Consider the following 144,179-nt stretch of genomic DNA (forward strand, 5'->3'; position numbering starts at 1 on the left):
TCATTTTAGCTACGTGAAAATTGGTAACAAATCTATTCCAACCATAACTTAATCAACTTGTATTGTATATTATGTAATCTTGAGATACCATAGACACGTATACAATGTTTTGACCTATCATGTCGACACATCTATATATATTTCGGAACAACCATAGACACTCTATATGTGAATGTTGGAGTTAGCTATACAGGGTTGAGGTTGATTCCAAAATATATATAGTTTGAGTTGTGATCAATACTGAGATACGTATACACTGGGTCGTGGATTGATTCAAGATAATATTTATCGATTTATTTCTGTACATCTAACTGTGGACAACTAGTTGTAGGTTACTAACGAGGACAGCTGACTTAATAAACTTAAAACATCAAAATATATTAAAAGTGTTGTAAATATATTTTGAACATACTTTGATATATATATGTATATATTGTTATAGGTTCGTGAATCAACCAGTGGCCAAGTCTTACTTCCCGACGAAGTAAAAATCTGTGAAAGTGAGTTATAGTCCCACTTTTAAAATCTAATATTTTTGGGATGAGAATACATGCAGGTTTTATAAATGATTTACAAAGTAGACACAAGTACGTGAAACTACATTCTATGGTTGAATTATCGAAATCGAATATGCCCCTTTTTATTAAGTCTGGTAATCTAAGAATTAGGGAACGATCACCCTAATTGACGCGAATCCTAAAGATAGATCTATTGGGCCTAACAAACCCCATCCAAAGAACCGGATGCTTTAGTACTTCGAAATTTATATCATATCCGAAGGGTGTCCCGGAATGATGGGGATATTCTTATATATGCATCTTGTTAATGTCGGTTACCAGGTGTTCACCATATGAATGATTTTTATCTCTATGTATGGGATGTGTATTGAAATATGAAATCTTGTGGTCTATTATTATGATTTGATATATATAGGTTAAACCTATAACTCACCAACATTTTTGTTGACGTTTTAAGCATGTTTATTCTCAGGTGATTATTAAGAGCTTCCGCTGTCGCATACTTAAATAAGGACGAGATTTGGAGTCCATGCTTGTATGATATTGTGTAAAAACTGCATTCAAGAAACTTATTTTGTTGTAACATATTTGTATTGTAAACCATTATGTAATGGTCGTGTGTAAACAGGATATTTTAGATTATCATTATTTGATAATCTACGTAAAGCTTTTTAAACCTTTATTGATGAAATAAAGGTTATGGTTTGTTTTAAAATGAATGCAGTCTTTGAAAAACGTCTCATATAGAGGTCAAAACCTCGCAACGAAATCAATTAATATGGAACGTTTTTAATCAATAAGAACGGGACATTTCACATGGACCAGTCAACTCAGCCTTGACAACCTGCTTCAAGTCATCGGCCAATACATATACTGTCGGTGTATCATACGACTCAACACGAAGAGCTTCAAAGTACAAAGCATGGTCCATCAAAGTCAACTGGCCTGATATCATAAAGTATTAAATAATTATGGACACGTGTACGAACTTCAGAAGTACCATATCATATAACCTAACTAAATTTATGAGCTCGTGCGTTGCACGAGAATTGTATAAATTAGTATTTAATAATGTTAGTATTGATACTTATCAAATGTATATATACAATTACAATGAAATTACTAATAACATTTGTATTGAAAGCATTAGTATTGAATACTTACAGATAGATTATGAGTCCGTCCGGTGGAACCATTTTAACTTCAACTGAAAAATAATCGATAAAACACCAAATATGAGCCCATAAAAAGTTTTTTTTTTTAACTGATCGTTAATAATACTATTTAATGTACATATCTAATTGTATATGCCTTTAGCACAAACTAATTCTATTATGTCATTATCTCAAATGAAGCTGAATATGGATAGATCTAAATATCTATAAGTATTACCAAATAGCTATTTTAACATCAATTGACAAATACTCGATAAAACACTAACATGAGCCCGTAAAAAGTTGTTATCTACTGTCTCCAGAAAAAAAAACACACAGTTTTAGAAAAAGTGACTGACACATGTAGTTTTTTGTAAATTTTTTTAGTCTTAACCCTTATTTTTAGGTATCTTCTGTAGAAAATATGTAATCAAAACTGAATGAGCGGACACAATCGATGCGATAAATAATATAAAAGCATACAATACATATAAAATCATGGTTATAAACTGAAAATTAATACGATCAAACCGAATAATATGAAGGTTGAACCGGGCTTGTATTTGACACAATTCCCTTAAACAGATTCGATGTCTGTTCCCAGGGTACACTGGTTCGAAGCAGCGTATTGCCGGATGAGAACATTTGCCTGAAAAAGAGACCGGAAGCGGGGTGACCGAAGTTGAAGAAGAAGAAGCTGGAAAAACGAAAACTAATTTGAGTATCTCAAATTTGTAGGTGAGGTGAGAAGGTTACGTGTTTTTGTGTTACTAGATGTGTTTTGCTCAATACAAAAGCTTGGTATTTATAGTGCAAATGGGATCCGAAAAGAAAAGAAAAGATTTACAAAATCACACAAAAAGGAAACGATTTTGTTCTCGGTAGACAAGAAAATTATTTTCCTTGATTGATAAGTCAAATAATATCTTTTGTTTCTTAACACAAAAACATGGAAGCAAGTTGGGCTGAAACTGGAACGGATTGCAAAAACAGGCCTAGCACGGGCCCGAATTGTCGGAGCTGCATTCGTGATCGCAGGTCACGCGGGCACGCATTGAATCCCAAGCCCAGATCCAGGTTTTTGCACCCCCCCTGTGCGAGGGTATGTAAGGGAGTAAAACATGTCATAAGATCTTGACATAGCTTATATCCATCCAACTTATATACTATATAAAAGTTTTTTTTCATTCCTATGTGGGACAAGTCCCATTTCATTTCATAAGGCTTCTACTTTGCACTTAAACTGACAACTTTGAGACACGACATCTCATTCACCATTAACCCATTTTAGACACGCTTTAGTTCATTTTTAAAGCTCTCATTAGTGGCTACAAAACCCACTAAATAGTCTTTAATGTATATCACTTTATTATATATTAATTTGTGTCCAAACATTGGTGGAACACACTTTTCCAACCAAATTTTACAACAATCCCCCACATGAATGGAGATCGCTTCTTAGTAACAACAATCTTCCGATTAAATTTCAGCAGTTGAATCTTGCATACGATAAGTAAGTGTTACCCTTTGAACTTTGGCTTATGAAAACGTACTTAGGCTACCGGCTTTGAGTAGACGGCGATGTCTTTGAACTCAGCTGCCGTTTGTGTAGGAGACAATACGCATCACGCAAGACTCTTCCTGACAATGTCAAGTCCTCATAGCTATGTTTGTTATGGTCATGAACATTAGCATGGTTCTGCGAGAGCTTATCAAGTATTGTGCCCCGACAATACTCTTTGAAGCGACCCCACTTCTCTCTCACATAGGTGATTCACCACCGAATGGCTACTGATTAACCACACATGGTTATTTCAATTGAATTATTAAAAGTCAAGGGCTTATCCTCTTACATGTAATTTTTAGGAATGAACTAGGAAGTCTACTCATAATTAGTAAACTCCCTTTAAAAAGTGTAGGGTTTGCTAGTTTAGTAATTAACACCCCCCACAGTGACTTCGCCAGTTCAAACAAGTAAGTTGTCCTATTGAACTCAGATCTTGGGATCTCCAGTCAATTGAGTTAGGTTTTCCTCCATACAAACTTAGCCTTTCAGGGGCTTCAGTCTCATTCCCACGCACGACTTATACACTAACTCTCAGCTTAAGCCTTTTGTCAGCGGATCCGCAATATTATCCTTTGACTTCACATAATAATGATAATCCTGTAGAGATTAGTTGTCGTACTGTATTAAGTCTACATCGTATATGTCTATTCTTACCATTATACATTGTGCTTTAAGCTCTACCAATCGCCGATCGGCTATCACAATGTATACTTATGGCCGACATATGTCATACCCCCAAATAGGGCAGAGGGTAAATATGACATTTCAATATCATCACACAATTATATAATCGAGAACGACTCTAAATGAGACGTTTAATAAAATCAATAGTTTAGTTACAGCGGAAACGAAATTGTTTTACATGGTAAACCCAAATGTAATAAATGTTTAACAAATGCAAAGATATAAATAATGCGGACTTCAATGCATCAGCTAGCAAAGCAACATAGGGCAGCACATAAGCTATTCTTCACCTGAGACAAACATGCTTAAAATGTTAACACAATGGTTGAGTGAACATCATAGGTTTAATAATTAATAAGTTTAGACCACAAGATTTATTTCATAACATCAAAATATTCTATATGCCATGAGTTATAATATCGAGCTAAACATTTAACCCCTGACACTGTACGGGTGTCGGTAATCATTATTATGTACCCCCTTGATGATCAGTCAATGGGTAGAGTCGTCGCTCTAAATAGGCCTACTCACAATAATTAAGGTTGCAACATTTCAATTTCAGCAATTAACGATATTATGGTGGGGATTTGCATGTATAGATACAATCAATACAAGTTAACAATAGTATCATGAAGTTGCATATCAAAAAGTTTAGGCATTTGTGTCTAAATTGTAAATCATTTAAAAGTAAGCATGTGTCTCACCCCAAGATTTATAAAATACATAAAAATATGTAAAAACGGGGCTATGAAGTTCACCTTAGTAGCACAGAAGAGTTATTCCACAAAGAGAATGAATTGAACGGATGTGATCGAGATCTCAACCTAGAGATAGAACGTATGATTAGATATTGCCTAGTAGACATAAGTATAATAACTATACTAATGATATGGGTTTTCTAAAAGAAATTCCATTTTCGGAAGGTTACTATTTATGGAAAGTTTTCATTCATAGTAACTTTCCAATTATAGAAATTTCGGGTTACAATCTTTAGCAAGATGTTGTACACCTTTACCCAAACCTCGATGCTATCAGATAAGTCACTCTGATGATCTGTTGTTACCGGGCGCCCAGGACTCTTGACCAGAATCTATGTCGGCATTCGAGATCCACAAGCGGTTCCCATTAGGCAACAAGGACCACCCTAGGCCGTAAGTAGCGGTGAGATTCATATATAGTGCACGTTATCTTTCGATTATAACCTTCACATTAAGTTTAAGTCATAATCTAAGTTATTATATTGTATTTATTAATGACCTAATATTTAATTAAATCATACTTATAATATAAGTATTATTAATTAATTATCCTATAATTACTTATTAATAATGTATTAATAATGTATTACTATAGTTAGTATTATAAACTTTTAATTATTATATAATAACCAAAGTATTCTATTAACAATTAAATATAATTATTATATTTATTTATTTATAATCCATAATTATCTCCTTATTTATCTATTGATTAAAATAGGTAAGATAATCATATAAAAACCTTAGATAATATTTTATCTTATTTAATATTTATTTATATATTTATTTCCTTATTAATCTATGTTTACATCTAATACAAACTTAATTATGGAATAAATATAATTTCGACCCAAAAATGTAATTTTATATTTTTTATAGATTCCTACAAGTTAATTAAACTTAGAAAAATTTTAAATATATTTTTATTGTTATTCTTTATTTTTATTACGAATTTTATTCTTTTTATAAGACTAATTATTAGATAATTCGTTTTAAATTATAAATAATATTATAATAATCACAAATATTATTTTTAAAAGTCCTTAGACTATTCTAAACAGTTTCTAAAAATTTATTATTATTTTTGATGTTTTACAAAATTACTATCTTTTTATTTACGTTAATAATAGCCGAATAATAAGTAAATATAGATTAAATACCTATAATAATATATAAATTAAATTTTTGATTCTAATAACTTTTAATAACTAAATATATTCTGTAAAAATTATTTTTACTAATTTATAGGCTGTAGATTAATTAAATTCGATTTTTGTTATATATATATACTAACCGGATACATAAAATAGTGAAACTAATTGTTCTATTAATCATAATAATATATAAAAATATGTTTTACCTTATAATATTAATAATAAGAGTTTTGATCAGTAAATATTTATTTATTATATTAGTTTGCTGTTTATTCCAATTTTTAATGATTTCCGGTTCATAAAAGTAATATTAATCTATATAATTTCGAATTTAATTTATAAAATATGTACTAACCTAAATAATTAATTTTAATACTATAATTTAATGTAAAAATAATTATATAATTTGTTTAGCATTTTTCCTATTTTTTTATAAATAATTATATATACCGTTTATATATATACTTACAAATTATTTTTAATTAAATAAAATATAAAATCGTATTATTAATTAGTAAAATTCTTTTTCCTAGATCTTATATTTATTAGTAATAATTATCATCCATAATATATAATTTAATAAACTCGATATATATTTATTATATATTTATATATGTATCGGCCGAATAGAAACACAAACAATTTAAAAAAAATACAAAAATGAATTAATTATCTGGAAAATAAATTTTTATAAATCCTATTCATCTAGTTAATAATTATCATGTATTTATAAAAATTTCATAAATTGCAAAACTATTTTATTTGTTTTTGTTTGATTTTCGACCGACGGAAATAAAAAGAAAGAAAAGAAATCGAAAAAAAAGAAAGAAAGAAAAGAAAAGAAAAATCTTACAAATATTTTAGGGTTTTGAAGAAGCTCCCAATTTGTGAATGAAAAATTATGAAAACATACGGGGGTATTTATAGGCTTAAAACAACTTGGGCTCCAAGAAAATACACATTCCTTTTTTTAAAACAAATACAATTTAATTTCTTCTTTTTTTTATTCGGCGGACTCCCATATTTCTTTTTTTTTATTTTTTTATTACAAGGAACATTCTAGAATTGTTTTGCATTTTCTTTTATTTATTTATATTTATTTTATTTATCCAATTTATATATATATTTATATATAAATTGACATATATATTTATTTTATAAATTTTATGATTAATACCCTTAACTTAATCATTTTATATATACGCACACATAATTTTATATTTACATACATATTTTTACACTTATAATAGCAATAATAATAATAAGAATAATAATAATAATAATAATAATAATAATAATAATAATAATAATAATAATAATAATAATAATAATAATAATAATAATAATAATAGTAGTAGATATTAGGGTTAGGGTTAGAGTTAAGGTAATAAATACAATCATTTAGTTAATTATAGTTCATTTAATACGAGTATTAGGGTTATGGTTTACATTAAATTTTTAGGGTTTTGTTTATTAAATACGAGTATTAATTACTTCATTTATGTCCGGATAACAACCCTAACAATAATGTACGAAACAACAATGAAACCTTAAGGGCATTTTAGTCATTACAGAGTGGAAAAATGAGGGTTGTTATAGTACCTCCCTGTTAATTTAAACTTCGTCCCAAAGTTTCAGGAAGACTGCTCAGATGCATCAGCGATTGGAAAAAGATGAGGATATTTCCGCTTCATCTGGTCTTCACGTTCCCAGGTATACTCGGGCCTCTTCGTGAATTTCAACGGATTTTAACAATAGGAATAGAGCTTTGTTTCAAGCCTTTAACCTCATGATCCATAACCTCTATTGGTTCTTCAACAAAATGCATTTTATCATCAACGCGGATATCATCCAATGGAATAATGAGTATGTCATCAGCAAGACACTTTTTAAGATTCGAGACATAAAATACATCATGCACATTATTAAGCTCAGTGGGTAATTCTAATCGATACGCCACAGGACCAATTCTTTCAATAATCTTGAAAGGTCCAACATAACGTGGACTTAATTTGCTTCGTTTACCAAAACGAACGACGCCCTTCCAAGGGGATACTTTCAACATGACTTTATCACCAACTTGGAATTCTAAATCTTTTCGACGATTATCAGCATAGCTCTTCTGTCGACTGCGAGCGGTTTCTAATCGTTTCTTAATCTGAACGATCTTTTTCGTGGTTTCATGAATGATTTCAGGACCAGTTAACTGTCTGTCCTCTAATTCATCCCAGCACAGTGGGGATCTACATTATCGTCCGTATAAGGCTTCAAAAGGTGCAGCCTTAATACTTGAGTGATAGCTGTTGTTGTAAGAAAATTCAGCTAAAGGCAAGTGTCTATCCCAACCTTTGTCGAAATCGATGGCTCAAGCACGAAGCATATCTTCCAACATTTGAATGGTTCATTCACTTTGACCATCAGTTTGTGGGTGATAAGCCGTACTCATGTCGAGTTGAGTTCCAAGATCAGATTGTAAAGTTTTCCAAAATCTAGAAATAAATCGACTGTCGCGATCAGAAATGATTGAGATAGGACCTCCATGACGTGAGGCAATCTCCTTGATATAAAGTTGTGACAACTTCTCCATCTTGTCGGTTTCCTTGATCGGTAAGAAATGTGCAGATTTAGTGAGACGATCCACTATGACCCAAATGGTATCGTTGCCGTTTGAAGTCTTGGGCAACTTAGTAATGAAATCCATAGTAATACATTCCCGCTTAAACTGCAGAATATCCGGCTGTTGAAGTAAACCAGATGGCTTTTGATGCTCAGCTTTAACTTTCAAACAAGTAAGGCACTTGCTCACATAATCAGCAATGTCAGATTTCAGATTAGGCCACCAATAAAACTCTTTCACATCGTGATACATTTTACTAGAGCCTGGGTGAATAGAATATCTAGTCTTATGTGCTTCATCCAAGACTAGTTCTCGAAGATTTTTGAAAATTGGGACCCAGATTCGGTTATTGAAATACCTTGTTTCGTTTCCCTTGAGTTCAAGTTACTTTTCGAGACCTTTCAGTCCCTCAAGTTAGACATTCTCTTCCTTCAATGCCTCAAGTTGTGCTTCACGAATTTGAGATGTAAGATTCGTACGAATACGTATATTTAAAGCTCGGACTCGGATCGGTTTGGCACGATCCTTCCTACTAAGGGCATCGGCAACTACATTCGCCTTACCAAGATGATATCGAAGTTCACAATCGTAGTCATTTAATAACTCGATCCAACGCCTTTGTCTCATGTTTAATTGCTTCTGAACAAAGATATATTGAAGACTCTTATGATCGGTATACACCGTGATTCTAACCCCATAGAGGTAATGTCTCCACATCTTTAGTGCAAATACCACGACTCCTAGTTCCAGGTCATGTGTGGTATAGTTCTTTTCATGTTTCTTCAATTGTCTAGATGCATAGGTGATAACCTTTTCACGTTGCATCAGAACACATCCGAAACCTTGATTCAAGGCATCACAATAGACTACAAAATCTTTAGTACCTTCAGGTAATGATAGGATCGGGGTTGTGGTCAATTTATCCTTCAGAATCTTGAAAGTAGATTCTTGTTCTTTGGACCACTCAAACTTCTTCCCCTTATGAGTTAGCTTGGTAAGAGGTTTGGCTAGAATAGAAAAATCTTTGATGAACCTCCGGTAATAACCAGCAAGTCCCAAAAATTGGCGAATATGTTTCGCACTCTTAGGCACTTCCCAGTTTTGAATAGCGGTGATTTTCGCCGGATCGACATGTATTCCTTCCCTATCCACTACATGTCCGAGAAATTGTACAGTTCATAGCTAAAATTCACACTTGGAGAACTTAGCATACAGTTGTTCCTTTTTTAAGAGCTCTAGAACCAATCGCAAGTGTTGCTCATGCTCTTTCTCGTTCTTGAAATAGATTAAGATGTCATTAATGAAAACTATCACGATTGGTCAAGATAAGGTTTGCATACACGGTTCATAAGATTTATGAATACGGCAGGAGCATTGGTTAATCCAAAAGGCATGACAAGAAACTCATAATGTCCGTAACGAGTTCGGAAAGCAGTCTTAGAAACATCAGTTTCCTTGACTCTCAGTTGATGATAACCGGACCTAAGATCAATCTTCGAATAGATACTTGACCCTTGCAAATGGTCAAACAGGTCATCAATACTCGGGAGTGGGTAACGATTCTTGATGGTTAACTTGTTGAGTTCACGGTTGTGATAACCCATCCAAATTTATTTGGACGAATACATCATTCATCGATTTCACAGTGAGGTACTGACCTCTACATGATACGTTTTGTAAACATTATATTCTTTTAAAAAGGCACACCATAATTGAATATCAAATTCCAAGGTTTTTGACGTTTGATGATTTCCACATATAGACAATCACCGTAATTAATAGTTTGCAATACTACATCCGTTGATAATGCAGTCAAAATAAGATACAAGGTGATGATTTTGTGAATGCAACGTTTTCTCGAATAAAGCATGTATGACTCCATGCACATAGCTTGTATCACATATAAGCAAACAATAGAAGACTTCTAGGAACCTAGGAATAAACATGCTTAAAAGTGTCAACACAAAGGTTGGTGAGTTCATAGTTTTAATGTTGCGCATAATCTGTATATAAAGGTGGATCACAAGATTTCAGTTGTTTCATCCAGAAACGTTTATCAAAATATTCTACAAGATTGAGCACCCTGGTAACTAAGCTTTAACGTTATAATAAGTACCCCTGTTTTAACATACATGCAACCAACATGTACAATACTCGCAATTCAACGTGTACTAAACTCAAATAGTATACATCTGTTTTATAGTTCAGGCTAGGATTTCTATACCTGGAACAGACGGGGATGTCAAGCCCTATGGATCCATATACAACTATTCGCGCCTACCAGTTCTTATAACCGGAAGCTACTAGTTACCAAAGCTAAGGGATTTTTGGTTTAAACTCAGTGTAGAATTAAGTATGTACTTGTATCCATTGTGTTTAAAATAAATTGCATGTATTCTCAGCCCAAAAATATAGATTGCAAAGGCAATTAAAAAGGGAGCAAATGAAACTCACCTTAGCAGCACATAAATTCATTCATCGAAATGTGACCGAAACTCAGAATGCAAAGTAACCATAGATCTCAGCCTAGAGAACATATGTTGGTCAATAAATGTCTAACAAACTAGGTCGGGTCATAGTGTATCACAATCCTAATGCTCGAGACCGACATGCAAAAGTTAACAAAAGTCATCTCAAAAGTCAACCTGACCCAATATGATCTTTAAAGCTATACATGTTTATTATATTAACATATATAAGTCATGATAAATTAACGAATTTATAGTTTATCAAACTAAAAATATTATTTATTTCAGGAGCTATATTATATTTGAATTATCATGGCAATCGAAAATATTTTATAATTTCACATAGTTTTTCAATACTTGTAAAATCAGATTATAGTGTTTATAAAGCTTTAAAACATGATAAGACAGTCAACTTTGACAATTGTTCAATAAAACGAGACGTGCCTTATATAGAAATTCATTTACTCACTTAGTAATATCTAAAAATCCAATTTATCAATCTCATAGACAAGTTGTTTAAATATTAATTTACAGTTTCAAACACAATTTCAATTAACGTCAAACATAATTCAGTTGACCATATCTTTTAATACGTTCATCGAAATCACGCGATTTCTAAATGAAAAGTTATTACTTCTCGATAGCTTTCCAACGACATGCATATCATATACTTTATATCAGTACATATGTATCAAATTCGTGATTCATCATAAACCATCTAACGATAAAATTAAAGCATACAAGCATATATACTCGAGCACTAGACATGGATACACTATTAATATATAAAAGATAATATATGAATGCTCACGTATCAATATTGTGATTCAATATTGCAGGAAAGTACGTAGACGCAACGGAGATGATAAACACTAGTTTGACCTCACGAGCAATACCCCCGAGTAATACCCATCACCTCCTTAGCTATAACTCGTAATTTCCTTAGCTCTTTCCCGCTCGAAAAATCATTTTGAAATCATTTAGACATAACCTCGTTGTAATATTTTATGTATAATAATACTTAATACTAATACTACTAATAATGATAAGATTAATAATAATATTAATCTTAATAATAATAATAATAATAATAATAATAATAATAATAATAATAATAATATAAATAATAATAATAATAATAATAATAATAATAATAATAATAATAATAATAATAATAATAATATTAATATGAGAGAGTAGAGAGAATGAGATAGATTAATGAATGAACTCGGTCAAAGCTGATCGAGCTTTATAGACCTTTGCCACCAGCCCACCCCATGCGATCGCATGGGTTTCATGGGCAATGGCCATGCGATCGCATGGCCTGTATTTATAGCTCACATGTTTTTGTTTCTTTGTTTGTCGACATATTATTATATATATATATATAATTTATATTAATTAATTATATATATATATATTATATTATATTCATGTGCATAGTTGACTTATAATTTTAGGTCCGATAACTTGCACGTTGACGCTCGACTTATGTCCCGGTTCCGGTTTTACGAACTTCCTTTCGTACACTAAGAAAACTTGTACTTTACGTCTCGCGACGTGTATCTTTACCAATAATTAGACTTAAATCATCAATACACTATATCACTCGAAGTATAACTTGAACGTTCGAGTGTTTTGGTCATTTGCTTCTTTAATTCTTTGTCTCGTTATTTATTAAAATATATTTAATAATATATTAAGTTTTTATAAAAAAATCATTTTAAATCTAAGTTTATATTATAAAATATATATATTAACATTCAGGAATGTATAATCGGTACGTTTGAAAATAGATCAATCGAATATTATGAATTTCAGTTTTCCACTAACTTTTGTCCAATTTTTGTTATTTGACACTTTGTTCCTACTTGTAGAACACTTTACTATTTATTTCGAATATTGTAAAAAGAAACAATTTCTCAAATCAACGTGGACCTCACAACAGAGACCTATAACAATATCATAATGTATCTGATAATTCAATCATTTGATATTATCTTTTAATTCCTTCGATAAATATGTTAAATATATATTGAAACAAATACGTTCATGTAAAGTATTATACATCTAATACTTTGTTAACGTTTTCAATTACTATAACCATGTATTGTATATACATATCTGTATGCACATAAATGTTCGTGAATCGTCGAGCACAGTAAAAATGGTAATTGATTACATGAATATAATTCCAAAACTTTTTGAGACTCAATATTACAGACTTTGCTTATCGTGTCGGAAACATATAAAGATTAAGTTTAAATTTGGTCAGAAATTTCCGGGTCGTCACACTACCTACCCGTTAAATCAATTTCGTCCCAAAATTTGAGTGAGGTCGTCATGGCTAACAATAAAATGTTTTTATGACGAATATGAGTGGATAAATAGATTTTTATCATTATTGACTAATATAGATAAAACGATTCGATTATGTGAAGCGTACGAGTGAAGCTATCACAAAAGGTTGAGATAGAGATTTAACTTTGGACGTAGTCACGGTGGATTTCTGGATTTCAAGGGATTTAGAGGAAAATCATCGTAATAAGATTTGATTCTTCGGTAGTTAAGGAGATATGATCTTCTTTGGTTAAATGCGATAATCTGTTTTGATTGCTCTGTCGGATATTTCACTATAAATCCACCCTCTTCTTTCCTTATTTTCCACAGTTCATACCTTCTATTCTTTCTCCCTCAATTCATATTTTAAAGCATTCGTCAATATGCTCCATCCAGTTCTGCTTCTTGATATACTCCTAACTTTCATATCTGTCATTCTTCTTTTTCATCTCCCGCCGGAAGAATCTATTTACTTCTACTATACTCTTGGTTTTATAGTGTTTTTAGTTCTCCCCTGTCTTTATATTGCTATATGCATCGATATATACGGTTTGTAATTTCCGAGTTGTTGTTGGGTTTTATATCTTCCCTTATATTTCAGAGTCTCTATTTCTGTCTTTCTATAATCATTGACATCCACAGTTAATGCTCTCTCCTATTTGCTAAGATTCATACTCCCATTTCCATTTCGGAGTTTCATGCTTTTATTTTCTTCTTCTTCCCGACTTCAAGTCAAGCGAATAATGGTCCAGAATTCGTAGGTATGGAGTTTCGAATGATCATAATATACAAAGCAGAAAGGAAAGGTGCAGAATATCCGAAAAAGACCGAATCATCAAGAAAAATATTTTCTTGATATGTTTAGAGGTTAAATAGAATGAAAGAGTTATGTAACATGGTTCATGATGAGGGTATGATCTGTGAACCTTTATCACGTTCCATTAGAAAATCAGCATGACTTACTGTAATATAATCACATTGATCAGGTGTCATTATATTATACTAACTCATGCTTCAATTCCCAACATTACTTCAAAAACATTCATATTTTCAATTTTGAATTTTTTTTCATAGATTTAGAAACTAAAACAGTTCCCTTTATGACGTAACGCAGATAGCGCGAAGAGATAAATGATTTCAGATAAGAATGGTTATGAAAATATCTTCAGAAATATCGAGGATCTTTATAATGAAAGATACGATGATATCTTAGAATTTCTAATGTCGAAAGATGATAAAGAAGATTTGTCCGTAAAGTTTTAGAGTCAGGAGCAAGATATTCGTTAATGACTTCAGCAGATACTGAATCATTTGGATTCTTTGAAGGCAGGTTTAGTCTTTGTGATTTGTCCACAACCTCCTTCATGGTTTTCTCAATCCATTTTCCAGTTCCAAACCTTTTATTTTTCTGAGCTTTGCCAACACATTATTCTTTATCATCAAACTTTTGACTGTTAAGGTCGTTTACAGTTTTTGCTGCTTCATTAGCATTTTTCTAAAATTTGGATAACTAGTTCGCAGTTTAGAGTGTTTTTCAGAAACTTCACATTCGAAGTGTGTAAGTCTAGAAGATAGATGTTATATGTACATATATAACTGTTGGCGTAAAATTGCTGGGAAATTCGAGAATAATGATTGAGGCTTTTTGGTATGACAATTACCATTACTAGATGCAGATGAGTACATGATAGGGTTTCTGATAAGGATCAAGGATCCGTTGGAAGACAAACGTTCTTCGTAACAAAATAATTAAAACACAAACGTGATTTAATCGATAAACATTCACGTAAATAAACTTACGTAAATAATAAACAGAGTATCAAACTCAACATTTTATTAAATAAAGGATATGTAGATTGGTCATCTTCCACGTACATATAATTGGAGTATATATAATGAATTTGGAAGCACGTATCGGTAACCGACTTAAGACTCGTAAGGAAACAAATAACCTATTAAGTAGTTAATTATCTTGACTCTTCTATTCATAATCTATATCTAGTTCTGATATTTGATTTAAATAAAACATAACTTTTACTTTGTGGACAAGCAAGTAAATCTCGACTTCAAACCTAATTCAATTAGAAGTTTAGTACCACATCAGTCTTCCCCACCTGAAAAGAACTCGTCCTAGAGTTCCAACTCAAAGAAGATGCTATACCCGAATCAAAGATAAACCAATCAATGACAACTCGGTGAACAATGCAACTCAAATAAAATGATATGCCCGGATCAAATACAAACAACTTAAGGACAAATTCATCGTTATCATTCCAAATTAATTTGTGACGACTTCTTGCAAAATTCTTATGCTCTAAATCCCTTTGACCCCTCTCCCCTTCTTGAAAAGAACTCGACCTTGAGTTCTCAATGTATGGTTTAAACACGAACAAATCTCTTTTATTAATCCTATTGCGTGCATCTATGGAGTTATTCAAATAAACATATGATATTTTCTTGCGTCCATAATCTTTTGAAACCGCTAAAACATCACCTTTATCAAAAATACATTCAGAACTCGCGGTTAATTTACATATGGAAAAGTTCTTCTTTTCTAAACCAAAACCAAACAAGTCAGAATCTTGTGTTGCAGATTCTTTACATTCTTCAACACTAATAAAAACTTCATCGCTCTCAATCTCCTTGATATTACTTTCGTTTTCTGGACACGAGGACATACTTTTTACCTCCATCTGACTCACTTCTTCAGCTATTTTATTACGCTTCTCCATACGATCTGATTCTGATTTCTTCAACCTCGAGATTAAACTTTTCATCGAATCAAAAAACTCTTCCGTATCAAGATTCTCCTTAACATGTTGACTCTGCTGGTAGAGTTGTGGTTGATAGTAGGGTTGATGGTGAGGTTGTGTTGGATAGTAAGGTTGATGGTAGGGTTGTGGTTCATAGTAAATGGGGCATTTGTGGTATTGAGGTAGTTCATATTGGTAGTATTGCTGTGATTCGACCCAAGGTTGTACACCATAAGTAGCTCTTCGGTTTTCTTCTTCAAACCATCGTTGTTTTGCACGCTCGTTGGATTTGTTAACTATATGTAGCGTGTTCTTGAGTCTTTTGAGGGCGATAGTGAGATCGCGACTTTGATTACCCTTATCGTCGGCCATTGAAACAAGAAAATATAAAAAAAAAATCTTTTTTTGGATGAACAGTAATCTGAAGGATGAACCGTACCTGACGGGATTTTTTGGATCAACAGTTTCTTCGAGATGAACAGTACTTCTGACACACTAAACAGTATTTTCTGACGAGATGAATAATGTTCCAGCGATGAAAGGTAACGTTTTTTTTTAGATAGTATATCAAAACCCAAACGTGGGAGAAACCCAACTAATCGGAATTAAGGTATGTGAGATAAACTATCAAGATCCAAAGGTGGGAGAGGCCCAACTAATCAAAATAATGATAGGGTGGATCGATTGCTCTGATACCAATTGATAAGGATCAAGGATCCGTTGGAAGAAAAACGTTCTTCGCAACAAAATAATTAAAACACAAACGTGATTTAATCGATAAACATTCACGTAAATAAACTTACGTAAATAATAAATAGAGCATCAAACTCAACATTTTATTAAATAAAGGATATGTAGATTGGTCATCTTCCACGTACATATAATTGGAGTATATATAATGAATTTGGAAGCACGTATCGGTAACCGACTTAAGACTCGTAAGGAAACAAATAACCTATTAAGTAGTTAATTATCTTGACTCTTCTATTCATAATATATATCTAGTTCTGATATTTAATTTAAATAAAACATAACTTTTACTTTGTGGACAAGCAAGTAAATCTCGACTTCAAACCCAATTCAATTAGAAGTTTAGTACCACATCAGTTTCAATGAATATAATGATTTTTCGGAAAGTTAAAGATCAATAATGTTGCTGGTAAGTTTACTGCTAATGTGGTGGAATATAAACGGTTCCCCGGTAACGATGACGAAAAGAGGAAACGTATATATCACAGTTATAATAAGGCTTATTCGGATGAAAAGTCGAAGTTGATTTGCTGAATCAGAATCGAAGATGTAACATAATAATTGTGAATTTATATATCTCTCGGGTATTACTTACCCATTAAAAGTTTTACAAGTAATATTTTGTACCAGAGAATTTTATTACAGTCTTTATGAAAATATATGTATGTATATTTTCTTCAGATATAATACAGATTTAATGAGTTATTATCATATTAAGCTCATTTGATTTTAGGCTGGATTAGAAATGAATAATCTCTAAAACATTAAAGATTTCATAATCTTCGCGGAGTATTTCACTAATGTAATCAATACTTCATTATTCATTTTTATTGATATTTCCTCAGTGAATCATGTTGGTGCTCATGGAACTCTTGCTAACTTTGCAAGGTACAAATGATGTTTTTAGAAAGTTTCGAGTACATCGAAGATGAAAGTGTAAAATCAAACATAAAAGTGATAATATTCCATGAAACTATAGTATCGTAATTCGGGATGCAGCTTATAGATTTAATAGACACGCTTTCATCATATAAAGTACCTCCCTATTAGTTTAGTTTAATATTTTAACTATCATATTAGTAATATGAATTTAACCGAGTAGTATCTACCCTTCTTCAATTCATACATAATAGCTTAGTACGAAAAGATTTATTTTGATCTCAAAATTCATATATATATAAAATATACATATAATTTCTTCAGGGGGGATGAGTTAGTACTTCATAACTCGTTGATACAATATACGCGTTGTTGATTTGTGATGATGTTGGTGATTATGGAATTGGCAAAACTTGTAGTGCTACAGGTTTTGCCGGTGTTGGTGATACTGACGGTACTGTTGATGCTGCTGGTAAAACAAGTCTAGCTTATAAATCGTGCACCATTCCGGTCAGGGTTTCCACTCTTCCTTCTATCGTTTCGGTCCACTCATCTGATTTACGGTTACGACTGGAATAGATAATCTCTAAGACTTTAGAGATTAAATAATCGCCGCAGAATGTTTCTCCAATGAAGTTATGAATTAATACTTCATCGGTTATTGTTGTTGGTACTCCTTGGTATATATGGTGCGTATGACGTTGATGCTCTAGGTACAGATTGTGATGTTGAGGTGTGGGATGCGGATGTTGTTGGTGGTGGTGGTAATGGTACTATTGGTGTTGATGATGGTGGTACTGTTGATGCCGGTGATGCTGCTGGTGCTTGTAACCTTTACACCATATTTTTCAAAGCCACTACCCGAGCGCGAAGCTCGTTGACTTCTTCTATTACACCGAAGTGGTTATCGGTTCAGATGAGCAGACAAATAAGATCTAGAATTTGAGATAGTATATAATCATGACGAGATACTCTGGAAATGAGAGAGAAAATGGTATTACGAACAAGTTCGCCGGTAAGTGCTTCAGGTTCCTCGCCAAGAGGGGAATGTGGTGGAAGGAAGGGATCGCCTTCTTCTTGTCTCCAATGATTAAGTAGACTACGAACCCATTACTAATTCATCCATAATAGATGATGCCTAATTGGTTGATCCATTCCGGTCACACTGCTTTCGGAGCTCGAGTGAAACTCCATATCGGAATAGTTATCAGAATATAAGGAATTTGAACTAGATACAGTATTCATTTTGTGTAATCAAGGAAAGGATTTTTGGAATGAAATAGATTATAGGACTAATTTGGTATTCCTCAATACATAGTTTACATATGTATTTATAATACCAGAATCCCATAAGTTACGGAGGATTTTACAGAAGATGTCAAGCAAAGTTTACTGTAATAGATATGCCAAGATATGAATTTTGTCTATACACTATCTATGCAATCAATGCATTAAGACGCGTTTAGACTTAAGATGATAATCAGGTAATTTCTAACAAGAAATGATAAGCAAAACTCGGTAAAAATAGATACGGTCATAGTCCAGACTCACTAATGCATCCTAACAATTACCAGTTAAACACGCTAATGCAAATTCTGGTTCCCTATGACCTCAAGCTCGGATACCAACTATGATGACCTGTCCAAATCCATTTGGACGAATACATCATTCATCGATTTCACAGTGAGGTACTGACCTCTACATGATTCGTTTTGTAAACATTGCATTCTTTTGAAAAGGCACACCATAATTAAATATCAAATTCCAAGGTTTTTGACGTTTGATGATTTCTACATATAGACAATCACCGTAATTAATAGTTTACAATACTACATCCATTGATAATGCAGTCAAAATAAGATACATGGTGATGATTTTGTGAATGCAACATTTTCTCGAATAAAGCATGTATGACTCCATGCACATAGCTTGTATCACATATAAGCAAACAGCGGAAGACTTCTAGGAACCTGAAAATAAACATGCTTAAAAGTGTCAACACAAAGGTTGGTGAGTTCATAGTTTTAATGTTGCGCATAATCTGTATATAAAGGTGGATCACAAGATTTCAGTTGTTTCATCCAGAAACGTTTATCAAAATATTCTACAATATTGAGCACCCTGGTAACTAAGCTTTAACGTTATAATAAGTACCCCTGTTTTAACATACATGCAACCAACATGTACAATACTCGCAATCCAACGTGTACTAAACTCAAATAGTATACATCTGTTTTATAGTTCAGGCTAGGATTTCTATACCTGGAACAGACGGGGATGTCAAGCCCTATGGATCCATATACAACTATTCGCGCCCACCAATTCTTATAACCGGAAGCTACTAGTTACCAAAGCTAAGGGATTTTCGGTTTAAACTCAGTGTAGAATTAAGTATGTACTTGTATCCATTGTGTTTAAAATAAATTGCATGTATTCTCAGCCCAAAAATATAGATTGCAAAGGCAATTAAAAAGGGAGCAAATGAAACTCACCTTAGCATCACATAAATTCATTCATCGAAATGTGACCGAAACTCAGAATGCAAAGTAACCATAGATCTCAGCCTAGAGAACATATGTTGGTCAATAAATGTCTAACAAACTAGGTCGGGTCATAGTATATCACAATCCTAATGCTCGAGACCGACATGCAAAAGTTAACAAAAGTCATCTCAAAAGTCAACCTGACCTAATATGATCTTTAAAGCTATACATGTTTATTATATTAACATAGTATAAGTCTTGATAAATTAACGAATTTATAGTTTATCAAACTAAAAATATTATTTATTTCAGGAGCTATATTATATTTGAATTATCATGGCAATCGAAAATATTTTATGATTTCACATAGTTTTTCAATACTTGTAAAATCATATTATAGTGTTTATAAAGCTTTAAAACATGTAAGACAGTCAACTTTGACAATTGTTCAATAAAACGAGACATGCCTTATATAGAAATTCATTTACTCGATTAGTAATATCTAAAAATCGAATTTATCAATCTCATAGACAAGTTGTTTAAATATTAATTTACAGTTTCAAACACAATTTCAATTAACGTCAAACATAATTCAATTGACCATATCTTTTAATCCGTTCATCGAAATCACGTGATTTCTAAATGAAAAGTAATTAATTCTTGATAGCTTTCCAACGAAATGCATATCATATACTTTATATCAGTAGCATATGTATCAAATTCGTGATTCATCATAAACCATCTAACGACAAAATTAAAGCCTACAAGCATATATACTCGAGCATTAGACATGGATACACTATTAATATATAAAAGATAATATATGAATGCTCACGTATCAATATTGTGATTCAATATTGCAGGAAAGTACGTAGGCGCAACGGAGATGATAAACACTAGTTTGACCTCACGAGCAATTCCCCCGAATAATACCCATCACCTCCTTAGCTATAACTCGTAATTTCCTTAGCTCTTTCTCGCTCTAAAAATCATTTTGAAATAATTTGGACATAACCTCGTCGTAATATTTTATGTATAATAATACTTAATATTAATACTACTAATAATGATAAGATTAATAATAATAATAATAATAATAATAATAATAATAATAATAATAATAATATAAATAATAATAATAATAGTAATAATAATAATAATAATAATATTAATATGAGACAATAGAGAGAATGAGATAGATTAATGAATGAACTCGACCAAAACTGATCGAGCTTTATAGACCTTTGCCACCATCCCACCCCATGCGGTCGCATGGGTTTCATGGACAATGGCCATACAATCGCATGGCCTGTATTTACAGCTCACATGTTTTTGTTTCTTTGTTTGTCGACATATTATTATTATTATTATATACATATATATATATATATATATATATATATATATATATATATATATATATATATATACATATATATATATATATATATATATATACATATATATACATATATATATATATATACATATATATATATATATATATATATATATATACATATATATACATATATATACATATATATACATATATATACATATATATATATATATATATTATATTTATGTGCATAGTTGACTTGTAATTTTAGGTCCGATAACTTGCACGTTGACGCTCGACTTATGTCCCGGTTCTGGTTTTACGAACGTCCTTTCGTATGCTAATAAAATTTGTAATTTACGTCTCGCGACGTGTATCTTTACCAATAATTAGACTTAAATCATCAATACACTATATCACTCGAAGTATAACTTGAACGTTCGAGTGTTTTGGTCATTTGCTTCTTCAATTCTTTGTTTCGTTATTTATTAAAATATATTTAATAATATATTAAGTTTTTATAAAAAAATCATTTTAAATCTAAGTTATATATATATATATATATATATATATATATATATATATATATATATATATATATATATATATATATATATATATATATATATATATTAACATTCAGGAATGTATAATCAGTACGTTTGAAAATAGATCAATCGAATATTATGAATTTCAGTTTTCCACTCACTTTTGTCCAATTTTTGTTATTTGACACTTTGTTCCTACTTGTAGAACACTTTACTATTTATTCCGAATATTGTTAAAAGAAACAATTTCTCAAATCAACGTGGACCTCACAACAGAGACCTATAACAATATCAAAATGTATCTGATAATTCAATCATTTGATATTATCTTTTAATTCCTTCGATAAATATGTTAAACATATATTGAAACAAATACGTTCATGTAAAGTATTATACATCTAATACTTTGTTAACGTTTTCAATTACTATAACCATGTATTGTATATACATACATGTATGCACATAAATGTTCGTGAATCATCGAGCACAGTAAAAGGGTAATTGATTACATGAATATAATTCCAAAACTTTTTGAGACTCAATATTACAGACTTTGCTTATCGTGTCAGAAACATATAAAGATTAAGTTTAAATTTGGTCAGAAATTTCCGGGTCGTTACAACGGTAATCAATACACATCCTCAACGTACCATCTTTCTTCTTGACGAAAAGTACGGGTGCTCCCCACGGAGACGAGCTAGGACGAATGAAACATTTCTCCAAAAGTTCTTGGAGTTGGTTGGATAATTCCTTCATCTCAGGTGGAGCTAAACGGTATGGTGCCTTTGCAATAGGTGCAGCACCGGGAGTCAGATCAATCTGAAACTCAACCTGATGTTGGGGAGGGAGACCAGGGAGTTCTTCAGGAAAGTCTCTAACTACCGGTACATCTTCAATGCGATTTTCTTCCGATTCGACTTCCTTAACATGAGCCAAGATGGCTTGATATCCCTTCATTAGACACTTGCGGGTCTTGATGCAAGAGATGATGTTGAGTTTGGAGCCACTCATCTCCCCTTGAACAATTATGGTTTCCCCATTTTCAAGAGGTATGTTAATGGTTTTCTCATAGCACATGATTGAAGCTCTTAATGGGCGTAACCAATCTATCCCTACGACTACATCTGTAGCGACCCATCAAAATCACCATTGACGGTGCCGTTAACTTAGATCCCGTTACGTGGTCATAGTCCCTAAATGAGACGCGTTTGACCAAAATTATGTCGCATTCATTTGAAGCGTATATGACTTGCAAAGTTTTAAGTAAACCAAACGGTTCGACAACATGTAAGTTTACAAAAGTTATAAAGTATAAATGAAATAACTTGCGACATAATTTAAGTTGAAAAAAAAAATCACGATTGCTATAAATAGCGTAAGTATGTATGCTTTAAGTTTGAATCCAAAGGTGATATCACTATCGTATGCATGTATGCTTGACTCTAAGCAAGTAATCAAAGTATGCGGAAGCATGTATCAAGTAGCCAAGTATGAACCTGAGAAACATATAGAAAACTGTCAACAAAAAACATTGGTGAAATCATAGGTGTTTTGTAAATGCTATTTTTGAACCACAAGATTTTCGTATAGTTGATTATCTAAATCGTTTGCATTCCAAAGATGTTGTTTGTTTATCGAGCACCCAATTATCAAGGCTTTACTGAATGGTACCTCTGAATCATAGTGTTATAACCTACACTATACACGTTAAAATTACATTTCATCTGCTAACAGTAGCGAACCGTCCGAATGAGGGTTCGTAAAACCCATATGGCCACACAACATAATTTCGCGCTTACACCCTGCAAGTGTAACTAATGATAATTGAATTGACGCTTTTCGTTCTAACTCGTACATGGAATGTTTGTTTTCGTACTTGTGTTCGAAGTATAAAAGTATAAACCGTATATGTTTCTCATCCCATGATTTAAAAGTATAAAAGTTGTCGAAAAGATGGGACTATGATCTCACCTCGAGTGCACGAGTATAAATGTACTTCACAAAGTAAACGTGTGCATGAAAGTTGCTTAGCCTTGACCTAAACAAGTATGTTGTATCAATTAACCAGTTACGATACAAGGTCGGGCAAAATGTGTTCAATTAGTCCTATGGCTCGTTACGACTCGAATATATATATAGCAAGTGAGTCACGTTGTCAAGTTTCATGCAAGAATCAAGTATAAGAGACGATTAGAACGATTGCATAAGTTTTTGGTTAAGTTTGACTAAAAGTCAAACTTTGGTCAAAGTCAACTAAAAAGTCAACACATTCGGGTCGGGTCTCGGACTATTTTTCTGAGCTAATAAATCATATATAAGCATGTTAGAACAAGTTACATGTTAATCGGAGGTGCGTAGCATAGTTAGAATTTTTCGTAAAAATGCAAAGTTGAACATCCCCTGAACAAGGCAAATGTCACGCCACGACATATGGTGGCCGCGCTGCAACAATGGGCGTGGTCTGGTGCCTGGTCTATTTCAAATGTTCAAGTCTCGAATCAAACTTCATTCAAACACATTTTATGAACCGAAAACACTTACAACACGTATCTTATATCGTTGGAAAGGTATTTTGACAAAGAATACAACTAAGAACATATCATCAACTAAAACTAGCTTTTATAACAATTAAATCCGCATCAAAAGAATCATTGAATGTTCATTATCAAAAGTGCAAAGTTCATAAATGCACAAGATGATTCGGGAATCCAATTTGAACATACGATATGCCGTTTCGAAGGTAATTAAACATACAATACAACTAAACACTTACCAATAACGTCTCATAGCATTCAAAGCATCAAAAGTTCATTTTAAAGTTCATCAAACCCTAACCAAAAATCATGAATTCAACAATTTTGTAAATGAAGTTTTTCTAAATCAACCTATATACCAAAACGAAACTAATGATGTTAGTAACACATTTAATACATTCACTTTAACATTTAAACAAAATTTAATCAACCAAAACTCAAGATTAAGCACACCCATTTTAAGTTCATCCTAGTTTATGCAAAACAACAAGATCGAGCAAATAAATCACATATTCATGCTAGACTCGAGCCATAGACACTAACTAACACCATTTCAAGTCTATAAAATGAATTAGAGAAATCTATAGTTTTTAGAAACCTTACCCCAAGTAGTGAAATTGGTACCAAATTGAAGAGGATGAAGAGAGGATCACGAATATGTAATTTATTTTTATGTTTGCTTGCTTGAATTTATTTAGATGATAAATGAATGATTTGGGTAGAAGTGTGTGTTCTTGAACTAGAGAGAAAAAGAGTGGGAGGTGGAAGATGAAATGAATGGTGGGGAGGTGGGTTGACTAGTTGACCTAGTCAACTAGTTTGCCCACTTGGCAACTTCGGTCCCTCAAGTTTAAAGCGGGTGCGTGAATTAACCAAACGAATTATTTTAAAAATGCGAGAATAAACGGGAGATGTTATAATCGAATGATGGAAATATTAAGAATGTTAGTTAACGAAAGATACGAATTTAGATAACGAAAGATATTATCTAAAAAAAGACGGGTGTTAAAATAATTTAACGGAAAAATGCGGGATGTTAAATCACCTCTAACGTAAACCTCTTGCGTTGCCAATTCTACGAATAAGTGAAAGTACTTCCTTGGGCATTTCAACGCACTTTGACAGTCGGGATTTTTACGTTGTTTTAGAGTTTGGTTTCACGATTCATAGTTTCCGGTTCTTCTAGGAAGTGAAGTTTATCATCGATAGTAAGCTCATCGAAGAGGATAACAAGTTCTTGTTTCGCAAGACACATCTTTAAGTTTGATACATGGAATGTAGAATGAACGAATTTCGATCGAGTTGGGAGTTCGAAACGGTAAGCAACGGGTCTAATACGCTCCAAGATTTTCAAAGGATCAAAATATTACAGATTTAGCTTTCTACATTTCCCGTAACGGATTACACCTTTTCAAGGTGCGACTTTTAACGTTATGCGGCCACCCACTTGGAATTCGATAGGTTTACGTCTAACATCGGCATAGCTCTTTTGGCGACTACGGGCCGTCTTGAGCCTCTCTTGGGTTCGAACGATCTTAACGGTTATTTCGTGAATGAGTTCGGGTCTGGTGGTTTGCTTTTCACCTACTTCGGCTCAACAAATAGGAGAACGACATTTGCGGCCATATAGAGTTTCGAAAGGTGTGGCATTAAGACTCGAATGATAGCTATCGTTGTAAGAGGAATCAATTAGGCAATAATACAAGTTAGTGATATGTTTTTCAAAGGTTTGAATCGTACGTTTGCTCGATCTGTCGGTTTATGGATGATACGCGGTACTCATGTTTGAACGGGTCCCCGAGGTTTCTTGTAAGGCACTCCGAAATTTAGAAGTGAAACGAGTATCTCGATCCGAAATTTAAATGGCAATGGCACGCCGTGCCGAGATAGAATTTCTTTAAAATATGTTTGAACAAGTTTGTTAGGACTTGAAAACGTTTGTTAGAACAAGTTTCTTATCGGTTTCTGAAAACGTTCGTTAGGACTATTCACCCTCGTGGTGAATACTATTATAACGTGAAGAGTCTCCCTCTCAAAAAAAAATTAGATAAAAGATTTCCTTATACGAAAGTACGAGTGTAATGCGAGAGAAATTTCCGCCTCGATGTAAGTATATCAAACATTCTATAGTTCGTCGATAAAATTATGCGAAAGCGAGGTAGTGTACACGTAAAACATGTAGTTTGAGGTTGAATGAATTGGTTGTTTATTCAAAAGAATCAATATGGTTTGGAAATAGCCAAAGGTGTGTTCTTGGTATGGTGGTTATCATTATTCACGGAGTTTTCGGATGTTCAAAACAAAATATAAAGTCATGTACATGGCACATGGTGGTGACTAGGTTGATCGAGTCCAATCACCACCACGTGTCATTAGAACTATGGTATGAGTTACCATAATATAACCACGTTGATCGAGTGTCGTTATATTATGCTAACTCATACCTCCATTCCCACATCACTCCATAAAATCAAGTTCGCGTAATCGTGAAGATTTAAAATGAACAAAGTGTAACGACGTCTCTAACGTGACTCGTATCGAATCGAATGGATTAGTGCAACTCTGAAGAAGCGTTTCCCGAGGGAAGTGTATAAATGATTGTTCACGTCAATGCGGTTCAAGTTAAACAATAGTGTCTTTAGGCACGAAAAGAGTAACGAATCGTGATGACTGGTAGTATGCAACCGTAGTGATAAGCAGTGATGACGATACTCATCTAAAGTAGTGGTGGTAACTTTACAACACTTGTGGATAGTAAGATGAGACGGCAGTGAAATAACAACCTAGGAGACAGAGTTCCCGAACTAGTATAACTAATGAAGTCGTCGTCATCCTTACGTGTATGAATCTTGAATTTACGTGTGTTACCGGAATGTGGCAGAATACGAATTCGTATGATGAAAGTTTGGTACCATTAGGAAGTTCACCTAAGAAAGGTTCAAGTATAAATGCACAAGTAGTCAAGTAAGTGCTATCTATAGCAAATGTATGTCAGAATGCAATGGCTAACTATCCGGTTGTAGTCTAGATTCATTAATGCGTCCTAACGACTCTGTCACACACACAAATGTACATCCTAGATCCCTCCAACTAACGCTCTGATACCATCTGTAGCGACCCATCAAAATCGCCATTGACGGCGCCGTTAACTTAGGTCCCGTTACGTGGTCATAGTCCCTACATGAGACGCGTTTGACCAAAATTATGTCGTATTCATTTGAAGAGTAAATGACTTTCAAAGTTTTAAGTAAACCAAACGGTTCGACAATATGTAAGTTTACAAAAGTTATAAAGTATAAATGAAATAACTTGCGACATAATATAAGTTGAAAAAAAATCACGATTGCTATAAATAGTGTAAGTATGTATGCTTTAAGTTTGAATCCAAAGGTGCTATCACTAGTGTATGCATGTATGCTTGACTCCAAGCAAGTAATCAAAGTATGCGGAAGCATGTATCAAGTAGCCAAGTATCAACCTGAGAAACATATAGAAAACTGTCAACGAAAAACGTTGGTGAAATCATAGGTGTTTTGTAAACGCTGTTTTTGAACCACAAAATTTTCGTATAGTTGATTATCCAAATCGTTTGCATTCCAAAGATGTTGTTTGTATGTCGAGCACCCAATTAACAAGGCTTTACTGAATGGTACCTCTGAATCATAGTGTTAGAACCTACACTATACACGTTAAAATTACATTTCATCCGCTAACGGTAGCGAACCGTCCGAATGAGGGTTCGTAAAAACCGTATGGCCACACAACATAATTTCGCGCTTACACCCTGCAAGTGTAACTAATGATAATTGAATGAGGATTTTTGTTTTAACTCGTACGTGGAATGTTTGTTTTCGTACTTGTGTTCAAAGTAAAAAAGTATAAACCGTATAAGTTTCTCATCCCATGATTTAAAAGTATAAAAGTTGTCGAAAAGATGGGACTATGATCTCATTTCGAGTGCACGAGTATAAATGTACTTCACAAAGTAAACGTGTGCATAAAAGTTGCTTAGCCTTGACCTAAACAAGTACGTTGTATCAATTAACCGGTTACGACACAAGGTCAGGCGAAATGTGTTCAATTAGTCCTATGGCTCGTTACGACTCGAATATATATATATATATATATATATATATATATATATATATATATATATATATATATATATATATATATAGCATGTAAGTCACGTTGTCAAGTTTCATGCAAGAATCAAGTATAAGAGACGATTAGAACGATTGCATAAGTTTTTGGTTAAGTGTGACTAAAAGTCAAACTTTAGTCAAAGTCAACTAAAAAGTCAACACGTTCGAGTCGGGTCTCGGACTATTTTTCTGAGCTAATAAATCATATATAAGCATGTTAGAACAAGTTACATGTTAATCGGAGGTGCGTAGAATAGTTAAAATTTTTCGTAAAAATGCAAAGTTGAACAGCCCCTGAACAAGGCAAATGTCGTGCTGCGACATATGGTGGTCGCGCCCCGACAATGGGCGTGGTCTGGTGCCTGGTCTGTTACAAATGTTTAAGTCTCGAATCAAACTTCATTCAAACACATTTTATGAACCGAAAACACTTACAACACGTATCTTATATCGTTGAAAAGGTATTTTGACAAAGAATACAACTAAGAACATATCATCAACTAAAACTAGCTTTTATAACAATTAAATCCACATCGAAAGAATCATTGAATGTTCATTATCAAAAGTGCAAAGTTCATAAATGCACAAGATGATTCGGGAATCCAATTTGAACATACGATATGCCGTTTCGAAGGTAATTAAACATACAATACAACTAAACACTTACCAATAACTTCTCATAGCATTCAAAGCATCAAAAGTTCATTTTAAAGTTCATCAAACCCTAACCAAAAATCATGAATTCAACAACTTTGTAAATGAAGTTTTTCTAAATCAACCTATATACCAAAACGAAGCTAATGGTGTTAGTAACACATTTAATACATGCACTTTAACATTTAAACAAAATTTAATCAACCAAAACTCAAGATTAAGTACACCCATTTCAAGTTCATCCTAGTTTATGCAAAACAACAAGGTCGAGCAAATAAATCACATATTCATGCTAGACTCGAGCCATAGACACTAACTAACACCATTTCAAGTCTATAAAACGAATTAGAAAAATCTATAGTTTTTAGAAACCTTACCCCAAGTAGTGAAATTGGTACCAAATTGAAGAGGATGAAGAGAGGATCACGAATATGTAATTTATTTTTATGTTTGCTTGCTTGAATTGATTTAGATGATGAATGAATGATTTGGGTGGAATTGTGTGTTCTTGAACTAGAGAAAAAAAGAGTGAGAGGTGGAAGATGAAATGAACGATGGGGAGGTGGGTTGACTAGTTGACCTAGTCAACTAGTTTGCCCACTTGGCAACTTCGGTCCCTCAAGTTTAATGCGGGTGCGTAAATTAACAAAACGAAATATTTTAAAAACGCGAGAATAAACGGGAAATGTTATAATTGAATGACGGAAATATTAAGAACGTTAGTTAACGAAAGATAAGAATTTAGATAACGAAAGATATTATCTAAAAAAAAGACGGGCGTTAAAATAATTTAACGGAAAAATGCGGGATGTTACAACATCAAAGCTCCCTAGCTCGACTGGCAATAGGTCAATCTTAAAGTGTTTGTCTGTAACGATCCTAGAATTTCCAACTTATATTATTAATATTTAGTATTAATACTTGCGTGTTGATATATGTATTTTTATACATTTTCCTTATCACCGTAATTGACTTTCCAATGTCCCGACTCGTCTTTTCAACACGCGCTTTTCACGAATAATATTTCAAATATTATTTACGTTTATAATTAATTATTATTAATTATTCCTAATTAACTAATGTAAGTAGTTAATTACTTGGGCTTTTTACTAAATTGTCGCATACTTATACATGGGCTTATGATAATGCTAAAAACGAACATATATTTCATAGCATTATTCCTCAAGAAAGACAAGCTTTTAATTGCAATTGTTCTATTTACAAGTGATATTCGTTTAAATAATAAAAGGTGAAGACAAAAGACAGATTCGACGAATTGAAGACGCAAACGACCAAAAAGCTCAAAAGTACAAAAGACAATCAAAGAGGTTCCAATTATTGATAAGAAACGTCTTGAAATTACAAGAGTACAAGATTCAAAACGCAAAGTACAAGATATTAAATTGTACGCAAGGACGTTCGAAAATCCGGAACCGGGACCAGAGTCAACTCTCAACGCTCGACGCAACGGACTAAAAATTACAAGTCAACTATGCACATAAATATAATATAATATTTAAATAGTTCTTATAATTATTTATATATTATATAAATAAAATAAACCGTCGGCAAGAAAGACTCCAAAATGGAGTGAGCTGTATTTTCAAACTCCACGACTCGCGGAGTTTGAAGGCAAAAAATGCCGCGAGTTGCGGAGTATCCCTGAACCCAATTCCCTATAAAGCCAACTGAATTCTGATCATTTTTCATAACATATATCCATCTCTCTCTCAATATATACGTAAATATATATATATAATTTATATTTTAATTTTAATTTTAATTTTAAATCCTAATAATAAGAGTATGTTAGCAAATGTTGTAAGGGTGTAAGTCGAAATTCTGTCCGTGTAACGCTACGCTATTTTTAATCATTGTAAGTTATGTTCAACCTTTTTAATTTAATGTCTCGTAGCTAAGTTATTATTATGCTTATTTAATCCGAAGTAATCATGATGTTGGGCTAATTACTAAAATTGGGTAATTGGGCTTTGTACCATAATTGGGGTTTGGACAAAAGAACGACACTTGTGGAAATTAGACTATGGGCTATTAATGGGCTTTATATTTGTTTAACTAAATGATAGTTTGTTAATGTTAATATAAAGATTTACAATTGGGCGTCCCTATAAATTACCATATACACTCGATCGGACACGATGGGCGGGGTATTTATATGTACGAATAATCGTTCATTTAACCGGACACGGGAATGGATTAATAGCCACTAGAATAATTAAAACAGGGGTTAAATTATGTACAAGGACACTTGGTATAATTGATAACAAAATATTAAAACCTTGGGTTACACTCAGTCGACATCCTGGTGTAATTATTAAACAAAGTATTAAAATGTTGTTACAGTTTAAGTCCCCAATTAGTTGGAATATTTAACTTCGGGTATAAGGATAATTTGACGAGGACACTCGCACTTTATATTTATGACTGATGGACTGTTATGGACAAAAACCAGACGGACATATTAAATAATCCAGGACAAAGGACAATTAACCCATGGGAATAAACTAAAAATCAACACGTCAAACATCATGATTACGGAAGTTTAAATAAGCATAATTCTTTTATTTCATATTTAATTTCCTTTATTTTATATTTAATTGCACTTCTAATTATCGCATTTTTATTGTTATTGTATTTAATTGCACTTTTAATTATCGTACTTTTTAATTATCGCAAGTTTATTTTATCGCACTTTTATTATTCGCAATTTCATTATCGTTATTTACTTTACGCTTTAAATTAAGTCTTATATTTATTTATTATTTTACATTTGGTTTTAACTGCGACTAAAGTTTTAAAATCGACAAACCGGTCATTAAACGGTAAAAACCCCCCTTTATAATAATAATATTACTTATATATATATTTGTATTTTTATAAAAGTAAATTAATATAGCGTTAAGCTTTGTTTAAAGATTTTCCCTGTGGAACGAACCGGACTTACTAAAAACTACACTACTGTACGATTAGGTACACTGCCTATAAGTGTTGTAGCAAGGTTTAAGTATATCCATTCTCTAAATAAATAAATATCTTGTGTAAAATTGTATCGTATTTAATAGTATTTTCTTGTAAAATTTAATAACTATTTTATATACACCTCGCGAAACATCAAGTATTTTTGTAGGTGATCCGGCATCAAGTATTTTATAAAATTATTTTAATTATTCGTCGTTTAATAGTTGTATTTGTATCATCCTACAAATCTATGGTATCTTTAACTACTTTTCTACACTAATCACCCTCATGAATTTATAATTATAGTCTGATTTCATGCAAATGAGGGCATTGCATGATCTCAAGTGTGGGGAAGGGTTATAAATTCTCTCGGGTTTATACTTGGTTTATTTGCCAAATTTTATGAAAATTTGAAAAATTTTCGACTAAATGAATTCAAAATCATGTTTATACATATTTATGAACGATGAAAATTAGGTGTTAACACCGAAATTATTTTTACCTCGGAAAGGACATAAATGGAGAAACACCCTAAAAACGCTTGAATTCATTTAAAATGGAATAAAGGAGAATAAAAAGGCAAAGAAAGAAACTAAGTGTGGGGAGAATATACCTAGTTATTCAATTAAAAACTATCTAGCACATGTTTCTGTAAAGTTTATTGCAGGTGCTTTTGTTTTGGACTAAATTAACTATTTTACCCGATGAAAGAAAAGAAAAGATGGATCTACACGATGAATCAATTCCATCATTAAAAGGAAGTAAAGTCTTCCGAAAAAGACAGGCGCTTCTTGAATTAGGTCAAGAAGTTGTCGTCCAGACCAGCTGTAGGTTGACGAAAAATCTAGAAAAGTCATCTCTAAAATCAGCAGGAAATCCACGGACCTCAGCATCAAACAGGGTCGCCATGTGGTCAGACTTATCCTAACCATGAGAGGATCCGTCTCGTAAAATGGGGAGGGCGCCGTGCAAATTAGCTTGATAAGACTAATGAATCAGATCCCCAGAAAGGATAATCTCCTTAAAGATTAAAAATCAGCTTTTAAGCCTGATATTACTCAATCCTAGAGATTGACCTTAAAGATTGAGAATTACAAACTCATGGAATTCGATGATATCTAAACTCGAGCTTGAACGAGAAAATATTTTGATCAAAATTACAAACCGATTTGTTTTCTAAAAACCCATTTTAAATGCGTTCATTACCATTGAACGTAAAATCCTAGGAATTCACCTGAAATTTATTAGGTCACCTGAACCAAATCGGGTGTCAACCGTAAGAACGGTGGTTGCATAGCATGGTCGAAGACAGGACCTTGTGCCAGATCGAAAAATCATAGGATGATCTTTACTATTGCTCCTACAAAGGATAGTACTAGCATCCGACACGTTTATAGACCATAATCAAAAGCAAGTCACGTGACATTGCCTTAACAGTTGCTTGTTCAACGCTTTCCTTTACAACCGGACGGTAGTTTACCGAAAGGTAATATACGGAGCAAGTATACTGGATGTGTGCTTTCCTAAATACAAGGTTAGCAAGTGGGTGACACAAAACCATAAGTTTTGAGCTAAAATTTTCAAATCTGAAACCCACAAAACCCACAAAAATATTTTGCAACACCGGTGAAGGGTTATTCCGGAAAACTTGTCTAGGGTAAAAGCTAGATTGAATTTTCAAAAGATCAAATGTTTTCATAAAGATCCAATTTCCTAACGGATCTAAATTTTCATAATCATGTGGGACTGTAAACCGCCTTTCAAATGTGCACTTTGCTTTGGAAACCGAAAGTAAATCGGCTATTTGATTGCAAGTGTCGTTGACCTAAACCCGAGGCAACTGTGGATGACACACCCACCTTTAACCATGGTTCTATCGTTACTATCATTGTTTATATCACCATACTAAAATCACTGATGTACAAAGTGTGATGAATAAAAAAGTGATTCATGTATGTTTTTATTTCAAGTTCTGTATTGCTTGAGGACAAGCAACGCTCAATTGTGGGGATATTTGATAAGGCTAAAAAGGAACATATATTTCATAGCAATATCCCTCCTAAATAATAGGTTTCATATGTAATTTTATTATATTTTCATTGTAATTGTTTAAATAAATAAGTGCGAAGACAAAAGATGAAAACGAAGATTTGAAGACACAAACGTCCAAAAAGCTCAAATGTACAAGATACAATTCTAAAGGTTCAATTTATGGATGAAAAACATCTAAAAATGACAAGAGTACAAGTTACAAAACGCAAAGTACAAGATATAAAATTGTACGCAAGGACGTTCGAAAATCCGGAACCGGGACATGAGTCAACTCTCAACGCTCGACGCAACGGACCAAAAATTACAAGTCAACTATGCACAAGAATATAATATAATATATAAATAATTATATTAATTATTTATATTTTATATTTATATATTTATTATGTCGACAAGCTAGGAGCCAAAAGTTTGTGAGCTGGATTTTCAAACTCCACGACTCGCGGAGTTTGCAGGCATAAAACTCCACGACTCGCGGAGCTGTCAGAAATCAAAATGCCTATAAAAGGCCATGCATTCGTTCGATTTTAATATATAAAAAATATATAAATAAATAATAATAATAATACTAAATAATAAATAAATATATATAATATATATATATATAATATATTAGACTACCCTATACTATATAATATATAATATATATATATATATATATATATATATATATATATATATATATATATATATATATAGTATAGGGTAGTTTTATATTAGATTAGTTCGGGTTATGTAAAGGTTATTTTACGGGTTTTGAAGTCGAAATTCTGTCTGTGCACCACTACGCGATAAATAATCAATGTAAGCTATGTTCTCCTTTTTAAATTAATGTCTCGTACTTAAGTTATTATTATGCTTATTTAAGACGAAGTAATCATGATGTTGGGCTAAAATACTAAAATTGGGTAATTGGGCTTTGTACCATAATTGGGGTTTGGACAAAAGAACGATACTTGTGGAAATTAGACTTTGGGCTATTAATGGGCTTTATATTTGTTTAACTAAATGTTAGTTTGTTAATTTTAATATAAAGATTTACAATTGGACGTCCCTATAAATAACCATATACACTCGATCGGACACGATGGGCGGGGTATTTATATGTACGAATAATCGTTCATTTAACCGGACACGGGAATGGATTAATAGTCTATGGAATTATTAAAACAGGGGTAAAATTATGTACAAGGACACTTGGTGTAATTTTTAACAAAGTATTAAAACCTTGGGTTACACGCAGTCGATATCCTGGTGTAATTATTAAACAAAGTATTAAAACCTTGTTACAGTTTAAGTCCCCAATTAGTTGGAATATTTAACTTCGGGTATAAGGATAATTTGACGAGGATACTCGCACTTTATATTTATGACTGATGGACTGTTATGGACAAAAACCAGACGGACATATTAAATAATCCAGGACAAAGGACAATTAACCGATGGGCATAAAATTAAAATCAACACGTCAAATATCATGATTACGGAAGTTTAAATAAGCATAATTATTTTATTTTATATTTCATCGCACCTTTAATTATTCGTCATTTATATTTTTTGTTATTTATTTTATTTTGTTAATTAAATTTACTTTACGCTTCGCTTAAAATATAAAATCGACAAACCGGTCATTAAACGGTAAACCCCCCTTTTATATATTATTATAAATATATTTATATATTTTTGTACAAATATAGTTGTTTAAAAATATAGTGTAACCGTCTCCCTGTGGAACGAACCGGACTTACTAAAAACTATACTACTCTACGATTAGGTACACTGCCTATAGTGTTATAGCTAGGTTTAGGTATATCCCATTTGTAAATAAATAATTAAAACTTGTGTAATTTGTAACGTATTTCGTAGTAAAATATAGTACTATTTCGTACACCCCGCTGCACACATCAAGTTTTTGAGGGTTATAAATTCTCTTATTTGTTCATTTTGAGCATTGAGTTCTTCGAGTTTGATTTTCATATTATCTAATAAATTTTCAGACACGTAATTTTTCTCGTCTACTGGTTGTTGAGTTTGGAAATATTCTTGGGAATAATCCCAATTTGAATTGTATTCTTCATAATCGTTCCATTCAAGTTCCGTGGGTGCGTAATTTTCCATAGGAATGTAATAGTAACATTCCCATGTGGAGTGATAATCTCCACAGATTTCACAACCAGTTATTGTTTCGTCGTTCGTGATCCAAGATTGACTGATCGAATTGTCATCAACACTCGTTTGAGAGTATTGATTTAATTGATTTTGGATATCAAAAAGAGTTTTCATAGCCTTGTTTTCAAAATTTTTCATTTTATTGCGATGGCCAAATTTTAGCTACAATGTGGTGCATTTACTAATTATCCTATTAGTTATAAAAATAGAAAAACTTATATAAGTTGTCCAATTAATAGACTTTTCTGCTTTTGCCCACGTTTCGAATAGCCAAAAGATGCAGCAGGGAGCCAGAACCCTTTAAATCGAAAGCTCACAACTCAGCCACTAACAAATTCAACTATTACTACGAAGCAGAAAATTGTCAACGTCCATTAATTTAACCACTTAAATAATTTTTCTTTTCGTTTGAGATATTAGATAAGAAATAGAGAAAATTTCTAAGTCCTAAAAACTAGCGTGTCGAGAAATAAGAAAGAAAAAGAGTGCGCGTCGAAAAACGTCAAAAAATAAAAATAAGAAAATAGCGCGTCGTGACTTAAAAGGCACTAAAATTTTAAAATCGTCGCAAAATTCTAAAGCACCTAAATCTTAGTCTAAAGAAATAGCACTTAAGGGATTTTACGGCAATGCCTAAAAATCTAGAAGTAAAAATAACTATGGAAAAAACTATGGATTAAAACTAAATACGAGCGAAAAACATACAAATATTACGCTAAAAACAAATAAAAAGGGACAAAATATAAAAATATACTAAAATCCGTAAAAAGTACAATTTTTATAAAAATATTATTTTTATATTATTTATTTAATAAAACTATTAATTTTATAATTTAATAAAACTAATTAAACTAAATAAACAAAATAATAATAAAACTAAAACTAATTAATAAATTAATTAACTAATTTAGGGTTTATTAATAATAATAAATAATAATATACCGTAATAAATGCTGGTTTAGGGTTTCAGGCGCGTCAGACAGGGCGGCTCCGCGACTCGTGGAGTTTTAAGCCTGCAAACTCCGCGAGTCGTGGAGTTTGAAAAACGTTTTTTTTTTAAATTTTATATTGTTTTTCTAAAAATATATTTATACAAAAATAAATTAAAAATATAGCGTTTCGCCGATTTCCCCGGCAGCGGCGCCAAAAACTTGATGTGTGCAGTGGGGTGTACGAAATAGTACTATATTTTACTACGAAATACGTTACAAATTACACAAGTTTTAATTATTTATTTACAAATAGGATATACCTAAACCTAGCTACAACACTATAGGCAGTGTACCTAATCGTAAAGTAGTATAGTTTTTAGTAAGTCCGGTTCGTTCCACAGGGAGACGGTTACACTATATTTTTAAACAACTATATTTGTGTAAAAATATATAAATATATATATAATAATATATAAAAGGGGGGTTTACCGTTTAATGACCGGTTTGTCGATTTTATATTTTAAGCGAAGCGTAAAGTAAATTTAATTAATAAAATAAAATAAATAACAAAAAATATAAATGACGAATAATTAAAGGTGAGATGAAATATAAAATAAAATAATTATGCTTATTTAAACTTCCGTAATCATGATATTTGACGTGTTGATTTTAATTTTATGCCCATGGGTTAATTGTCCTTTGTCCTGGATTATTTAATATGTCCGTCTGGTTTTTGTCCATAACAGTCCATCAGTCATAAATATAAAGTGCGAGTATCCTCGTCAAATTATCCTTATACCCGAAGTTAAATATTCCAACTAATTGGGGACTTAAACTGTAACAAGGTTTTAATACTTTGTTTAATAATTACACCAGGATATCGACTGCGTGTAACCCAAGGTTTTAATACTTTGTTAACAATTACGCCAAGTGTCCTTGTACATAATTTTACCCCTGTTTTAATAATTCCATAGACTATTAATCCATTCCCGTGTCCGGTTAAATGAACGATTATTCGTACATATAAATACCTCGCCCATCAGGTCCGATCGAGTGTATATGGTTATTTATAGGGACGTCCAATTGTAAATCTTTATATTAAAATTAACAAACTATCATTTAGTTAAACAAATATAAAGCCCATTAATAGCCCATAGTCTAATTTCCACAAGTGTCGTTCTTTTGTCCAAACCCCAATTATGGTACAAAGCCCAATTACCCAATTTTAGTATTTTAGCCCAACATCATGATTACTTCGTCTTAAATAAGCATAATAATAACTTAAGTACGAGACATTAATTTAAAAAGGAGAACATAGCTTACATTGATTATTTATCGCGTAGTGGTACACAGACAGAATTTCGACTTCAAAACCCGTAAAATAACCTTTACATAACCCGAACTAATCTAATATAAAACTACCCTATACTATATATATATATATTATATATATTTATTTATTATTCAGTATTATTATTATTATTTATTTATATATTTTTTATATATTAAAATCGAACGAATGCATGGCCTTTTATAGGCATTTTGATTTCTGACAGCTCCGCGAGTCGTGGAGTTTTATGCCTGCAAACTCCGCGAGTCGTGGAGTTTGAAAATCCAGCTCACAAACTTTTGGCTCCTAGCTTGTCGACATAATAAATATATAAATATAAAATATAAATAATTAATATAATTATTTATATATTATATTATATTCTTGTGCATAGTTGACTTGTAATTTTTGGTCCGTTGCGTCGAGCGTTGAGAGTTGACTCATGTCCCGGTTTCGGATTTTCGAACGTCCTTGCGTACAATTTTATATCTTGTACTTTGCGTTTTGTAACTTGTACTCTTGTCATTTTTAGACGTTTTTCATCCATAAATTGAATCTTTTGAATTGTATCTTGTACATTTGAGCTTTTTGGACGTTTGTGTCTTCAAATCTTCGTTTTCATCTTTTGTCTTCGCACTTATTTATTTAAACAATTACAATGAAAATATAATAAAATTACATATGAAACCTATTATTTAGGAGGGATATTGCTATGAAATATATGTTCCTTTTTAGCCTTATCAAATATCCCCATAATTGAGCGTTGCTTGTCCTCAAGCAATACAGAACTTGAAATAAAAACATACATGAATCACTTTTTTATTCATCACACTTTGTACATCAGTGATTTTAATATGGTGATATAAACAATGATAGTTACGATAGAACCATGGTTAAAGGTGGGTGTGTCATCCACAGTTGCCTCGGGTTTAGGTCAACGACACTTGCAATCAAATAGCCGATTTACTTTCGGTTTCCAAAGCAAAGTGCACATTTGAAAGGCGGTTTACAGTCCCACATGATTATGAAAATTTAGATCCGTTAGGAAATTGGATCTTTATGAAAACATTTGATCTTTTGAAAATTCAATCTAGCTTTTACCCTAGACAAGTTTTCCGGAATAACCCTTCACCGGTGTTGCAAAATATTTTTGTGGGTTTTGTGGGTTTCAGATTTGAAAATTTTAGCTCAAAACTTATGGTTTTGTGTCACCCACTTGCTAACCTTGTATTTAGGAAAGCACACATCCAGTATACTTGCTCCGTATATTACCTTTCGGTAAACTACCGTCCGGTTGTAAAGGAAAGCGTTGAACAAGCAACTGTTAAGGCAATGTCCCGTGACTTGCTTTTGATTATGGTCTATAAACGTGTCGGATGCTAGTACTATCCTTTGTAGGAGCAATAGTAAAGATCATCCTATGATTTTTCGGTCTGGCACAAAGTCCTGTCTTCGACCATGCTATGCAACCACCGTTCTTACGGTTGACACCCGATTTGGTTCAGGTGACCTAATGAATTCCAGGTGAATTCCTAGGATTTTACGTTCAATGGTAATGAACGCATTTAAAATGGGTTTTTAGAAAACAAATCGGTTTGTAATTTCGATCAAAATATTTTCTCGTTCAAGCTCGAGTTTAGATATCATAGAATTCCATGAGTTTGTAATTCTCAATCTTTAAGGTCAATCTCTAGGATTGAGTAATATCAGGCTTAAAAGCTGATTTTTAATCTTTAAGGAGATTATCCTTTCTAGGAATCTGATTCATTAGTCTTATCAAGCTAATTTGCACTGCGCCCTCCCCATTTTACGAGACGGATCCTCTCATGGTTAGGATAAGTCTGACCACATGGCGACCCTGTTTGATGCTGAGGTCCGTGGATTTCCTGCTGATTTTAGAGATGACTTTTCTAGATTTTTCGTCAACCTACAGCTGGTCTGGACGACAACTTCTTGACCTAAATCAAGAAGCGCGTGTCTTTTTCGGAAGACTTTACTTCCTTTTAATGATGGAATTGATTCATCGTGTAGATCCATCTTTTCTTTTCTTTCATCGGGTAAAATAGTTAATTTAGTCCAAAACAAAAGCACCTGCAATAAACTTTACAGAAACATGTGCTAGATAGTTTTTAATTGAATAACTAGGTATATTCTCCCCACACTTAGTTTCTTTCTTTGCCTTTTTATTCTCCTTTATTCCATTTTAAATGAATTCAAGCGTTTTTAGGGTGTTTCTCCATTTATGTCCTTTCCGAGGTAACGATAATTTCGGTATTAACACCTAATTTTCATCGTTCATAAATATGTATAAACATGATTTTGAATTCATTTAGTTGAAAATTTTTTAAATTTTCATAAAATTTGGCAAATAAACCAAGTATAAACCCGAGAGAATTTATAACCCTTCCCCACACTTGAGATCATGCAATGCCCTCATTTGCATGAAATCAGACTATAATTATAAATTCATGAGGGTGATTAGTGTAGAAAAGTAGTTAAAGATACCATAGATTTGTAGGATGATAGATGGTGCACCTCATCGTTCATTCCTTCTTGTTTTATCACACATGCTTTTTTTTTTCTTTCAAAAACGGTTGCTTTTCTGAACTGTTTGCTAATATATGAAAATGCGTCTTTTACCCTTACTTATTATGCATGTTTATTTAACGAGTTATGCACTAACCCGAACCCCTAATTTAACGTTAAGTGGGGTTAGACTTCCCCACACTTAGCTGACGACATGTGAAGTCGGTAGAATAAGTTCCACGAATTAAAATAGTGAGCCAGTTATTTACATCTCGGGTGGTGTATAATATATCAATGGGTTTAAAGTTTAGACTCTCCCGATCACCACTACTTAATTCTTTTTTAAGTGTAGCTTTTAGTAAATGGATATGTCTCTTTTCAGGTTCTTGGTCAAATGGATCGATATACATCGACATACATATTATAGGGAGGACAATTCCTAACATTTCCTTCCTTTTATTCTCGAGATCAAAGTTTTCACCTCTATTACCCAATTGGGTGAAATTTGAGGTGTCAATATCTATTACAGCTCGTAGTTCATCTTCGGTAGATGACTCGTCTATTGAGAATATTGGGTTGGAAGGTTGTGGAATGGTGAATTTCGGGATTGGAGTAGATTCTTCTTCATTAACGGTACTTATCAGTCCCTCCTAATGAATTCCAGGTGAATTCCTAGGATTTTACGTTCAATGGTAATGAACGCATTTAAAATGGGTTTTTAGAAAACAAATCGGTTTGTAATTTTGATCAAAATATTTTCTCGTTCAAGCTCGAGTTTAGATATCATCGAATTCCATGAGTTTGTAATTCTCAATCTTTAAGGTCAATCTCTAGGATTGAGTAATATCAGGCTTAAAAGCTGATTTTTAATCTTTAAGGAGATTATCCTTTCTGGGGATCTGATTCATTAGTCTTATCAAGCTAATTTGCACGGCGCCCTCCCCATTTTACGAGACGGATCCTCTCATGGTTAGGATAAGTCTGACCACATGGCGACCCTGTTTGATGCTGAGGTCCGTGGATTTCCTGCTGATTTTAGAGATGACTTTTCTAGATTTTTCGTCAACCTACAGCTGGTCTGGACGACAACTTCTTGACCTAAATCAAGAAGCGCCTGTCTTTTTCGAAAGACTTTACTTCCTTTTAATGGGTTAGTAGTTGTATTAGAATTTATAATTACAATGTGTGCAGCGGCGCCAAAAACATAATTATGCTGATTCACCCGAATAATTATATAATAGTTATTATGTGCATAATGATGTTTCGCGAGGTGTATATAAAATAGCTATTAAATTTTACAAGAAAATACTATTAAATACGATACAATTTTACACAAGATATTTATTTATTTAGAGAATGGATATACTTAAACCTTGCTACAACACTTATAGGCAGTGTACCTAATCGTACAGTAGTGTAGTTTTTAGTAAGTCCGGTTCGTTCCACAGGGAAAATCTTTAAACAAAGCTTAACGCTATATTAATTTACTTTTATAAAAATACAAATATATATATAAGTAATATTATTATTATAAAGGGGGGTTTTTACCGTTTAATGACCGGTTTGTCGATTTTAAAACTTTAGTCGCAGTTAAAACCAAATGTAAAATAATAAATAAATATAAGACTTAATTTAAAGCGTAAAGTAAATAACGATAATGAAATTGCGAATAATAAAAGTGCGATAAAATAAACTTGCGATAATTAAAAAGTACGATAATTAAAAGTGCAATTAAATACAATAACAATAAAAATGCGATAATTAGAAGTGCAATTAAATATAAAATAAAGGAAATTAAATATGAAATAAAAGAATTATGCTTATTTAAACTTCCGTAACCATGATGTTTGACGTGTTGATTTTTAGTTTATTCCCATGGGTTAATTGTCCTTTGTCCTGGATTATTTAATATGTCCGTCTGGTTTTTGTCCATAACAGTCCATCAGTCATAAATATAAAGTGCGAGTGTCCTCATCAAATTATCCTTATACCCGAAGTTAAATATTCCAATTAATTGGGGACTTAAACTGTAACAAGATTTTAATACTTTGTTTAATAATTACACCAGGATGTCGACTGAGTGTAACCCAAGGTTTTAATATTTTGTTATCAATTATACCAAGTGTCCTTGTACATAATTTCACCCCTGTTTTAATTATTCTAGTGGCTATTAATCCATTCCCGTGTCCGGTTAAATGAACGATTATTCGTACATATAAATACCCCGCCCATCGTGTCCGATCGAGTGTATATGGTAATTTATAGGGACGCCCAATTGTAAATCTTTATATTAACATTAACAAACTATCATTTAGTTAAACAAATATAAAGCCCATTAATAGCCCATAGTCTAATTTCCACAAGTGTCGTTCTTTTGTCCAAACCCCAATTACGGTACAAAGCCCAATTACCCAATTTTAGTAATTAGCCCAACATCATGATTACTTCGGATTAAATAAGCATAATAATAACTTAGCTACGAGACATTAAATTAAAAAGGTTGAACATAACTTACAATGATTAAAAATAGTGTAGCGTTACACGGACAGAATTTCGACTTACACCCTTACAACATTTGCTAACATACCCTTATTATTAGGATTTAAAATTAAAATTAAAATTAAAATATAAATTATATATATATATTTACGTATATATTGAGAGAGAGATGGATATATGTTATGAAAAATGATCAGAATTCGGTTGGCTTTATAGGGAATTGGGTTCAGGGATACTCCGCGACTCGCGGCATTTTTTGCCTTCAAACTCCGCGAGTCGCGGAGTTTGAAAATACAGCTCACTCCATTTTGGAGTCTTTCTTGCCGACGGTTTATTTTATTTATATAATATATAAATAATTATAAGAATTATTTAAATATTATATTATATTTATGTGCATAGTTGACTTGTAATTTTTAGTCCGTTGCGTCGAGCGTTGAGAGTTGACTCTGGTCCCGGTTCCGGATTTTCGAACGTCCTTGCGTACAATTTAATATCTTGTACTTTGCGTTTTGAATCTTGTACTCTTGTAATTTCGAGACGTTTCTTATCAATAATTGGAACCTCTTTGATTGTCTTTTGTACTTTTGAGCTTTTTGGTCGTTTACGTCTTCAATTCGTCGAATCTGTCTTTTGTCTTCACCTTTTATTATTTAAACGAATATCACTTGTAAATAGAACAATTGCAACTAAAAGCTTGTCTTTCTTGAGGAATAATGCTATGAAATATATGTTCGTTTTTAGCATTATCAAATATTCCCACACTTGAGCGTTGCTTGTCCTCAAGCAATATAGTCTTGAAATACTAGAATCACTTCTTTATTCTTCACACTTTGTACATCAGTGATTTCTATACGGCGGTATAAACAATGGTAGTAACGATATGGTTTACAGTCCCACATGACTATAAAAATTTAGATCCATTAAGGAAATTGGATCTTTATGAAAACATTTGATCTTTTGAAAATTAAATCTAGTTTTTACCCTAGATAAGTTTTCCGGAATAACCCTTCACCGGTGTTTGCAAAATATTTTTGTGGGTTTGGTGGGTTTCAGATTTGAAAATTTTAGCTCAAAACTTATGGTTTTGTGTCACCCACTTGCTAACCTTGTATTTGGAAAGCAACACGTCCAGTTTACTTGTCCCGTATATTACCTTTCGGTAAACTACCGTCCAGTTGTAAAGGAAAGCCTTGAACAAGAAACTTTTAAGGCAATGTCCCCTGACATGCTTTTAATTATGGTCTATAACGTGTCGGACGCAATTACTATCCTTGGTAGGAGCAATAGTAAAGCTCACCCTTATGATTTTTCGGTCTGGCACAAGGTCCTGTCTTTGACCACTATGCAACCACCGTTCTTACGGTTGACACCCGATTTAGTTCAGGTGACCTAATGAATTCCAGGTGAATTCCTAGGATTTTACGTTCAATGGTACTGAACGCATTGAAAATAGGGTTTTCAGAAAACAAATCGGTTTGTAATTTTGATCAAAATATTTTCTCGTTTAAGCTCGAGTTTAGATATCATTGAATTCCATGAGTTTGTAATTCTCAATCTTTAAGGTCAATCTCAAGGATTGAGTAATATCAGGTTTAAAAGGTGATTTTTGATCTTTTAAGGAGATTATCCTTTCTGGGGATCTGATTCATTAGTCTTATCAAGCTAATTTGCACGGTGCCCCCCATTTTACGAGATAAATCCTTCTCATGGTTAGGATAGATCTGACCACTTGGCGACCCTGTTTGATGCTGAGGTCCGAGGATTTCCTGCTGATTTTAGTGTTGACTTTTCTAGATTTTTCGTCAACCTACAGCTGGTCTGGACGACAACTTCATGACCTAAATCAAGAAGCGCGTTTCTTTTTCGGAAGACTTTACTTCCTTTTAATGATGGAATTGATTCATCGTGTAGATCCATCTTTCTTACAGTAAATCAGGTAAAACTTTTTAGTTTAGTCCAAAGCAAAAGTATTTTCAGTTATTTGTACAAAAATATGTGATATATGTTTTGAATAACTTGGAGAATTTTCCCACACTTGATTTTTATTTTCCTTTTTATTGTCCTCTATTCCATTTTAAATGAATTTTAACATTTTGGTTTGTTTCTCAATTTATGTCCTTTCCGAGGTTACAATAATTTCGGTGTTAAAACCTAGTTTTATCGTTCATAAATATGTATAAACATGATTTTGAGTTCATTTAATTGAAAATTTTGAAAAATTTTACTAGAATTGGGTAGTCAGTATATAAGACTAGGGCTGTTCTTTATTATCAGAGAGCACTAGATTCTAATACAACTACTGCTTTACTAGTATTTTTAATGGTAACCCAGTGTTTAAGATAAAAATTTTAAAATCCGAAAGAATTTAACCCCTTCCCACACTTAAGATCTTGCAATGCCCTCATTTGCAAGAAATCAGTAACAATTTAAATTATTGAGGGTGATTTGTGTGAAAATGATTAAATTTTACCAAAGTTTCCAAATATATTGGCGTTTGTTTGCTGAATTATAAATGGTGCACATCATTTTTTCATTCCGTCTTGTTGTTATTTCACATATATTTTGCATCTTGTCGTCAAAATTAGTTGCTTTTGCTGAACTTAATGCCAGTCTTTGAAAATGCGTTGTTTTACCCTTTTGTGTACATAAGATAAACTGCAAACATATATACATATTTTTGAAGTTTGGTATATTACCCCACATTCAAAAATTATTAAAATCTAAGAATAAAAGTTAGAAAATTATAAAAACTATTACAATATTAACATAAGTATTAAACGTATCAACATTACAAATTACAAAATAAATAAAACTAAGTAGACTAGGGATGATACTTATACCAATAGGGGTTCCAGGCATAACCATAGGTGCTATAAAATGCTTCGGCTGGGTTATACGTAGGATACGGTGGTTGCATCTCTATAGACCAGGGTGGGAATATGGGTTTTGGAGTAGGAATATAGTTTCTACCTATATGTTGGCAATGAGCTATGATTTGGTTTTGATGAACTTGCCAATCTTCAAATGCTCTCTGTCTAGCATTTTCGTACTCCTGTGAAGCTATAAACCTTTGCATTTCTTGCATTTCATTTTCCCCTCCTACATTACCTTGCTGTTGGTTTCTCTCAACCTGTGGATGTCTACCATGGTATTGTACTGCTGCGTTATTTCGCCTCTTCAAAACTTTCGCACCATGGTATACATTTAAACCTATAGTATTGCGGGGTTCTGGTTCTTCGACTAATAATCCCCCCCGACTTATATCCATACCGAGATATTTAGCAATCAAAGTAATAAAAATACCACCTCCTATTATGTTATGCGGTCTCATCCCCCTAACCATAGCTGATAAATAATAACCCACACAATAAGGTATACTTACAGCGCTTTGTGGGTCTCGAATACACATATGGTAAAACAAATCCTGTTCATTTACCTTTTCCTTGTTCTTACCTCTTTGTGTAATCGAATTAGCTAAAAACCTATGAATCACTCTTAATTCAGCTCTATCTATATCCAAATAAGAGTAATTTCCCCCTTTGAATCGGTGATGGCTTGTCATTTGACTCCATACACCATGTGTATCAAAATTTTCATCTATCTTTCTACCATTTAGTATCAACCCTCTACAATCGGCAGATGCTAACTCCTCAGGCGTATATATACGTAAAGCCTGAGCCATGTCTAGTAAAGACATGTGGTGCATCGAACCTCCTAACAAAAATCTAATAAAAGATCGATCGGTTAAACTAGCTACCCGATCATTTAATTCTATACTACACAACAATTCTTCACACCATACTTTATATACAGGTCTACGCATGGTGAATAAACGTACCCAGTCATTAAAAGTAGAATTACCATACCTCTGTACAAGTAATTCCCTAATTGGCCCGACCAATTCTACAGCTTCTAATGGTCCCCATTCTATGACCCTCGGTACCTCAACAACTTTAGAATGAAGAGTATGCAAACCCCTTTGGTATTTTGGATAATCTATCCAAAGTCTGTCAAATCTCAGGTTCGGGTGCAAATCTTCCAAGTGCATATCAGAAAATGTCATGACTGGATGAGGTATATCTTGCTTGTAGTAGTTATCCACCTCCTGTTGTTCCGCATTCTCAGCAGGAGCATTGCGAGCTTGGGATGAAGATTCACCCCTTTCAGTCTGCAAAACACATCAAACACAATTTTTGTGCATCCAAATATGCATTAGTGTCAGCAAAATCATCAATCAAAATAATTACAATGACATGATCAATTTATATCAAACTTAAGCTCATTTTCATATTTTCATCAAATCTACACTTTTTCAAATAAGCATATACGAAAATGTTCGCCAAGTTCATAAGCATTTAACTCAAATAACATGTCAAAATAATCATTACTAGCAATTAAACAAGTTTCAAATGGCATTATCTCTCAAAAATCAAGTTCATGAATTGTAGACTTGAAAAAGTCCACTTTAATTCTCAAAATCATGTTTAGGCTCAAAGTTTGGATCATTTAACTACCTAAACATGTTACACTACTTAATTTAGCAACAATTCATGACAAAAATCGGCCATAACCTGTTTATATCAAAAAGCCCCAAATTTGCTCAAGAACACAAACCCTAGATTACTCTAAATTTGAAGTTTAAGGCTTCTAATCATGTTAAATAGCATCAATCTAGGTTATACAAGCATAATACATAAACAATTTAAGAATAATTACACTAAAAAGCATTAAAATCAAATTGGGGAAAAAATTGCTCAAAAACACTAATTTTCGGATTAAATGGTGTTTAGGTGTAGAAATTTACCGTTTTTCTTGAGTAATTCCTTGATAGCATCCTTCTCAACATGATTTTAGTAAAAGATTTGATGATTAACGGTTAAAAATTGTGATTTTGGGGGTGTTTTGCGGGTTTTTACGGGTTTGTGTTCGCAGTTTTGTGGTGTGGGGAGTGAACTGAGCTGTTCCAGCTCTTATATTGTTTTTCTGTAATTCGATCCCTCCGCTAGTCGCGGGGTTTAAACCCTCAAACTCCGCGAGTCGCGGAGTTTGGTATATTTTTTTCTTTTTATAACATCTTATACTAATTAAAACAATTAAGTAATTAATTTTAAAATTTTGTTTCCCTTGTTATTTAGGACGAGGTCGTTTCGGATCAATGTCCTAGTCCGGTCCTCGACAAAATTTTAAAATTTGTCTTTTTGTAGCGATTGTTTTAAAAGCTAAAATTTTTGGGTTTTTTTTTTAATGTTTTTGGCATACTTTAATTCAATAAGATTAAAAATAATGATAATAAAAGTTCTCGTCCCTCCCTCGGGTAAAGCAATTTCGGTTTAAAGACCTAGTCTTCAACTTACGACGAATTTTAAAAATCATATTTTTAACTTAATGAGATAAAGTAAATTTTTGTTTTTAAATTCACACAATTTAAATATAAAATTCAAAATTAATATTAAAAATTCACACCAAACTTAAAATTTGAAATGCATAAAATTAAAAATTCATATTTTAAAAATTAAAAATTCACACCAAACTTAATTTAAAAATGCATAAAATTAAAAATTCATAATATAAATTCACACCAAACTTAAAATTTGAAATGCATAAAATTAAAAATTCATATTTTAAAAATTAAAAATTCACACCAAACTTAATTTAAAAATTCATATTATAAATTCACACCAAACTTAATTTAAAAAATTTTCAAATATTTATAATTTTAAATATATTGTTTTTACAAAGTTTACAATATTAATTTAAGATTTATATATTAATTTTAAAAACATGGTAAAAATAAAATTAAAAATCTTTTTGACTTTTTATCCCACTTTAATTAATCAAATATTATCAAAAATATACGCCCCTCTTTTCGGTAAAGTAATTTCGGTTCCAAGACCTAATTAACTCATGACGAATTTTTGAAATATTTTGGGTTGATTGATTAAAGATATTTATACCTTAAGAATAAACGTTAAATTTCGCAGTGATGTAATAAATTTTTGAATGATATCAATAATTTCGGTCGCCAAACCTAATTTTATTCAATACCAATTTAATACTTTATAGCGAACAAATTAGCGTTTATTATCAAAAGGTTAAAAATAAAAAAAATAAAATAAAAACTGTACAAACATACCTGTGAAATAGATTTCTTAGTTATATGATCTATCCCATTCATAAGATAGTCGGTTTAATTGGTTTTCCATAGCTACATAGGCGTAACCTCGAGCATTCAGTGTCTTTTCTTCTAAACATATGAACTGTCCGTCTCTGCATAAAGTAACAAATTCGGTATTTGAATAGGTTTGATTATTTGAACATTTACCTCCATGTGACCATTTTCCGCATTTGTGACATCTTTCTAGGTGTCGTGCTCTTCTTTTCGCTGCGAATTTTGATTTTCCTTTACCAAATTGTAACTTATTATCTTCGCATCTGGATTCTTTTCTAACTCCGTCCATTCTTTCTCTGATTACTGATACTATTTCACTCGGAAGTGTGTCATTATTACGTTTAGTAATCAAAGCGTGTAGCATTAGACCATGGTTTAGTTCACAGGCAGTCTTCATTTTGTAAAAACCTAAAAAAAATAAAAATTCAGAATGGGGGGAGAAGACTAGTTCTTTAAGGTCTGCTAGGGAAAGACCATTCGGGTTCCATTTTCGAGAACTACACGAAAACAGACAATCTAACTCTAACAGAAATACATATTATCCTTTAAAGACTTGATTCTCCCCACACTTAGTTAGCTGTGGTATCGAAATTGTGATTAACTTCATTGTTGACTTCCATTGGACCATGTATGTAATGTTTAACTCTGTGACCATTAACTTTAAATTCAATCCCATTTGAATTTATTAATTCTATCGTTCCGTATGGGAAAACTCTTTTGACTATGAATGGTCCAGACCATCTTGATTTCAATTTTTCAGGAAATAGCTTGAATCGTGAATTGAAAAGAAGAACTCTGTCTCCTTCTTTAAATTCTTTTGAACTTCTGATTCTTTTATCATGCCATTTCTTCGTTCTTTCTTTATAGATTACCGAATTTTCGTATGCTTCATGTCTTAATTCTTCTAATTCGTTTAGTTGACTTAATCGTAGACGTCCGGCTTCATGTAAATCAAGATTACATGTCTTCAAAGCCCAAAATGCTTTGTGTTCAATTTCTACTGGAAGATGACATGCTTTTCCATAAACAAGTCTAAAAGGTGTGGTTCCAATTGGAGTTTTGTAGGCTGTTCTAAAAGCCCATAGTGCATCCTCCAATTTAATGGACCATTCCTTCGGATTTGATCCTACGGTTTTCTCTAGAATACGTTTTAAAGCTCGGTTGGTATTTTCAACTTCTCCACTTGTTTGTGGATGATATGCGGTGGAGATTTTATTAGTTACTCCATATCTTTTATGAACTTTCTCAAGTTGATTATTACAGAAATGAGTTCCCGATCACTTATTAAAGCTTTCGATGTTCCAAACCTTGCAAAAAGACGTTTTAAAAAGTTGACTACAACTCGTGCATCGTTAGTTGGGAGAGCTTGTGCTTCCGCCCATTTAGATACATAATCAATGGCTACGAGTATATATAGATTATTATGAGATTTTGGAAATGGACCCATAAAGTCAATACCCCATATTTCTTTTTTTTATACAGCGGAAGACCAATTTAACTAGTATATAAGTTAAAAATGTATATATACATATATAATCCACTTAATGAAAAACATGTTAATAAATAAACGACCGGGTGTTATATTAAAACGTAAATACCAATTTATAACACCCCAGATTTTTTTTTTATTTATAGCGGAAGACCTGTTTCTCAAATAATTAATGTAAAATCCATTTGAATATAATATACACGTTAACATTTAAAAGTCCGGGTGTCATGTTAATCATTAAAACATCTTTTAATATAAAGGATACGACATCAGAGTTTCCGGCTTTGTCAAACATATCTTCTAGCATCCCATCTTCACCCTGATAACTAGCATACAACAAATCCATAACCTGCAGGGAAGATGTGAGGGATTAGCACGAAGCTAAGTGAGTGCAACTAACTACAGACAATAGTATACAGGAACCGTTATACTACTCATGTCACATAGTCTAACACATAACCATCACCCAAGTGCCGTCTACAGAGACTCTGGCGGCTCGGCCAAACCATTAACCACCATCTGATCGGACTGGGGCTTACCAGAAGTTCCTCCACCACCGTATGTATATACATAATCCACACGCGACGGACGCATCATTCACATATATATACACCACGGCTGTCTAGGCCACCACATGAGGAACCCAACCCGCAGGTTGATCTCTCCTACCGAGGCCACCACACAATAGGGACGCACTGGGCTCCAGCAGACAAGCATTAACTAACGTGCAGTCATCACAATAACTAACTAACCACAACAATAAGTATATCTAACAAGCATGGCAATCATAATATAACATGCTTCTATATACTATATTCTCCAGTTAGTCCCACTCCCCGATACCGGCATCACTCGGTAGTCTAATGTCACCGAGTCTTCTCCTCTTCTGTATTACCTGAAAACAATACTCACAAGTTAGCAAATCATATTCCAAATGCTAACAATATTATAATCACAATATATATACATATATTCATACACACATATTCCATCAATATACAAACAGGCAGCACAACGGCTAACACTCAACACTTAGGTAAAAATATACTGCCCTGGACACTCAGTCGGTCGACTGACACTGACAGTCGGTCGACTGTCTACACAATCGGTCGACTGACCTTCTCAGTCTATCGACTCATCTGGTATAACATCAATCGACCGAAGGTAAATCTCAGTCGGTCGGTTGAATCGACAATCGGTCGGTTCAACACTCAGTCGGTCGACTGTCGAACGACAGTCGGCCGACTGTGTTCATCTTCTTTAGAAACTGAATACAGGTTACGGACTTCAAGCTAAATTCAGCAAAACTCGAGCTAGAGCTCGTTTTCGACACCAAAACTTACCACAATTCGATTACTACATGTTATAGACTATAAACCCACAAAGTTTTGACCATAACAACATCAAATCCATGGATTTTGACACAAAATCAAGCTTTTTACAAAACTTACACAAAACCATGAATTTAACCATGAATTGAACACAAAAACACATGTTTCTTACCTTTTTAGAATCAGTAGACAACAAAGAACACGATTCCAAGATCAATTTGAGCTCAAGAACAAGTTTTGATGATTAGGGTTTCAAAGGAGAAAGAATTAGGTACGGGGTATTATTTGGGAAGGATCTGGAAAGTGAGAAGAACACAGCTCACAAGTCATCTAAAGTGGGTTAAAATCCCACACTGTGCCACGCACGAGTATTTATCAGTTATCTAATATCTTTCGTACATCATTTGGCAACCCAAACGAAGTCCAACTTAAATAAACAAACCTGTTCTGTGACCCTTGTCACAAACTGGTCCTATCCACATCATTAAATAATAATAAATATAAAATTAAAATGAAAGCATATAATAACACCACACAACCAGAGGGCAAAATAGTAATCTAACAGCTAGGCCAGCTTCGAGGGTGTTACAAATCTACCCCCCTTAAAGAGATTCCGTCCTCGGAATCTGATAAGTCATAGCCAACACAGGTTACAGGCAACAAATACTAACACAATTGGTCGCCGATAACTACACCAAAACACGTCTAAGGATCACAAATATTAGTAAGATTCATTAATTCTCTCATCTGTCAACCTATAAGCAAAATTGTCAATTTGAAAACTCACCGTCACTAAGTCAATACCAATCTTTTCTGTTACGACCAACTCTAATGACGCAACACAACATTCAGATAATATAAGACTACCCAAAACTATAATATATACCCATCATCAACTTAATTTATTTCCACAAAATGATTCACAACGATTTTCCGCTTACATGTCATATTCTCGAATCATATATAACTATCCATCATTTAGTCCTCCAATTTACATCAAACTGTCTGATTTCCTGGGTTTTCCACGAAAAGTTTCGCGTCAAACTGTCACTACGCCCCACTTTCTGAAGATACCAACAGTTATACACTATCAACTTCATCGAATCGGACTGATCCATCAAATTTCGAGATTACCCATAAAGTAAATTCAACAAATCTCCTATTCAGTTTAATCTAAGTCCTCTGTCTGTTGTCAACGTGTCACATGAAGACACAACCTAGTAAAGCCCTCAACTTTACATCACCAAATCAACAATGGTCATGGGTATTACAAACCACCCCAACGGGCTACCACGTAACCTAAGTCAAAACATGTCCTACGGTCATATGCCTTACAAAGCTCCGTCCATTCTCGTAGGTCAAAAACTAACTTATCGATCTAAGGCCAAACACGCCACCTGCTAGTCTACTATCCAAGAGTTAAGACCCGCTATATGCCAATCTATCAAACTTACTTACTTACACTACACGTTATCCGCATCGTTCCTCACATTCTGTTCTAAAGACAGTCTTTACCACGAGCTAAAGAAAAATCAATGCTGACAACCTACCGCTATCTAATAACTGTACAAGTCTAATTTCGTCTGAATTCCAAACTTGATCTATCATTAATCTTACAAAATGCCACAAAAATTCCATCTCATGTCTAGATTTACACACTAACGCTCGAATCACTACTAATGACCCACTACCCGTAATCTGTCAATCATGATTTGAGGTTATCCCCGAGTCACCTTCATCGAATTTCCTAGATCAACTTACTCTAGAACATTAAATAATGGCTATCATTTACCTTTGAATACACAACTTAGCAAATTTTATCACTACAACATAGCCAAATCAACTCGAATTACACTAAATTACCCAAACTTTGTAATTTAATACCCGTTTAATTTCGATATTTAAGAATTTCGTCCAAATTCGCTTATCTGGGTCAATATTCTCCCAATTATTCAACGTCTAAAATTGTGATTCCGGTCAACTCAATCATAGTAGAAAAGATTACCAACCAAATTTTAAATCAATTCAATCATTACATCACCAATCTGGAGTAAAGAATAATCGTCCACACATTCTAAAAGTAATTATTCAAGTATTAATTTTCCTCAAATAACATCAATACACATGCCCAACACTGCTACAGTTTCATCCACAAGATCATCACTTGGCTAAAGTGCTACCAGAACCCATAATTAAATACCTAGTTCAAATTTGATATTTAAGGGTTTCGTCATAAATCACTTATCTAGGTCGATGCTTACCCAAAATTCATCACTTAAAGCATGACTTTATTCATATCATCATTAGAAGAAATACTTACAATTGCAATATAAAACCAACATTAATCACTTGAACATGGATTTCAAGTCAACAATATCCACTACCATAAACAATAAGCATCCATCTATCGATTAAGTCCGTCAAATGATATCAATACACGCGTTTGACACTACTAAAACTATCTCTGCATCGGCTTTATTCTGCTTCGAACTTCATCAAAGCTCATAACCAAAGCTTATTCGATCATCAATAACCTAGGTCCAAATATTGTTCAACTAACATTTCTATGTCGGAAAAGTCTGCTCTCGGTCAACAGTTCATCGAAAATCACATTCATCGTCAAACAACACTCGATCTAACACTCGCTACATCTCTTCCGACTCTCGAAACTACTGTATGATTTACTACAATGTATTTTCGTTGGCCAGACGTAATACAACATTCTAAATCACACTTTCATTTCGAGTATCTCGGAACAAGATCTTAATCGAGTTCATCAACACAATCACGGTCTATTTTCTCAAGTCACTGGTAGTTATAAATCTCCATTATACCCCAATCAAATAGATTTTACAATCTAAGACCATTAAAACCGCAAAAAGTCTTGTAAGTAAATACCTAGCTTGGTTCTAGCTCGATCTTAACTCTACTAAGTCCTCTTCAGCAACCACATTTGAAAAGCCGATCCTACATTCAATAAACTATGTCTACTTACTTCTTCTTATTTGCATATACTATTATCGTTCGTCCTCGACCTTACATTCAAATCTTCAAAAGATAAAATATCCCCAAAAGTCACTATCGAACTATCATATCAATGATTCAATCTTAACAGTAATATGATCACTGTTCTAATCGCGTCTCCTGACCTAGTCAAGATTCATCACAATTCAGCTTGAACTGAATTCCTATTCCGATTAAAGTCTTCTCCACTTCCAAGAAAGTCACTAAACGAACGTCTCCTATACTGACATCTAATGAGTCACCTCAATTCACAAAAGTCAACTTCTCAGGACAAATCTACGAGTCCTACATAGCTAGTCAAATCTTGTAACTGTACAACCCAGCTAGTAATAATACTCACATAATAACAACATAAATTTCCTATCTTCAGTCAAGACTACTTGGAAAAACTCCTTTCAAACATACTTCTTACAAGTCACCACCAACTCACATGAGTCTAAGGTAGGAAAAGCGACTCCTCAAGGTCTTACTACGATCACAAACATCTGAACCAAAAGTCTACATCATACATGACACGCAAACCACATACAGACGACAGTAACAAACAGGGTTTGGGTCCTCTTAATAGGAGACAAGAAAACTACTACTCTATTCCAATCCTCACGGGCCACTACGTGTGTCCCATCGATCCATAAAAAAAGGAATTATATTTCACCTAAGTCCCACACAACAAGTCCCGTCATACTACAATATCACAGGGCCCGTCATCTATTGATTCAGTCACGGTCAAGAAGCATGAAAACTACACTTCACATAGTTACACAATAGGTTTCGGGACTTTCACTACTCATCAAGGGGTCACTACCCTAATCAGTCTTTATGGGTCACTACGTGTGTCCCATCAGTCAACGGTCAGGAAATGACTTCATATTCGTCTTTTGTTAATACTACAAATCATTCACTTCAATTCTTCTAGTCTAGGCCAACAGTAATCTCACATATAGTACAACAGGCCATATAACAAACAATTCACAATAGCATGACACCATATCACAAAGGTCATATCTATAAACTCTCATAGAATATAACAGTCAGTCTAAGGGAATAAAATCCCGATAGTGGCAGGGTAGCTCTAGACACAGTCATCGTAACTGTGTCCGTCAACTGTCATCTACTTCTATCTTACAAGTACAATTAATCAATCGCAACTTGAAACACTAATCGTCACAGATTATCATTACAACAATAAACACCAAATTGACAAAGGCATGAACTCAATCTACAGGTACAATAATAACAATTACAGCAATGTAACAAGAATGTACCTTTATGAATAAGAAGACATCTTCTGTATCTATCAACACCTCGATCGCACCCGCACCCTTAACCCTCATCAACTCTGCAACTGAATCCTCATCATTGGAGCCATGTCAACTAATACGCGTCAAGTCCTTCATCCAAATCGGCATCAAACGCATCCACCGAAGTTCTGTCAGTACTGAGGGTCAACAAGGCACCAGCAGGGTGGAATCGATCTTCATACAAGTCTTAACACAACATCTCACACACAAAGCTTAGTAGATAATCTGTTAGTTTCCGCTAACTAACTCGTCAATACCTACTTCACTCACTTAACCCACCCCAAGATATGTTTGACTCGACAAACGGTTTGGAAACATGTCACTTCCGTGCACATGCTGCCAAACCTACGCTCTGATACCAACTTATAACACCCCATATTTCTTTTTTTTATACAGCGGAAGACCAATTTAACTAGTATATAAGTTAAAAATGTATATATACATATATAATCCACTTAATGAAAAACATGTTAATAAATAAACGACCGGGTGTTATATTAAAACGTAAATACCAATTTATAACACCCCGGATTTTTTTTTTATTTATAGCGGAAGACCTGTTTCTCAAATAATTAATGTAAAATCCATTTGAATATAATATACACGTTAACATTTAAAAGTCCGGGTGTCATGTTAATCATTAAAACATCTTTTAATATAAAGGACACGACATCAGAGTTTCCGGCTTTGTCAAACATATCTTCTAGCATCCCATCTTCACCCTGATAACTAGCATACAACAAATCCATAACCTGCAGGGAAGATGTGAGGGATTAGCACGAAGCTAAGTGAGTGCAACTAACTACAGACAATAGTATACAGGAACCGTTATACTACTCATGTCACATAGTCTAACACATAACCATCACCCAAGTGCCGTCTACAGAGACTCTGGCGGCTCGGCCAAACCATTAACCACCAGCTGATCGGACTGGGCCTTACCAGAAGTTCCTCCACCACCGTATGTATATACATAATCCACACGCGACGGACACGTCATTCACATATATATACACCACAGCTGTCTAGGCCACCACATGAGGAACCCAACCCGCAGGTTGATCTCTCCTACCGAGGCCACTACACAATAGGGACGCACTGGGCTCCAGCAGACAAGCATCAACTAACATGCAGTCATCACAATAACTAACTAACCACAACAATAAGTATATCTAACAAGCATGGCAATCATAATATAACATGCTTCTATATACTATATTCTCCAGTTAGTCCCACTCACCGATACCGGCATCACTCGGTAGTCTAATGTCACCGAGTCTTCTCCTCTTCTGTATTACCTGAAAACAATACTCACAAGTTAGCAAATCATATTCCAAATGCTAACAATATTATAATCACAATATATATACATATATTCATACACACATATTCCATCAATATACAAACAGGCAGCACAACGGCTAACACTCAACCCTTAGGTAAAAATATACTGCCCTGGACACTCAGTCGGTCGACTGACACTGACAGTCGGTCGACTGTCTACACAATCGGTCGACTGACCTTCTCAGTCTATCGACTCATCTGGTATAACATCAATCGACCGAAGGTAAATCTCAGTCGGTCGGTTGAATCGACAATCGGTCGGTTCAACACTCAGTCGGTCGACTGTCGAACGACAGTCGGCCGACTGTGTTCATCTTCTTTAGAAACTGAATACAGGTTACGGACTTCAAGCTAAATTCAGCAAAACTCGAGCTAGAGCTCGTTTTCGACACCAAAACTTACCACAATTCGATTACTACATGTTATAGACTATAAACCCACAAAGTTTTGACCATAACAACATCAAATCCATGGATTTTGACACAAAATCAAGCTTTTTACAAAACTTACACAAAACCATGAATTTAACCATGAATTGAACACAAAAACACATGTTTCTTACCTTTTTAGAATCAGTAGACAACAAAGAACACGATTCCAAGATCAATTTGAGCTCAAGAACAAGTTTTGATGATTAGGGTTTCAAAGGAGAAAGAATTAGGTACGGGGTATTATTTGGGAAGGATCTGGAAAGTGAGAAGAACACAGCTCACAAGTCATCTAAAGTGGGTTAAAATCCCACACTGTGCCACGCACGGGTATTTATCAGTTATCTAATATCTTTCGTACATCATTTGGCAACCCAAATGAAGTCCAACTTAAATAAACAAACCTGTTCTGTGACCCTTGTCACAAACTGGTCCTATCCACATCATTAAATAATAATAAATATAAAATTAAAATGAAAGCATATAATAACACCACACAACCAGAGGGCAAAATAGTAATCTAACAGCTAGGCCAGCTTCGAGGGTGTTACACCCCAAATGTCAAATACTTCACATACTTGAATGACATTTTGTGGCATTTCATCACGTTGACTTATTTTTCTGGCCCTTTGACAAGCATCACAGGATTTGCAAAGAAGGTGTGCGTCTTTGTAAATTGTAGGCCAATAGAATCCAGCATCATAAACTTTTCTTGCTGTTAGTTGAGGCCCATAATGCCCTCCTATTGGTCCTGTGTGACAATGGTTTAATATTTTACTAGCTTCATCTCCAAATACACATCAGCGTATTATTCCATCTGGACAACTTTTAAACAAATGTGGATCTTCCCAAAAATAGTGTTTTATATCACTGAAGAATTTCTTTCGTTTTTGGTACGATAATCCTTTTTCAAGGAATCCACAAACTAAGTAGTTTGCATAGTCTGCAAACCATGGAATTTCTTTATAATCTATCTTCAATAGATATTCATCAGGAAAGTTGTCTTGTATGGCTGATTCATTTAGAACTTCTAATTCGGGATTTTCAAGACGAGAAAGATGATCAGCGGCGAGATTTTCTGCTCCTCTTTTATCTCGGATTTCAATATCAAACTCTTGTAAGAGTAAGATCCAACGGATTAATCTTGGTTTAGCATCTTGTTTTGAAAATAGGTATCTAAGAGCAGAATGGTCGGTATAGACCACCGTTTTTGCTAGAACGAGATATGATCGAAATTTGTCAAAAGCAAAGACAATAGCAAGGAGTTCTTTTTCCGTAGTTGTATAGTTCGTTTGTGCTCCTTGTAACGTCTTACTAGCATAATATATAGGTTGAAATCGTTTTTCAATCCTTTGTCCTAAAACGGCTCCCATTGCAAAATCACTTGCATCGCACATTAGTTCAAATGGTAGATTCCAATTTGGTGTTATCATGATCGGCGCATTAGTGAGTTTCTCTTTAAGAATATTAAAAGATTTGATACACTCATCGGAAAAGATGAATGGAGCATCTTTTTCTAGGAGTTTATTCATAGGAGTGGAAATTTTAGAAATATCTTTTATGAAACGTCAGTAAAAACCGGCATGCCCTAGAAAACTCCTAACTCCTCTAACATTGGTGGGATGTGGAAGTTTAGCAATTACATCTACTTTAGCTCTATCCACTTCAATTCCTTCTTTTGAAATTTTATGACCAAGAACGATGCCTTCTTTAACCATAAAATGGCATTTCTCCCAATTAAGTACTAGATTTGATTGTTCGCATCTAATAAGCATTCGTTCCAGATTAGCTAGACATGATTCAAATGTATCACCGAAGACTGAAAATTCATCCATGAAAACTTCCATGCATTCTTCTATCATGTCATGAAAAATCGCCATCATACACCTTTGAAAGGTTGCAGGGGCGTTGCAAAGTCCAAATGGCATGCGTTTGTAAGAAAAAGTACCATAAGGGCACGTGAATATGGTTTTCTCTTGATCCTCGGGTGCTATTGGAATTTGAAAATACCCGGAAAATCCATCTAGAAAACAATAGTAACTATTTCCGGCTAATCTTTCCAACATTTGATCTATGAAAGGTAAGGGAAAGTGATCTTTTCTGGTGGCGTCATTTAATTTTCTATAATCAATACATACACGCCATCCTGTTACAGTCCTAGTAGGAATAAGCTCATTTTTTTCATTTGTAATGACAGTCATGCCACCCTTCTTAGGCACGCATTGAACTGGGCTTACCCATGGACTATCAGAAATTGGATAAATTAAACCTGTATCTAGCAGTTTAATAATTTCTTTTTTAACTACATCTTGCATATTAGGATTTAGTCTTCATTGGCGTTGCACATACGTTTTATGACCTTCTTCCATAAGGATTTTATGTGTGAAATACGAAGGACTTATTCCTTTAATATCATGAATCTTCCATGCAATGGCTGGTTTATGAGCTTTCAACACGGAAATGAGTTGTGATTTCTCATTTTTAGTAAGAGAAGACGATATTATTACAGGTAATTCAAATTCACCATGTAAATAAGCATATTCCAAATGGTTTGGAAGTGGCTTTAACTCTAATTTCGGTGGTTCTTCTATCGATGATTTATATCGATATCTGTCTTCTTCTTTTAGCATTTGAATTTCTTCTGTTGTTGGTTCATATCCATTAGCTATAAGTGTAGCTAACATTTCAGCTTCATCAATTGGTTCATTACCTTCTCCTAAAGAACATTCTCCTGTTCCTTGTAATTCTGGAAATTCTTCTAACAATTCTGCATGTGCATCTATAGTTTGAATATAATAACATGTATCATCTGCAGATTGTGGTTGTTGCATTGCTCTATCAACTGAAAAGGTAACACTCTCATCCTCTATACTTAGGGTCAATTTCTTACCGAACACGTCTATCATTGCTTTAGCCGTGTTTAAGAATGATCTTCCTAATATGAGAGGAACTTGAGAATCTTCTTCCATGTCCAGAACAACAAAATCTACTGGAAATACTAAAGTACCAACTTTAACTAGCATATTCTCCATTATCCCTCTAGGATATTTTATTGATCTATCGGCTAGTTGTATGCTTTTTCTGGTTGGTTTCAATTCTCCAAGGTCTAGTTTAGCTTATAGTGAATACGGCATTAGATTTATACTAGCACCTAAGTCTGCTAATGCTTCTATTGAACTAAGACTACCCAGAAAACATGGAATTGTGAAACTTCCTGGATCAGATAGTTTTTCTGGTATCTTATTCAACAGTACTGCTGAACAATTAGCATTCACGGTAACAGCCGAGAGTTCTTCCATTTTCTTTCTATTTGAGATTAGATCTTTCAAGAATTTAGCATATCTAGGCATTCCTGAAATCACATCAATGAAAGGAAGATTTACATTTATCTGTTTAAACATATCCAAGAATTTGGATTGCTCGGCTTCAAGTTTCTCTTTCTTCATTTTACTCGGGTAAGGAAGTGGTGGTTGGTATGGTTTAACATAAGGTTTATCCTTAGCTGTGTTATCTTCATTAACCTTTTCAACTACCGGTTCTTTTTCCTTATCTTGATCAGGTTGTGGTTCTTGTGGAGTAGGAATAGCTTCATCAGAAGTTACAGGTATTTCAGGTGGTTTAAGTGTTGTACCACTTCTTGTGGTAATGGCTTTAGCTGTTTCATTCCGGGGGTTAGCATTTGTATCACTAGGTAGACTTCCCGGTTTTCTTTCACCTATTAACCTTGCTAGGTTACTTACTTCTTGTTCCAGATTTTGAATAGAAGCTTGTTGATTTCTAAATGCTTGAGCATTTTGTTCATTAGTTTGTTTCTGAGATGTGAAAAACTGCGTTTGAGTTTCAACTAGCTTCGTCATCATATCTTCTAAATTCGGCTTTTTATCGTCGGTTTGTTGTGGTGGTTTGTTTTGAAAATTAGGTCTTTGCTGATTGTAAGTATTATTGGATACTTGTTGATTGCTAGGACCTTGTTGGTTGTTGTATGGAATATTTCGATTATAATTCTGGTTTTGATTGTAAATCGGTCTTGGCGGTTGATAATTATTCTGATAATTATTTCCAGGCCTTTGGTTTATGTATGAAATATTCTCTCTTTGTTCCATTGTTAATTCAATACTTAGACAATCTTTTGTCAAATGTGGTCCTCCACACTGCTCACAACTAATTCGTATTGAGTGAATATCTTTATCATCTTTTCCATTCGTCTCTCGACAGCATCTATCTTTGCGAAAATGGAATCTAAGTCATGGCTAGAATCGGCTCTAGCTGCTTTAGATGATCTAACGATATCTTTTTCTTGGTGCCACTCATGTGAGTGGGAAGCAGTGTTATCAATAATTTTGTAAGCATCAGTTTTGGTTTTCTTCATAATAGAACCACCAGCTGCTATATCTATGTCTTTCCTTGTAGTGATGTCGCATCCTTGGTAGAATATTTGTACTATTTGACAGGTATCTAAACCATGTTGCAGACATCCTCTTAATAACTTTCCAAATCTTGTCCACGCCTCATATAGAGTTTCATTTGGTTTCTGTGTGAACGTAAGAATTTCTCCTTGAAGTCTTACGGCTTTAGATGCCGGAAAGAATTGTTTAAGAAATTTTTCAACTAAAACGTCCCATGTATCAATCGCCCCTTCAGGTAACGATTCCAACCAATCTTTAGCTTCTCCCTTTAAAGTCCAGGGAAATAACATGAGATATATCTGTTCATCCTCCACTTCTCTTATTTTAAATAGTGTGCAGATCCTATTAAAGGTACGTAGATGTTCATTTGGATCTTCCTTCGGCGCATTACTAAATTGGCATTGATTAGTCACCATGTGTAGAATTTGTCCTTTGATTTCATAATCTGGTGCATTAATGTCTTGATGAGTAATTGCGTGACCTTGGCCAGTGCGTTTAGCTCTCATTCGGTCTTCCATACTTAAAGGTTCCAGATTCTCCATAATTGAATTTGTTGAATCGGAATCACTAGAGGATTCTGATTTAATGGTTCGTTCCTCAACAATCTCTGTTTGAATGATTGGTGGTTCCGGAGGAAAGTTTAGTGGTTCAGGATCTACGAATCGTTCCTGAATATTCTCCGGATTCTCAATTGTGAGGTCGGGTTCAAAAAATGGATTATCGGAAATTTGAACTGGAGTACTTGGTCGACTGGATGACGATTCTAAAGAAAAATCAATGGCAGTAATATTTGCTAAATGTCTTGATCTAGTTACAGGTGGTGAACGTACAAAAGGTGGTGAACGTCTTGCTCGGTGCATTCACTGAATATCCTATTAGTTATTAAAAGGAAAGAAAAATTATAATAAGTTATCCAATCAATAGACTTTTCTGATTTTGCCCACGTTTCGAATAGCCAAAAGATGCAGCAGAGGGGCAGGATTCGTTTGGTCTCAATATAATTGAGGACTGTTTGGCTCCAATAACCCGGTCCACGTACAAATCCAATTATTACTACGAACCAGAAAATTTTGATGTCTATTAATTTAACCACTTAAAATAAATTTTTGTAATTTTAAGAAATTTAGATAAGAAGTAGAATAAAAATCTATGTCCTAAAAACTAGAATGGCGAGAAATAAGAAAGAAAAAGAGCGTGTCGGAAAAAGGTCGAAAAAGAAAAATGGTTGAAAAATAAAAGGTGACGGAAAAATAAAAGAAACTTATAAAACTTAAAAACACTTAACTAACCTAACCTTATTACTACAACTAACTTAAAATTATAATCGCAAATTGAGATTACTAATTGGAATGATAATTGATACATAGGTAAAAGTTGTCTAAAAATATTAAAGCTTACAGGAAAAACTAAATCCCAAATGGAAATATCTTAAAAAGAAACTAAAACTTAAAAAGGTATCGCAAAATTCTAAAGCACCTAAATCTTAGTCTAAAGAAAAAGCACTTAAGGAATTCTACGGCAAAGCCTAAAAATCTAGAAGTAAAAATAACTATGGCAAAAACTAAGTTTAAAACTAAATATGAGCTAAAAATACAAATATTACGCTAAAACAATTAAAAAGGGACAAAATATAAAAATATACAAAAAGTTGTAAAAAGATATAATTTTTATAAAAATATTATTTTTATAAAAAGTATTAATTTTTATATATATTAAAACTAATTATAATTAATTAAAACTAAATTATATTAATAATAAACTAATTAGGGTTTAAATAATAATAATAATAATTAATAATTACCCGTAATTAAAGCGAAATAGGGTTTCTGTCGGTGTCAGAGTGGCTCCGCGAGTTGCGGTACCCGAAGCAGAAAACTCCGCGAGTCGCGGGGTTTAAAAATTCAACTCAGGTACAGTTTTGAAATTTTACGCGTTTTTTATTTTTTTATTTTCTGTTTAATATTTTATGTTTAATATTTTCTGTTTATAAAATCTAAATATTTGTATAATAAAAACTTATATTTAAAAACTTAAATAAAAATAGAACTACTTTATAATTTTATAAATAAAAATCTTAAAGCTAGATTTATATATATTAATTTTTTTTTTTCGGTTTTATATTTATAAAATATATTTATAAAATAAATTAAATAAAACTTATATTTTTACAAGCTAAAGAAACTTTATAAAACTTAAATATTTTTCAAACTCCTAAAAATATTTATATTTTTGTTTTTCTTTTAATATTTTTGAATATTTAAAACGTATTTTTATATAAACGAATTTTAATAAAAGTAAACTAAAAATCTTTTTTTTATTAGCGTTGCGCTTCCGGCGTTTAAGAAGTCCCAGGCAGCGGCGCCAAAAATACTTGATGTTTCGCGAGGTGTATATAAAATAGCTATTAAATTTTACAAGAAAATAGTATTAAATACGATACAATTTTACACAAGATATTTATTTATTTAGAGAATGGATATACTTAAACCTTGCTACAACACTTATAGGCAGTGTACCTAATCGTAGAGTAGTGTAGTTTTTAGTAAGTCCGGTTCGTTCCACAGGGAAAATCTTTAAACAAAGCTTAACGCTATATTAATTTACTTTTATAAAAATACAAATATATATATAAGTAATATTATTATTATAAAGGGGGGTTTTTCCCGTTTAATGACCGGTTTGTCGATTTTAAAACTTTAGTCGCAGTTAAAACTAAATGTAAAATAATAAATAAATATAAGACTTAATTTAAAGCGTAAAGTAAATAACGATAATGAAATTGCGAATAATAAAAGTGCGATAAAATAAACTTGCGATAATTAAAAAGTATGATAATTAAAAGTGCAATTAAATACAATAACAATAAAAATGCGATAATTAGAAGTGCAATTAAATATAAAATAAAGGAAATTAAATATGAAATAAAAGAATTATGCTTATTTAAACTTCCGTAATCATGATGTTTGACGTGTTGATTTTTAGTTTATTCCCATGGGTTAATTGTCCTTTGTCCTGGATTATTTAATATGTCCGTCTGGTTTTTGTCCATAACAGTCCATCAGTCATAAATATAAAGTGCGAGTGTCCTCGTCAAATTATCCTTATACCCGAAGTTAAATATTCCAACTAATTGGGGACTTAAACTGTAACAAGATTTTAATACTTTGTTTAATAATTATACCAGGATGTCGACTGAGTGTAACCCAAGGTTTTAATATTTTGTTATCAATTATACCAAGTGTCCTTGTACATAATTTCATCCCTGTTTTAATTATTCTAGTGGCTATTAATCCATTCCCGTGTCCGGTTAAATGAACGATTATTCGTACATATAAATACCCCGCCCATCGTGTCCGATCGAGTGTATATGATAATTTATAGAGACGCCCAATTGTAAATCTTTATATTAACATTAACAAACTATCATTTAGTTAAACAAATATAAAGCCCATTAATAGCCCATAGTCTAATTTCCACAAGTGTCGTTCTTTTGTCCAAACCCCAATTATGGTACAAAGCCCAATTACCCAATTTTAGTAATTAGCCCAACATCATGATTACTTCGGATTAAATAAGCATAATAATAACTTAGCTACGAGACATTAAATTAAAAAGGTTGAACATAACTTACAATGATTAAAAATAGCGTAGCGTTACACGGACAGAATTTCGACTTACACCCTTACAACATTTGCTAACATACCCTTATTATTAGGATTTAAAATTAAAATTAAAATTAAAATATAAATTATATATATATATTTACGTATATATTGAGAGAGAGATGGATATATGTTATGAAAAATGATCAGAATTCGGTTGGCTTTATAGGGAATTGGGTTCAGGGATACTCCGCGACTCGCGGCATTTTTTGCCTTCAAACTCCGCGAGTCGCGGAGTTTGAAAATACAGCTCACTCCATTTTGGAGTCTTTCTTGCCGACGGTTTATTTTATTTATATAATATATAAATAATTATAAGAATTATTTAAATATTATATTTATGTGCATAGTTGACTTGTAATTTTTAGTCCGTTGCGTCGAGCGTTGAGAGTTGACTCTGGTCCCGGTTCCGGATTTTCGAACGTCCTTGCGTACAATTTAATATCTTGTACTTTGCGTTTTGAATCTTGTACTCTTGTAATTTCGAGACGTTTCTTATCAATAATTGGAACCTCTTTGATTGTCTTTTGTACTTTTGAGCTTTTTGGTCGTTTGCGTCTTCAATTCGTCGAATCTATCTTTTGTCTTCACCTTTTATTATTTAAACGAATATCACTTGTAAATAGAACAATTGCAACTAAAAGCTTGTCTTTCTTGAGGAATAATGCTATGAAATATATGTTCGTTTTTAGCATAATGATGAAATATTTTGTTAAACTTATATAATTATATATTTGATAAGGCTAAAAAGGTTGAACATAACTATTAAATAAGTTGCATAATGATGTTTCGCATAATTAAATATATTTCCCCGAATACTTGATATTACACGCGAAACATATATTTCATAATGATATTTGGGTATTCGCGTTCATTAAAAACTTGATTTATTAATAGGCTAAAAAGGAACATATATTTCATAGCAATATCCCTTCTAAATAATAGGTTTTCATATGTAATTGTATTATATTTTCATTGTAATTGTTTAAATAAATAAATGCGAAGACAAAAGGCGAAAACGAAGATTTGAAGACACAAACGTCCAAAAAGCTCAAATGTACAAGATACAATTCAAAAGGTTCAATTTATTGATGAGAAACGTCTAAAAATGACAAGAGTACAAGTTACAAAACGCAAAGTACAAGATATTAAATTATACGAAAGGACGTTCAAAAATCCGGAACCGGTACCCGAGCCAACTATCAACGCTCGACGCAACGGAGCTGAAAGTACAAGTCAACTATGCACAAGAATATAATATAATATTTAAATAATTCATAATAAGAATAATAATAAATAATAAAAAGTTGTTAATTGAGCATAGTTAAGGGGTCATAAGTGAAAATTTCAATTCAATATTTGCCTATAAAAGGCAATTCATTTGATCGATTTATGTACACCTTTTCTTCTTTCTTTCTCTTTACATGTAATATATATATTTATAATTATAATTTTAATTTTAGTTTAAGTTTAATAATAATTGGGTTATTGTAAGGAATGTTTTACGGGTTTTAAAGTCGAAACTCTGTCCGTGTAACGCTACACGATTAATAATCACTGTAAGTTATGTTCTTCCTTTTTAAATTAATGTCTCGCAACTAAGTTATTATTATGCTTATTTAAGCCGAAGTAATCGTGATGTTTGACTAAATATTAAGATGGGGTTATTGGATTTTGTACCATAATTAAGGTTTGGGCAAAAGACCGACACTTGTGGAAATTGGACTATTGACTATTAATAGATGGGGGGTATTGTCTAATTGAGTGACAACTCATTGGAGTCTGTCGAACCTATCTTCAAATTAATTATCCTAATAATTAATAATGATTATGGTTGTCCTATTTAGTGACGTTCATATGGAATCTATTATAATCATTTAATTAATTATTCGGGTTGGATAATTGATTATTCAAACTGATCAAGTGGGTAAATTAATATTCATATCTAATCAAAACAGGGGTGGATTACATACAGTGATAACTGGTGTAATTGTTGACAGAAGTGATAACTGCGTCACAGTTTAAATCCTTAATTAGTTGGAATATTTGACTTCGGGTATAAGGGTAATTTGACGAGGACACTCGCACTTTATATTTATGACCGATGGACTATTATGGACAAAAACCAGATAGGTATCAAATAAACCATGACAAAGGACAATTAACCCGAGTAACAATTAATTAAAATCAAAACGTTAAACATCATGATTACGGAAGTTTAAATAAGCATAATCCTTTTATTTCATATTCTATCGCAATTTTATTTATTGTTATTTTATTTATCGTCATTTATATATTTTACGCACTTTAATTATTGTCATTTATCTTTACGCTTAAAAATATAAAATCGACAAACCGGTCATTAAACGGTAAAAAACCCCCTTTTATAATAATATTACTACTTATATATATATATATATATATATATATATATATATATATATATATATATATATATATATATATATATATATATATATATATATATATATATATATATATATATATATAGTTGTTAAAAATATAGTACGTAATCACTAGCTCCCTGTGGAACGAACCGGACTTACTAAAAACTACACTACTCTACGATTAGGTACACTGCCTATAGTGTTGTAGCAAGGTTTAGGTATATCCCATCCGTAAATTAATAAAACTTGCGTCATATTTTGTAGTATTTTGTATTAAAAATAATACTATTTCGTACCCTCACGCTACATCACCAAGTTTTTGGCGCCGCTGCCGGGGAGCGCTAAAACGCTATATTTTTAATTTATATTTGTAAAAATCTAGTTATAAAAAAAAGTAATTTTGGGGACACTTTTTGTGTTTTCACGGGGTATTTAAGTTTTTTTCATAGTTTTTGATTGATTAAAGATATATTAATTTAAATATAATAATTTAATAAATATAATAATATAATAATATTGAAATAAAATATAATAATATAATAATATTTTAGAATCAAATTTGATACGTAAAAGTTTTAAAAGTTTTAAAAAGTCGTATTTATTAAATATTTCAGGGGTATATTATGTAACTTATAATTAATAATTTCTATAATGTCGCTTTAATATGAATAGTAAATTAATTAATTTCTTTCCTTGAATCGTAAAAGTTTTAAAAGTTTTAAAAAGTCGTATTTATTAAATATTTCAGGGGTATATTATGTAACTTCAAATTAATAATTTCTATCATGTCGCTTTCATGTGAATAGTAAATTAATTAATTTCTTTTCATTTACTATTCATGAATAGTAAATGAGTTAAAAAAAAAGTTTTGAAAAAAATTATAATAATAAAAAATTTATTAATTCCTTTTAAAAAAAAATTGTGTAAAAAAAAATCGTTTTTTTTAAGAAAAAAAATTCGTTTTATAAAAAAAATCGTTTTTTTTAAGAAAATTTTTTCTTTTAAAAAAAAAAAGTTAAAAAAAAAATATATATATATATATATATATATATATATATAAAATTTTAAAAAAAAAATTTAAATCCTTAAAAAACGAAATATAAAAAAAAATTAAAAAAAAAGTTTTTTTTTATTACCTTTAGATTTTTAGACTCTAGTTGCAATTTTTAGTATTAAGTTTAGTTTTGCCATAGTTATTTTTATTTCTAGAATTTTTAGGTTTGCCGTAAAATCCCTTAAGTGCTTATTCCTTAGACTAAGATTTATGTGCTTTAGAATTTTGCGACGCCGTTTTTCGCGCTACTTTCTTATTTTTATTTTTCGACGCCTATTTTTCGACCTTTTATTTTTCGACCTTTTTCGATGCGTTTTTTTTCTTTCTTATTTCTCGCTATTCTAGTTTTAGGATAAGATTTTTATTCTACTTCTTATCTAAATTTCTTAAAATTACGAAAATTTATTTTAAGTGGTTAAATTGATAGACATCAAAATTTTCTGGTTCGTAATAATAGTTGGATTTGTACGTGGACCGGGTTATTGGAGCCAAACAGTCCTCAATTATATTGAGACCAAACGAATCCTGCCCCTCTGCTGCATCTTTTGGCTATTCGAAACGTGGGCAAAATCAGAAAAGTCTATTAATTGGATAACTTATATAATTTTTTTTCCTTTTAAAAACTAATAGGATATTCAGTGAATGCACCGAGTAAAACGTTCACCACCTTTCGTACGTTCACCACCTATAACTCGATGAAGACATCTAGCCAATATTGTCGCCGTTGATTTTTCTTTAGAATCATCATATAGTCGACCAAGAACTCCAACTCAAATTTCCGATAATCCATCTTTTGAACCCGACCTCACAATTGAGAATCCGGAGAATATTCAGGGACAATTCCAAGATCCAGAACCACTAATCATTCCTCCTGAACCACAAACCATTAAATCAGAATCTTCCAGTGATTCGTATTCAACAAATTCAATTATGAAAAATCTGGAACCTCTAAGTATGGAAGACCGAATGAGAGCCACACGCACGGGCCAAGGTCACGCCATTATTAAGCCAGACATTAATGCGCCAGATTATGAAATCAAAGGACAAATCCTACACATGGTAACTAATCAGTGCCAATATAGTGGTGCGCCGAAGGAAGATCCAAACGAACATCTTCGTACGTTTAATAGGATCTGTACACTATTCAAAATCCGAGAAGTTGAGGATGAACAGATCTATCTCATGTTGTTTCCCTGGACTTTAAAAGGAGAAGCCAAAGATTGGTTAGAATCGTTACCTGAAGGGGCGATTGACACATGGGATGTTTTAGTTGAGAAATTTCTTAAAAGATTCTTTCCGGCATCTAAAGCCGTGAGACTTCAAGGAGAAATTGTTACGTTCACACAAAAGTCAAATGAAACTCTATATGAGGCGTGGACAAGATTTGGAAAGTTGTTGAGAGGATGTCCTCAACACGGTTTAGACACTTATCAAATAGTACAAATATTCTACCAAGGTGTCAACGTTGCTACACGAAAAGACATCGACATAACAGCTGGTGGTTTCATTATGAAGAAAACCGCAACTGAAGCTTACAAAATTATTGATAACACAGCCTCCCACTCTCATGAGTGGCACCAAGAGAAAGATATATATCGTTCATCTAAAGCGGCTAGAGCCGATTCTAGCCATAACTTTGATTCCGTTTCCGCAAAAATAGATGCTTTCGAGAGACGAATGGAAAAGATGAATAAAGATATTCACGCAATACGAATCAGTTGTGAGCAATGCGGTGGACCACACTTAATGAAAGACTGTCACATTGAACAAACGATGGAACAACGTGAGAATGTTGTCTACATGAACCAAAGGCTGGAAAATAGTTATCAGAATAATTATCAACCGCCAAGGCCAAACTTCAATCGAAATCAAAACATTCTTTACAATCCAAAAGGACCCGACAATAACTCGTATAACCAACAAGGTCCGAATAACCAACCAACTCAAAACAACACTTTCAATCAACAAAGACCTGGATTGTATAAACCACCACAACAAACCAAAGAGAAAAAGTCAAATCTGGAAGAAGTGGTATTTAAGCTAGTTGAATCTCAAACACAATTTATTGAAACTCAAACTCAAAGGAATGAGAGGTTTGATCAGTCATTTAGAACTCAACTAGCTTCTATTTTGAATCTAGAAAAACAAGTAGGTACTCTTGTTAGATTGATGAGTGAAAGGGAACAAAGAAAGCTACCGAGTAATACTGAAGTAAATCCTCGGAATGAAAATGTTAATATGGTTTCAACAAATTCTGAAAAACCAGCATCAGAAGATGGGGAGGTTTTAGATGTAAGTAACAATGAAGAAGTTACACCACCACCACCACCTGAGTATGTAAAACAAGTGGTGACACCATACAAACCACCCATCCCGTTTTCAAGAAAAGGAGTTGAGTATGAGCAAGTGATAGGTAATAAAGATTGTGATACTTCTGGAAAGAAGAAGAAGAAGAAGAATAAGAAAGTACAAGTAATAAAAACCGTAAAGATAAACCCGGTGAAGACAGTTCCACCAAAACCACCACCTAGGGTAGGTGATCCGGGTGAATTTATTGTTCCTTGTCTACTTAGCGATTGTGTCATGTATGATGCACTAGCAGATTTAGGTGCGAGTGTGAGTGTTATGCCTCTTTCATTATATAAAAGATTAGGAGTAGGTGAGTTAAGTCCAACGGATATGAGTGTTCGACTCCTTGATCAAACCATTAAACACCCAGTTGGAATTGCTGACAACCTACCCGTTCAAGTAGGTAATTTAACCTTTCTAGTCGAATTTATTGTCATTGACATAGAAGAGGACTCAAATGTTCCTCTAATTTTAGGTCGACCATTCTTAGCATCAACCGGGGCGTTATTTGATGTAAGAAACGGTAGAATGACACTTAGTAATGATGAAAAATCGATCACCTTTATGATTCGAAAGTCTAAATATCCACAAACTAAAACCGTTGAACCGACAAAAACGATTGGTAAGAACCATGTTGTTTTACCAACTCCAACGGTAATGCTTAACAATAATAGAACGCCTAAGTGTGGGGAAAATGAAGTAACACCTAATGATGACTTGATAATAAAGAACCCCATAGTTGATACGAAATTAAATGACCCCATTATTATCAGTTCAATGAAGAAACTTTTTAAACGGGTTTGTGATGCTAGAAGTAAGGGAAAGTTTAAGTTATGTAACCGGTTAGTATCCAATCTGTTGCCTAAAGAAAAGGCGAAACTAGTTGAATTTATGGATATTACGGAAGAAGCTGGTCACTGGCTTAAAGAAAAAGTCACAGATATGCAAGTTGATTATGAACCAAGAGAAATTGACGATGAAGTTAATCACAATTTCGACACCACATCTACCTAAGTGTGAGGAGATTCAAATATTCTAAAAAGAAAATGCTGTTTGGAGTTAGTTGTTCTGTTCTCGTGTAGTTCCGGGAATGGAATCCGATTGGTCTTTTCCACTAGCAGACACTAAAGAACTAGTTTTCTCCCCCCATTCTGAATTTTTTTGTTTTTTAGGTTTTATATAAAATTAATATGTTTTCTTTTTAAGTTTTGTGTGAATTTAAAAACAAAAATTTACTTTATTTCATTAAGTTGGAAAAAACTGATTTCTAAAATTCGTCGTGAGTTGAAGACTACGTCGTTGAGCCGAAATTACTTTACCCGAGGGCGGGGCGAAAAATTTTGTCATCCTTGTTTTTAATTTTATTGATTTAAAGTATGCAAAAAAAAAAAATATTTGATTTTATAAATTTTTGAACGTGGGGTAATATACCCAACTTTAAAAATATGTATATATGTTTGTATTTTATCATGTAAACAACAGGGTAAAACAACGCACTTTCAAAGACTAACATTAAGTTCAGCAAAAGCTACTGATTTTGACGACAAGATGCAAAACAACAAATGTGATATAATAAATGAAGGAATGAACGATGAGGCGCGTCATCTATCATTCGACGAGCTTTGTAATTACAAACTGGGTATTTTTAATCACTTTCCTACACTAATCACCCTCATGAATTTATAATTATAGTCTGATTTCATGCAAATGAGGGCATTGCATGATCTCAAGTGTGGGGAAGGGTTATAAATTCTCTCGGGTTTATACTTGGCTTATTTTCTAAATATTATGAAAATTTTAAAATTTTTTAACTAAATGAATTCAAAATCATATTTATACATATTTATGAACGATAAAACTAGGTGTTAATGCCGAAATTATTGTTACTTCAGAAAGGACATAAATTGAGAAACAACTAAAACGCTTGAATTTATTTATTAAGATATAAAAAGACGCATGAAAAAAGCCAAGTGTGGGGAGAATGTACCAAGTTATTCAATTAAAAACTATCTATCACATGTTTTTGTAAAGTTATTGCAGGTGCTTTTACTTTGGACTAAATTAACTGGTTTACCCGATTTACTGTAAGAAAGATGGATCTACACGATGAATCAATTCCATCATTAAAAGGAAGTAAAGTCTTCCGAAAAAGAAACGCGCTTCTTGATTTAGGTCATGAAGTTGTCGTCCAGACCAGCTGTAGGTTGACGAAAAATCTAGAAAAGTCATCTCTAAAATTAGCAGGAAATCCACGAACCTCAGCATCAAACAGGGTCGCCAAGTGGTCAGACTTATCCTAACCATGAGAGGATCTGTCTCGTAAAATGGGGAGGACGCCGTGCAAATTAGCTTGATAAGACTAATGAATCAGACCCCCAGAAAGGATAATCTCCTTTAAAAGATAAAAAATTAGCTTTTAAGACTGATATTACTCAATCCTTGAGATTGACCTTAAAGATTGAGAATTCAAACTCATGAAATTCAATGATATCTAAACTCGAGCCTGAACGAGAAAATATTTTGATCAAAATTACAAACCGATTTATTTTCTGAAAACCTATTTTCAATGCGTTCATTACCATTGAACGTAAAATCCTGAGAATTCATCAGAATTCATTAGGTCACCTGAACCAAATCGGGTGTCAACCGTAAGAAACGGTGGTTGCATAGCATGGTCGGAGACAGGACCTTGTGCCAGACCGAAAAATCATAGGATGATCTTTACTATTGCTCCTACAAAGGATAGTACTAGCATCCGACACGTTTTAAGACCATAATCATATGCATGTCATTAGACATTGCCTTAACAGTTTCTTGTTCATCGCTTTCCTTTACAACCGGACGGTAGTTTACCGAAAGGTAATATACGGAACAAGTAAACTGGACGTGTTGCTTTCCCAATACAAGGTTAGCAAGTGGGTAACACAAAACCACAAGTGTTGAGCTAAAATTTTCAAATCTGAAACCCACACAACCCACAAAAAAATTTTGCAAACATCGGTGAAGGGTTATTCCGGAAAACTTACCTAGGGTAAAAGCTAGATTAAATTTTCAAAAAGATCAAATGTTTTCATAAAGATCCAATTTTCTTAAGGATCTACATTTTCATAGTCATGTGGGACTGTAAACCACCTTTCAATTGTGCACTTTGCTTTAGAAACCGAAAGTAAATCGGCTATTTGATTGCAAGTGTCGTTGACCTAAACCCGAGGCAACTGTGGATGACACACCCACCTTTAACCATGGTTCTATCGTTACTATCATTGTTTATACCACCATATCAAAATCACTAATGTACAAAGTGTGATGAATAAAAAAGTGATTCATGTATGTTTTTATTTCAAGTTCTGTATTGCTTGAGGACAAGCAACGCTCAAGTGTGGGGATATTTGATAAGGCTAAAAAGGAACATATATTTCATAGCAATATCCCTTCTAAATAATAGGTTTTCATATGTAATTGTATTATATTTTCATTGTAATTGTTTAAATAAATAAGTGCGAAGACAAAAGGCGAAAATGAAGATTTGAAGACACAAACGTCCAAAAAGCTCAAATGTACAAGATACAATTCAAAAGGTTCAATTTATTGATGAGAAACGTCTAAAAATGACAAGAGTACAAGTTACAAAACGCAAAGTACAAGATATTAAATTATACGAAAGGACGTTCGAAAATCCGGAACCGGTACCCGAGCCAACTATCAACGCTCGACGCAACGGAGCTGAAAGTACAAGTCAACTATGCACAAGAATATAATATAATATTTAAATAATTCATAATAAGAATAATAATAAATAATAAAAAGTTGTTAATTGAGCATAGTTAAGGGGTCATAAGTGAAAATTTCAATTCAATATTTGCCTATAAAAGGCAATTCATTTGATCGATTTATGTACACCTTTTCTTCTTTCTTTCTCTTTACATGTAATATATATATTTATAATTATAATTTTAATTTTAGTTTAAGTTTAATAATAATTGGGTTATTGTAAGGAATGTTTTACGGGTTTTAAAGTCGAAACTCTGTCCGTGTAACGCTACACGATTAATAATCACTGTAAGTTATGTTCTTCCTTTTTAAATTAATGTCTCGTAACTAAGTTATTATTATGCTTATTTAAGCCGAAGTAATCGTGATGTTTGACTAAATATTAAGACGGGGTTATTGGATTTTGTACCATAATTAAGGTTTGGGCAAAAGACCGACACTTGTGGAAATTGGACTATTGACTATTAATAGATGGGGGGTATTGTCTAATTGAGTGACAACTCATTGGAGTCTGTCGAACCTATCTTCAAATTAATTATCCTAATAAATAATAATGATTATGGTTGTCCTATTTAGTGACGTTCATATGGAATCTATTATAATCATTTAATTAATTATTCGGGTTGGGTAATTGATTATTCAAACTGATCAAGTGGGTAAATTAATATTCATATCTAATCAAAACAGGGGTGGATTACATACAGTGATAACTGGTGTAATTGTTGACAGAAGTGATAACTGCGTCACAGTTTAAATCCTTAATTAGTTGGAATATTTGACTTCGGGTATAAGGGTAATTTGACGAGGACACTCGCACTTTATATTTATGACCGATGGACTATTATGGACAAAAACCAGATAGGTATCAAATAAACCATGACAAAGGACAATTAACCCGAGTAACAATTAATTAAAATCAAAATGTTAAACATCATGATTACGGAAGTTTAAATAAGCATAATCTTTTTATTTCATATTCTATCGCAATTTTATTTATTGTTATTTTATTTATCGTCATTTATATATTTTACGCACTTTAATTATTGTCATTTATCTTTACGCTTAAAAATATAAAATCGACAAACCGGTCATTAAACGGTAAAAAAACCCCTTTTATAATAATATTACTACTTATATATATATATATATATATATATATATATATATATATATATACATATATATATATATATATATATACATATATATATACATATATATATATATATATATATATATATATATACATATATATATATATATATATATATATATATATATATATATATATATATATATATATATATATATATAAATATAGTACGTAATCACTAGCTCCCTGTGGAACGAACCGGACTTACTAAAAACTACACTACTATACGATTAGGTACACTGTCTATAGTGTTGTAGCAAGGTTTAGGTATATCCCATACGTAAATTAATAAAACTTGTGTCATATTTTGTAGTATTTTGTATTAAAAATAATACTATTTCGTACCCCCACGCTACATCACCAAGTTTTTGGCGCCGCTGCCGGGGACTTCTTAAACGCCGGAAGCGCAACGCTAATAAAAAAAAAGATTTTTAGTTTACTTTTATTAAAATTCGTTTTTATAAAAATACGTTTTAAATATTCAAAAATATTAAAAGAAAAATAAAAATATAAATATTTTTAGGAGTTTGATAAATATTTAAGTTTTATAAAGTTTCTTTAGTTTGTAAAAATATAAGTTTTATTTAATTTATTTTATAAATATATTTTATAAATATAAAACTGAAAAAAAAAATATATATATAAATCTAGCTTTAAGATTTTTATTTATAAAATTATAAAGTAGTTCTATTTTTATTTAAGTTTTTAAATATAAGTTTTTATTATACAAATATTTAGATTTTATAAACAGAAAATATTAAACAGAAAATAAAAAATAAAAAAACGCGTAAAATTTCAAAACTGTACCTGAGTTGAATTTTTAAACCCCGCGACTCGCGGAGTTTTCTGCTTCGGGCACCGCAACTCGCGGAGCCACTCTGACACCGACAGAAACCCTATTTCGCTTTAATTACGGGTAATTATTAATTATTATTATTATTTAAACCCTAATTAGATTATTATTAATATAATTTAGTTTTAATTAATTATAATTAGTTTTAATATATATAAAAATTAATACTTTTTATAAAAATAATATTTTTATAAAAATTATATCTTTTTACAACTTTTTGTATATTTTTATATTTTGTCCCTTTTTAATTGTTTTAGCGTAATATTTATATTTTTAGCTCATATTTAGTTTTAAACTTAGTTTTTGCCATAGTTATTTTTACTTCTAGATTTTTAGGCTTTGCCGTAGAATTCCTTAAGTGCTTTTTCTTTAGACTAAGATTTAGGTGCTTTAGAATTTTGCGACACCTTTTTAAGTTTTAGTTTCTTTTTAAGATATTTCCATTTGGGATTTAGTTTTTCCTGTAAGCTTTAATATTTTTAGACAACTTTTACCTATGTATCAATTATCATTCCAATTAGTAATCTCAATTTACGATTATAATTTTAAGTTAGTTGTAGTAATAAGGTTAGGTTAGTTAAGTGTTTTTAAGTTTTATAAGTTTCTTTTATTTTTCCGTCACCTTTTATTTTTCAACCATTTTTCTTTTTCGACCTTTTTCCGACACGCTCTTTTTCTTTCTTATTTCTCGACATTCTAGTTTTTAGGACATAGATTTTTATTCTACTTCTTATCTAAATTTCTTAAAATTACGAAAATTTATTTTAAGTGGTTAAATTAATAGACATCAAAATTTTCTGGTTCGTAGTAATAGTTGGATTTGTACGTGGACCGGGTTATTGGAGCCAAACAGTCCTCAATTATATTGAGACCAAACGAATCATGCCCCTCTGCTGCATCTTTTGGCTATTCGAAACGTGGGCAAAATCAGAAAAGTCTATTGATTGGATAACTTATTATAATTTTTCTTTCCTTTTAAAAACTAATAGGATATTCAGTGAATGCACCGAGCAAGACGTTCACCACCTTTTGTACGTTCACCACCTGTAACTAGATCAGGACATTTAGCAAATATTACTGCCATTGATTTTTCTTTAGAATCATCATCCAGTCGACCAAGTACTCCAGTTCAAATTTCCGATAATCCATTTTTTGAACCCGACCTCACAATTGAGAATCCGGAGAATATTCAGGAACGATTCGTAGATCCTGAACCACTAAACTTTCCTCCGGAACCACCAATCATTCAAACAGAGATTGTTGAGGAACGAACCATTAAATCAGAATCCTCTAGTGATTCCGATTCAACAAATTCAATTATGGAGAATCTGGAACCTTTAAGTATGGAAGACCGAATGAGAGCTAAACGCACTGGCCAAGGTCACGCAATTACTCATCCAGACATTAATGCACCAGATTATGAAATCAAAGGACAAATTCTACACATGGTGACTAATCAATGCCAATTTAGTGGTGCGCCGAAGGAAGATCCAAATGAACATCTACGTACCTTTAATAGGATCTGCACACTATTTAAAATAAGAGAAGTGGAGGATGAACAGATATATCTCATGTTATTTCCCTGGACTTTAAAGGGAGAAGCCAAAGATTGGTTGGAATCGTTACCTAAAGGGGCGATTGATACATGGGACGTTTTAGTTGAAAAATTTCTTAAACAATTCTTTCCGGCATCTAAAGCCGTAAGACTTCAAGGAGAAATTGTTACGTTCACACAGAAACCAAATGAAACTCTATATGAGGCGTGGACAAGATTTGGAAAGTTATTAAGAGGATGTCCGCAACATGGTTTAGATACCTGTCAAATAGTACAAATATTCTACCAAGGATGCGACATCACTACAAGGAAAGATATAGATATAGCAGCTGGTGGTTCTATTATGAAGAAAACCGAAACTGATGCTTACAAAATTATTGATAACACTGCTTCCCACTCACATGAGTGGCACCAAGAAAAAGATATCGTTAGATCATCTAAAGCAGCTAGAGCCGATTCTAGCCATGACTTAGATTCCATTTCCGCAAAGATAGATGCTGTCGAGAGATGAATGGAAAAGATGACTAAAGATATTCACTCAATACGAATTAGTTGTGAGCAGTGTGGAGGACCACATTTGACAAAAGATTGTCTAAGTATTGAATTAACAATGGAACAAAGAGAGAATATTTCATACATAAACCAAAGGCCTGAAAATAATTATCAGAATAATTATCAACCGCCAAGACCGATTTACAATCAAAACCAGAATTATAACCGAAATATTCCATACAACAACCAACAAGGTCCTAGCAATCAACAAGTATCCAATAATACTTACAATCAGCAAAGACCTAATTTTCAAAACAAACCACCACAACAAACCGATGATAAAAATCCGAATTTAGAAGATATGATGACGAAGCTAGTTGAAACTCAAACGCAGTTTTTCACATCTCAGAAACAAACTAATGAACAAAATGCTCAAGCATTTAGAAATCAACAAGCTTCTATTCAAAATCTGGAACAAGAAGTAAGTAACCTAGCAAGGTTAATAGGTGAAAGAAAACCGGGAAGTCTACCTAGTGATACAAATGCTAACCCCCAGAATGAAACAGCTAAAGCCATTACCACAAGAAGTGGTACAACACTTAAACCACCTGAAATACCTGTAACTTCTGATGAAGCTATTCCTACTCCACAAGAACCACAACCTGATCAAGATAAGGAAAAAGAACCGGTAGTTGAAAAGGTTAATGAAGATAACACAGCTAAGGATAAACCTTATGTTAAACCATACCAACCACCACTTCCTTACCCGAGTAAAATGAAGAAAGAGAAACTTGAAGCCGAGCAATCCAAATTCTTGGATATGTTTAAACAGATAAATGTAAATCTTCCTTTCATTGATGTGATTTCAGGAATGCCTAGATATGCTAAATTCTTGAAAGATCTAATCTCAAATAGAAAGAAAATGGAAGAACTCTCGGCTGTTACCATGAATGCTAATTGTTCAGCAGTACTGTTGAATAAGATACCAGAAAAACTATCTGATCCAGGAAGTTTCACAATTCCATGTTTTCTGGGTAGTCTTAGTTCAATAGAAGCATTAGCAGACTTAGGTGCTAGTATAAATCTAATGCCGTATTCACTATACGCTAAACTAGACCTTGGAGAATTGAAACCAACCAGAATAAGCATACAACTAGCCGATAGATCAATAAAATATCCTAGAGGGATAATGGAGAATATGCTAGTTAAAGTTGGTACTTTAGTATTTCCAGTAGATTTTGTTGTTCTGGACATGGAAGAAGATTCTCAAGTTCCTCTCATATTAGGAAGACCATTCTTAAACACGGCTAAAGCAATGATAGACGTGTTCGGTAAGAAATTGACCCTAAGTATAGAGGATGAGAGTGTTACCTTTTCAGTTGATAGAGCAATGCAACGACCACAATCTGTAGATGATACATGTTATTATATTCAAACTATAGATGCACATGCAGAATTGTTAGAAGAATTTCCAGAATTACAAGGAACAGGAGAATGTTCTTTAGGAGAAGGTAATGAACCAATTGATGAAGCTGAAATGTTAGCTACACTTATAGCTAATGGATATGAACCAACAATAGAAGAAATTCAAATGCTAAAAGAAGAAGACAGATATCGATATAAATCATCGATAGAAGAACCACCGAAATTAGAGTTAAAGCCACTTCCAAACCATTTGGAATACGCTTATTTACATGGTGAATCTGAATTACCTGTAATAATATCGTCTTCTCTTACTAAAAATGAGAAATCACAACTCATTTCTGTGTTAAAAGCTCATAAACCAGCCATTACATGGAAGATTCATGATATTAAAGGAATAAGTCCTTCGTATTGCACACATAAAATTCTTATGGAAGAAGGTCATAAAACGTATGTGCAACGCCAACGAAGACTAAATCCTAATATGCAAGATGTAGTTAAAAAAGAAATTATTAAACTGCTAGATGCAGGTTTAATTTATCCAATTTCTGATAGTCCATGGGTAAGCCCAGTTCAATGCGTGCCTAAGAAGGGTGGCATGACTGTCATTACAAATGAAAAAAATGAGCTTATTCCTACTAGGACTGTAACAGGATGGCGTGTATGTATTGATTATAGAAAATTAAATGACGCCACCAGAAAAGATCACTTTCCCTTACCTTTCATAGATCAAATGTTGGAAAGATTAGCCAGAAATAGTTACTATTGTTTTCTAGATGGATTTTCCGGGTATTTTCAAATTCCAATAGCACCCGAGGATCAAGAGAAAACCACATTCACGTGCCCTTATGGTACTTTTGCTTACAAACGCATGCCATTTGGACTTTGCAACGCCCCTGCAACCTTTCAAAGGTGTATGATGGCGATTTTTCATGACATGATAGAAGAATGCATGGAAGTTTTCATGGATGACTTTTCAGTCTTCGGTGATACATTTGAATCATGTCTAGCTAATCTGGAACGAATGCTTATTAGATGCGAACAATCAAATCTAGTACTTAATTGGGAGAAATGCCATTTTATGGTTAAAGAAGGCATCGTTCTTGGTCATAAAATTTCAAAAGAAGGAATTGAAGTGGATAGAGCTAAAGTAGATGTAATTGCTAAACTTCCACATCCCACCAATGTTAGAGGAGTTAGGAGTTTTCTAGGGCATGCCGGTTTTTACCGACGTTTCATAAAAGATTTTTCTAAAATTGCCACTCCTATGAATAAACTCCTAGAAAAAGATGCTCCATTCATCTTTTCCGATGAGTGTATCAAATCTTTTAATATTCTTAAAGAGAAACTCACTAATGCGCCGATCATGATAACACCAAATTGGAATCTACCATTTGAACTAATGTGCGATGCAAGTGATTTTGCAATGGGAGCCGTTTTAGGACAAAGGATTGAAAAACGATTTCAACCTATATATTATGCTAGTAAGACGTTACAAGGAGCACAAACGAACTATACAACTACGGAAAAAGAACTCCTTGCTATTGTCTTTGCTTTTGACAAATTCCGATCATATCTCGTTCTAGCAAAAACGGTGGTCTATACCGACCATTCTGCTCTTAGATACCTATTTTCAAAACAAGATGCTAAACCAAGATTAATCCGTTGGATCTTACTCTTACAAGAGTTTGATATTGAAATCCGAGATAAAAGAGGAGCAGAAAATCTCGCCGCTGATCATCTTTCTCGTCTTGAAAATCCCGAATTAGAAGTTCTAAATGAATCAGCCATACAAGACAACTTTCCTGATGAATATCTATTGAAGATAGATTATAAAGAAATTCCATGGTTTGCAGACTATGCAAACTACTTAGTTTGTAGATTCCTTGAAAAAGGATTATCGTACCAAAAACGAAAGAAATTCTTCAGTGATATAAAACACTATTTTTGGGAAGATCCACATTTGTTTAAAAGTTGTCCAGATGGAATAATACGCCGATGTGTATTTGGAGATGAAGCTAGTAAAATATTAAACCATTGTCACACAGGACCAACAGGAGGGCATTATGGGCCTCAACTAACAGCAAGAAAAGTTTATGATGCTGGATTCTATTGGCCTACAATTTACAAAGACGCACACCTTCTTTGCAAATCCTGTGATGCTTGTCAAAGGGCCGGAAAAATAAGTCAACGTGATGAAATGCCACAAAATGTCATTCAAGTATGTGAAGTATTTGACATTTGGGGTATTGACTTTATGGGTCCATTTCCAAAATCTCATAATAATCTATATATACTCGTAGCCATTGATTATGTATCTAAATGGGCGGAAGCACAAGCTCTCCCAACTAACGATGCACGAGTTGTAGTCAACTTTTTAAAACGTCTTTTTGCAAGGTTTGGAACACCGAAAGCTTTAATAAGTGATCGGGGAACTCATTTCTGTAATAATCAACTTGAGAAAGTTCTTAAAAGATATGGAGTAACTCATAAAATCTCCACCTCATATCATCCACAAACAAGTGGACAAGTTAAAAATACCAACCGAGCTTTAAAACGTATTCTAGAGAAAACCGTAGGATCAAATCCGAAGGAATGGTCCATTAAATTGGAGGATGCACTCTGGGCTTTTAGAACAGCCTACAAAACTCCAATTGGAACTACAGCTTTTAGACTTGTTTATGGAAAAGCATGTCATCTTCCAGTAGAAATTGAACACAAAGCATTTTGGGCTTTGAAGACATGTAATCTTTATTTACATGAAGCCGGAAGTCTACGATTAAGTCAACTAAACGAATTAGAAGAATTAAGACATGAAGCATACGAAAATTCGTTAATCTATAAAGAAAGAACGAAGAAATGGCATGATAAAAGAATCAGAAGTTCAAAAGAATTTAAAGAAGGAGACAGAGTTCTTCTTTTCAATTCACGATTCAAGCTATTTCCTGGAAAATTGAAATCAAGATGGTCTGGACCATTCATAGTCAAAAGAGTTTTCCCATACGGAACGATAGAATTAATAAATTCAAATGGGATTGAATTTAAAGTTAATGGTCACAGAGTTAAACATTACATACATGGTCCAATGGAAGTCAACAATGAAGTTAATCACAATTTCGATACCACAGCTAACTAAGTGTGGGGAGAATCAAGTCTTTAAAGGATAATATGTATTTCTGTTAGAGTTAGATTGTCTGTTTTCGTGTAGTTCTTGAAAATGGAACCCGAATGGTCTTTCTCTAGCAGACCCTAAAGAACTAGTCTTCTCCCCCCATTCTGAATTTTTATTTTTTTAGGTTTTTACAAAATGAAGACTGCCTGTGAACTAAACCATGGTCTAATGCTACACGCTTTGATCACTAAACGTAATAATGACACACTTCCGAGTGAAATAGTATCAGTAATCAAAGAAAGAATGGACGGAGTTAGAAAAGAATCCAGATGCGAAGATAATAAGTTACAATTTGGTAAAGGAAAATCAAAATCCACAGCGAAAAGAAGAGCACGACACCTAGAAAGATGTCACAAATGCAGAAAATGGTCACATGGAGGTAAATGTTCAAATAATCAAACCTATTCAAATACCGAATTTGTTACTTTATGCAGAGACGGACCGTTCATATGTTTAGAAGAAAAGACACTGAATGCTCGAGGTTACGCCTATGTAGCTATGGAAAACCAATTAAACCGACTATCTTATGAATGGGATAGATCATATAACTAAGAAATCTATTTCACAGGTATGTTTGTACAGTTTTTATTTTATTTTTTTTTATTTTTAACCTTTTGATAATAAACGCTAATTTGTTCGCTATAAAGTATTAAATTGGTATTGAATAAAATTAGGTTTGGCGACCGAAATTATTGATATCATTCAAAAATTTATTACATCACTGCGAAATTTAACGTTTATTCTTAAGGTATAAATATCTTTAATCAATCAACCCAAAATATTTCAAAAATTCGTCATGAGTTAAATTAGGTCTTGGAACCGAAATTACTTTACCGAAAAGAGGGACGTATATTTTTGATAATATTTGATTGATTAAAGTGGGATAAAAAGCCAAAAAGATTTTTACTTTTATTTTTACCATGTTTTTAAAATTAATATATAAATCTTAAATTAATATTGTAAACTTTGTAAAAACAATATATTTAAAATTATAAATATTTGAAAAATTTTTAAATTAAGTTTGGTGTGAATTTATAATATGAATTTTTAAATTAAGTTTGGTGTGAATTTTTAATTTTTAAAATATGAATTTTTAATTTTATGCATTTCAAATTTTAAGTTTGGTGTGAATTTATATTATGAATTTTTAATTTTATGCATTTTTAAATTATGTTTGGTGTGAATTTTTAATTTTTAAAATATAAATTTTTAATTTTATGCATTTCAAATTTTAAGTTTGGTGTGAATTTTTAATATTAATTTTGTATTTTATATTTAAATTGTGTGAATTTAAAAATAAAAATTTACTTTATCTCATTAAGTTAAAAATATGATTTTTAAAATTCGTCGTAAGTTGAAGACTAGGTCTTTAAACCGAAATTACTTTACCCGAGGGAGGGACGAGAACTTTTATTATCATTATTTTTAATCTTATTGAATTAAAGTATGCCAAAAACATTAAAAAAAAAAAACCAAAATCTTAGCTTTTAAAACAATCGCTACAAAAAGACAAATTTTAAAATTTTGTCGAGGACCGGACTAGGACATCGATTCGAAACGACCTCGTCCTAAATAACAAGGGAAACAAAATTTTAAAATTAATTACTTAATTGTTTTAATTAGTATAAGATGTTATAAAAAAAAATACCAAACTCCGCGACTCGCGGAGTTTGAGGGTTTAAACCCCGCGACTCGCGGAGGGATCGAATTACAGAAAAAAATATAAGAGCTGGAACAGCTCAGTTCACTCCCCACACCACAAAACTGCGAACACAAACCCGTAAAAACCCGCAAAAACACCCCCAAAATCACAATTTTTAACCGTTAATCATCAAATCTTTTACTAAAATCATGTTGAGAAGGATGCTATCAAGGAATTACTCAAGAAAAACGGTAAATTTCTACACCTAAACACCATTTAATCCGAAAATTAGTGTTCTTGAGCAATTTTTTCCCCAATTTGATTTTGATGCTTTTTAGTGTAATTATTCTTAAATTGTTTATGTATTATGCTTGTATAACCTAGATTGATGCTATTTAACATGATTAGAAGCCTTAAACTTCAAATTTAGAGTAATCTAGGGTTTGTGTTCTTGAGCAAATTTGGGGCTTTTTGATATAAACAGGTTATGGCCGATTTTTGTCATGAATTGTTGCTAAATTAAGTAGTGTAACATGTTTAGGTAGTTAAATGATCCAAACCTTGAGCCTAAACATGATTTTGAGAATTAAAGTGGACTTTTTCAAGTCTACAATTCATGAACTTGATTTTTGAGAGATAATGCCATTTGAAACTTGTTTAATTGCTAGTAATGATTATTTTGACATGTTATTTGAGTTAAATGCTTATGAACTTGGTGAACATTTTCGTATATACTTATTTGAAAAAGTGTAGATTTGATGAAAATATGAAAATGAGCTTAAGTTTGATATAAATTGATCATGTCATTGTAATTATTTTGATTGATGATTTTGCTGACACTAATGCATATTTGGATGCACAAAAATTGTGTTTGATGTGTTTTGCAGACTGAAAGGGGTGAATCTTCATCCCAAGCTCGCAATGCTCCTGCTGAGAATGCGGAACAACAGGAGGTGGATAACTACTATAAGCAAGATATACCTCATCCAGTCATGACATTTTCTGATATGCACTTGGAAGATTTGCACCCGAACCTGAGATTTGACAGACTTTGGATAGATTATCCAAAATACCAAAGGGGTTTACATACTCTTCATTCTAAAGTTGTTGAGGTACCGAGGGTCATAGAATGGGGACCATTAGAAGCTGTAGAATTGGCCGGGCCAATTAGGGAATTACTTGTACAGAGGTATGGTAATTCTACTTTTAATGACTGGGTACATTTATTCACCATGCGTAGACCTGTATATAAAGTATGGTGTGAAGAATTGTTGTGTAGTATAGAATTAAATGATCGGGTAGCTAGTTTAACCGATCGATCTTTTATTAGATTTTTGTTAGGAGGTTCGATGCGCCACATGTCTTTACTAGACATGGCTCAGGCTTTACGTATATATACGCCTGAGGAGTTAGCATCTGCCGATTGTAGAGGGTTGATACTAAATGGTCGAAAGATAGATGAAAATTTTGATACACATGGTGTATGGAGTCAAATGACAAGCCATCACCGATTCAAAGGGGGAAATTACTCTTATTTGGATATAGATAGAGCTGAATTAAGAGTGATTCATAGGTTTTTAGCTAATTCGATTACACAAAGAGGTAAGAACAAGGAAAAGGTAAATGAACAGGATTTGTTTTACCATATGTGTATTCGAGACCCACAAAGCGCTGTAAGTATACCTTATTATGTGGGTTATTATTTACCAGCTATGGTTAGGGGGATGAGACCACATAGCATAATAGGAGGTGGTATTTTTATTACTTTGATTGCTGAATATCTCGGTGTGGATATAAGTCGGGGGGATTATTAGTCGAAGAACCAGAACCCCGCGATACTATAGGTTTAAATGTATACCATGGTGCGAAAGTTTTGAAGAGGCGAAATAACGCAGCAGTACAATACCATGGTAGACATCCACAGGTTGAGAGAAACCAACAGCAAGGTAATGTAGGAGGGGGAAATGAAATGCAAGAAATGCAAAGGTTTATAGCTTCACAGGAGTACGAAAATGCTAGACAGAGAGCATTTGAAGATTGGCAAGTTCATCAAAACCAAATCATAGCTCATTGCCAACATATAGGTAGAAACTATATTCCTACTCCAAAACCCATATTCCCTCCCTGGTCTATAGAGATGCAACCACCGTATCCTACGTATAACCCAGCCGAAGCATTTTATAGCACCTATGGTTATGCCTGGAACCCCTATTGGTATCAGTATCATCCCTAGTCTACTTAGTTTTATTTATTTTGTAATTTGTAATGTTGATACGTTTAATACTTATGTTAATATTGTAATAGTTTTTATAATTTTCTAACTTTTATTCTTAGATTTTAATAATTTTTGAATGTGGGGTAATATACCAAACTTCAAAAATATGTATATATGTTTGCAGTTTATCTTATGTACACAACAGGGTAAAACAACGCATTTTCAAAAACTGGCATTAAGTTCAGCAAAAGCAACTAATTTTGACGACAAGATGCAAAATATATGTGAAATAACAACAAGACGGAATGAAAAAATGATGTGCACCATTTATAATTCAGCAAACAAACGCCAATATATTTGGAAACTTTGGTAAAATTTAATCATTTTCACACAAATCACCCTCAATAATTTAAATTGTTACTGATTTCTTGCAAATGAGGGCATTGCAAGATCTTAAGTGTGGGAAGGGGTTAAATTCTTTCGGATTTTAAAATTTTTATCTTAAACACTGGGTTACCATTAAAAATACTAGTAAAGCAGTAGTTGTATTAGAATCTAGTGCTCTCTGATAATAAAGAACAGCCCTAGTCTTATATACTGACTACCCAATTCTAGTAAAATTTTTCAAAATTTTCAATTAAATGAACTCAAAATCATGTTTATACATATTTATGAACGATAAAACTAGGTTTTAACACCGAAATTATTGTAACCTCGGAAAGGACATAAATTGAGAAACAAACCAAAATGTTAAAATTCATTTAAAATGGAATAGAGGACAATAAAAAGGAAAATAAAAATCAAGTGTGGGAAAATTCTCCAAGTTATTCAAAACATATATCACATATTTTTGCACAAATAACTGAAAATACTTTTGCTTTGGACTAAACTAAAAAGTTTTACCTGATTTACTGTAAGAAAGATGGATCTACACGATGAATCAATTCCATCATTAAAAGGAAGTAAAGTCTTCCGAAAAAGAAACGCGCTTCTTGATTTAGGTCATGAAGTTGTCGTCCAGACCAGCTGTAGGTTGACGAAAAATTTAGAAAAGTCATCACTAAAATCAGCAGGAAATCCACGGACCTCAGCATCAAACAGGGTCGCCAAGTGGTCAGATCTATCCTAACCATGAGAAGGATTTATCTCGTAAAATGGGGGGCACCGTGCAAATTAGCTTGATAAGACTAATGAATCAGATCCCTAGAAAGGATAATCTCCTTAAAAGATCAAAAATCAGCTTTTAAGCCTGATATTACTCAATTCTTGAGATTGACCTTAAAGATTGAGAATTACAAACTCATGGAATTCAATGATATCTAAACTTGAGCTTAAACGAGAAAATATTTTGATCAAAATTACAAACCGATTTGTTTTCTGAAAACCCAATTTTCAATGCGTTCAGTACCATTGAACGTAAAATCCTAGGAATTCACCTGGAATTCATTAGGTCACCTGAACTAAATCGGGTGTCAACCGTAAGAACGGTGGTTGCATAGTGGTCAAAGACAGGACCTTGTGCCAGACCGAAAAATCATAAGGGTGAGCTTTACTATTGCTCCTACCAAGGATAGTAATTGCATCCGACACGTTATAGACCATAATTAAAAGCATGTCAGGGGACATTGCCTTAACAGTTGATTGTTCAACGCTTTCCTTTACAACCGGACGGTAGTTTACCGAAAGGTAATATACGGGACAAGTAAACTGGACGTGTTGCTTTCCAAATACAAGGTTAGCAAGTGGGTGACACAAAACCATAAGTTTTGAGCTAAAATTTTCAAATCTGAAACCCACCAAACCCACAAAAATATTTTGCAAACACCGGTGAAGGGTTATTCCGGAAAACTTATCTAGGGTAAAAACTAGATTTAATTTTCAAAAGATCAAATATTTTCATAAAGATCCAATTTCCTTAATGGATCTAAATTTTTATAGTCATGTGGGACTGTAAACCATATCGTTACTACCATTGTTTATACCGCCGTATAGAAATCACTGATGTGCAAAGTGTGAAGAATAAAGAAGTGATTCTAGTATTTCAAGACTATATTGCTTGAGGACAAGCAACGCTCAAGTGTGGGAATATTTGATAATGCTAAAAACGAAAATATATTTCATAGCATTATTCCTCAAGAAAGACAAGCTTTTAGTTGCAATTGTTCTATTTACAAGTGATATTCGTTTAAATAATAAAAGGTGAAGACAAAAGACAGATTCGACGAATTGAAGACGCAAACGACCAAAAAGCTCAAAAGTACAAAAGACAATCAAAGAGGTTCCAATTATTGATAAGAAACGTCTCGAAATTACAAGAGTACAAGATTCAAAACGCAAAGTACAAGATATTAAATTGTACGCAAGGACGTTCGAAAATCCAGAACCGGGACCAGAGTCAACTCTCAACGCTCGACGCAAGGGACTAAAAATTACAAGTCAACTATGCACATAAATATAATATAATATTTAAATAATTCTTATAATTATTTATATATTATATAAATAAAATAAACCGTCGGCAAGAAAGACTCCAATATGGAGTGAGCTGTATTTTCAAACTCCGCGACTCGCGGAGTTTGAAGGCAAAAAATGCCGCGAGTCGCGGAGTATCCCTGAACCCAATTCCCTATAAAGCCAACCGAATTCTGATCATTTTTCATAACATATATCCATCTCTCTCTCAATATATACGTAAATATATATATATATATATATATATATATATATATATATATATATAATTTATATTTTAATTTTAATTTTAATTTTAAATCCTAATAATAAGGGTATGTTAGCAAATGTTGTAAGGGTGTAAGTCGAAATTCTGTCCGTGTAACGCTACGCTATTTTTAATCATTGTAAGTTATGTTCAACTTTTTTAATTTAATGTCTCGTAGCTAAGTTATTATTATGCTTATTTAATCCGAAGTAATCATGATGTTGGGCTAATTACTAAAATTGGGTAATTGGGCTTTGTACCATAATTGGGGTTTGGACAAAAGAACGACACTTGTGGAAATTAGACTATGGGCTATTAATGGGCTTTATATTTGTTTAACTAAATGATAGTTTGTTAATGTTAATATAAAGATTTACAATTGGGCGTCCCTATAAATTACCATATACACTCGATCGGACACGATGGGCGGGGTATTTATATGTACGAATAATCGTTCATTTAACTGGATACGGGAATGGATTAATAGCCACTAGAATAATTAAAACAGGGGTGAAATTATGTACAAGGACACTTGGTATAATTGATAACAAAATATTAAAACCTTGGGTTACACTCAGTCGACATCCTGGTGTAATTATTAAACAAAGTATTAAAATTTTGTTACAGTTTAAGTCCCCAATTAGTTGGAATATTTAACTTCGGGTATAAGGATAATTTGACGAGGACACTCGCACTTTATATTTATGACTGATGGACTGTTATGGACAAAAACCAGACGGACATATTAAATAATCCAGGACAGAGGACAATTAACCCATGGGAATAAACTAAAAATCAACACGTCAAACATCATGATTACGGAAGTTTAAATAAGCATAATTCTTTTATTTCATATTTAATTTCCTTTATTTTATATTTAATTGCACTTCTAATTATCGCATTTTTATTGTTATTGTATTTAATTGCACTTTTAATTATCGTACTTTTTAATTATCGCAAGTTTATTTTATCGCACTTTTATTATTCGCAATTTCATTATCGTTATTTACTTTACGCTTTAAATTAAGTCTTATATTTATTTATTATTTTACATTTGGTTTTAACTGCGACTAAAGTTTTAAAATCGACAAACCGGTCATTAAACGGTAAAAACCCCCTTTATAATAATAATATTACTTATATATATATTTGTATTTTTATAAAAGTAAATTAATATAGCGTTAAGTTTTGTTTAAAGATTTTCCCTATGGAACGAACCGGACTTACTAAAAACTACACTACTGTACGATTAGGTACACTGCCTATAAGTGTTGTAGCAAGGTTTAAGTATATCCATTCTCTAAATAAATAAATATCTTGTGTAAAATTGTATCGTATTTAATAGTATTTTCTTGTAAAATTTAATAGCTATTTTATATACACCTCGCGAAACATCAGCTTATATTATTGAACTTGGACTATCAAGGCCCACCCTACATTACTTAATGAACTAATTAGTGAGCCCACTATTATGCTAGTGATTTATTAAGGATAAACAAGGATTAATTAAGGTGTAGGAGACAAGAATGTTTCAAGTATGCATGCACCACCTTCCCATGCATTTAACCTTATACACTTTCCTAGCAAACACCACTCTCCCACACATGAAAGAACAAAGGTTGACTACCCCTTTGGGAGCCCAAAACCGATCGGTTTTGGTGGGGAGGGAGTTCAAAATTTTTCTTTTTTTGTTTGTTACATATATGCTAGTTTGAAACCCCATTTCACACATATCTTTCTTACACTTCTTTCTCTAGACTTTTTCTCTCTAAATTGTAAGCAAAATATTTTCTTTCTTTCTTCTTTCTTCCTTTGAAATTGACTAGTAAGCATCATCATCATACTTGTTGTTGTTTGTTGTTAAAGATCAAGCTTTCTAGTTTGTATCTTCATGTAATCTTGCTTCTTCCGTCCTTTGTTTGATGAGGAATCAAGAACAAGGATCTAAGCTTGTTAGCTTATGGTTCTACACTTGAAAAGTTATAAAGATCTAAAGTTCATAAGCTTTAAGATCTTACTTGTGTTCATGTTTTGGAAACTTAAGGTTTATTGTCTTAAGATCCAAGCCTTGACTTGAATCTCCTTAAGTGTGAAACAAACATGAACTTGTTACTTGTAACTTTATTTTATTCCTTCATCTTTTTCTAAATTCGTGATTGTATAATTTTGGTCAAGTATTACTAGTTAAACTTGATCTCGTTTTTCTTGAAACTAAAGTTTAAACTTTGTAAGTTCAAGAACATGGAAGTTAAACTTTCTAGTTATAACTTTATACACTTATGTTGGATCTAAGTTTCTATAGCTTATGGTCTTCCAATTTTGTCTAAAACAAAAGCTTATAAGCTTATATAAATTCTACAAGATTAAAATCTAAGTTTCATAACTTATGGTTTTACTAAAGTGAAGATCCAAGTTCTATAACTTAGGGTTTAACTTAAGAATACTAGATCTAGGCTTTTTAGTCTAGGATCTTCAAGATCTAACTAAGATCTAAGTTCTACAACTTAAGATCTTGTTTATTTAGTTTACATTCAAGTTTATAGCTTAATATTACTATTAGAACTCATGTATGTGTCGGATCTAAGATCTTGATGTAACTTTGCTTCATCATCCTTCTTACAACCCTTAAATGAGTTGTGCTATTTATCTTATGTAGTGACCCGAACTTTTCCATGTTTTTATATATTGAATGAAATTGATATTTACATGATTAAATGTTTCCAACATGTTAAGCAATCAAACTTGTTAAGACTTGATTAATTGAAATAGGTTTCATATAGACAATTGACCACCCAAGTTGACCGGCGATTCACGAATGTTAAAACTTGTAAAAGCTATATGATGACATATATATGGATATATATATAGTTAACATGATATTATGATAAGTAAACATATCATTAAGTATATTAACAATGAACTACATATGTAAAAACAAGACTACTAACTTAATGATTTTGAAACGAGACATATATGTAACGATTATCGTTGTAACGACATTTAATGTATATATATCATATTAAGATATATTAATACATCATGATATCATGATAATGTAATAATTTGACATCTCATTTGATTAAATAAACAATGGGTTAACAACATTTAACAAGATCGTTAACCTAAAGGTTTCAAAACAACACTTACATGTAACGACTAACGATGACTTAACGACTCAGTTAAAATGTATATACATGTAGTGTTTTAATATGTATTCATACACTTTTGAAAGACTTCAATACACTTATCAAAATACTTCTACTTAACAAAAATGCTTACAATTACATCCTCGTTCAGTTTCATCAACAATTCTACTCGTATGCACCCGTATTCGTACTCGTAGAATACACGGCTTTTAGATGTATGTACTATTGATATATACACTCCAATGATCAGCTCTTAGGATCCCATGTGAGTCACCTAACACATGTGGGAACCATCATTTGGTAACTAGCATGAAATATCTCATAAAATTACAAAAATATGAGTAATCATTCATGACTTATTTACATGTAAACAAAATTACACATCCTTTATATCTAATCGATATACCAATGACTAAAAACACCTACAAACACTTTCATTCTTAAATTTTCTTCATCTAATTAATCTCTCTCAAGTTCTATCTTCAAGTTCTAAGTGTTCTTCATAAATTCTACAAGTTCTAGTTTCATAAAATCAAGAATACTTCCAAGTTTGCTAGCTTACTTCCAATCTTGTAGAGTGATCATCCAACCTCAAGAAATCTTTATTATTTACAGTAAGATATCTTTCTAATACAAGGTAATACTCATATTCAATCTTTGATTCAATTTCTATAACTATAACAATATTATTTCGAGTGAAAATCTTACTTGAACTTGTTTTCGTGTCATGATTCTGCTTCAAGAACTTTCAAGCCATCCAATGATCCTTTGAAGCTAGATCCATTTTTTTCATTTCTAGTAGCTTTATCCAGAAAACTTGAGGTAGTAATGATGTTCATAACATCATTCGATTCATACATATAAAGCTATCTTATTCGAAGGTTTAAACTTGTAATCACTAGAACACAGTTTAGTTAATTCTAAACTTGTTGGCAAAACAAAAGTTAATCCTTCTAACTTGACTTTTAAAATCAACTAAACACATTTTATATATCTATATGATATGCTAACTTAATGATTTAAAACCTGGAAACACGAAGAACACTGTCAAACCGGACATACGCCGTCGTAGTAACACTGCGGGCTATTTTGGGTTAGTTAATTAAAAACTATGATAAAATTTGATTTAAAAGTTGTTCTTCTGGGAAAATAATTTTTCTTATGAACATGAAACTATATCCAAAAATCATGGTTAAACTCAAAGTGGAAGTATGTTTTCTAAAATGGTCATCTAGACGTCGTTCTTTCGACTGAAATGACTACCTTTACAAAAAAGACTTGTAAATTATATTTCTGACTATAAACCTATACTTTTTCTGTTTATATTCATAAAATAGAGTTCAATATGAAACCATAGCAATTTGATTCACTCAAAACGGATTTAAAATGAAGAAGTTATGGGTAAAACAAGATTGGATAATTTTTCTTGTTGTAGCAATGTGAAAATTGGTAACAAATCTATATTAATCATATCCTAGCTAACTTATATTGTATTATACATGTATTCTAATATATTATGTAATCTTGGGATACCATAGACACGTATGCAAATATTTTGACATATCATATCGACCCATGTGTATATATTATTTGGAACAACCATAGACACTCTATATGCAGTAATGTGGGAGTTAGCTATACAGGGTTGAGGTTGATTCCAAAAATATATATACTTTGAGTTGTGATCTAGCCTGAGATGTGTATACACTGGGTCGTGGATTGATTCAAGATAATATATATCAATTTTTTTCTGTACATCTAACGTTGGACAACTAGTTGTAGGTTACTAACGAGGACAGCTGACTTAATACACTTAAAACATCAAAATGTATTAAAAGTGTTGTAAATATATTTTGAATATACTTTGATATATGTGTACATATTTGTTATAGGTTCGTGAATCGACCAGTGGCCAAGTCTTACTTCCCGACGAAGTAAAAATCTGTGAAAGTGAGTTATAGTCCCACTTTTAAAATCTAATATTTTTGGGATGAGAATACATGCAGGTTTTATAAATGATTTACAAAATAGACACAAGTACGTGAAACTAAATTCTATGGTTGAATTATCGAAATTGAATATGCCCTTTTTATTAAGTCTCGTAATCTAAGAATTAGGGAACAGACACCCTAATTGACGCGAATCCTAAAGATAGATCTATTGGGCCTAACAAACCCCATTCAAAGTACTGGATGCTTTAGTACTTCAAAATTTATATCATATCCAAAGGGTGTCCCGGAATGATGGGGATAATCTTATATATGCATCTTGTTAATGTCGGTTACCAGGTGTTCACCATATGAATGATTTTTATCTCTATGTATGGGATGCGTATTGAAATATGAAATCTTGTGGTCTATTGTTACGATTTGATATATATATATATATATATATATATATATATATATATATATATATATATATATATATATATATATATAGGTTAAACCTATAACTCACCAACATTTTTGTTGACGTTTAAAGCATGTTTATTCTCAGGTGAATACTAAGAGCTTCCGCTGTCACATACTTAAATAAGGACAAGATTTGGAGTCCATGTTTGTATGATATTGTGTAAAAACTGCATTTAAGAAACATATGTCGATGTAATATATTTCTATTGTAACCCATTATGTAATGGTCATGTGTAAACAGTATATATAACATTATCATTATTTGATAATCTACGTAATGCTTTTGAAACCTTTATTGATAAAATAAAGGTTATGGTTGTTTTAAAAATGAATGCAGTCTTTGAAAAATGTCTCATATAGAGGTCAAAACCTCGCAACGAAATCAATTAATATGGACGTTTATAATCAATATGAACGGGACATTTCAGTTGGTATCCGAGCGTTGGTCTTAGAGAACCAGAAAATTTGCATTAGTGTGTCTTATCGAGTTTGTTAGGATGCATTAGTGAGTCTGGACTTCGACCGTGTTTTCTTTAAAAATGATTGCTTAACATTTTTGTTGGAAACTATATATTTTTTAACATGTGAATATTATGTGATATATTAATCTCTTAACGTGTTTGATATTATGTGATAGATGTCTACCTCTAAAACAAGTCCCATTGACTCACCTAATAATAATGAAGAGTCAAATGTAAATTGAAATGATTCGTGGACTGATTCACAAGTTCCCGAAGAGGAACCGGAAGAAGAGTCGGAATCGGAAGAAGAATCGGAACCGGAAGAAGAATCGGAACCGGAAGAAGAAATAGAACCAGTGGGGGAAATAATAAAACGGTTAAGTAGAAAAAAATCCTCAACCAACCGACCAAAGTTAATTATGCTCAATGGTGTTTCCACCAAGGAAGCAAAGTATTGGGAGGATTACCAATTCTCCGATGAATCGGATCCCGACAAGGATTCCGATGATGTTATAGAAATTACCCCAACACAATTTAATAAGGCAAAAGAGAACAATAAGGGAAAGGGCATAAAAATAGAGAAATTTGATTCCAAACACGATGAACTTTATATGTATCGTCAACACCCGTATTTCTTAAGTTGTGACAATAACCCGGGAACCTCTAAACCACCAGGTTTTTCTAAACCAATGTGGAAAACGACGGCTCGTATTAGGGGAACATCATATATCCCTAGAAACTTGGCAAAACGAACCAAAATCGAAGAAGAAGAAACGAGCGAGTCGGAATAAGATAGTTGTATTCATGTGGTGTAATATATCTAATATAGTGTGCTTATGCTTTATGATATATGTAAAAAAATTGCTTGTATTAAAAAGTATTTTCTTATCAATCTAACTCTTGTCTATTTTACAGTATAAAAACACAAAATGGACAGGCAACCCAATATTTTAAGAGACCTACCCGGAGACATGATTGATGAAATCTTGTCTAGAGTCGGTCAGAATTCCTCGGCACAACTATTTAAGGCGAGATCAGTTTGTAAGACATTCGAAGAACGTTCCAAGAATGCCTTGATTTATAAAAGGCTTTCGTTCGAAAGATGGGGGATATCACATTGGGAAATCTATAAGTTACGATGTGTTTACTTTGACGCATATATTGCGGGGAACCCAAATGCTATTTTATGCAACGGGTTAAGAAATTATTTTGACTCAATATATCCGAATATAGGACTTCGTGATTTAGAAAAAACGGCTAACATGCAACATAAAGAAGCATGTTATGCTTACGGGTTAGTAATGTTCGCTTCTCACCAAACTGAGAACAAGAACATCGGGCTACAACTATTAAACAAAACGTTCCCACAAGTGACGGAGTCGGTAATTGGGGTAAGAAATGAGGTTTTTAGGTTATTACGAGACTGTTGGTCATTACGTAACCTTTATCCTTTTGACGACGTTACAACACATTGTCTTACTATCGGTCACAACGGTTATGTTCCACAAAACCAAGGATGGGAAGTGGTATTAGTAAAACCAGAATGCATGACTTGTTTCTGGACGTATGAATTACGTGTCTTTATTGCCTTTGCTGAACGCCTTATTTATTAACTATAATTATCTTCGCAACTACTTTGTATCAAAATTTTATGTGCTATATTTCATGCTATATGTAAAATAGCGGTATTGTAAGTTTGCAAGTTATTGTATAAAGGTTTGAATATGATATTTTTTTTTTTTTTTTTGTGATTAGTTTTTCATATAGAATTGTAGTAGTTGAAATGGTATGTTAGCTACTAAGTATGAACTTAACGGGTAGGTACTACCCGAATTAAAGAGTATAAAACGCTAATATGAAGAAAGAGCTTTTATAAATAAGTTCATATTACGCTACGAAATACTATTGACTACTCTTGATATTCTATATGATTAACTCGTTTCATTTGACTATTTTGAAGGAAATGGCACCGACTACCCGAAACACCTTGAATATGAGCGAAGAGGAATTTCGTGCCTTTCTTGCTTCAAACATAGCCGCAGTACAGGCCGCGCTACATACCAACAATAACTCTGAATCTAGCAATACAGCTAACGGCGTAAGAAATCGTGTAGGATGCTCCTACAAGGAATTCACTACCTGCAAACCTTCAGAATTTGATGGGACCGAAGGACCAATCGGATTGAAACGGTGGACCGAGAAGGTCGAATCGGTGTTTGCCATAAGTAAGTGTACTGAAGAGGACAAAGTGAAGTACGCTACGCATACCTTCACAGGTACTGCGTTAACATGGTGGAATACCTATCTAGAGCAAGTGGGACAAGATGATGCTTACGCACTACCGTGGTCAGCATTCAAGCACTTGATGAACGAGAAGTACCGTCCCAGAACCGAGGTCAATAAGCTCAAGAAAGAACTTAGAGGGTTACGAACCCAAGGATTTGATATTACCACGTACGAAAGACGATTCACAGAATTGTGCCTATTGTGTCCGAGAGCGTTCGAAGATGAGGAAGATAAGATCGACGCGTTTGTGAAAGGATTACAGGAAAGAATCCAAGAAGATATAAGTTCACACGAGCCCACCTCCATACAACAGGCATGTAGAATGGCTCACAAACTAGTGAACCAGATTGAGGAAAGAATTAAAGAACAGGCGGCTGAATAGGCCAATGTAAAGCAAGTTAAAAGAAAGTGGGAGGAAAACGGTGATAAGAATCACCAATACAACAACAACAGCAATTACAACAATAATCGCAACAACTATCCCAACAATCGCAACATCAATCGCAACTACAACAAATGGCCCAACAACAACAACAACAACAACAACAACAACAACAACAACAACAACAACAACAACAACTACAACTACAACAAACATCCCAATAACAATAACAACCACAACAACAACAACAATCACAAGGAGCTATGCCAAAGGTGTGAAAAGTATCACTCTGGGTTCTGCACCAAATTTTGCAACAAGTGTAAAAGAAATGGTCATAGCGCGGCGAAGTGTGAGGTCTACGGACCAGGGGTTAACAGAACGAAAGGAACAAATGGTGTCAGAACGAGTAATGGCGGAGCAAGTTGTGTTGGAGCAAGTTATGCCAATGTAGTTTGTTATAAATGTGGAAAATCGGGCCACATTATTAGAAATTGCCCGAACCAGGAGAACACGAATGGACAAGGTCGTGGAAGAGTTTTCAATATTAATGCGGCAGAGGCACGGGAAGACCCGGAGCTTGTTACGGGTACGTTTCTTATTGACAATAAATCTGCTTACGTTTTATTTGATTCGGGTGCGGATAGAAGCTATATGAGTAGAGATTTTTGTGCTAAAGTAAGTTATCCATTGACGCCGTTGGATAGTAAATTTTTACTCGAATTAGCAAATGGTAAATTAATTTCAGCAGATTATATATGCCGGAATAGAGAAATTAAACTGGATAGCGAAATATTTAAGATTGATTTGATACCCGTAGAGTTAGGGAGTTTTGATGTAATATTTGGCATGGACTGGCTGAAGAAGGTGAAAGCAGAGATCGTATGTTATAAAAATGCAATTCGCATTGTACGAGAAGAAGGAGAACCCTTAATGGTGTATGGAGAAAAGGGCAACACGAAGCTACATCTTATTAGTAATTTGAAGGCACAAAAACTAATAAGAAAAGGTTGCTATGCGATTCTAGCACACGTCGAGAAAGTACAAACTGAAGAAAAGAGCATCAATGATGTTCCCGTCGCAAAAGAATTTCCCGATGTATTTTCGAAAGAATTACCGGGACTACCTCCACATCGATCTGTTGAATTTCAAATAGATCTTGTACCAGGAGCTACACCAATAGCTCGTGCTCCTTATAGACTCGCACCCAGGGAGATGAAAGAACTGCAAAGCCAACTGCAAGAACTATTAAAACATGGTTTCATTCGACCAAGCACATCACCATGGGGATCTCCTGTTTTGTTTGTCAAGAAGAAGGATGGTACATTTAGGTTGTGTATTGACTACAGAGAGTTGAACAAAGTTACCGTCAAAAACCGTTATCCACTGCCGAGAATTGACGACTTATTTGATCAACTACAAGGCTCGTCGGTTTATTCGAAGATCGATTTACGTTCTGAATATCATCAAATGCGAGTAAAGGAGGATGATATTCCAAAAACTGCTTTTAGGACGCGTTATGGTCATTACGAGTTTATGGTTATGCCGTTTGGATTGACTAACGCACCAGCTGTGTTCATAGACCTTATGAACCGAGTGTGTGGGCCATATCTTGACAAGTTTGTCATTGTTTTCATCGATGACATACTTATTTACTCAAAGAATGATCAAGAGCACGAAGAACATTTGAGAAAAGTGCTAGAAGTATTGAGGAAAGAAAAACTGTACGCTAAGTTTTCAAAGTGTGCATTTTGGTTGGAAGAAGTTCAATTCCTCGGTCACATAGTGAACAAAGAAGGTATCCAGGTGGACTCGGCAAAGATCGAAACCGTTGAAAAGTGGGAAACCCCAAAAACTCCGAAGCATATACGTCAATTTTTAGGATTGGCTGGTTACTAGAGAAGATTCATCCAAGATTTCTCCAAAATAGCAAAACCCTTGACTGCATTAACGCATAAAGGGAAGAAATTTGAATGAAAGGATGAACAAGAGAAGACGTTTCTATTATTGAAGAAAAAGCTAACTACGGCACCTATATTTTCATTGCCTGAAGGGAATGATGATTTTGTGATTTATTGTGACGCATCAAAGCAAGGTCTCAGTTGTGTATTGATAATGCTAAAAACGAACATATATTTCATAGCATTATTCCTCAAGAAAGACAAGCTTTTAGTTGCAATTGTTCTATTTACAAGTGATATTCGTTTAAATAATAAAAGGTGAAGACAAAAGACAGATTCGACGAATTGAAGACGCAAACGACCAAAAAGCTCAAAAGAACAAAAGACAATCAAAAAGGTTCCAATTATTGATAAGAAACGTCTCGAAATCACAAGAGTACAAGATTCAAAACGCAAAGTACAAGATATTAAATTGTACGCAAGGACGTTCGAAAAACCGGAACCGGGACCAGAGTCAACTCTTAACGCTCGACGCAACGGACTAAAAATTACAAGTTAACTATGTATATAAATATAATATAATATATAATTAATTATATTAATTATATATATATTATATATATATATTATTAAAACCGTCGGCAGCCAGAAACTCCAAGGGTGTAAAATGAAAATACCTCTCCGCGACTCGCGGAGTTTTAAGGCCATTTTGCCGCGAGTCGCGGAGCCCCAAAAATCATTCCTGGCTATAAATCAACCCGAATTCTGATCAAAACCATATCATTTTTCTTCTCATTCATACGAAGTAATATATATTTATATTTATAATTTATATTTTAATTTTAATTTTAATTATAATTCTAATAATAAGGGTATGTTAGCGAATGTTGTAAGGGTGTAAGTCGAAATTCTGTCCGTGTAACGCTACGCTATTTTTAATCATTGTAAGTTATGTTCAACCTTTTTACATTAATGTCTCGTAGCTAAGTTATTATTATGCTTATTTAAAACGAAGTAATCATGATGTTGGGCTAATTACTAAAATTGGGTAATTGGGCTTTGTACCATAATTGGGGTTTGGACAAAAGAACGACACTTGTGGAAACTAGGCTATGGGCTATTAATGGGCTTTATATTTGTTTAACTAAATGAAAGTTTGTTAATGTTAATATAAAGATTTACAATTGGGCGTCCCTATAAATTACCATATACACTCGATCGGACACGATGGGCGGGGTATTTATATGTACGAATAATCGTTCATTTAACCGGACACGGGAATGGATTAATAGCCACTAGAATAATTAAAACAGGGGTGAAATTACATTCAAGGGTAATTGGTGTAATTGTTAATAAAGTAGTAAAACCTTGGTTTACACGCAGTCGATAACCTGGTGTATTCATTAAACAAAGTATTAAAACCTTGTTACAATTCGAATCCCCAATTAGTTGGAATATTTATCTTCGGGTATAATAATAATTTGACAAGGACACTTGCAATTTATATTTATGACTGATGGACTGTTATGGACAAAAACCAGACGGACATATTGAATAATCCAGGACAAAGGACAATTAACCCATGGGCATAAAACTAAAATCAACACGTCAAACATCATGATTACGGAAGTTTAAATAAGCATAATTCTTTTATTTCATATTTTATTTCCTTTATTTTATATTTAATTGCACTTCTAATTATCGCACTTTTATTTATTGTTATTTTATATTTAATCGCACTTTTAATTATCGTACTTTTTAATTATCGCAATTTAATTTTATCGCATTTTTATTATTCGCAATTTCATTATCGTTATTTACTTTACGCTTTAATTTAAAGTCTTGTATTTATTTTATATTTTACATTAGGTTTTAACTGCGACTAAAGTTTTAAAATCGACAAACCGGTCATTAAACGGTAAAAACCCCTCTTTATAATAATAATATTACTTATATATATATTTGTATTTTTATAAAAGTAAACTAATATAGCGTTGAGCTTTGCTTAAAGATCTCCCTGTGGAACGAACCGGACTTACTAAAAACTACACTACTGTACGATTAGGTACACTGCCTATAAGTGTTGTAGCAAGGTTTAAGTATATCCATTCTATAAATAAATAAATATCTTGTGTAAAATTGTATCGTATTTAATAGTATTTTTCTGCTAAAAAATAATAACTATTTTATATACACCTCGTTCGACATCAAGTATTTTTGGCGCCGCTGCCGGGGAATCTATCTTACAAACCGGAAGCGCAACGCTAATATAAAAAAAAAAAAAATTTTTATCTACATTTATTAAAAGTCGTTTTTATAAAAATTACGTTTTAAATATTCGAAAAATATAAAAAGAAAAAAAAAAAAAACAAAAATATAAGTATTTTTAGGATTTTGTTAAATATTTAAGTTTTATAAGTTTCTTTATCTTTATTTTAATTTATAAAAATATAAATTTTATTAAAAATCGTTTATTTAAATTAAAAACAGAAAACAAAATAAAAAAAAAAAAAATAAAGAAAAACGCGTAAAAACAAAACCTGTCAACTGAATTCCTGAACCCCGCGACTCGCGGGGTTTTCCTCTTTATTCACCGCAACTCGCGGAGGGCCTCTGACACTCGGACAAAAACCCTAATCACGGGTTATTATTTATTATTATTATTATTATTATTAAAACCTAATTACTATTATTATTATTATTAGATTTAATTTTACTTTTTATTTTGTTGTATTTTGTTAAATTAGTTTTAATAAAATTGTATTATTTGTAGTTTTATTAAATAAATAATATAAAAATAATATTTTTATAAAAATTGTACTTTTTACAACTTTTTGTATATTTTTATATTTTGTACCTTTTTAATCGTTGTAGCGTAATATTTGTATTTTTTAGCTCATAATTAATTTTAAACTTAGTTTTAGCTATAGTTATTTTTACTCCTAGATTTTTAGGCTTTGCCGTAGAATTCCTTAAGTGCTTTTTCTTTAGACTAAGAATTAGGTGCTTTAGAATTTTGCGACGTCTTTTTAAGTTTTAGTTTCTTTTTAAGTTATTTCCATTTGGGATTTAGTTTTTCTTGTAAGCTTTAATATTTTTAGACCTTTTACTATGTATCAATTATCATTCCAATTAGTAATTTCAATTTGCGATTATAATTTTAAGTTAGTTATAGTAATAAGGTTAAATTAGTTAAGTATTTTTAAGTTGTTATAAGTTTCTTTTATTTTTTCCGTCACCTTTTATTTTTCAACCATTTTTTCTTTTTCGACATTTTTCGACGCGCAATCTTTTTCTCTCTTATTTCTCGCTATTCTAGTTTTTAGGACTTAGAATTTTATTCTACTTCTTATCTAAATTTCTTAAAATTACGAAAATTTATTTTAAGTGGTTAAATTGATAGACATCAAAATTTTCTGGTTCGTAGTAATAGTTGGATTTGTACGTGGACCGGGTTATTGGAGCCAAACAGTCCTCAATTATATTGAGACCAAACGAATCCTGCCCCTCTGCTGCATCTTTTGGCTATTCGAAACGTGGGCAAAATCAGAAAAGTCTATTAATTGGATAACTTATTATAATTTTTCTTTCCTTTTAAAAACTAATAGGATATTCTGTGAATGCACCGAGCAAGACGTTCATCACCTTTTGTACGTTCACCACCTGTAACTCGATCAAGACATCGTTTAACAAATATAACCGCCGTTGATTTTTCTTTAGAATCGTCATCCAGTCGACCAAGTACTTCAGTTCAAATTTCCGATAATCCATTTTTTGAACCCAACCTCACAATTGAGAATCCAGAAAATATTCAGGAACGGTTCGTAGATCCTGAACCACTAAACTTTCCTCCGGAACCACCAATCATTCGAACAGAGATTGTTGAGGAACGAACTATTAAATCAGAATCATCTAGTGATACCGAGTCAACAAATTCAATTATGGAGAATCTGGAACCTTTAAGTATGGAAGACCGAATGAGAGCTAAACGCACTGGCCAAGGTCACGCAATTACTCATCCAGACATTAATGCGCCAGATTATGAAATCAAAGGACAAATTCTACACATGGTGACTAATCAATGCCAATTTAGTGGTGCGCCGAAGGAAGATCCAAATGAACATCTACGTACCTTTAATAGGATCTGCACACTATTTAAAATACGAGAAGTGGAGGATGAACAAATATATCTCATGTTATTTCCCTGGACTTTAAAGGGAGAAGCCAAAGATTGGTTGGAATCGTTACCTGAAGGGGCGATCGATACATGGGATGTTTTAATTGACAAATTTCTTAAACAATTTTTTCCTGCATCTAAAGCCGTAAGACTTCAAGCAGAAATTGTTACGTTCACACAAAAGCCAAATGAAACTCTATATGAGGCGTGGACAAGATATGGAAAGTTATTAAGAGGATGTCCGCAACATGGTTTAGACACCTGTCAAATAGTACAAATATTCTACCAAGGATGCGACATCACTACAAGAAAAGACATAGATATAGCAGCTGGTGGTTCTATTATGAAGAAAACCGAAACTGATGCTTACAAAATTATTGATAATACTGCTTCCCACTCGCATGAGTGGCATCAAGAAAAAGACATCATTAGATCATCTAAAGCAGCTAGAGCCGATTCTAGCCATGACTTAGATTCCATTTCAGCAAAGATAGATGCTTTCGAGAGACGAATGGAAAAGATGACTAAAGATATTCATGCTATACGAATTAGTTGTGAGCAGTGTGGAGGACCACATTTGACAAAAGATTGTCTCAGTATTGAATTAACAATGGAACAAAGAGAGAATATTTCATACATAAACCAAAGGCCTGGAAATAATTATCAGAATAATTATCAACCGCCAAGACCGATTTACAATCAAAACCAGAATTATAACCGAAATATTCCATACAACAACCAACAAGGTCCTAGCAATCAACAAGTATCCAATAATACTTACAATCAGCAAAGACCGAATTTTCAAAACAAACCACCACAACAAACCGATGATAAAAAGCCAAATTTAGAAGATATGATGACGAAGCTAGTTGAAACTCAAACGCAGTTTTTCACATCTCAAAAACAAACAAATGAACAAAATGCTCAAGCATTTAGAAATCAACAAGCTTCTATTCAAAATCTGGAACAAGAAGTAAGTAACCTAGCAAGGTTAATAGGTGAAAGAAAACCGGGAAGTTTACCTAGTGATACAAATGCTAACCCCCGGAATGAAACAGCTAAAGCTATTACCACAAGAAGTGGTACAACACTTAAACCACCTGAAATACCTATAACTTCTGATGAAACTATTCCTACTCCACAAGAACCACAACCTGATCAAGATAAGGAAAAAGAACCGGTAGTTGAAAAGGTTAATGAAGATAACACAGTTAAGGATAAACCTTATGTTAAACCATACCAACCACCACTTCCTTACCCGAGTAAAATGAAGAAAGAAAAACTTGAAGCCGAGCAATCCAAATTCTTGGATATGTTTAAACAGATAAATGTAAATCTTCCTTTCATTGATGTGATTTCAGGAATGCCAAGGTATGCTAAATTCTTGAAAGATCTAATCACGAATAGAAAGAAAATGGAAGAACTCTCGGCTGTAACTATGAATGCTAATTGTTCAGCAGTGCTGTTGAATAAGATACCAGAAAAACTATCTGATCCAGGAAGTTTCACAATTCCATGTTTTCTGGGTAGCCTTAGTTCAATAAAAGCATTAGCAGATTTAGGTGCTAGTATAAATCTAATGCCGTATTCACTATACGCTAAACTAGACCTTGGAGAATTGAAACCAACCAGAATAAGCATACAACTAGCCGATAGATCAATAAAATATCCTAGAGGGATAATGGAGAACATGCTAGTTAAAGTTGGTACTTTAGTATTTCCAGTAGATTTTGTTGTTCTGGACATGGAAGAAGATTCTCAAGTTCCTCTCATATTAGGAAGACCATTCTTAAACACGGCTAAAGCAATGATAGACGTGTTCGGTAAGAAACTGACCCTAAGTATAGAGGATGAGAGTGTTACCTTTTCAGTTGATAGAGCAATGCAACAACCACAATCTGCAGATGATACATGTTATTATATTCAAACTATAGATGCACATGCAGAATTATTAGAAGAATTTCCAGAATTACAAGGAACAGGAGAATGTTCTTTAGGAGAAGGTAATGAACCAATTGATGAAGCTGAAATGTTAGCTACACTTATAGCTAATGGATATGAACCAACAACAGAAGAAATTCAAATGCTAAAAGAAGAAGACAGATATCGATATAAATCATCGATAGAAGAACCTCCGAAATTAGAGTTAAAGCCACTTCCAAACCATTTGGAATACGCTTATTTACATGGTGAATCTGAATTACCTGTAATAATATCGTCTTCTCTTACTGAAAATGAGAAATCACAACTCATTTCTGTGTTGAAAGCTCATAAACCAGCCATTGCATGGAAAATTCATGATATTAAAGGAATAAGTCCTTCGTATTGCACACATAAAATCCTTATGGAAGAAGGTCATAAAACGTATGTGCAACGCCAACGAAGACTAAATCCTAATATGCAAGATGTAGTTAAGAAAGAGATTATTAAACTGCTAGATGCAGGTTTGATATATCCAATTTCTGATAGTCCATGGGTAAGCCCAGTTCAATGCGTACCTAAGAAGGGTGGCATGACTGTCATCACAAATGAGAAAAATGAGCTTATTCCTACTAGGACTGTAACAGGATGGCGTGTATGTATTGATTATAGAAAATTAAATGACGCCACCAGAAAAGATCACTTTCCATTACCTTTCATAGATCAAATGTTGGAAAGATTGGCCGGAAATAGTTACTATTGTTTTCTAGATGGATTTTCCGGATATTTTCAAATTCCAATAGCACCCGAGGATCAAGAGAAAACCACATTCACGTGCCCTTATGGTACTTTTGCTTACAAACGCATGCCATTTGGACTTTGTAACGCCCCTGCAACCTTTCAAAGGTGTATGATGGCGATTTTTCACGACATGATAGAAGAATGCATGGAAGTATTCATGGATGACTTTTCAGTCTTCGGTGATACATTTAAATCATGTCTAATTAATCTGGAACGAATGCTAATTAGATGCGAAAAATCAAATCTAGTACTTAATTGGGAGAAATGCCATTTCATGGTTAAAGAAGGCATCGTTCTTGGACATAAAATTTCAAAAGAAGGAATTGAAGTGGATAGAGCTAAAGTAGATGTAATTGCTAAACTTCCACATCCCACCAATGTTAGAGGAGTTAGGAGTTTTCTAGGGCATGCCGGTTTTTACCGACGTTTCATAAAAGATTTTTCTAAAATTGCCACTCCTATGAATAAACTCCTAGAAAAGGATGCGCCATTCATCTTTTCAGATGAATGTATCAAATCTTTTAATATTCTTAAAGAAAAACTCACTAATGCACCGATCATGATAACACCAAATTGGAATCTACCATTTGAACTAATGTGCGATGCAAGTGATTTTGCAATGGGAGCCGTTTTAGGACAAAGGATTGAAAAACGATTTCAACCTATATATTATGCTAGTAAGACATTACAAGGAGCACAAACGAACTATACAACTACTGAAAAAGAACTCCTTGCTATTGTCTTTGCTTTTGACAAATTTCGATCATATCTAGTTCTAGCAAAAACGGTGGTCTATACCGACCATTCTGCTCTTAGATACCTATTTTCAAAACAAGATGCTAAACCAAGATTAATCCGTTGGATCTTACTCTTACAAGAGTTTGATATTGAAATCCGAGATAAAAAAGGAGCAGAAAATCTCGCCGCTGATCATCTTTCTCGTCTTGAAAATCCCGAATTAGAAGTTCTGAATGAATCGGCCATACAAGACAACTTTCCTGATGAATATCTATTGAAGATAGATTATAAAGAAATCCCATGGTTTGCAGACTATGCAAACTACTTAGTTTGTGGATTCCTTGAAAAAGGATTATCGTACCAAAGACGAAAGAAATTCTTCAGTGATATAAAACACTATTTCTGGGAAGATCCACATCTGTTTAAAAGTTGTCCCGATGGAATAATACGCCGATGTGTATTTGGAGATGAAGCTAGTAAAATTTTAAACCATTGTCACACAGGACCAACAGGAGGGCATTATGGGCCTCAACTAACAGCAAGAAAAGTTTATGAAGCTGGATTCTATTGGCCTACAATTTACAAAGACGCACACCTTCTTTGCAAATCCTGTGATGCATGTCAAAGGGCCGGAAAAATAAGTCAACGCGATGAAATGCCACAAAATATCATCCAAGTATGTGAAGTATTTGACATTTGGGGTATTGACTTTATGGGTCCATTTCCAAAATCTCATAATAATTTATATATACTCGTAGCCATTGATTATGTATCTAAATGGGCGGAAGCACAAGCTCTCCCAACTAACGATGCACGAGTTGTAGTAAACTTTTTAAAACGTCTTTTTGCAAGGTTTGGAACACCGAAAGCTTTAATAAGTGATCGGGGTACTCATTTTTGTAATAATCAACTTGAGAAAGTTCTTAAAAGATATGGAGTAACTCATAAAATCTCCACCGCATATCATCCACAAACAAGTGGACAAGTTGAAAATACCAACCGAGCTTTAAAACGTATTCTAGAGAAAACCGTAGGATCAAATCCGAAGGAATGGTCCATTAAATTGGAGGATGCACTCTGGGCTTTTAGAACAGCCTACAAAACTCCAATTGGAACCACACCTTTTAGACTTGTGTATGGAAAAGCATGTCATCTTCCAGTAGAAATTGAACACAAAGCATTTTGGGCTTTGAAGACATGTAATCTTGATTTACATGAAGCCGGACGTCTACGATTAAGTCAACTAAACGAATTAGAAGAATTAAGACATGAAGCATACGAAAATTCGTTAATCTATAAAGAAAGAACGAAGAAATGGCATGATAAAAGAATCAGAAGTTCAAAAGAATTTAAAGAAGGAGACAGAGTTCTTCTTTTCAATTCACGATTCAAGCTATTTCCTGGAAAATTGAAATCAAGATGGTCTGGACCATTTATAGTCAAAAGAGTTTTCCCATACGGAACGATAGAATTAATAAATTCAAATGGGATTGAATTTAAAGTTAATGGTCACAGAGTTAAACATTACATACAGGGTCCGATGGAAGTCGACAACGAAGTTAATCACAATTTCGACACCACAACTAACTAAGTGTGGGGAGAATCAAGTCTTTAAAGGATAATATGTATTTCTGTTAGAGTTAGATTGTCTGTTTTCGTGTAGTTCTCGAAAATGGAACACGTATGGTCTTTCCCTAGCAGACCCTAAAGAACTAGTCTTCTCCCCCCATTCTGAATTTTTATTTTTTTTAGGTTTTTACGAAATGAAGACTGCCTGTGAACTAAACCATGGTCTAATGCTACACGCTTTGATCACTAAACGTAATAATGACATACTCCCGAGTGAATTAGTATCAGTAATCAGAGAAAGAATGGACGGAGTTAGAAAAGGATCCAGATGCGAAGATAATAAGTTACAATTTGGTAAAGGAAAATCAAAATCCGCAGCGAAAAGAAGAGCACGACACCTAGAACGATGTCACAAATGCGGAAAATGGTCACATGGAGGTAAATGTTCAAATAATCAAACCTATTCAAATACAGAATTTGTTACTTTATGCAGAGACGGACCGTTCATATGTTTAGAAGAAAAGACAATGAATGCTCGAGGTTACGCCTATGCAGCCATGGAAGACCAATTAAACCGACTATCTTATGAATATAATAGATCATATAACTAAGAAATCTATTTCACAGGTATGTCTGTACAGTTTTTATTTTTATTTTTAACCTTTTGATAATAAACGCTAATTTGTTCGCTAAAAAGTATTAAATTGGTATTAAATAAAATTAGGTTTGGCGACCGAAATTATTGATATTGTTCAAAAATTTATTACATCACTGCGAAATTTAACGTTTATTCTTAAGGTATAAATATCTTTAAACAATCAAACCAAAATATTTCAAAAATTCGTCATGAGTTAAATTAGGTCTTGGAACCGAAATTACTTTACCGAAAAGAGGGGCGCATATTTTTGATAATATTTGATTGATTAAAGTGGGATAAAAAGACAAAAAGATTTTCAATTTTATTTTTACCATGTTTTTAAAATTAATATTTAAATCTTAAATTAATATTGTAAACTTTGTAAAAACAATATATTTAAAATTGTAAATATTTGAAAAATTAATATAAGTTTGATATGAATTTATGAATTTTTAAATTAAGTTTGGTGTGAATTTTTAAGTTTTAAAATATGAATTTTAATTTTATGCATTTCAAATTTTAAGTTTGGTGTGAATTTTTAATTTTTAATTTTTTTTATTTTGAATTTATTATTTAAGTTGTGTGAATTTAAAAACAAAAATTTACTTTATCTCATTAAGTTAAAAATATGATTTTTAAAATTCGTCGTAAGTTGAAGACTAGGTCTTTGAACCGAAATTGCTTTACCCGAGGGAGGGACGAGAACTTTTATTATCATTATTTTTAATCTTATTGATTTAAAGTATGCCAAAAACATTGAAAAAAAAAAACCCAAAAATCTTAGCTTTTAAAACAATCGCTACAAAAAGACAAATTTTAAAAATTTTGTCGAGGGACGGACTAGGACATCAATCCGAAACGACCTCGTCCTAAATAACAAGGGAAACAAAATTTTAAAATTAATTTCTTAAATGTTTTATAAGTTAAAGATTATAAAAAAAAAAAAAAAAAAAAAAAAAAAAAAAGTAACTCCGCGACTCGCGGAGTTTGCAGTACAAACCTCCGCGACTCGCGGAGGGACAAAATTACAGAAAAAAAAATAAAACTAGCTGCTCGACCTGATCACTCTCACACACACATAAACACCCAAATACAGCTCGAAAAAACCCGAGAAAACCCACGAAAATCATCCCAAAAACTCGATTTTTCACCGTTAATCTTCAAATTTTTCACTACAATCATGTTGAGAAGGATGATATCTAGGAACTACTCAAGAAAACAGGTACAATTACACCCCAAATCACCTTTAAATCCGAATTTTAGTGTGTTCTTGAGCATATTTTCATAATTTGAATTTTGTTAATTTTTAGTGTAATTAGTGTTAAATTGTTAGTATATTATGCATGTATAACCTAGATTGATGCTTGTTAACATGATTTGAAGCCAAAAACTTCAAAATCTTTAGAATCTAGGGTTTGTGTTCTTGAGCAAATTTGGGGCTTTTTGATATAAACAGGTTATGGCCGATTTTTGTCATGAATTATTACTAAATTGAGTAGTGTAACATGTCTAGGTAGTTAAAAGATCCAAACTTTGAGCCTAAACATGATTTTGAGAATTAAAGTGGACTTTTTCAAGTCCAAAATTCATGAACTTGATTTTTGAAAGATAATGCCATTTGAGACTTGTTTATTTGCTAGTAATGATTATTTTGACATGTTATTTGAGTTGAATGCTTATGAACTTGGCGAAAATTTTCGTATATGCTTATTTGAAAAAGTGTAGATTTGATAAAAATGTGAAAATAAGCTTAAGTTTGATATAAATTGATAATGTCATTGTAATTATTTTGATTGATGATTTTGCTGACACTAATGCATATTTGGATGCACAAAATTTGTGTTTGATGTGTTTTGCAGAATGAAAGGGGTGAATCTTCATCCCAAGCCCGCCATGCTCCTGCTGAGAACTTGGAACAACAGGAGGTAGATAACTACTACAAGCAGGATGTACCTCATCCAGTCATGACCTTTTCAGATATGCACTTGGAACAGTTGCACCCGAACCTGCGATTTGACAGACTTTGGATAGATTATCCGAAATATCAACGGGGATTGCATACTCTTCATTCTAAGGTTGTTGAGGTACCGAGGGTCATAGAATGGGGACCCTTGGAAGCTGTAGAATTGGCCGGGCCAATTAGGGAATTACTGGTACAGAGGTATGGTAATTCTTCTTTTAATGACTGGATATGTTTATTCACCATACGCAGACCTGTATATAAAGTATGGTGTGAAGAGTTGTTATGTAGTATAGAGTTGAATGATCGGGTAGCTAGTTTAACCGATCGTTCTTTTATTAGATTTTTGTTAGGCGGTTCGATGCGCCACATGTCTTTACTAGACATGGCTCAGGCTTTACGTATATATACGCCTGAGGAATTAGCGTCTGCCGATTGTAGAGGATTGATACTAAACGGTAGGAAAATAGATGAGAATTTTGATACACACGGTGTGTGGAGTCAAATGACAAGCCACCACCGTTTTAAAGGAGGAAACTACTCTTATTTGGATATAGATAGAGCCGAATTAAGAGTAATACATAGGTTTTTAGCTAATTCGATTACACAAAGGGGTAAAAACAAAGAAAAGGTAAATGAACAAGATTTGTTTTACCATATGTGTATTCGAGACCCACACAGCGCTGTAAGTATACCATATTGTGTGGGTTATTATTTATCAGCTATGGTTCGAGGGATGCGTCCACATAGCATAATAGGAGGTGGTATTTTTATTACTTTGATTGGTGAATATCTCGGTGTGGATATAAGTCGGGGGGGATTATTAGTAGAAGAGCCGGAACCCCGCGACACTATAGGTTTAAATGTATACCATGGTGCGAAAGTGTTGAAGCGGCGAAATAACGCCGCAGTACGATACAATGGTAGACATCCACAGGTAGAGAGAAACCAGGAACAAGGTAATGTAGGAGGGGGGCAAGAAATTCATAGGTTTATAGCTTCTCAGGAATACGAAAATGCTAGACAGAGAGCATTTGAAGATTGGCAAGTTCATCAGAACCAGATCATAGCACATTGCCAACAAATAGGTAGAAACTATATTCCTACACCGAAACCCGTCTTCCCTCCTTGGTCGATAGAGATGCAGCCACCATATCCTACGTATGACCCTGCCGAAGCATTCTATAGCACTTATGGTTATGCGTGGAACCCCTATTGGTACCAATATCATCCTTAGTTTATTTATTTTTATTTTTATTTTGTAATTTGTATTTATTGATATGTTTAATACTTTTGTTAATATTGTAATCATTTTTATAATTTCTAACTTTTATTCTTAGATTTTAATAATTTTTGAATGTGGGGTAATATACCAAACTTCAAAAATATGTATATATGTTTGCAGTTTATCTTATGTACACAACAGGGTAAAACAACGCATTTTCAAAGACTGGCATTAAGTTCAGCAAAAGCAAGTAATTTTGACGACAATGATGCAAAATACATGTGAAATAACAACAAGACGGAATGAACAAATGACGTGCACCATTTATCATTCAGCAAACAAACGCCAATATATTTGGAAACTTTGGTAAAAATTTAATCATTTTCACACAAATCACCCTCAATAATTTAAATTGTTACTGATTTCTTGCAAATGAGGGCATTGCAAGATCTTAAGTGTGGGAAGGGATTAAATTCTTTCGGATTTTAAAATTTTTATATTAAACACTTGGTTACCATTAAAAATACTAGTAAAGCAGTAGTTGTATTAGAATCTAGTGCTCTCTGATAAAAAGAACAGCCCTAGTCTTATATACTGACTACCCAATTCTAGTAAAATTTTTCGAAATTTTCAATTAAATGAATTAAAATCATGTTTATACATATTTATGAACGATAAAACTAGGTTTTAACACCGAAATTATTGTTACCTCGGAAAGGACATAAATTGAGAAACAAACTAAAATGTTAAAATTCATTTAAAATGGAATAGAGGACGATAAAAAGAAAAATAAAAAGCCAAGTGTGGGAAAATTTACCAAGTTATTTTAAACATATGCCACATATATTTGTAACAAATAACTGAAAATACTTTTGCTTTGAACTAAACTAAACTGTTTTACCCAATGAAAGAAAAGAAGAGATGGATCTACACGATGAATCAATTCCATCATTAAAAGGAAGTAAAGTCTTCCGAAAAAGATACGCGCTTCTTGATTTAGGTCATGAAGTTGTCGTCCAGACCAGCTGTAGGTTGACGAAAAATCTAGAAAAGTCATCACTAAAATCAGCAGGAAATCCACGGACCTCAGCATTAAACAGGGTCGCCAAGTGGTCAGATTTATCCTAACCATGAGAAGGATTTATCTCGTACAATGGGGAGGCACCGTGCAAATTAGCTGGATAAGACTAATGAATCAGATCCCCAGAAAGGATAATCTCCTTAAAGATTAAAAATCAGCTTTTAAGACTGATATTACTCAATCCTAGAGATTGACCTTAAAGATTGAGAATTACAAACTCATGGAATTCAATGATATCTAAACTCGAGCTTAAACGAGAAAATATTTTGATCAAAAATACAAACCGATTTGTTTTCTGAAAACCCTATTTTCAATGCGTTCATTACCATTGAACGTAAAATCCTAGGAATTCACCTGGAATTCATTAGGTCACCTGAACTAAATCGGGTGTCAACCGTAAGAACGGTGGTTGCATAACATGGTCAAAGACAGGACCTTGTGCCAGACCGACAAATTATAAGGGTGAGCTTTACTATTGCTCCTACCAAGGATAGTAATTGCGTCCGACACGTTATAGACCATAATCAAAAGCATGTCACGGGACATTGCCTTAAACAGTTGCTTGTTCAACGCTTTCCTTTAAAACCGGACGGTAGTTTGCCGAAAGGTAATATACGGGACAAGTAAACTGGACGTGTTGCTTTCCAAATACAAGGTTAGCAAGTGGGTGACACAAAACCGCAAGTTTTGAGCTAAAATTTTCAAATCTGAAACCCACCAAACCCACAAAAATATTTTGCAAACACCGGTAAAGGGTTATTCCGGAAAATTTATCTAGGGTAAAAACTAGATTTAATTTTCAAAAGATCAAATGTTTTCATAAAGATCCAATTTCCTTAATGGATCTAAATTTTTATAGTCATGTGGGACTGTAAACCATATCGTTACTACCATTGTTTATACCGCCGTATAGAAATCACTGATGTACAAAGTGTGAAGAATAAAAAAGTGATTCTAGTATTTCAAGACGATATTGCTTGAGGACAAGCAACGCTCAAGTGTGGGAATATTTGATAATGCTAAAAACGAACATATATTTCATAGCATTATTCCTCAAGAAAGACAAGCTTTTAGTTGCAATTGTTCTATTTACAAGTGATATTCGTTTAAATAATAAAAGGTGAAGACAAAAGACAGATTCGACGAATTGAAGACGCAAACGACCAAAAAGCTCAAAAGAACAAAAGACAATCAAAAAGGTTCCAATTATTGATAAGAAACGTCTCGAAATCACAAGAGTACAAGATTCAAAACGCAAAGTACAAGATATTAAATTGTACGCAAGGACGTTCGAAAAACCGGAACCGGGACCAGAGTCAACTCTTAACGCTCGACGCAACGGACTAAAAATTACAAGTTAACTATGTATATAAATATAATATAATATATAATTAATTATATTAATTATATATATATTATATATATATATTATTAAAACCGTCGGCAGCCAGAAACTCCAAGGGTGTAAAATGAAAATACCTCTCCGCGACTCGCGGAGTTTTAAGGCCATTTTGCCGCGAGTCGCGGAGCCCCAAAAATCATTCCTGGCTATAAATCAACCCGAATTCTGATCAAAACCATATCATTTTTCTTCTCATTCATACGAAGTAATATATATTTATATTTATAATTTATATTTTAATTTTAATTTTAATTATAATTCTAATAATAAGGGTATGTTAGCGAATGTTGTAAGGGTGTAAGTCGAAATTCTGTCCGTGTAACGCTACGCTATTTTTAATCATTGTAAGTTATGTTCAACCTTTTTACATTAATGTCTCGTAGCTAAGTTATTATTATGCTTATTTAAAACGAAGTAATCATGATGTTGGGCTAATTACTAAAATTGGGTAATTGGGCTTTGTACCATAATTGGGGTTTGGACAAAAGAACGACACTTGTGGAAACTAGGCTATGGGCTATTAATGGGCTTTATATTTGTTTAACTAAATGAAAGTTTGTTAATGTTAATATAAAGATTTACAATTGGGCGTCCCTATAAATTACCATATACACTCGATCGGACACGATGGGCGGGGTATTTATATGTACGAATAATCGTTCATTTAACCGGACACGGGAATGGATTAATAGCCACTAGAATAATTAAAACAGGGGTGAAATTACATTCAAGGGTAATTGGTGTAATTGTTAATAAAGTAGTAAAACCTTGGTTTACACGCAGTCGATAACCTGGTGTATTCATTAAACAAAGTATTAAAACCTTGTTACAATTCGAATCCCCAATTAGTTGGAATATTTATCTTCGGGTATAATAATAATTTGACAAGGACACTTGCAATTTATATTTATGACTGATGGACTGTTATGGACAAAAACCAGACGGACATATTGAATAATCCAGGACAAAGGACAATTAACCCATGGGCATAAAACTAAAATCAACACGTCAAACATCATGATTACGGAAGTTTAAATAAGCATAATTCTTTTATTTCATATTTTATTTCCTTTATTTTATATTTAATTGCACTTCTAATTATCGCACTTTTATTTATTGTTATTTTATATTTAATCGCACTTTTAATTATCGTACTTTTTAATTATCGCAATTTAATTTTATCGCATTTTTATTATTCGCAATTTCATTATCGTTATTTACTTTACGCTTTAATTTAAAGTCTTGTATTTATTTTATATTTTACATTAGGTTTTAACTGCGACTAAAGTTTTAAAATCGACAAACCGGTCATTAAACGGTAAAAACCCCTCTTTATAATAATAATATTACTTATATATATATTTGTATTTTTATAAAAGTAAACTAATATAGCGTTGAGCTTTGCTTAAAGATCTCCCTGTGGAACGAACCGGACTTACTAAAAACTACACTACTGTACGATTAGGTACACTGCCTATAAGTGTTGTAGCAAGGTTTAAGTATATCCATTCTATAAATAAATAAATATCTTGTGTAAAATTGTATCGTATTTAATAGTATTTTTCTGCTAAAAAATAATAACTATTTTATATACACCTCGTTCGACATCATGTATTAATGCAACAGACGAAGGTGATTGCTTATGCGTCTAGACAATTGAAGATTCACGAGCAAAATTATACGACGCATGATTTGGAATTAGGTGCGGTTGTTTTTGCATTAAAGACTTGGAGGCACTACTTATATGGGGTCAAAAGTATTATATATACCGACCACAAAAGTCTTCAACACATATTTAATCAGAAATAACTAAATATGAGGCAGCGTAGGTGGATTGAATTATTGAATGATTACGACTTTGAGATTCGTTACCACCCGGGGAAGGCAAATGTGGTAGCCGACGCCTTGAGCAGAAAGGACAGAGAACCCATTCGAGTAAAATCTATGAATATAATGATTCACACTAACCTTACTACTCAAACAAAGGAGGTGCAACAAGGAGTTTTAAAAGAGGGAAATTTAAAGGATGAAATACCCAAAGGATCGGAGAAGCATCTTAATATTCGGGAAGACGGAACCCGGTATAGGGCTGAAAGAATTTGGGTACCAAAATTTGGAGATATGAGAGAAATGGTACTTAGAGAAGCTCATAAAACCAGATACTCAATACATCCTGGAACGGGGAAGATGTACTAGGATCTTAAGAAACATTTTTGGTGGCCAGGTATGAAAGCCGATATTGCTAAATATGTAGGAGAATGTTTGACGTGTTCTAAGGTCAAAGCTGAACATCAGAAACTATCAGGTCTACTACAACAACCTGAAATCCCGGAATGGAAATGGGAAAACATTACCATGGATTTCATTACTAAATTGCCAAGGATTGCAAGTGGTTATGATACTATTTGGGTAATAGTTGATCGTCTCACCAAGTCAGCACACTTTCTGCCAATAAGAGAAGATGACAAGATGGAGAATTTAGCACGACTGTATTTGAAGGAAGTCATCTCCAGACATGGAATACCAATCTCTATTATCTCTGATAGGGATGGCAGATTTATTTCAAGATTCTGGCAGACATTACAGCAAGCATTAGGAACTCGTCTAGACATGAGTACTGCCTATCATCTACAAACTGATGGGCAGAGCGAAAGGACGATACAAACGCTTGAAGACATGCTACGAACATGTGTTATTGATTTCGGAAACAGTTGGGATCGACATCTATCGTTAGCAGAATTTTCCTACAACAACCGCTAACATTCAAGCATTGAGATGGCGCCGTTTGAAGCACTTTATGGTAGAAAGTGCAGGTCTCCGATTTGTTGGAGTGAAGTGGGGGATAGACAGATTACGGGTCCGGAGATAATACAAGAAACTACCGAGAAGATCATCCAAATTCAACAACGGTTGAAAACCGCCCAAAGTCGACAAAAGAGCTACGCCGACATTAAAAGAAAAGACATAGAATTTGAAATTGGAGAAATGGTCATGCTTAAGGTTGCACCTTGGAAAGGTGTTGTTCGATTTGGTAAACGGGGGAAATTAAATCCAAGGTATATTGGACCATTCAAGATTATTGATCGTGTCGGACCAGTAGCTTGCCGACTTGAGTTACCTCAACAACTTGCGAATGTACATAACACTTTCCACGTATCGAATTTGAAGAAATGTTTTGCTAAAGAAGATCTCACTATTCCGTTGGACGAAATCCAAATCAATGAAAAACTTCAATTCATTGAAGAAGCCGTCGAAATAATGGATCGTGAGGTTAAGAGACTTAAACAAAACAAGATACCGATTGTTAAGGTTCGATGGAATGCTCGTAGAGGACCCGAGTTCACCTGGGAGTGTGGAGATCAGATGAAGAAGAAATACCCGCATCTATTTCCAGAAGATTCGTCAACACTTTCAACAGCTTAAAATTTCGGGACGAAATTTATTTAACGGGTAGGTACTGTAGTGACCCGAACTTTTCCATGTTTTTATATATTAAATGAAATTGATATTTACATGATTAAATGTTTCCAACATGTTAAGCAATCAAACTTGTTAAGACTTGATTAATTGAAATAGGTTTCATATAGACAATTGACCACCCAAGTTGACCGGCGATTCACGAACGTTAAAACTTGTAAAAACTATATGATGACATATATATGGATATATATATATATATATATATATATATATATATATATATATATATATATATATATATATATAGTTAACATGATATTATGATAAGTAAACATATCATTAAGTATATTAACAATGAACTACATATGTAAAAACAAGACTACTAACTTAATGATTTTGAAACGAGACATATATGTAACGATTATCGTTGTAACGACATTTAATGTATATATATCGTATTAAGATATATTAATACATCATGATATCATGATAATGTAATAATTTAACATCTCATTTGATTTAATAAACAATGGGTTAATAACATTTAACAAGATCGTTAACCTAAAGGTTTCAAAACAACACTTACATGTAACGACTAACGATGACTTAACGACTCAGTTAAAATGTATATACATGTAGTGTTTTAATATGTATTCATACACTTTTGAAAGACTTCAAGACACTTATCAAAATACTTCTACTTAACAAAAATTCTTACAATTACATCCTCGTTCAGTTTCATCAACAATTCTACTCGTATGCACCCGTATTCGTACTCGTACAATACACAGCTTTTAGATGTATGTACTATTGGTATATACACTCCAATGATCAGCTCTTAGCAGCCCATGTGAGTCACCTAATACATGTGGGAACCATCATTTGACAACTAGCATGAAATATCTCATAAAATTACAAAAATATGAGTAATCATTCATGACTTATTTACATGTAAACAAAATTACACATCCTTTATATCTAATCCATATACCAACGACCAAAAACACCTACAAACACTTTCATTCTTCAATTTTCTTCATCTAATTAATCTCTCTCAAGTTCTATCTTCAAGTTCTAAGTGTTCTTCATAAATTCTACAAGTTCTAGTTTCATAAAATCAAAAATACTTTCAAGTTTGCTAGCTTACTTCCAATCTTGTAGAGTGATCATCCAACCTCAAGAAATCTTTATTATTTACAGTAAGATATCTTTCTAATACAAGGTAATACTCATATTCAATCTTTGATTCAATTTCTATAACTATAACAATCTTATTTCGAGTGGAAATCTTACTTGAACTTGTTTTCGTGTCATGATTCTGCTTCAAGAACTTTCAAGCCATCCAAGGATCCTTTGAAGCTAGATCCATTTTTCTCATTTCTAGTAGATTTATCCAGAAAACTTGAGGTAGTAATGATGTTCATAACATCATTCGATTCATACATATAAAGCTATCTTATTCGAAGGTTTAAACTTGTAATCACTAGAACATAGTTTAGTTAATTCTAAACTTGTTCGCAAACAAAAGTTAATCCTTCCAACTTGACTTTTAAAATCAACTAAACACATGTTCTATATCTATATGATATGCTAACTTAATGATTTAAAACCTGGAAACACGAAGAACACTGTAAAACTGGACATACGCCGTCGTAGTAACACTGCGGGCTGTTTTAAAAACTATGATAAACTTTGATTTAAAAGTTGTTCTTCGGTGAAAATGATTTTTCTTATGAACATGAAACTATATCCAAAAATCATGGTTAAACTCAAAGTGGAAGTATGTTTTCTAAAATGGTCATCTAGACGTCGTTCTTTCGACTGAAATGACTACCTTTAAAAAAATGACTTGTAACTTATATTTCCGACTATAAACCTATACTTTTTCTGTTTAGATTCATAAAATAGAGTTCAACATGAAACCATAGCAATTTGATTCACTCAAAACGGATTTAAAATGAAGAAGTTATGGGTAAAACAAGATTGGATAATTTTTCTTGTTGTAGCAACGTGAAAATTGGTAACAAATCAATATTAATCATATCCTAGCTAACTTATATTGTATTATACATGTATTCTAATATATTATGTAATCTTGGGATACCATAGACACGTATGCAAATGTTTTGACATATCATATCGACCCATGTGTATATATTATTTGGAACAACCATAGACACTCTATATGCAGTAATGTGGGAGTTAGCTATACAGGGTTGAGGTTGATTCCAAAAATATATATACTTTGAGTTGTGATCTAGCCTGAGACGTGTATACACTGGGTCGTGGATTGATTCAAGATAATATATATCAATTTTTTTCTGTACATCTAACGTTGGACAACTAGTTGTAGGTTACTAACGAGGACAGCTGACTTAATACACTTAAAACATCAAAATGTATTAAAAGTGTTGTAAATATATTTTGAATATACTTTGATATATATGTACATATTTGTTATAGGTTCGTGAATCAACCAGTGGCCAAGTCTTACTTCCCGACGAAGTAAAAAATCTGTGAAAGTGAGTTATAGTCCCACTTTTAAAATCTAATATTTTTGGGATGAGAATACATGCAGGTTTTATAAATGATTTACAAAATAGACACAAGTACGTGAAACTAAATTCTATGGTTGAATTATCGAAATCGAATATGCCCTTTTTATTAAGTCTGGTAATCTAAGAATTAGGGAACAGACACTCTAATTGACGCGAATCCTAAAGATAGATCTATTGGGCCTAACAAACCACATTCAAAGTACCGGATGCTTTAGTACTTCGAAATTTATATCATATCCAAAGGGTGTCCCGGAATGATGGGGATATTCTTATATATGCATCTTGTTAATGTCGGTTATCAGGTGTTCACCATCTGAATGATTTTTATCTCTATGTATGGGATGCGTATTGAAATATGAAATCTTGTGGCCTATTGTTACGATTTGATATATATATATATATAGGTTAAACCTATAACTCACCAACATTTTTGTTGACGTTTAAAGCATGTTTATTCTTAGGTGAATATTAAGAGCTTCCGCTGTCGCATACTTAAATAAGGACAAGATTTAGAGTCCATGTTTGTATGATATTGTGTAAAAACTGCATTTAAGAAACATATTTCGATGTAATATATTTCTATTGTAAACCATTATGTAATGGTCATGTGTAAACAGTATATTTTAGATTATCATTATTTGATAATCTGCGTAATGCTTTTGAAACTTTTATTGATAAAATAAAGGTTATGGTTGTTTTAAAAATGAATGCAGTCTTTGAAAAACGTCTCATATAGAGGTCAAAACCTCGCAACGAAATCAATTAATATGGAACGTCTATAATCAATATGAATGGGACATTTCATCTTAGACATACACTAGTGTCATGATGGTCAAAACTTGGTTAAGGTGATGCAAACGTATCAAAGAGCTGTACACTTGAAGCTACAAGCATCAAGGATGAGAACCGTGATGAACATCAAGCACCAAGAATCCCACCGGAGCACTTTGCTTATTGTTCCCTGGGCTACTTTAAAGTTGATTTCCAGTTATTTCGGTTCGATTAGATGATTTTACATTTAGGCCTCGCCTAAATCCGATATACAGTTTAGAATTTATAGCCTTCCGAAAGTCACTACGCCCTTTTAACGTTGTGCTGAAATTTCTGACATACTCGCACTTAAACCGTCGCCACGGTCAAACGAAGACGAGTTTGGTTCTGAAAATTGGTCAGTGGTTAAAGGACTCATATACGGAGCCATGGCCACTGGTCTCACCTCATTTCAGTTCGTATAGAGGTCGTGGCAGCTGAACGAAGTCAGCCCTTGTTTCGATCTCTATTCTTGATTGAAAACTTACTTTACTTTTTACTTATGTTGTTGAATGATGATGATACTTAAGACCTAATTTACATACTTTTAAACCTTTGGGAACGATTTACTGACTTAGTAACTTTTGACTTAGATTGAGGACCTTTCGGACCAACTACTTGCTTACTTATCTCGTACCGACTTTACTACTTTTCACTGTGAGTTATAGTATCCCTTTTTACTTTAACTATTTTGGGAACTGAGAATACATGTGTTTTTTACGTTTTACATACTAGGCAGAGTACTTAAACTTTATATATGTGTGGGTTATATAACGGCATAAACTTTCCCCTTAGCTCGGTAACGTTTAGTCATTGGTTTTTGAACCGGTGAATGCGAATCTTAGATATGGATCCATAGGGTTTGACATCCCCACTCGGGCTACTCGTGCTAGCATTTAATGGGTGTTTAATACTTTGTAAACTTACGCACTTGCCAAGTGTACTTTTAGGGGGTGATATTTTGTGACGACCCAGAAATTTCTGACCAAATTTAAACTTAACCTTTATATGTTTTCGACACGATAAGCAGAATTTGTAATGTTGAATCTCAAAAATTTTGGAACTACATTCATGTAATCAATTACCCTTTGACCGTGTTCGATGATTCACGAACAATTATGTGTATATAGATATATATATATAATATATAATATTAACTAAAAACATTAACAAAGTATTAGATATATGATACTTTACATGAACGTATTTGTTTTGATATATTTATTGACAGAATTAAGAGATAATATCAAATGATTGAATTATCAGATACATTATGATATGATTACGGGCCTATGTTATGAGGTCCACTGTGATTTAAGAAATCTATTCTTTTTGACCACTCATTACTTAACCAGTATGATAAAAATAACGATATTTATATTTTATTTTATCAAATATATATAACGATTTAAATTAATATTATATATATTTATACGCGTATTATACGTACATAGTTTTATACTTTTACTATACTTTAACTTTACCTTTACTTTACTTTTACTTTACTTTAACTTTAATAATTTATACTTTAATAATTCACTTTAATAATTCATACTTTAATAATTCACTTTAATAATTCATACTTTAATAATTCACTTTAATAATTCATACTTTAATAATTCACTTTAATAATTCATACTTTAATAATTCACTTTAATAATTCAAAAATCTATTATAAATAGAATTCAATAGGTTTCATTATTTCATAGAAACTTGAAAATATATTTCTCTAAACTCTCTCAATCGAATTATATAAGAATTCAATAGGTTTCATTATTTCATAGAAACTTGAAAATATATTTCTCTAAACTCTCTCAATCGAATTATAATATATATATATATATATATATATATATATATATATATATATATATATATATATATATATATATATATATATATATATATATATATATATATATATATATATATATATATATATACTTAGTATTATTTCAAGATATTATTAGTATACATAAAATACTACGACGGAGTTATATTCAGACGATTTCAAAATAAGTTTTCAAACGGGATAGAGCTAAGGAAATTATGGGTTATAGCTATGGAGGTTATGGGTATTGATCGAGGGTATTGCTCGTGAGGTCAACCTAACGTTTATCATTTTCGTTGCGTCTACGTACTTTCCTGCAATATTGAATCACAATATTGATACGTGAGCATTCATATCTTATCTTTTATATATTAATAGTGTATCCCTGACTAGTGCTCGAGTATATATGATTATGCATGTTTGTATGCTTAGTTTCGTCGTTAAATAGTTTATGATAAATCACGAATTTGATACATCTGCTACTGAGATAAGGTATATGATATGCATGTCGTTGAAAAGATGAAGAAAAATTAATAACTTTTCATTTAGAAATCGTGTGGTTTCGATGAACGGATTAAAAGATATAATCAACTGAATTATCATTAATTTTAATATTATTATTAAAACGATTATTATAATTGTTATTAGTTGATGTTATTACTAAAATTATCTTTATTACTAAAAATTAATATTCTCAGGTGCTTATAGGTTTGATGCTTCCGCTGTAATAGTCTTGCTGTGTAGACTCCTGCTGCTTTTGTTAGAGATGTCTCTGCATGAAACTTTTACCTTGCATTCACAAACTATGTTACTTTTGAACAATGAATTTGTAATGACCTTTGGGTCTCGTACTTATGTTAATTGTTTCTATTCGCAGAAGCATATTATCATTGTAAAACATTGATGTTGTTTCTATACTTATACTCATTGAAACCCTATCATGTACTCATTCACATCTTGTAACGGTAATTGTCATACCAACTACCGGGAATTAGCTATCAGTATTTTGAATCTCGCAGCATTTTCTACGACAACAGTTATATATACATAATATCTATCTTCTAGACTTACATACTTCGAATGTGAAGTTTCTGAAAAACATCCCAAACTATGAACTAGTTCTCTGAAATTGGAACAATGCTGATGAAGCAGCAAAAACTGTAAACGACTTTAACAGTTAAAAGTTTGATGATAAAGAATAGTATGGTGGTAAAGCTGAGAAAGAGAGAAGGTTTGGAACTGAAAAACGGATTGAGCAGACTATGAAGGAGGCTGTGGACAAATCACAAAGACTAAATCTATATTTAAAGAATTCAAATGATTTAGTATCTGCTGAAATAATTAGCGAATACCTTGCTCCTTACTCTAAAACCTTTGCGGACAATATTCTTCATCATCATCTTATCTTAAATATTCTAAGATATCATCGTATCTTCCATTATAAATATCCTCCATATTTTTGAAGATATTTTTCATAACTATTCTTATATGAAATCATTCATCTCTTCACGCTAACTGTGTTACATCATAAAAGAAACTATGTTAGTTTCAAAAATCTGAAAAATTCGAAAAATGGATGTTTGAAGTAGTGTTGGGAACTGAAGCATGAATTAGTATAATATAATGACACTTGATCAACGTGATTATATTACAGTAAGTCATGCTGAGTTTCTAATGGAACGTGATAAAGGTTCACAGATCATACCCTCATCATGAACCATGTTACATAACTCTTTCATTCTATTTAACCTCTAAACATATCAAGGAAATATTTTCCTTGATTATTCGGTCTTTTTCGAGGTATTCTGGTAATTTGACAAGTCAGATTGTGCCATTACCATTTCTTTCTTAGAACATTAATTATGTTCATTCTGAAATTCATACCTACGAATTCTGGACCATTATTCGCTTAACTTAAAGTCGGGAAGAGAAAACGAAAGCATGAAGCTCCGAAATATAATGGAAAATATAAAGCCCGAAAACAAGCCCGAAATTACAAACCGTGCATATCAATGCGTATAGCAATATAAAGACACGGGAGAATGAAAAATAATATAACCCCAAGGTAATAGTAGAAGAAAATAACCTCCTCTGGTGCCAGATGAAAAAGAAGAATGAATGATATGATAGCCAAGAAAATATCAAGAATCAGAACTGGATGAAGCATTTTCACAAATCTTTTGTAAGTATGAAATAAGAAAGAAGATTATAGGAGTGGTGAAAATAAATGAAACGAAAGAGGTCAATTTATAGCAAAATATCAGACATAGCAATCGAGGCAGATTACGCATTTAATCAAAGAAAATCCTAATTTTCGCAAATTTCGAAGAAACAAATCTTATTTAGATAATGAAGATTTTCTATTCCTTAAATTCCATAAATCAATCATTACTAAGTCAAGAGTTAAAAACGAATCTCTATTTCCTCATTTCACTCTATTACGATAACTTCCCTCATACACTTCGAGTAATTGGATTGTTTTATCCATATTATTCAACGGTGATAAAAATTCTATTTATCAACACATATTCGTCATGAAAACATTTTTATTGTTAGCCATGACGACCTCACTCAAATTTCGGGACGAAATTTCTTTAACGGGGAGGTACTGTGATGACCCGGAAATTTCTGACCAAATTTAAACTTAATCTTTAACGTTTCCGACACGATAAGCAAAGTCTATGAAGTTGAATCTCAAAATTTTGAACTATTCAATTACCCTTCGATTGTTCTCAATGATTCGCGAACAATTATATGTAAATAGATACATATACTATAATTTGAAAACGTAACAAAGTGTGGAGTATATGATACTGTGCATTAAACTTTTTGGTTTGACTATCTGATTTATATATTTAACTATGGAGTTAAAAGATTATGCCAAACGATTTAATGAAAGGATATTTATTGAGTCCCTTAAGGATTATGATATTATGACGGGTCTCTGTTGTGAGGTCCACGTTGATTTGGGAAATCATTCATTTTTAATAGTATTCGGAATAAATGGTAAAGTGTTTGTTTAAATAACGTAATTTGGACACATACAATAATAAGGAATATTAACTGTTAGAATTAGATATATTTGATTTCAAGTTATTTAGTAAACGATTTTTGCTACAGTGCTACAGTAAAAACGACTTTGCTACAGTAAACCACTATTTGCTACAGTAAATACTATTTGCTACAGTGCTACGGTGAAAATGACTTTGCTACAGTAAAAACACTATTTGCTACAGTAAACACTATTTGCTACAGTAAACACTATTTGCTACAGTATTTTTATGTCGGCGAACTAGCAAACAAAAGCAGATCAGGCTGCCATGCGATCGCATGGCAAAAGCACTGAAAACCCATGCAATTGCAATGGGTACTGTAGCAGGTCACATACTATAAAAACTCAATTTCGGTTATGTTTTTCTCACACTCTTCTTAATATTACTCCGTAAGTATTTATTTATTTTATTTATATTATTATTATTATTATTATTATTATTATTATTATTATTATTATTATTATTATTATTATTAAGATTAATATTATTATTAATCTTATTATTATTAGTATTATTAATTAGTATTATACATAAAATACTACGACGAGGTTATGAGCGTGTCACCTTCAAAATGGGTTTTCGAGCGGAATAGAGCTAAGGAAATTATGGGTTATAACTATGGAGATTATGGGTAATATTCATGGGTACTGTTCTCAAGTCAAACCTAGTGTTTATCATCTCTGTTGCATCTACGTACCTTCCTGCAATATTGAATCTCAATATTGATACGTGAGCATTCATATCTTATCTTTTATATATTAATAGTGTATACATGTCTAGTGCTCGAGTATATATATTTGTAAATACTGGTATGCTAAATTTCGTCGTTAAACAGTTTATAATGAATCACAAATTAAATACATATATTACTGATAAAAGGTATATGATATGCATGTTTTTGGAAAGCTGGCGAAAAATCAATAACTTTTCATTTAGATATCGAATAGTTTCGATGAACGGATTAAAAGATATGATCAACTGAAATATGATTGACGTTAATTGAAATTGCTTTTGAATCTGCAATTAAGATTTAAACAACTTGTTTACGAGATTGATAAAATGGATTTTTGAATATTACCAGCCGAGTAAATGAATTCTTATATAAGGCACGTCTCGCTTTGTAGAACAATTATCAAAACTGATTGTTTTATCATATTTTAAAGCCTTATAAAAACTATAGTTTAATTTTACAAGAATTGGGAAACTATGTGGAATGCTAAAATGTTTCGATTGCCATAATCATTCAACTATTGTATTGAATCAGATTGACTTTTTGAAATGACTTTTGATAACTTTTGTATGTCAATCTCGAGTATTAGGATTGTGATACACTATGACCTGACCTAGCTTGATAGACATTTATTGACCAACATATGTTCTCTAGGTTGAGATCTACGATTATTTGGTAATCCGAGTTTCAGTCACATTTTGGTGAACGACTTTATATGCTGCTAAGGTGAGTTTCATTTGCTCCCTTTTTAATTGCTTTTGCAATCTATATTTTTGGGCTGAGAATACATGCACTTTATTTTAAACGCAATGGATACAAGTACATACTAAATTCTACACCGAGTTTGAACCGAAAATTCCTTAGCTTTGGTAACTAGTAACTGCCGATTATAAGAACTGGTGGGCGAGAGTAGTTATATATGGATCCATAGGGCTTGACATCCCCGTCTGTTCCAGGTATAGAAACCCTAGCCTGAACTATAAAACAGACGTATGCTATTTGAGTTAATATACATTGAATTGCGTGTATTGTACATGTTGGTTGCATGTATGTTAAAACAGGGGTACTTATTATAACGTTAAAGCTTAGTTACCAGGGTGCTCAATCTTGTAGAATCTTTTGAGTTAATATACATTGAATTGCGTGTATTGTACATGTTGGTTGCATGTATGTTAAAACAGGGGTACTTATTATAACGTTAAAGCTTAGTTACCAGGGTGCTCAATCTTGTAGAATCTTTTGATAAACGTTTCTGGATGAAACAACTGAAATCTTGTGATCCACCTTTATATACAGATTATACGAAACACTAAAACTATGAACTCACCAACCTTTTTGTTGACACTTGTTAGCATGTTTATTCTCAGGTTTCCTAGAAGTCTTCCACTATTTGCTTATATGATAGACAAGCTATGTGCATGGAGTCTTACATGGCATATTTTTTCAAGAAAACGTTGCATTCACCAAACCATCACCATGTATCTTATTTTGACTGCATTGTCAACAGAAGTACTGTTGTAAACTATTATTTACGGTGATTGTATATATGTAGAAATCATCAGATGTCGAAAACCTTTGATTTAAATATTCATATTTGGTTTGCCTTTTCAAAAGAATGCAATGTTTATAAAACGTATCATATAGAGGTCAAATACCTCGCAATGAAATCGATGAATGACGTGTTCGTCCATATGGATTTGGAGCGATCTTCACACGTACACATTAATTTTGTACGGGGCGTCACATTTGGTATCAGAGCAATGGTTGTAGGGAATTAGGTTGCATTAGTGAGTCTAGACCGAGCAAGTAGGATTCACTAATAGGACTAATCTACAACTTGCTAGTTTACTTGTTTCTGCGGAACTTGCTGCATGATACTGTTTACTTTTACTGCTATATGCCGTATGCTACTACCTGTTTTCACAACTGCATGCTACTATCTGCTTTCGATTGCACGATACTTCTGTAGGATTTGTTATTATTGCCACGCTATTTACTGCTATAGATGATCTAGACTGTCATAGTTATTTTACCTCATTACGTGCTTGCTATATGTCTTACTGACATGGAAAAAGTTATTTTTCCTTGTTCAGATGTCGAACATTCCACCCATCATCATTGACTTGGAGAGAAACTCAGATTCATCTGCCACCTCGCCTGCTACTGCTGCTGACTCACAGATCCCATCATCGCTACCCTCCAGCGACTCTGGCGATTCGTCCTCTGGGGACAGTAGCCACGCACCTGACTTGATGATCATCCCAGACGGAGACGAGCATCCAGAGGAGATTTCAGCTCCACCCAGCCCAGGACTCCCGGAGCCACAGCACCATTCCGGCGGTGCTGTGATTCCTGGGGGAAACGGGGACGGTTCTTTCCGTAATGAGCGAGGACATTGGGTCAGACACCTTGCTGATGGATGTGTTGTGCCGATCCTGCCTAGCAGATATCGACTTATGACCATTGGTCGAGCAGATCCACCTTCAGATGATTCAGATGACTCATCATCCGATGACTCCAGCGAGGAGGATTCTGAGGATGACTCCGAGGAGGACCCTGAGGAGACGCCCATGCAGCCGCCCTCTACCCTGCCGAAGAAGCTGTATCATTTCGATGTTACTGTTATTCCAGGGGTTAACGGAGGTAGACCGTTCTTGGACGCACGTGGACAGTTGGTTAGGGTTACCGCCCGTAAGCGGGTTGTTCCATACCCTGCTGATCCATTCGTGCGTAAGGTTTTCCATTACGCACCATCTACTTCTGGTACTGCACCATCTGCACCACCAGCTCCACCAGCATCATCTACACCACCAGCTCCACCAGCATCATCTGCACCGCCTGCCCCACCAGCATCTCCCGTCGTCGAGGAACTGACGAGGGAAGTGCATGCCCTCCGTGCTCGGGTAAATGAGCTCGAGGAACAGGTGTCCCACATGATGGACATCCTTTACCCACCGTCACCATAGGGCTATTATATTGGATTTCATTATGTAATCCCGTTTGTAGTTTCATGTTCTACTCATGTATTGTACGAACCTTATGCGGATGTATGCCACTTTCTTATTAATGAATGGAACTTAGTGTTGTTTAATTTTTGTACGGTGTTCTATTTACGTTACTATATGATGATTTTGTGGTATCTGTATCTAATTGCATTACTTAATTAACATGTGTTGTGTTGATTCCATATTGGTTACTTTATACTATAGCATTATTAATTATTGAATGCTGGATTTTGACTTAAGTCGAAATTGCTTGTTTAGAAGATCAATGGCAAACGGAAGAGTTCCAAGGGACACGCCCATAGCCGCACAGATCGAGGAAATGATTACTACTCGAGTAGCTACAGCTATGGCGAATGCCAACCCCCAAGTCCCACCGGCTAACCAGAACATTCAAAATGGGTGTACTTATAAGGAATTTCAGAGCTGCAAGCCTCATAATTTCAGTGGTACTGAGGGGCCAGTTGGGTTAACAAGATGGTTTGAGAAGTTGGAATCTGTATTACATGTGAGTAACTGCTCTGAAGTGAACAAAACCAAGTATGCCTCTTGTACGCTGTCGGATGGCGCTTTAACTTGGTGGAACACCCTTGCTCAGGCTAAGGGAATTGACGAGGCTTATGCTACACCGTGGGAGGAATTTAAGGGGGCTATGATCGAGGAGTATTGCCCCTGAACCAAAATTCAGAAGATGGAAAGGGTGTTTTGGGAACTGAAAGTTGTAGGGACTGATCTTGATAGTTATAACCGAAGGTACTTGGAGCTAGCTTTGATGTGCCCCATGATGGTTACCCCTGAATTTAAACGAATGGAACGGTATTTGTGGGGACTTCCCAAGTCCATTCAGGGAAATGTCACCTCTTCGAAACCAGCTGATGTCCCGGAAGCTATGCACATGGCGCACACCCTGATGAATCAAATTACCCAACAGGAACCAGAGAAAGTGAAGTTAGAATTGGGAGCTAGTAATGGGAAACGTAAGTGGGAAGGAAACAAGGGAAAGGGTTTTGATCAAAACCCAGCTAAGAGGTATGAGAGTTTCAAGGGAAACAACGACTGGAAGAACCCTAACCCGAACCCTAGCTCGAACCCTAACTACAAGGGTAGTCTCCCGCAGTGCAAGAGATGCTACAGGCATCATACCGGGTACTGCAACGTGGTCTGTGAAAAGTGTAAAAGGACTGGGCTCATTGGCAAGGAGTGCAAGATCACCATCCCAACTGTGAAGACAAACCCTACTGGACCAAGGAAGTGCTATGAGTATGGACAACAGGGCCACTTCAGGAATGAATGTCCCAACAAGAGAAAGGACGGCGGGCCAGTGCATGGAAGAGCCTTCAACGTAAACACAAGAGATGCCCATGAGAACCCTGACTTGGTTACAGGTATATTCACTATCAACAATCTATTAGCTTCTGTCCTGTTTGATACTGGTTCCGATAGGAGTTATGTATGTAGACACTTTTTCTCTAAGATAAATTGGTCGTTAGTTCCTTTAAAGGAGAGTATGCTTGTTGAGGTAGCCAATGGAAAACTTGAGAAAGTTGACCAAATTAGCCGAGGAGGTATTATAAACTTAGCTGGTATAGATTTTGAGATTGAACTGATACCCATTAAGTTGGGAAGCTTCGATGTGATAGTTGGTATGGACTGGTTGTCCAAAGTAAGAGCAGAAGTTATCTGTGGTGAGAAGATTCTTCGTATACCTCGCGAAGACGGTGTGCCGTTGATTGTTTACGGGGAGACATGTAGCCCAAAGTTGAACCTCATTAGTTGCATGAAGGTACAAAAGATTATGAAAAGGGGGCGTTTTGCTGTGTTAGTGCATGTGAAGAAGTTAGAAACTGAGGAGAAAAGCGTAGATGATGTACGAATTGTGAACGAATTTCCCGACGTCTTTCCAGAAGAATTTCTAGGATTACCCCCACCGAGATCAGTAGAGTTTCAGATTGATCTAGTACTAGGAGCAGCACCTGTGGCTCGCGCACCTTATCGACTCGCACCTTCCGAAATGCAAGAGTTGCAGAGTCAACTACAAGAACTGCTAGACTGTGGATTTATCCAACCAAGTTCTTCACCTTGGGGCGCTCCTGTTTTGTTTGTGAAGAAGGACGGATCATTCCGCATGTGTATTGACTACCGTGAATTCAACAAATTGACGATCAAGAATCGGTATCCCCTTCTCAAAATTGACGATCTTTTCGATCAGCTGCAAGGATCAAGCGTTTACTCTAAGATCGATTTACGATCAGGTTATCACCAATTGAGGGTGAAGGAGAGCGATGTACTTAAGACTGCATTCCGAACTCGTTATGGTCACTATGAGTTCCTGGTAATGTCATTCGGTGTAACCAACGCACCTGCCGTGTTTATGGATCTCATGAATCGTGTATGCAAGCCATACCTGGATAAGTTCATTATCGTCTTCATAGATGATATCCTCATCTACTCCAAAACCGAAGAAGAACATGAGCAACATCTTCGACTAGTGTTGGAACTCTTGAGACAAGAGCAACTTTATGCCAAATTCTCCAAGTATGAGTTTTGGTTGAAGGAAGTCCAATTTCTGGGTCATGTTTAAATGTCCCGTTCATATTGATTATAAACGTTCCATATTAATTGATTTCGTCGCGAGGTTTTGACCTCTATATGAGACGTTTTTCAAAGACTGCATTCATTTTTAAAACAACCATAACCTTTATTTTATCGATAAAGGTTTAAAAAGTATTACATAGATTATCAAATAATGATAATCTAAAATATACCGTTTACACACGACCATTACATAATGGTTTACAATAAGAATATATTACATCAAAAATAAGTTTCTTGAATGCAGTTTTTACATAATATCATACAAGCATGGACTCCAAATCTTGTCCTTATTTTAGTATGCAGCAGCGGAAGCTCTTAATAATCACCTGAGAATAAACATGCTTAAAACGTCAACAAAAATGTTGGTGAGTTATAGGTTTAACCTATATATTATCAAATCATAATAATAGACCACAAGATTTCATATTTCAATATACATCCCATACATAGAGATAAAATTCATTCATATGGTGAACACCTGGTAACCGACATTAACAAGATGCATATAAGAATATCCCCTATTATTCCAGAAAATCCTTCGGACATGATATAAACGAATTCGAAGTACTAAATCATCCGGTACTTTGGATGGGGTTCGTTAGGCCCAATAGATCTATCTTTAGGATTCGCGTTAATTAGTAGATCGGTTTACTAATTCTTAGGTTACCAAGCAAAAAGGGGCATATTCGGCTTCGATCATTCACCCATATAATGTAGTTCAATTATTTGTGTCTATTTCGTAAAACATTTATAAAACTGCATGTATTATCATCCCAAAATATTAGATTTTAAAAGTGGGACTATAACTCACTTTCACATATATTTTCTTCGTCGGAAAGTAAGACTTGGCCACTGATCGATTCACGAACCTATAACAAATATGTACATATATATCAAAGTATGTTCAAAATATATTTACAACATTTTTAATACGTTTTACTGTTTTAAATTTATTAAGTCAGCTGTCCTCGTTAGTAACCTACAACTAGTTGTCCACAGTTAGATGTACAGAAATAAATCGATATATATTATCTTGAATCAATCCACGACCCAGTGTATACATGTCTCAGGCTAGATCACAACTCAAAGTATATATATTTTTGGAATCAACCACAACCCTGTATAGCTAACTCCAACATTACTGCATATAGAGTGTCTATGGTTGTTCCAAAAATATATATACATGGGTCGATATGATATGTCAAAACATTTGCATACGTGTCTATGGTATCCCAAGATTACATTAGAATACATGTATAATACAATAAAAGTTAGTTAGGATATGATTTGTATAGAATTGTTACAATATTTCCCGTAGCTACAACAATCAAAAAAATATCCAATCTTGTTTTACCCATAACTTCTTTATTTTAAATCCGATTTGAGTGAATCAAATTGCTATGGTTTCATATTGAACTCTATTTTATGAATCTAAACATAAAAAGTACAGGTTTATTGTCAGAAAAATAAGTTACAAGTCGTTTTTGTAAAGTTAGTCATTTCAGTCGAAAGAACGACGTCTAGATGACCATTTTGGAAAACATACTTTCACTTTGAGTTTAATCATGATTTTTGGATATAGTTTCATGTTCATAAGAAAAATCATTTTCCCAGAAGAAAAACTTTTAAATCAAAGTTTATCATAGTTTTTAATTAACTAACCCAAAACAGCCCGCGGTGTTACTACGACGGCGTATATCCGGTTTTACGGTGTTTTTCGTGTTTTCCGGTTTTAAATCATTAAGTTAGCATATCATATAGATATAGAACATGTGTTTAGTTGATTTTAAAATTCAAGTTAGAAGGATTAACTTTTGTTAGCAAATAAGTTTAGAATTAACTAAACTATGTTCTAGTGATTACATGTTCAAATCTTCGAATAAGATAGTTTTATATGTATGAATCGAATGATGTTATGAACATCATTACTACCTCAAGTGTATTAGGTAAACCTAATGTAAGTGACAAGAAATGATCTAGCTTTAAAGGATCTTGGATGGCTTGAAAGTTCTTGAAGTAGAATCATGACACGAAAACAAGTTCAAGTAAGATTATCACTCGAATTAAGATAGTTATAGTTATAAGAATTAAATCAAAGTTTGTATATGAGTATTACCTTGATTTATAATGATATCTTACTGTAAACAAAAAGGATTTCTTGAGGTTGGATGATCACTTTACAAGATTGGAAGTGAGCTAGTAAACTTGGAAGTATTCTTGATTTTATGAAACTAGAACTTGTAGAATTTATGAAGAACACTTAGAACTTGAAGATGGAACTTGAGAGAGATCAATTAGATGAATAAAATTGAAGAATGAAAGTATTTTTAGGTGTTTTTGGTCGTTGGTATATGGATTAGATATAAAGGATATGTAATTTTGTTTTCATGTAAATAAGTCATGAATGATTACTAATATTTTTGTAATTTTATGAGATATTTCATGCTAGTTGCCAAATGATGGTTCCTACATATGTTAGATGACTCACATGGGCTGCTAAGAGCTGATCATTGGAGTGTATATACCAATAGTACATACATTTAGAAGCTGTGTATTGTACGAGTACGAATACGGGTGCATACGAGTAGAATTGTTGATGAAACTGGACGAGGATGTAATTGTAAGCATTTTTGTTAATTAGAAGTATTTTGATAAGTGTCTTGAAGTCTTTCAAAAGTGTATGAATACATATTAAAACACTACATGTATATACATTTTAACTGAGTCGTTAAGTCATCGTTAGTCGTTACATGTAAATGTTGTTTTGAAACCTTTAGGTTAACGATCTTGTTAAATGTTGTTAACCCATTGTTTATTATATCTAAAGAGATGTTAAATTATTACATTATCATGATATTATGATATATTAATATATCTTAGTATGATATATATACAGTTAAATGTTGTTACAACGATAATCGTTACATATATGTATCGTTTCGAAATTCTTAAGTTAGTAGTCTTGTTTTACATATGTAGTTCATTGTTAATATACAAAATGACATGTTTACTTATCATTTATCATTATTAAACATAGTGTAACAATATCTTAATATGATTCATATGTAATTAGTAAGACGTTGTTATAACGATAATCGTTATATATATCGTTTCGAGTTTCTTAATTCAATAAACACAATTTTATGTATATAACTCATTGTTAAAATACCTAATGAGATACTTACTTATCATAATATCATGTTAATTATATATATATAATCATATATATGTCATCATATAGTTTTTACAAGTTTTAACGTTCGTGAATCACCGGTCAACTTGGGTGGTCAATTGTCTATATGAAACCTATTTCAATTAATCAAGTCTTAACAAGTTTGATTGCTTAACATGTTGGAAACACTTAATTATGTAAATATAAATTTCTTTTAATATATATAAACATGGAAAAGTTCGGGTCTCTACAGTACCTACCCGTTAAATAAATTTCGTCCCGAAATTTTAAGCAGTTGGAGGTGTTGACGTATCTTCTGGAAATAAGTGCGGGTATTTCTTCTTCATCTGATCTTCTCATTCCTAGGTGAACTCGGGTCCTCTACGAGCATTCCATCGAACCTTAAAAATTAGTATCTTGTTTTGTTTAAGTCTTTTAACCTCACGATCCATTATTTCGACGGGTTCTTCGATGAATTGAAGTTTTTCGTTGATTTGGATTTCATCTAACGGAATAGTGAGATCTTCTTTAGCAAAATATTTCTTCAAATTCGAGACGTGAAAAGTGTTATGTACAGCCACGAGTTGTTGAGGTAACTCAAGTCGGTAAGCTACTGGTCCGACACAATCAATAATCTTGAATGGTCCAATATACCTTGGATTTAATTTCCCTCGTTTACCAAATCGAACAACGCCTTTCCAAGGTGCAACCTTAAGCATGACCATCTCTCCAATTTCAAATTCTATATCTTTTCTTTTAATGTCGGCGTAGCTCTTTTGTCGACTTTGGGCAGTTTTCAACCGTTGTTGAATTTGAATGATCTTCTCGGTAGTTTCTTGTATTATCTCCGGACCTGTAATCTGTCTATCCCCCACTTCACTCCAACAAATTGGAGACCTGCACTTTCTACCATAAAGTGCTTCAAACGGCGCCATCTCAATGCTTGAATGGTAGCTGTTGTTGTAGGAAAATTCTGCTAACGGTAGATGTCGATCCTAACTGTTTCCGAATCAATAACACATGCTCGTAGCATATCTTCAAGCGTTTGTATCGTCCTTTTGCTCTGCCCACCATTTTGTGGATGATAGGCAGTACTCATGTCTAGACGAGTTCCTAATGCTTGCTGTAATGTCTGCCAGAATCTTGAAATAAATCTACCATCCCTATCAGAGATAATAGAGATTGGTATTCCATGTCTGGAGACGACTTCCTTCAAATACAGTCGTGCTAACTTCTCCATCTTGTCATCTTCTCTTATTGGCAGGAAGTGTGCTGATTTGGTGAGACGATCAACTATTACCCAAATAGTATCAAAACCACTTACAGTCCTTGGCAATTTAGTGATAAAATCCATGGTAATGTTTTCCCATTTCCATTCTGGGATTTCGGGTTGTTGAAGTAGACCTGATGGTTTCTGATGCTCCGCTTTGACCTTAGAACACGTCAAACATTCCCCTACATATTTAGCAACATCGGCTTTCATACCTGGCCACCAAAAATGTTTCTTGAGATCCTTGTACATCTTCTCCGTTCCAGGATGTATTGAGTATCTGGTTTTATGAGCTTCTCTAAGTACCATTTCTCTCATATCTCCAAATTTTGGTACCCAAATTCTTTCAGCCCTATACCGGGTTCCGTCTTCCCGAATATTAAGATGCTTCTTCGATCCTTTGGGTATTTCATCCTTTAAATTTCCCTCTTTTAAAACTCCTTGTTGCGCCTCCTTTATTTGAGTAGTAAGGTTAGTGTGAATCGTTATATTCATAGCTTTTACTCGAATGGGTTCTCTGTCCTTTCTGCTCAAGGCGTCGGCTACCACATTTGCCTTCCCCGGGTGGTAACGAATCTCAAAGTCGTAATCATTCAACAATTCAATCCACCTACGCTGCCTCATATTCAGTTGTTTCTGATTAAATATGTGATGAAGACTTTTGTGGTCGGTATATATAATACTTTTGACCCCATATAAGTAGTACCTCCAAGTCTTTAATGCAAAAACAACTGCGCCTAATTCCAAATCATACGTCGTATAATTCTGTTCGTGAATCTTCAATTGTCTAGACGCATAAGCAATTACTTTCGTTCGTTGCATTAATACACAACCGAGACCTTGTTTTGAGGCTTCACAATATATCACAAAATCATCATTCCCTTCAGGTAATGACAATATAGGTGCCGTAGTTAACTTTTTCTTTAACAATTGAAACATTTTCTCTTGTTCATCTTTCCATTCAAATTTCTTCCCTTTATGCGTTAATGCAGTCAAGGGTTTTGCTATTCTGGAAAAGTCTTGGATGAACCTTCTGTAGTAACCAGCTAGTCCTAAAAACTGACGTATGTGTTTCGGAGTTTTCGGGGTTTCCCACACACTCGGATACCAACTGAAATGTCCCGTTCATATTGATTATAAACGTTCCATATTAATTGATTTCGTCGTGAGGTTTTGACCTCTATATGAGACGTTTTTCAAAGACTGCATTCATTTTTAAAACAAACATAACCTTTATTTTATCGATAAAGGTTTAAAAAACATTACGTAGATTATCAAATAATGATAATCTAAAATATACCGTTTACACACGACCATTACATAATAGTTTACAATAAGAATATATTACATCAAAAATAAGTTTCTTGAATGCAGTTTTTACATAATATCATACAAGCATGGACTCCAAATCTTGTCCTTATTTTAGTATGCAACAGCGGAAGCTCTTAATAATCACCTGAGAATAAACATGCTTAAAACGTCAACAAAAATGTTGGTGAGTTATAGGTTTAACCTATATATTATCAAATCATAATAATATACCACAAGATTTCATATTTCAATATACATCCCATACATAGAGATAAAATTCATTCATATGGTGAACACCTGGTAACCGACATTAACAAGATGCATATAAGAATATCCCCTATCATTCTGGGAAATCCTTCGGACATGATATAAACGAATTCAAAGTACTAAAGCATCCGGTACTTTGGATGGGGTTCGTTAGGCCCAATAGATCTATCTTTAGGATTCGCGTCAATTAGTAGATCGGTTTACTAATTCTTAGGTTACCAAGCAAAAAGGGGCATATCCGGCTTCGATCATTCACCCATATAATGTAGTTTCAATTACTTGTGTCTATTTCGTAAAACATTTATAAAACTGCATGTATTCTCATCCCAAAATATTAGATTTTAAAAGTGGGACTATAACTCACTTTCACAGATTTTTACTTCGTCGGGAACTAAGACTTGGCCACTGGTCGATTCACGAACCTATAACAAATATGTACATATATATCAAAGTATGTTCAAAATATATTTACAACATTTTTAATACGTTTTACTGTTTTAAATTTATTAAGTCAGCTTTCCTCGTTAGTAACCTACAACTAGTTGTCCACAGTTAGATGTATAGAAATAAATCGATATATAATATCTTGAATCAATCCATGACCCAGTGTATACACGTCTCAGGCTAGATCACAACTCAAAGTATATATATTTTTGGAATCAACCTCAACCCTGTATAGCTAACTCCAACATTACTGCATATAGAGTGTCTATGGTTGTTCCAAAAATATATATACATGGGTCGATATGATATGTCAAAACATTTGCATACGTGTCTATGGTATCCCAAGATTACATTAGAATACATGTATAATACAATAAAAATTAGTTAGGATATGATTTGTATAAAATTGTTACAATATTTCCCGTAGCTACAACAATAAAAAAAATATCCAATCTTGTTTTACCCATAACTTCTTCGTTTTAAATCCGATTTGAGTGAATCAATTTGCTATGGTTTCATATTGAACTCTATTTTATGAATCTAAACATAAAAATTACATGTTTATTGTCAGAAAAATATGTTACAAGTCATTTTTGTAAAGTTAGTCATTTCAGTCGAAAGAACGACGTCTAGATGACCATTTTGGAAAACATACTTTCACTTTGAGTTTAACCATGATTTTGGATATAGTTTCATGTTCATAAGAAAAATCATTTTCCCAGAAGAACAACTTTTAAATCAAAGTTTATCATAGTTTTTAGTTAACTAACCCAAAACAGCCCGCGGTGTTACTACGACGGCGTATATCCGGTTTTACGGTGTTTTTCGTGTTTTCCGGTTTTAAATCATTAAGTTAGCATATCATATAGATATAGAACATGTGTTTAGTTGATTTTAAAAGTCAAGTTAGAAGGATTAACTTTTGTTTGCAAACAAGTTTAGAATTAACTAAACTATGTTCTAGTGATTACATGTTCAAATCTTCGAATAAGATAGTTTTATATGTATGAATCGAATGATGTTATGAACATCATTACTACCTCAAGTGTAGTAGGTAAACCTACTGTAAGTGATAAGAAATGATCTAGCTTCAAAGGATCTTGGATGGCTTGAAAGTTCTTGAAGTAGAATCATGACACGAAAACAAGTTCAAGTAAGATTATCACTCGAATTAAGATAGTTATAGTTATAGGAATTGAATAAAAGTTTGTATACGAGTATTACCTTAATTTAGAATGATATCTTACTATAAACAACAAGGATTTCTTTAGGTTGGATGATCACTTTACAAGATTGGAAGTGAGCTAGTAAACTTGGAAGTATTCTTGATTTTATGAAACTAGAACTTGTAGAATTTATGAAAAACACTTAGAACTTGAAGATGGAACTTGAGAGAGATCAATTAGATGAAGAAAATTGAATAATGAAAGTGTTTGTAGGTGTTTTTGTTCGTTAGTATATGGATTAGATATAAAGGATATGTAATTTTGTATTCATGTAAATAAGTCATTAATGATTACTAATATTTTTGTAATTTTATGAGATATTTCATGCTAGTTGCCAGATGATGGTTCCCACATATGTTAGGTGACTCACATGGGCTGCTAAGGGCTGATCATTGGAGTGTATATACCAATAGTACATACATTTAGAAGCTGTGTATTGTACGAGTACGAATACGGGTGCATACGAGTAGAATTGTTGATGAAACTGGACGAGGATGTAATTGTAAGCATTTTTGTTAAGTAGAAGTATTTTGATAATTTTTTTGAAGTCTTTCAAAAGTGTATGAATACATATTAAAACACTACATGTATATACA

This window comes from Rutidosis leptorrhynchoides, chromosome 1, assembly GCF_046630445.1.
Source record: "Rutidosis leptorrhynchoides isolate AG116_Rl617_1_P2 chromosome 1, CSIRO_AGI_Rlap_v1, whole genome shotgun sequence".
Lineage (NCBI taxonomy): Eukaryota > Viridiplantae > Streptophyta > Magnoliopsida > Asterales > Asteraceae > Rutidosis > Rutidosis leptorrhynchoides.